This window comes from Pholcus phalangioides, unplaced genomic scaffold (genome assembly GCF_987345545.1).
Source record: "Pholcus phalangioides strain wild (caught in Gottingen) unplaced genomic scaffold, Ppha-v1.0 ptg000015l_1, whole genome shotgun sequence".
Classification (NCBI taxonomy): domain Eukaryota; kingdom Metazoa; phylum Arthropoda; class Arachnida; order Araneae; family Pholcidae; genus Pholcus; species Pholcus phalangioides.
Window position 1 is genome coordinate 69,939,084 of NW_028301608.1, and position 144,179 is coordinate 70,083,262.

General features: G+C 39.5%; 4 protein-coding genes across 6 annotated transcripts; all 4 read right to left on the reverse strand.

Annotated features, from left to right (window-relative positions):
* Window positions 1-1,011: 1,011 nt before the first annotated feature.
* LOC149076622 (fatty-acid amide hydrolase 2-A-like) lies at window positions 1,012-40,914 on the reverse strand. 2 transcript variants are annotated; one of them, XM_089244239.1, is made up of 7 exons: window positions 40,471-40,914; window positions 40,003-40,222; window positions 29,110-29,319; window positions 22,441-22,560; window positions 4,885-5,039; window positions 4,526-4,624; window positions 1,012-2,863 (listed from the first exon to the last, which is right to left on the reverse strand). In XM_089244239.1, the coding sequence occupies exons 1-7, from the start codon at window positions 40,666-40,668 to the stop codon at window positions 2,264-2,266; spliced, it is 1,602 nt and encodes a 533-aa protein (XP_089100365.1). In that variant the 5' UTR covers window positions 40,669-40,914; the 3' UTR covers window positions 1,012-2,263. The 2 variants fall into 2 exon arrangements, with proteins under 2 accessions (XP_089100365.1, XP_089100366.1); XM_089244240.1 differs by lacking the exon at window positions 4,526-4,624 and having other exon boundaries at window positions 1,927-2,863; window positions 40,471-40,904.
* Window positions 40,915-45,285: 4,371 nt separating this feature from the next.
* LOC149076623 (fatty-acid amide hydrolase 2-A-like) lies at window positions 45,286-78,729 on the reverse strand. Its single transcript, XM_089244241.1, has 8 exons — window positions 78,525-78,729; window positions 71,397-71,645; window positions 60,914-61,133; window positions 60,531-60,740; window positions 51,794-51,913; window positions 48,694-48,848; window positions 46,941-47,039; window positions 45,286-45,987 (listed from the first exon to the last, which is right to left on the reverse strand). The coding sequence occupies exons 2-8, from the start codon at window positions 71,586-71,588 to the stop codon at window positions 45,391-45,393; spliced, it is 1,593 nt and encodes a 530-aa protein (XP_089100367.1). The 5' UTR covers window positions 71,589-71,645; window positions 78,525-78,729; the 3' UTR covers window positions 45,286-45,390.
* Window positions 78,730-85,302: 6,573 nt separating this feature from the next.
* On the reverse strand, window positions 85,303-115,899 carry LOC149076624 (fatty-acid amide hydrolase 2-like). Of its 2 annotated transcripts, XM_089244242.1 has the most exons (8): window positions 115,533-115,899; window positions 106,397-106,596; window positions 99,597-99,816; window positions 99,229-99,438; window positions 96,534-96,653; window positions 96,204-96,358; window positions 95,949-96,047; window positions 85,303-87,001 (listed from the first exon to the last, which is right to left on the reverse strand). In XM_089244242.1, exons 2-8 carry the CDS (start codon window positions 106,580-106,582, stop codon window positions 86,414-86,416), a joined length of 1,578 nt encoding a protein of 525 aa, XP_089100368.1. In that variant the 5' UTR covers window positions 106,583-106,596; window positions 115,533-115,899; the 3' UTR covers window positions 85,303-86,413. The 2 variants fall into 2 exon arrangements, with proteins under 2 accessions (XP_089100368.1, XP_089100369.1); XM_089244243.1 differs by lacking the exons at window positions 106,397-106,596; window positions 115,533-115,899 and adding an exon at window positions 100,480-100,620.
* Window positions 115,900-137,294: 21,395 nt separating this feature from the next.
* LOC149076625 (uncharacterized) lies at window positions 137,295-141,313 on the reverse strand. The gene is made up of 4 exons (XM_089242263.1): window positions 140,749-141,313; window positions 139,663-139,726; window positions 138,054-138,376; window positions 137,295-137,518 (listed from the first exon to the last, which is right to left on the reverse strand). The coding sequence occupies exons 1-4, from the start codon at window positions 141,113-141,115 to the stop codon at window positions 137,295-137,297; spliced, it is 978 nt and encodes a 325-aa protein (XP_089098389.1). The 5' UTR covers window positions 141,116-141,313.
* Window positions 141,314-144,179: the final 2,866 nt, after the last annotated feature.

The window sequence follows — 144,179 nt, forward strand, 5'->3', positions numbered from 1 at the left end:
AGAATCAGATTCATCCAGGGCTCCCAAAATTAAACCTGTAAACATGCGCTGCGATCGCCATGAAAAATTTTCCTTCGTATTCGTTTTACCAACGAATAAAATCCATGGCCCCCAACGAATTACTCGGGAAACCAATTCGTATACTTTTGGTGGGGCCCCAGACTGGCTTTATCTCGGGTTTCCACTGTTGCTAATTCTACAACAGAAAATAATGAGATTCATCCAGGGCCCCCAAAATTAAACCTGTAAACATGGGGCCCCCGATTTGGAAGCTTGTCGGTCATCCCCCGGTGCGAGTGCCATGAAAAATTTTCATTTGTATTCGTTTCACCAACGAATACAAATGCAAATCCAGGCCCACCGACGCAACTACCCGTGACCGAATCCGCAAATTTTATGGGGGCCCCCAGACTGGATATATCTTTTGCTTTCGCTATCGCAAATTTTTCAACGTTAAAGCAGCAAGAAAACAATGAGGTCCATCAAGGGCCCCTGGAAATGGAAACGTTTAACTTATACGTGCAATCCCCCCCGGGTACCCCGACCCTGTGTGTTGGGAGCACTGATGTTGTATGTATATTATACATATACACACCTCTCGGCATGACCTCCCCCCCCCCCCACAAGGGCAGGGCTGACAGCGGCCACAACGATTCTTATCACTTTTTGATTTTTTACACTATAAATTAACTACAGAGAGGCCCCCTGAAAAGCTGGTTTGGGGGCTCGCCATCTAAATTACAGCCTAAGGGCTCTGCTGTAGGATGTAGGAGCCTCTCGGTACATGCACATAACATGGTCCCGATGGGTCAAATGGGTCCCGATATATGCTAGAGTTAAATGAAAACTTGACCCAAAATCGTAACCGACTTCCGTAACACAAAAACGTAACAGATTTCCGTCCCCCATTTCCGTAACATAAAATCGTCACTAATTTCGGTTGCATAGAAACAGGTCCTTTTCGAGTTTGTGATTTTATATTATCGAGTAGATATATTCAAATCTTAGAATGAATTTCGAGCGTTTATTGTCACCAAGAATACAAGAAAAAGAGCTCGGCTCGTTTTATTTGGTTTCAAATGATATTGTTAGCAATATTGAAATGTTCTCATTAGCTATCGTTTGCATTCTAAATGTTGCCTGAAACAAATCCACTTATCCAATGTGTCAGGAAATCCGAAAGGTTAGGTTACCACTTTACGATATGATTAAGTTTCATCGTGTTCCGTGTACGGGAAACGTAGTATAATATAAGTATATCCAATCTATCCGTATTTGTTAATTACACTTTAAATTAGTTCTTCGTTTGAAGTAAGAGAAATTATTTTTTAAAAAACTGTGTGTGTGTGTGTGTGTGTGTGTGTGTGTGTGTGTGTGTGTGTGTGTGTGTGTGTGTGTGTGTGTGTGTGTGTAAAAAATTTCTTCAGCAGCAAAAACGGCAATATGAACAGTAGAATCCAACGTTCCATGTATAGTCATTCCATATATATTTCTATGCCCCCTCCTAATTTTTTTTTCAAGAAAAAATTTTTTCAAAAAAATTTCTTTTCACGAACGCATATAAAAATCCCACACAAATTCAAATAGTAAAATAGTTTCCCCCCCCCCGTATTTTTCTTTCTACGTTTTTCATTAGAATGTGTGGTATTTTTATTGCTGTTTTTTTAAACATCCACTTGATTCGAGAGTGCAAATGCTTGCGGCGCACACACACACACACACCCATCCATCCATCCGTCCGATCCTCGAATTAAGATCACCTCAACGTACTTGACATACAAGAATAAGTCCTTTCTCTCTCTCTCTTGCTTTCCCTAAAATTTCCACAAGAAGTATTTCGCACTAAAGTACACTCGACAGCTTTTCGCGATTATGTGATCTTTTCTTTCCTGCATTTATATTTTCCTGAGTTATTTTTTTTATTTTCCCCCCTTTCCTCTCGTTACCTTCATATGACTTATAATTCAATACGGTGAGGGTGGGTGACATAATTTTTGGTATACTTGTAGGATATAATGTATCTGGGTTTGAAACACTCAGTTATTAATATTACATTATTCCAACGAGAAAATGTTTTCGTGATGATCAAGCTTCAAAATGGTCACTGTTGAAGAACTAGAAAAACTCAAAAATAATTCACTACGTCATGTCGCTCAATCACGAACGACCTTCGCGGCGACTTCGCGTAAGGCGAACAGAACATGAACCGATGCAACTTGTGATTCCATCGTGGATGAAATCGAAAATGTTCATCCCGTTGCTGTTAAACGATTCGACCCGGGCACGTCCATCCTCCAAATACTTTTTCAAGTTCTCTGGCAACGGCTAGGTTTATGTGATCTTTCCTGAGTCCGGCGATAACCTGTACGCCAACTGGCAGTCCATTCTTGTCGAGGCCGACGGGGCAATTCGTCGAGGGCAGTCCCAAGATATTGAACGGTGCCACGTAACCACAGTTCTGTGCTCTGACAGCATTAGCGTAATGAAAAGCTGCCTGTTCCGGCAGCGTCGGCATGATGAAAACGCAGTCGTCTTGTAACAAATCTTGGAAGTCCGCTTCCATTTGGCGCCTAATTTTCAGGAAAGGCACGGCTTCGGATTTGCGTTTCGGTCCGGCGAATTTTTCCATCAGTACAGTGACTATGACTGGTAGCGTGTGCGGCGATAGTCCGAAGAACCAGGCGAGAAGCTCTTTGAAAATGTTCGTGTTGTTGTTTTCTCCAAAAACTCGCAATTCTATTTTGGCTACGTTGGCAACGGTGGCAGACATTGCGTACGCCCACACCTTGAATCCGTGTTTCAGTCCTCGGACGTCAACCTTTTGCGGTGGGACGTCACATTTCCGGCGAAAATGTTCCACAACCTGAAATTCATAGAAGCATTTAAATATGAATACTTAAAATAAGTATCATATATTTTATCTTATCATAATTATCTTAATCATGAGAAAATTTAAAAAATACTGCGCTGAAATGTTTTCTTCCCCGTCGACGATGCGATGTCTTATGACAGCATCTCGTTATTTCGATGTGTAAAGACATTTGGCATCTCAACCTTTTCCATTCATTTTCCGATTTAATCTGCTATTTTTATACATGTATATTTTCTAATACTACTTTTATCCGCTCATTTACCTCTTACACATTCCTTTTGCGCAATTTCTAACGAATCGATACATTCCAGAATATGTGTTCTGAATGTATGTGTAAGCCCTAACGTACTTGTGTTTTCAGAATTGTGCTTGTTTCGTATTCTGCTGGTGCTGCTATCTATCTGTCATATTTAAAATTAAAGATTGTAAATGCTTGAATTTTTCATGATGTGCAAGAATGGTGTTGTTGGTCTGCTTGCTCTTTGGGAGAGACTTTTTCACATGGGAGATCGGCTCGCTTTCACTCCCCGAAGTTGGAAAACCACAGAAAACCAACTTCACCCAACCACCACTGTGCCGCCACCGGAGTTTGAACCTGGATCCCCACGTTGAGAATCCAGCATGGTGCGCACATGACCACACAGCGGCTATTTTTATATTCTGGATACACTGCCTAGCAGAAAAATAACGTTTGGAAAAAGTTCAAAATCTGTATTTAGATAGACCTAGGCGTAAACTGGTATCCGGCCCGAAGACCCCCCCCCCAGGGCCGTACGCAGGATAGACTTTTGGAGGAGGCACAAAAAGCATTGGAGTCACAAAAATTTTCTGTCCCAGAAATTTTATGTTGCCATTCAGTTAAATTAACAGAAATTAGTTAATAGAGCATATAAAGGGTATTTTCTTTCGATATTTTAATTTTTTTGGTGCAGTATTAATTTTTTTCTAATATTTTGGTGGCTTGTGGGGGGGATACAGGCCTCTGAGCACCTCTCCACCACGTATGCCTCTTCCCCAATATATTTCAGCCTCTTAATAGTGCCAATAACTTCACGCCTGTGTATAGACAGATAACAAAGAATGGAACGAATTATTCTATTTCAACGGATATTAACCAATAAGACATATACACAAGCCATCGATGAGATGTTGCGGTCTCTTTTCGGGCAAAACATCCCTAAACACGTCGTTACATTGAACTGATGAGGGTCCGAAACCTGTGGTATCGTACACCATACATTGTTGGTGTGACCCGCAGCTCGTCTTCTTTTTGTGGAGGAGGGAAATATTCTACCGATGCCTTATGTTCCACAAACGCTTGGCATTCGTGGGACGTTCATTTCGGCACTTCTCGCAACTCCACTTTGACGCAAACGTTTGCTTCATTATGGTATGGTATTTTCTCTGTCTTACAATGTATTTTGAATTGACATTCTCTTAACGTATTTAGAAGAATTCTTCCTCGTAAAGAATGCGTGAATGCGCACGCAATCACTCACATATTCATCGCCCTTTCAGGCAATTGTAAATTGATTGCAATTTTGCAATTTGAGGGGGGAGGGGGATAACATCGTTGAAAAATTCTTACTTGATCTGCAATGATGATTTCTGCTACATTTCGTTGAAATCGGTAGATAATTTTGAAATACGTACTCTGTTTAGTGCTTCTTTTACTGGGGGTGCCACTGGCAAAGTGAAGTTTCCGTTCCCATCGTTTTCCATGTAATAAACTTTCAGAGACTTTATTTGAACCTGTTGATGATTAAATGTAAATTAATCAACATTTTTAATGCTTTTCGATGCGTGTGTTTGATACACGCTGACATAAATGTATAAGGCTTAGCTTTCATTTTCTGCGTCAAGGGAAGAAAATGCCGGGCTAAAAGGCAGTGGACGAAATTATTTGTGTGACACAGCTCTTCAACCTGGAATCCTCTTACCCACTGTCTCGAAATATTGTTTTTCCTCCTTTATCACGAACGGATAAAAAAATCGAATCAATTATAACTTGCCTCTTTCTGTAGTTCCAAGTAAGTGACGTTGGGTCCGGCCATAACCTCTAGCATCGGTTTCAAGTCTGACGCGTACCGGCACATGGGACCAGTTCCGATATATGCCTGCAATACAGGCTCTGTAGGAGGGTAATGACCACGGTTCGGCACCACAACTGTAAAAAATTGAATCACAAAAACATGTCAAATCGCAGTCAAAATCAACGAAACCAAAGATGCACAAACGATTCAGTATGTGTGTTTATTATGAATACTCGTCTGGCCCCCCCCTCCACCACTAATACATGAATGAATAATCTCTACTACTGAATCATCGTACATTGTCCCACAATGTGGTACAGTGGTAAGTACTCCAGTTCACTATGTGCTACAGAGTACAAATTTACAAGCCATCCACACATGCACATATATTCCGAAAACAATAGAAAACAATGCGGGGGGAGGTCAAATGGTTCACACTCAAACAATCAAAAAATAAAAACACAGCAGCAAGGATTATAAGCTTTATCAAGAAGACTGCATAAAAAAATCAAAAAATCTGAAGATGAACTTAACTGAAGATCTCCTTATGCAGAAGATCAATTTGTTGAGTATTATTTACAAATGGACAAAACTTATTTGGGGTTTTTAACCAATCGAAGACGACGCGGGTTTTCAGAATCGGAAACACGCGTGGACTATGTTCACACCCTTACGGCAAATGATGTGAAAAGGGTGGAATTTCAACTTGCCATTAGAAATAATTTACGCCATCCATTTTTTCAAGAAAAAAAGGTTTAGGTATATATAGGAAATGCCTCCCTCTTTTTTTCAACAGATACCTTGCCTTGTCTCCGGAAAAGAAAAATAAGGAAAAAGCATTATCACTTGAAAGTTCGTCAACTTCTGGCAAGACAATGGCAAAAAACATCAGGCAAAGCTGTAAAGGAAAGGAACCTGCTCCGAAAAAATGGAAATCGGTAAAACGGAAGTTTTTCCTCTTCATAATATGAAGAACCTCCACATGTATCAACTAACAACAACGACAGCAGTTGTGGCCAATAAGATAATGATGCCCAATGTTAAATTTGTGGAGGACTTTACTCAAACGATTTCATGGAGAAAAACATGGTTAAAATGTTTGATGTGTAACAAATGGTCCCACGAAAAATGCGATAAGAGAAAAGTAAAGAAAACAAAACGTTGTTTGCGTAAAATGCTCCTAAGTTTTTATGTTGTATTTAGGAAAAGCGTTAAAAGGGTACGTTAATTATATTTCTAAAAGTAAAAAAAAAATTATCTTGTATTACTTTTGATGTTTTGTTGTGTCTTAATTTTCACGTTTAATAAAGAAAGTATATTCGCAACGTAAATCAAACTTTATTTGAACCCATTTTAGACGTAAGCGATTTTAGGAACACTTTTTTTAATATAGGAAAAATTTCCAAAAAAATTTTCTTTGGGTGTGTGAAAATGATCTCTGCTAGAGTTTTAGACAATAGAATAGAACAATTTTTTATACAAATTGCACATGAATTAGTTCTCTAATTAAAATAATGGCTTAAATGGATGATATTTGGGCCCCTGCCCTATGTGTTTATATGTATATGTTTATATATACAGGGTGATTAAAAACTCCACTTACAAACTTTTAGGGGAGGTAGAAAACACAAAAACAAAACAGAAGCACGCAGGAATGTATGACCGGAAACCCCAACCTAATCAGCTTGAGGATAAACCAAGATGCAGAAATGACAATCCAATAATGGGTGGAAAAACTCTTTATTCAGCGATACTTTACACGGGGATATATACAGTATATACCGTATATACTCGTGTATAAGCCGAGTTTTTTGTGTGGAAAAATTCATTCCTCAAGTGACGGGGGGGGGGGGGTCGGCTTATACTCTCGGGTCAGTTTTTGATGAGAAAATATCGATCCCACACAATCAGTAGTCATTTTTGTGGCAGTGTTCGGGAAACCGGCATTATTGGTAGGGGATATGTTCAAACCCCCGAAAATGTCAAAGACGAGGCAACGAAATCGAAAACATCATTGATACCAGGTGGGCTAACGTCGATTGTAAAGCCTTATGTAAGCATCAACAAGCCTTTCAAAGACTATTTGAGGAATTAGTGGATCGAATGGATGAGTTCCGATGATGAAGAAACTACAAAAAGTGGTGCCTTGAAGAAACCCGACATTAGCCTCGTGTGCCAATGGGTACATGAGGCGTGGAATTCTGTCTCCACCGAAATTATCATCCGATCCTTCAAAAAGTGTTGCATCAGCAATGCGACGGACGGAACTAAAGAGGATATCCTCTTTGAAAGTGACAATGGCCATGACAGCGTACCCATCATAGGGGCGATGCCGCACCCTCTATGATGATCTGATGGATTACGATGAGCTTGGAAACTCAGAAGAAACGGTTCAAAAAGTTAGAATCGTTTTCTGTTGTAAATTTCCGTAAGCTATTCATTTTGCATGGAAATGTAAGAAATTTTTTTTCTCTGAAATGCACGGATTTTTTGGGGTCGGCTTATACACAGGTTTTCAATTTATTGCGGTTTTGGTGGTCCTGAAGTACGGGGGTCGGTTTATATACGAGTCGGCTTATACACGAGTATATACGGTATTTCGCAAGTACTCAAAGTTTTTACCATCTACAGTTATGCACGCTTCACAACGCCGACGCATTGATTGTCGAATACCTTCAAAAATATCCGGATTTTCATGGACGTTTGCAGCTGCGACAGTGATTCTTGGGACGAGGTCGGTGCGCCCTCAAACGTGCATAACCGTGGATGGTAAAAACTTTGAGCACTTGCTGTGGAACTTAACGTGTACACGTACTGTCCTCGTGTAACGTATCGCTAAATAAAGATTTTTTTCCACCCATTATTGGCTTTTCATTTCTGCATCTTGGTTTATCCTCCAGCTGATCAGGTTTCCATTCATACATTCCTGCATGATTCTGTTTTGTTTTTGTGTTTCTACCTCTCCTAAAAGTTTGTACGTTGAGTTTTAAATCACCCTGTAAATGGTATATACAATGCTCAAAACAATTAGGGGAGCACATGGTTTTAACAAAATTACGCAAAGATGTATACCAATAAGTAACATAAAATGAATCGTCCATAATTTAAAGCCTAGCAGGAAACGTAAGAAGAAAACTTCATATGCAAATCAAAGTTCATGACGTCAAAAACCAGAAAAAGGAGATAAGGGCAGAAATCGGGATGTTGCAGAAACGTCTGTTTTACTGCCGTAACTGTGAAATTCGATTGCGCAGTATTTTTTTTTTTTTTTGAGACAAGGTGACTTGAGGATGTCTCAACAACGTGATTTACCGGAATCCATGGCATGGCGTGTTATAGGCAGACTGGAATCCGGGCAAACACAACGTAGTGTCGCGGACGCTGTTGGAGTCGCCAGAAGTGTTGGTGCAAGGCTGTGGAATCTATTCCAAGAAACAGGAAATGTTAGACGTCGACCAGGGCAAGGTCGGCCACGCGCCACTACAGCAACTGATGACCGGTATATACGGTTAACAGCCCGTCGAAACAGAACAAAGAATGCTACGCAGCTGCAAAGAAGGTGGGTCTTGGCAACAGGACGAAGGGTGTCCAGCCAAACAGTACGTAATCGGCTTCATGAGGGAGGGCTCTATGCACGTAGGCCAATGGTCTGCATTCCGTTGACCCCACGCCACCATGCGGCCCGAAGAAGATGGGCTGCTGAACATCGAGATTGGGAGCAACATGATTGGAGCCAAGTGCTGTTTACAGACGAGTCCCGATTCAGTCTGGAATGTGACACCCGACGTGTTCTGGTATGGAGGGACAGGGGCACTCCAAATAACCCCGCATTCGTTCGTGAAAGGTCACAATACAGACGAGCTGGTTGGATGGTATGGGATGGAATCAGCATAGCCGGACGTACGGACCTGCATATCATTCGGAATGGCACTTTGACGGCCCGAAGGTATGCAGACGAGATACTGCGACCTCATGTCATCCCTTACGCTGGAGCCATTGGAGATTCCTTTGTTTTCCAGGATGATAATGCCCGACCGCATAGAGCTCGTCTGGTGGAGAACATGCTTGAAGCTGAAACAATACAGCGTATGGAATGGCCAGCGTGCTCTCCTGACCTGAATCCAATCGAGCATGTTTTTGGGACATGCTCGGACGACGCATTGCTGCGGGACCAAGGCCGCCTGTTACTGTCCGAGACTTGCAGATTGCACTTCTTCAGGAGTGGAACAGTAATCCCCAAAGTCTGATCGATAACCTCATCGCATCCATGGCAAACGCATCCCTGGTGTTCAGCAGTCTTAGCTGTTCGAGGAGACCACACGCCCTATTAAAACTCATGCACCATGTCTAAACAGTGCTTTTTTTTATCGTTTACATGTAACCAAATTGTTGCCCTAAATCATCTTTTCATGTTTTTTTCCATATTTTCAAAGAATTAAAGCTTAATTCCAAATTTTTGTACGTCTTTTTTCTGTATCGCGCATTGATACGCGTGTACTATCCATTGTATGCCAATACGTGGCTGTCTCGCACGGTTTTCTTCACTTTTTTGAGCAGTGTATAATGTTTATATATGTCTACAGTAATTCGTGGGTCCCCCTTCGAAGCCTGCTGGCGACGTTCGTGTGCACCTGCTAATGTAACCTCAACTTTGTGTCTTCTTGCCCACTGGTGGTGTTTCGGTGTTCAGTGCTCCGGACGTCACATCGCTCTTCCACCATGGCCCAGACTCTCTGGGTGACGAGTTTAATCCCCTATGGAGGACAAAGCGGGGGTCATGGTCGGTTTCGAGTCCCCGGGATGCAAGTTCGTTACTATGACAACTCCACAACGGCAAATCTGGTGATAGATAGAGTATGATTCTTTTGGTCGATTGTTTGATTGTTTTTGTGGCACCATGGTCACCTTCTGCACACGAGGGCTAATTAGACCGGGACATAATTTATTGCCGATTCCGAACGGCAGCAATCTTTTTCTGTGGTCATGTTGTCTCACCGTGCGTCAGGAAAGTTTCTGACAAGGACGAATCGGATATGGAACTCGCGACACCTCTAAACATCGTTTGGTACTTTAAGAGAATACCAGAGTGATGAGAGATCTCATCGCTCTCGGCTATCATGCTTTTCTCGTGTCCTTCTGCTATATATATCTCGCGATAGATAGCACGTGGTTCACGTGGTCCTTCTGCTATGTACATCTCGCAACAGATTACTGTCTTCATGTCCCCTTCCGCTACATTTACCTTTTGCGATAGTGTGTAGTTCCCGTGGTCGTGACATGACATGACATGACACTTTATTTTACGTCCTTTATACCTACAAATGCTTTCCCGTGGTCCTTTAGAGACCCATTCCATCTCGAGATAGAATGTGGTGCTCGTGGTCCTTCTGCTATGCATATTTCTTGATAGAGTATGGTTCCCGACATCGTTCTGCTACATAAATCTCGTGATAGATAGTGTTCTCGTGGTCCTTCTGCTCTCTTTGTACATCTCACGATAGATACCCCTCTGCTATATACATCTTGAGATAGATAGAGTGGGGTTCTCGTGGTCTCATTCTGCTTTGTACATCTCGCTATAGAGTACTGTTCTCACGCCCCTTCTGCTGTAATTACATCTCGCAGTAGAGTGTGGTTCTCGGGGTCGTTCTGCCATGTACATCTCGCGATAGATAGAGTATGGTTCCCGTGGTCCTATTCTTCGTTTCGTATTCGCCCTGTGCTCCATTCAGTCGTATGAAGGTATTACAAAAACCGTTCTTCCATTAAATCACCGATATCTTCGCGAGCACCAAGCAATCCTCGGCAGAACACAGTTTGAGAATCCCGGTTATACAATAAGATTTTTGTTTTGTTTGTTGTATCCTTGTATATAAATATCATGAGTGTAAGATAACAGATGAGATGGCATGTCCCCCCCCCCCCCACTTGCTCTTAAAATATGCCTAAACTAGCTATAATACCCAGCGCTGCCCAGGATTTCTTCAATTACTAGGAGGACTGGAAAAGGGACAAAACATTGTGTGTAAAGGAATAAACTATTACATATGTTTGTACTGGCAGAAATGACAAACCATGGTAAAGGCATATTCACGTCATAAATGCGTTGTTAGGGAGCCTGGTAACCAAAGTAAATATTCCGAAATGTTCCAAAACCATTTGCTGCCCGACGGTTTATCGCCCATTTCGGACATTTGTCCTGCTCTGACGAACTGTTAAAGTAACTTGTTCGATCCGGGTTCTGTTTCGCATGTATGCAAAATTTGGCAGGTTTGTACAAAGAACACAATTACAATTATATATATATAGATCAATGTACATATATTCTTAACGAAACTCCGAAACTTTTCTCCAACTCCCAACCCCATCTCGTCTGTTATCACCACAAAATCTGGAAATCGCGACAAGTACCCTGTGGGGTTTGCCGTCAAGTAAAAACCTGACAGATGGCAGCACGGATGCTGGCAGAAGGAGAAAGTCTTTCTGTGAGGACACGATATATCTGTCGACACCACTAATCTACGAACGTTGAGAGTTGTTCGTCTTCAACCGTTGAGTTCGCCACGTGCCATCGACGGCGTCGCATTTCTCTTTCTGTGTAAATATGTTTTAATAAATAATTGTATTCATTCCCGTACCGCTCTCGCCTTAGTGGTGACCCTAGGACTCGAAACACGTACCATCGACATCAATGGAAATGGCATTGAGGCCAGGACTTGTGGACAATTTGTGAAGCCAATTCACGCGGGAACTCACATCGTGCGTCACCTTCGTCCAAGGATTTACGCCGACAGCTTGGATATTTACGACAATCGCATGCCGTGAATACTTTCGCTTCTGAAGATCACAGCGATAATCACTTAAGTCCCAATTTCGTCCTTTTCGGGAGAGCCGTCAGAACCATGTATATAGGAACTGTAAATTTCCGTTCTATATAAAGTCGAGGTCCTCGCACATATCATTTTATTACGAAATTGTGTATATTGTATCGTACAATATGTCTGTCACTAACGCCGAGGGTGCCACTGCTCAAATCGATCGTATAGGCTTAAAAATGCCACCTTTTTGGCACCAGAACATCGCATTATGGTTTTCCCATGTCGAGGCGTCGTTTCTTTTATCGGGTATCACGAGAGACGAAACTAAATATGCCGCGCTCATCGCCTCAATCGACGCAGATACTTTATCTCACGTTTCTGATTTCGTTTTCCAACCTCCGGAAACAAATATGAGGCATTGAAACGAAGATTAATCGCAGAATTTGCTGATTCGGAAGCCACACGAATACGTAAACCTTTGGGGGACCTACAATTGGGCGACAACAAACCGTCATTTCTGCTCCGTCAAATGCGAGAGTTATCAAGGGACAAAACTGACGATGACTTTTTGAACAACCTATGGCTCCAGCGGTTGCCTACGACAATTCAATCTATTCTTTCCGCCTCCACCGAGGAGTTGACGCAGCTTGCCACACTGGCAGATAAAATCCACGAAGTTGCTGTTGATCCAAGAGTGACGTATTCTCTCGCGACCGATGACGAATCTTCAAATGCTGTTACCGTGATTTCGCCTCTCATAGCGGACTTACAAAAACAAGTTTCCAAATTGACAGAGCAGGTTAATCATCTAAGATTTCGACGTTCACGATCGACCTCTCGTGACCGACGTTCATTTTCTAGGGGCTCCAATACGTCGCAACAGCCACGTCAAAATTTTGCATCGGAACTGAACGACTGACACTGTTATTATCATGCCCATTTCGGAAATTTAGCTCGCAAATGCAGAGATCCTTGCACTTTCTCAAAGTCGGGAAACGAGTAGCAGCTGCCACTCAGCAGCCAGTGGGTGGTAGCTTACCTCTTTCCATAAGTCACAGGCTACATGTTTACGACAAGACCACAAATCGTCGATATGTGATCGATACCGGCAGTGACGTATCATGCGTTCCGGTAGGTCGCAACTCGCAAAATCACAATCCCGATCCACTCGAACTGTATGCCGCAAATCAATCCAGGATCAAAACTTATGGTACCGAACTCATTAACTTAGACCTTGGGCTCAGGAGGTGCTTCAAGTGGAACTTTATCGTCGCGCAAGTAGCCGTTCCCATAATCGGTGCTGATTTTCTTGGACATTCGGCCTCTTGGTCGATCTCAAAAATAAACGTCTAGTCGACTCTATCACCAACCTCAGCATCTCCGGCATATCTCAAGCTTGTTCCCAGTGTACCGTTCGTGTGATTGACGACTTCTCTCGCTACCAGTCCATTTTGAAGGAGTTTCCAGAGTTAACTAATCCATATGAAACTTTTCGCTCTGTGAAACACAACACCGTTCATTATATTCAGACCACTGGCCCGCCCATACACAGCCGGCCTCGAAGGTTGAATCCACAGGTGCTTGATACAGTTAAAAAGAATTCGAGTACATGGTAGAACAGGGCATTTGCAGGCCTTCCAAAAGCTCTTGGGCCTCCCCATTACACATTGTGCCGAAAGCTAATGGCGCAATTCGTCCTGTCGGAGATTATCGACGGCTGAATGCGCAAACCGTCCCTGACCGTTATCCAGGACTTTTCACATGCTCTTCATGCTATGAACATCTTTTCAAAATTAGACATCTTACGAGCATATCACGCTATTCCAGTCAATGAACCGGACATTCACAAAACCGCTATCATCACACCTTTCGGACTGTTTGAGTTTCCGTTCCTGAATTTCGGTCTGTGCAACGCTGCCCAGTGCTTTCAACGTTTCATCAATGAAATTCTCCGTGACGTTCCGAACTGTTTCGCTTACCTAGATGACATACTCGTTTTTTCAGCCGATGAAGATTCTCATGTATCCCATCTCCGACAAATATTTCGACAGCTAGCCCAATATGGTATAAAGCTCAACGTATCCAAGTGTGAATTCGGAGTGTCGGAACTTTCGTTTCTCGGCCGACAAATATTTCGACAGCTAGCCCAATATGGTATAAAGCTCAACGTATCCAAGTGTGAATTCGGAGTGTCGGAACTTTCGTTTCTCGGCCGACAAATATTTCGACAGCTAGCCCAATATGGTATAAAGCTCAACGTATCCAAGTGTGAATTCGGAGTGTCGGAACTTTCGTTTCTCGGCCGACAAATATTTCGACAGCTAGCCCAATATGGTATAAAGCTCAACGTATCCAAGTGTGAATTCGGAGTGTCGGAACTTTCGTTTCTCGGCCATAAGGTTTCTGCAGCCGGCATTGGACCTCTACCCGAAAAAGTACAAGTTATCCTAGACTACCCGTTGCCGAAGACCATCAGAGATCTGAGACAATTTCTAGGACTTTTAAATTTTTATCGAAGGTTCTTTCCACACGCTGCACACAAGCAAGCCAGATTAACTGCTTTTCTCAAAGGCTCTAATAAAAACGAAAAAAAAAGATATACCTTGGACAGAAGAAGATCGACAGGCGTTCACAGAAACCAAGCAGCAGTTAGCTCAGGCGACACTAATCCTATGTGCACCCTAATCCTAACGCTCAGATAGCCTTGTGTGTTGATGCATCGGATTACGCTATTGGGGGTGCACTTCACCAAATCAACAACAATAAACTCGAGCCACTCGGTTTTTTCTCGAGAAAACTGAGTGAGACAGAACAAAAGTACAGCGCCTATGACCGAGAATTGCTTGCTGCAAACATTTCCAGTTCATGCTCGAAGGAAGGCAGTTTTGCATTCTCACAGACCATAGGCCATTAACGTTTGCCTTCAATCAAAAACCGGAAAAAACTTCTCCTCGACAGACCCGACAGCTTTCGTTCATTTCACAATTTACGACTGACATTCGTTACGGGAAAGGTTGTGGCAATCAGGTTGCTGATGCTCTCTCCCGAATAAATGCGATCGAACTCTCCAGCCAAATCGATTACGAAGCAATTGCTCAAGCACAGACGACCGATCCAGAGTTGCCCGAGTTGCAGACGGATTCCTCATTGCAGCTTCAGAAGCTTCTCCTACCTGGAACTTCAGCCGAAGTCTTATGCGACATTTCCGACGGAAGAGTCAGACCGTATATACCAAAGGACTTTCGACTACAAGTCTTCAAGGTAACTCATGGACTCTCGCATCCAGGAGTGAAAGCAACGCAACGACTCATCACTGAGCGCTTCGTCTGGCCGTCGGTCAAGAAAGACTGTAAAACATGGGTGACATCGTGCATACCATGTCAACGGACGAAAGTGCAACGTCACACGGTCAGCGACTCAGGAACATTCTTGCTACCGAACGCAAGATTCGACCACGTACACATCGATATCATCGGACCACTTCCACCAAGCCAGGGCAACCGATACGCAATAACGATGATTGACAGATTCACACGCTGGCCGGAAGTAGTGCCTGTTGCAGATATCTCGGCGGAAACAGTTGCAAGATCTTTTGTGTCAACTTGGGTTTCCTGATTCGGCGTACCTAGCAGAATCACCACTGACAGAGGTCGACAGTTCGAGGCACAGTTATTCCAAGAACTGACGCAGCTGCTAGGAATACAAAAACTTCGAACGACATCATTTCATTCTCAAGGCAACGGCCTAGTCGAAAACTTCCATCGGCCACTAAAGGCAGCTCTAAAGTGCCAACTCACCGACCGATGGGTAGATGTCTTACCAATTGTTCTCCTTGCCCTCCGCTCAACCTATCAACCCGAACTCAAGGCCACATGTGCAGAACTGCTCTATGGTGCCACACTGCGGTTACCCGCCGAGTTCTTGGTTCCAAGTAGCCCACGGATCCACTCACATTCGCAGCACAACTAGCGAACACCATGCGTAATATTGCGCCCGTTCCTATTGCTAACCACAATAAACTGAAGGTCTTCATTCATCCAGCACTTCAGACTCACGTGTTTGTGCGCAGAGATGCCGTGAAGCCTCCGCTCCAGTCCACTTATGATGGCCCGTTTGGAGTCATGCAGCGGACGCCCAAATGCTTCGTGTTACGGATTAAAGATAAGCATGAAACGGTGTCCATAGACCGACTAAAGCCAGCATTTTTGCTGCAGGAAGATGTGCTACCACAAAACTTTCAGCCAGTGAAAAGACCACCGAACCTACCACTCGTAGTGGGAGAAAAGTCCGATTACCTGATCGCTATAAATCGTGACTGAAGTCACTGGTGGGAGAGTACTGTGGGGTTTGCCGCCGCTGTGGTGGTCGAGTGGTTATAGTGACGGACTCGCGATGCGAGGATCCGGGTTCGAACCCCACAGTGGTGGTCGGCTGAAGTTGGTTTTCTGTGGTTCCCACCTTCAAGGCGCAAATGCGAGCCGATCTCCCCGTTAAAATGTCTCGCCACAGAGAGCAACAGTCCTACAACGATAAATCATTCAATCATAACACTTCACTCATAGTTTGAAAAACTGGTGGCAGATGGCAGCACTACACGTAACAAGCATTACAGAGAAACAAAAAAAACTTCACGTCAGGTTTCACTACACGTACACGCTCATTCCCACATGTACCGATTCGTTGGGGGTTCCGCGGGGGGGGGGGTGTGTGGTGTAGCAGTAGTAGGTAGGGCTTCCAAAAAATGGCTCGGGGATCCATGATGTTCTTAAGTCAGCCACCTCGTTGGGCAATTTGCCTGTTGTGGCTTGTATTTGTATTTATAAGTAAAAACCTGACAGATGGCAGCACGGATACTGGCAGAAGGAGAAAGTCTTTCTGTGAGGACACGATATATCTGTCGACACCACTAATCTACGAACGTTGAGAGTTGTTCGTCTTCAACCGTTGAGTTCGCCATGTGCCATCGACGCCGTCGCATTTCTCTTTCTGTGTAATTAATATATAAATATGTTTTAATAAATAATAATATTCGTTCCCGTGCTGCTCTCGCCTTAACCCCATTGTACGGGGAAAATATATTGTACGAATTTTGTGCGTTTGTTGAATTTTTCGGCTATATTTCCGTAATCGGGTTTCCTGCCAACTTGGCGAAATCTCTGTAACAAGTTTGGCGAGTTTCATATTACCCATAATTCCTCAAGAATTATAGCTATGGTAACCCTAATAAGACGTGGAGCCATGATATTCCCTAAATTATTAGTTTTTTGATCATGCCACACACTGAAACTAACTTTAATTGTTATATATAATTACCTTTCATAAATTTTATGATAAATACTCTTTTATTGAAGTGATGAATTTAAATTAAAGGTAATATGAGCGTTTTAATCTGGCTACATATTTTTCCACCGGGGTGCCATGTTTGTTTTTTTTGTTGACATCTGGAATTCGGACGCCCTTGACCACCTGTGCGGCTTTGACGAATCAAATACTTGAATTTCGCTGTATTTGATGATATTTATAACCACGACAGCGATTGGGCAGACTGTGACGTCACTTGATTAATATGAATAACATTAATTTATTACATAATATTAATTAATATTTAATGAAATAAATATTCTACAGAAACAGTATAAAGGTCATTAATAAATGCATCTATACCTATATCTTTAAGTACAAATAATATTGCATGCTCTGACACCTGTAGGCTGTACTTCGTATGGCACACGAAAAGGGTCGCACCGATCCGTAAAGAATTTTTAAAGATTATTTTTTCCTTTCGTCTGATTTTATCCTTATTGGATTACAGATCTCTTGGTGCTGTAGGAACAAAGTCAATATTTACCCAGGTCGACCGAGCGTAGCGAGCGGGAAGCGGATATATCCGCGGCGCAACCGAAGCGCGCCGCGTTACTTGTTGGTCGATTTTGATGGTCATTCATGGTCATTCTTGATAAAATGACCATGATACCTGTAGAAAACCCCTGTAGCAAGAAAATCGACCAACAAGTAACGCGGCGCGCTTCGCTTGCGCCGCGGATATATCCGCTTCCCGCTCGCTACGCTCGGTCGACCTGGGTAAATATTGACTTTGTTCCAACAGCACCAAGAGATCTGTAATTCAGTAAGGATAAAACCCGACGAAAGGAATGTACCGACAGTCCAATGAAGTAATTAATAACTATAATAACTCATAATTACTGACTATAAATATAACATAGGTTATATACACTGCTGGCCACCCAAATTGCAACACCAAGAAAGACAAGAGATATCGCAACAATATTTATTTTGTAGATAACATGTTGACCAAGCATCAAATGATTAAATTTATAGACTTCTGTGAAGTGTGGTTCCTGCCAAAATCAGTAGCCAGAGTAGCCGCCATTGTTGGAGATCACCGCTGCCACACGCCTCGGCATTGATTCAAAGAGACTTTGGATGTGTTCTTGGGGTACAGCAGACCACGCAGCTTCCATGCGTTGCCAAAGTTGATCTGGTGTGGCAGCTGGGGATGTAATCTGGGTCAATCGTTGAGAAACCATGGGCCACATGTTTTCTATCGGCAAAAGATCCGGAGAGCGAGCTGGCCAGGGAAGCAATTCAATCTGGCGATTGACGAAGAACCTTTGGACAATGCGTGCCACGTGTGGTCGCGCATTATCCTGTTGAAATATGGCTGTGGGCAAGCCCTGAAGGTAAGGAAGGACAACTGGCTCCAACACCTCGGAGATGTAGCGCTGGCTTTTTAAAGTACCGGCAATGCGTACTAGAGGAGTGCGAGAGTGATATCCAATACCGCCCCATACCATAATACCCGGTGCAGGACCAGTGTGGCGGTGCATAACGCAGCTGTTCAGCGTCCTCTCTCCACGGTGTCTCCAGACTCGAATCCGACCATCGTGGTGTTGCAGACAGAAGCGTGACTCGTCAGTAAAGACAATTTCATTCCATTGTGCCGTCCACATCCTTCTTTCATCGCACCATTCGCGGCGGAGACGTCTGTGGTTCTGCGTCAAGGGTAGACGAAGCAATGGACGTCTTGCGGACAGACCACTCTGCTGTAAATGGCGTCGAATGGTACGCGCAGACTGAATGTGCTGTGCTATGGTTCGTGATGTGGCTGAGCGATCCATCACTGCCATACGCACAATACGCCTGTCATCACGTGAAGTGGTGCACTGAGGTGGATGCGATCGAACACGTCGGTCCGTCGTACCCTCCTGCATCCAACGATCACATATCCGCATTACAGTTGTTTGGTTTCGTCCAACACGACTACCGATTTCCCTGAAAGATAATCCACAATCTCGGTAGGCCACTATCCTTCCTCTGTCGAACTCGGATACTTGATCAAAAGATGATCGCTGTTTTCTACGAGGCATAATTGATCGTTTTTTTGAAAAAACCACAAGAAAAACACAATTGCCGTACTTCAAATCGTCGAAATCTCCAAGCCTTAAACAGCGCTTTGAAGTGGCGCCACAGGCGCGCGTGATGTGCGTCTGCGCTGAAATTCTAATCATTTGCATATCTCACCTCCGCTAATGCATGTTGCAAATTTTATATTATTTGCATGCTTCCTTCAGGGTGTTGCATTTACGGTGGCCAGCAGTGTACATCAAAATAAAAATTATTATAATAATATTACTTAGTATTATTATATTAATTTGTATTTCTTATTATTATAGTATAAATTATTAATTACAATTGTTAATAACATTTATAATAAATATAAATTTTTACTAACTATCTGACACTTATAATAAATCAATTTCGATTCATTAGTTCTCATTTAATTGTAAAATCGAGCTTTTCTGCATATTCGTGACGTCACAAGATGCTATGACGTCACATAGAATGTTCTAACACAGCTACCACATATAAGCAAGTATCACACGTTGGCGAGAAAAAACATTCGCCAAGTTGGTACGAAACCCGATTACGGAAATATATCCGAGATCTCTTTAACGGGTTAAGTTCAGTGGCAAAGTTCTGACGTTCATTCATTCATTCAGCGTCTCACAATCGACTGACGGTTTTCAAAATGGGATTTAGCAAGATAACCAAGACAGATTTTGAAGTCAATCTTGCGGAATACAAATGTGTGAAATCAACAATTCCAGCTACGTCATTCATTTTGCGAGGGGTTGTGTAGTTATTAAAAAAAATTACTCTTTATATGGACACCCTGTGAAAAAAAAAAAAATTAGAAACTTGTTCCCCCGTCTCTCCTAAAGCCAACAAAAAAATTCCACGTTTCTAAGTGCGATATTCGCAGAGATATTTGAATTCAAAAAGAAAAGTAGTAGGAAACTTGGGGAAGAACAACAAAAACTAACGGAAAACGCTTCTTCTTTCCCAACTTTTCTCCGATTTTTGAATTCAGATATCTTGGCGAATATTGCACTTGGAAACGAGAAATTTTTTTTTGTTGGCATCAGGAAAGAAAACTTTCTAATTGAGTTTCTGGACACAGGGTGCCCACATATAAAAAGTTAATTCTTTCTATTTCAATAACTGTGTAACCCCTTGCAACATGAATGACGTATCTGAAATCCCTTCGGCTATATTCCACAATTATAAAATGACTGCGCCCGAGTATCGTGGTGGTAAGATGCTCGTCTACCACCGTGGTGAAGGTTGTTGTCACGGTTCTCGGTTAAGCGCCTTCATTTCCAACCCAACTCGTTAATGGCAGCAAATTGTAATTTTGCGATATGGCCAGAGTTTGTGGAATAAATAGAAGAGGGGAAAAAATTCCAAAATATATATATATAAAGTGATTCTGGAAACCTGAAAAGGAGGACAAAAAGTCGAATTTTCTAAAACGTCGGGGGATGCTTGAAATGACGCTAAAATGGAGGACGGATAGAAATCCTACCCCTAAGCAAGTTGACTGGAATTTCAAGTTATATGGTGCTGCCATCTTTAGGATGTATATTTAGTCAGCTGCGAAGCTTGTGGTTTTTTTTTTAAATTGTATAACGCAGAGTTTCTAAAAATGTGCATCACGGTAAGCTGGAGGTACTCATTTATGTGCCCATTTCGAAGTGGTTCGAATATGGGCCCGCCCCTCCACGGATAAGACTGGCAGAACGGCCAAAAAAATATGTGCCGCGGAATTGGCAAGTCGGTTCAGTAGTATAATGTAGTATCTCTCTCTCTATATATATATATATAGAGAGAGAGAGAAGTGGTCTCTCTCTCTCTTTTATAAGTTTCAAAATATTTACTAACTATTCTGGGAAGGTCCCCACATGTGCCATGGATTGGGCAAGGGAGCCGTTGGTGACAAGAGTTTCGGGGTCTAACTGGCAGAAAGCCAGCTAAGAAAGCCTTATCTAGCTCTTACGTTGGGGGGGGGGGGGGGGAAGAGAACACGATTTCGCCACCCTCATCACTGTAAAATTCGATGATTTACAACAGTGTTTTGTTCCCACTTAAAATATGCCACTCCTTACATTTTGCCGCCCAGGCAATTGCCTCCTTTGCCCTCCTTCCCTAATTCCATCCTGTTTTAACCAGAAATTTCCGGGGGGGGGGGGCGAGATCAAAGTGTTGAAGCATTTAGATTAAACTATGTTAAACCATAAAAATCAGTCATTTTTTACATTTCGTGGGGTGGCACCGGACCACGCCCCTTTTTGCCAAGGCCTTGTCTAACTGGATTTTTCCAGTCGAATTATTTTGTACTATTCTTATATCATATGCAGTCTGCACTGAATAAAATTAAAACGGAAAAAACATAGAATTACATGTAATTAAGGCTGGGAATCGATTGAAATTTTTAACTGGTTAATCGAAAACTTTTAATTCATTAATCGAATTTTATTACACGAAATTGTTAAGGCTAACTATTCATAACAAACGTAATATTGGTCATTATATAATATTAATTGATGATTAAGGAAATATATTTCATTCATTTCAAAGCCCTATTTTCTGGACGTGAACAAATGTAGGAATAGATTAAGAAATTCTGGCCGCCCACATGAAGCTGAACATGCAATATTTTTTATGCTTACATTTTATAATATATACTGAACATATTTTGTCATATCCTTCAGTTTCTTAACTCGGATCTTGTCGGTTTTTCTTTTTTAGAATATCGATTATTTTAGGTTCATCACTGATTCCAAAACAATTTTCATCTTCATACTGTTGCTTGTTTCCTGTAGGAAATATCTAAGAGAGGAGTTTTTCGCTCTTAATTGGTCCTGGGGACGGACAGACGTGTTTCTCGAGCGCCAAAACTGATGTTAACAGTGAAAACAATATACGTCGAGCTTATCTTTTAAAACTGCAATCAAACTCAATTTGAAACTGAAATCTTCCCCAGTTTTCGTTGAATCGACTTGCATTTCCCAATCCCAAAAAGTCTGATGAAATTATTGAGATTCAAGAATATTTAAAAATGGCACTTATCTAAAATGTTATATCCAGGAACCTCTCATTTATAAGACATCTAATCGGTTTCATCAAGTAAATAAAGTTAATTTGCATTCTTTTAATGAAAGTTTTAATTCAATTTTAATCGGATTGATCGAGTCGATTAACTGCAACTAAAATTTTTAACTGCGATTAACAACTGATCGATAAATCGAACCGATTAATCGGACCAGCCCTGCATATAATGTACGTATTTAAATATCAATTCTTATTATTTCATTTAAAATGTAATGTGAGAAATAACTGTTTCTTTCATACTTACATTTTGAGGGTTTGTGACCAAAGACTCCATTAAAAAAAGACGGTATTCGGATGCTACCACCGATGTCGTTGCCGATTCCGATAACGGAACCTGCCGATGCTAACAGAGCACCCTCACCACCTAATCCAAATATAAAAAAATAACACTCTATTTATTCTATTTTCATGCGCAAAAATAATTGGGTATTAAAATGTTTAATACCCGTCAAGTGACGCGCGAAGGGCAAGTGATGCCTGTGAAGTGATGCGCAGGGCCGTCTTAAGATCACCATGGGCCCCCAGGCCAAGTGATGTTTTGAGGCCTTTTACCTGGAAAACTCTCGAAAATTTCAACCACTTCTCATTTTTGTGAGGCCCCCTCTCCTCTTGAGGCCCCCGGGCCCTGCCCGGGTGGGCCCATGCGTTAAGACGGCAATGGTGATGCGCGTACATCAGTTCCGTTCTACCAACTCGTTAATGGCAGCAAATTGTAATTTTGCGATATGGCCAGAGTTGGTGGAATAAATAGAAGTGGGGAAAAAATTCCAAAATATATATATATATATTTTTTGGAATTTTTATATATATATTTATTTATAAAGTGATTCTGGAAACCTCAAAAGGAGGACAAAAAGTCGAATTTTCTAAAACGTCGGAGGATGCTTGAAATGACGCTAAAATGGAGGACCCCTAAGCAAGTTGACTGGAATTTCAAGTTATATGGTGCTGCCATCTTTAGGATGTATATTTAGTCAGCTGCGAAGCTTGTGGTTTTTTTTTTTAAATCGTATAACGCAGAGTTTCTAAAAATGTGCATCACGGTAAGCTGGAGGTACTCATTTATGTGCCCATTTCGAAGTGGTTCGAATATGGACCCGCCCCTCCACGGATAAGACTGGCAGAACGGAGAAAAAAATATGTGCCGCGGAATTGGCAAGTCGGTCACAATTCAGTTCAGTAGTATATATGTATAATACCCGGGGATAAAGCGATTAATGAAAGGAACAAATCTAGATTTAAAGAAACATAGAAATGAAATTTTTTACCCTTTTTAAAGGGTCGCGAAGTATTTCGACTTCCCCCTCCAAACTTCAAGTTATCCATCTGCGTGTTTCAGCTTTCAAAAATGCTTAGTTAAAGCAGTGGAATTTTTTCGATGTACTTTTTACGGCCCCACAATAAATTTTAAACTATCCTAAACTACATATATGAATTTATACAGTTGAATATTAAAAGACAATGCGGAGACATTAATTTTCATACTTGAGAAGGTGTAAATAAAAAGTTGAAATCAATGTTATTTCATGGATATCCAACTCAAAAGTAGGTCTGGCTAATTACTTCCTATTTAATCTTCTGGGCTTCTTGTACTTCTAAGTGAACTCAATATTTCAAAAATGAGAATTCAATACAATTTTTTAAATTATTGATTTAGTGGAAAACCCCACTAAATTTTCGCATTTCCACAGTAAAATCGGCAATTTTAACACGGATTTCAATAGGGATCATCCTTTGCCTGACAATCAAAGTGATGCTGATAATGATTATGGCATCTATTAAAAATGTCTCATTACTGGGAGGATTGAAAAAGTCGCAAACCATTACAAAGGCATGAAACACATCTGAAACTCATCGCTAGGGAACCACGGTAACCAAAGTAAACGTTCGGAAAGTGATTGTTGAGGCCCAAAAACCATTGTTGCCGGACAGTTTTTTGCCCATTTGGGGCATTTGCCCTGCTCTGATGAAATTTTAAAGTAGCCTATCGTTCAAGTCGGGTCCCATTTGGTACATATGCAAAATTTGGCGACGATCGATCTAAAATTGTAGATTTGTATAGAGAACATACATACAGACAGACACACAGATAGAAAATCAATTTTATATATATACTAGCTATAATACCCGGCGCTGCCCGGGTTTTCTTCAATGAGGCTGTTAGAAACACGTGATATCTCCCTCTTTCTTTGAGGGACATGCAAACCGTGTCTAAGTTAACCAATATGGCGACGTCCTGCGCGACTCATGAAAGAAATAAATCTAAATTTAAAGAAACGTAGAAATGAATAGTCCCCCCCCCCTTTTTTATGGGTGTTAGGTATTTCGATTCCCTCCCCCTGAACTTCAAGTTATCAATTTCTGCCTGTTTCAGCTTCCAAAAATGCTTAATTAAAGCTGTGGAATTTTTTCGATGCACTTTACGGGGCCCATAACTAATTTTAAAAACACAAGATTTACAGAAGACTGGATGTTGTGAAGATATTTATTATTTGAGATGTTAATTTTTTAAGGAAGGAAAAAACTCATCTTTGCCTCTACCGGGAGTTGAACCCGGGTCCCTCGATTGCCGGACGAGTGCTCTGGCCACTAAGCTACAGAGGAGATAGAGATTTTCCTTCGCCATGTCATAATTTTAAAAACATCCTAAACTATATGAATTTATGCAAATAAATATCAAAAGACAATACGGAGACATTAATGTTCATGATTGAGAAGATGTAAATAAAAAGTTGAAATCAATGTTATTACATGGATATCCAACTCAAAAGTAGATCCGGCAAATTATTCATATTTTTAATTTTCTGGGCTTCGTATCTCCAAGTGAATTCAATATTTCAAAAATCGAGAATTCAATTTAATTTTTAAAATTATTGATGTGGCAGGGAACCCCCCCCCCCCCACTAAATTTCCGTATTTATGCAGTTAAATCGGCAATTTTAATAGTGATTTCTATGAGGATCACCCTTTTCCTGACCCTCAAAGCGATGATGGTGATGATTATGACGTCTATTCAAAAAGCCTAATTACTGAGAATATTGAAAATGTGGCAAACCATTATAAAGGCATAAACTATTATACATAACTGGCAGCATTAAAGAAGTGGCAAACCATTGTAAAGACATAAACACGTCTGAAACTCATCGCTAGGGAACCAACGGGTTTTCTTCAAGGAGGCTTTTTTTCGATCACGTGATATCTCCCTCTCTTTTTCTTGAGGGACATACAAACCGTGTCCAAGTTAACCAATATAGCGACTTCGCGATTCATGAAATAATTAAATCTAGATTTACAGAAACGTAGAAATGAATATATATTTTTCCTTTTTTAAGGGGCGCTAGGTATTTCGATAAACCTCCACCCCCTGAACTTCAAGTTACCCATCTGCCTATTTCAGCTTCCAAAAAATGCGTAATTAAAGCTGTGGAGTTTTTTCGATACACTTTTTACGGACTCATAATTAATTTTAAAATATCCTAACCTACATGAATTCATGAAAATAAATATCAAAAGACATTAATTTTCATGCTTGAGGATATAAATAAAAAGTTTAAATCAATATTATTGCATGGATATCCAAATCAAAAGTAGGTCCGGCTAATCACTTCATATTTAATCTCCTGGGCTTCGTATATCTCTAAGCGAACTCAATATTCCAAAAATCGAGGATTAAATACAATTTTTAAAATTATTGATGGGGCGGAAAACACCACCAAATTTCCGCATTTCTACAGTAAAATCGGTAATTTTTACACTGATTTCTATGGGAATCATCCTTTGCCTGACCCTCAAACTGATGCTGATGATTATTATGACGTCTATTCCAAAAGCCTCATTACTGGGAGGATTGAAAAAGTGGCAAACCATTATAAAGGCATAAACTATTATACATATTGTAACAGGATTAGAGAAGGGACAAACCATTGTAAAGGCATATACACGTCTGAAACGCATTGCTAGGGAACCACGGTAACCAAAGTAAACGTTCAAAAAGTGATTGTTGAGGCCCAAAAACCATTGTTGCCCGACAGTGTTTTGCCCATTTGCGGCATTTGCCCTGCTCTGATGAAATTTTAAAGTAGCCTATCGTTCAAGCCGGGTCCCATTTGGAACATATGCAAAATTTGGCGACGATCGATCTAAAATTGTAGATTTGTATAGAGAACATACACACACACACACACACACACACACACAGAAAATCAATTTTATATATATAGATAGATATATATATAGAGAGAGAGAGAGAAGCTTATAAGTTTCAAAATATTTACTAACTATTCTGGGAAGGTCCCCACATGTGCCATGGAATTTTTCCTCTCTGACTTTTATGTAATTTTTTGAAGACAAATTTTCTACCTATTTATATAGCAGAATAGCACATGCTGGTTGAGCGAATATCCGAGAACGCGGAGATATTTTTTTCCAAAAGAAAAGTTGGTGTGTGTTGTATATTCTTCGATATAGAAATGTTTCCTGATGCGCGTCCTCCGACCCCGTGTTTCCCACTCTTGCAGAATGTGCTTCTAAATCAGTGTTTCCTAACCGGCGTGCCCTGGCACCCGCATGCCGCGAGATATTATAGAGATAAGTCAAAAAATATTACGGTCCACAAAGGCATGGGCGGAGATATGGGGGAGCGTGGGGGGGGGGCATTGCTCCCCCAGCGTCAGAGGGGGAGTAGACTGATCTAATGTATATATGTATATATAATTGACATCATCATCATCGTGCCGCCCCCCCCCCCCAGCAATAATGACCGTACCCCCTTCGACTTCCAAGTCCATCCCCACCTATGCACTAAATTTTGAAGAAGTTTTTCTCCAAAACTCCTTCAAAATATTCTCGATGTATTCACATTGTTAACAAACCCTTTTCTCACGTTTCTTCTTTGTGTAATTTTGAGACGCTTCGCGTACATGTATTCCGTCCTGTAACTGTGCATCATGCGACCATTGTATTCAAGGGCGTCGGAAATGTTTCGAAACTGTGGGTGCTCGTCTTTAGTTTTATATCGGAAATTTTAATTTCTGGATCAATTCTGGGGTTGCTCGGATCCATGTCACAAATTACTGTGGGTGATTTGTGGTGTGGTGATTGGGTGTGGGTGATTTGTGGGTGATTGGGTTTAACACCCACGGCTGTTTGTGTGCTCATATAGTTTGTAAGTATAGATTGTTTTTTCATATATTTTCATGAAGAGGTGTAGTGTTGGATATTTGAGGTGCGGTGGACCTGCGTGTGAGTTCTTCCCATGTGTGGCCGCTGATTTTCTGTTTCTTCCGCAGGTTGCATCTCGGTGTAGGTTTTTTTTTGTTTTTGTACAATATGTCACGCACTCTTTCCCCCTTTCCGGTGGTGCCAGGTGTAATTTCATACATACCCAATTTTGTAAGCAATGTACATTTCTTCCCCAGCAGCCCTTGCTTTTAACTGTACGCGTGTATTTTTCGATACGATACTTTGATTTTTCACACCTTCTTGACTTTTCCTGCCCCTATCATACTGTTTTTACCCCGGCGGTGACCTATTGGTTAGAAATTCTTCGGAATATGGACTGGACCGCCGTTTCGATTAGTAAGTAAGTAAAGTAAGTAAGTTGCTGATTTTTGTCTTGCACTGAGAGAAGAGTACCCTAACCTAATGAAAAAAGCAATTAATGCACTTTTGCCCTTTTGAACATCATGTCAATGCGAGCAAGCCTTCTCTGCTATGGCGATAATAAAATACAAAGCAAGAAATAGACTACTACTATTCAACCACACATACAACTCGTACACATTCCTCTTTGGGATTTCTAACGAATTGGTACATGCCGGAATGTGCGTGTATGTATTCGAACCTAACGTGACGTTTGTTTCTGTGTAATGCTTGTTATGTGTAGTGCTGCCATCTGCCAAGAAATACACTGCAAGACCTTGAGAAGAATTTGCGTGTTTCCTTGCCAACTGTAAAGCCTGATTTCAAGTATCTGTTCTCTAAGCATCAATCACAAGTTTCACCTTCATGATTAATCAAACAAAACTATACTGATGTATTTTTACTTAATGATTTTTGTTGTAGTAAACTGCATTCTGTTTTCAAGGAAGGGTGCCCCAAGTTTTTAATGTTATTCCCAAGGGTGCCGCGAACTTCAAAAGGTTGGAAGACGCTGTTCTAAATATAGGCATACTACTACTACACCAACTCTGGTCATATCGCTATATTGCAATTTACTGCCATTAGTGAGATGGGTTGGAAGTGAAGGCGCTGTCTATTGGTGGTCGCCTCGAGTTCGTTAGGGAAAATATCTTATCTATATCCTCCCTTGGGTTCGAACCCGGGACCCCGACAACAACCTTCATGATGGTAGACGAGCATCTTACCACCATGCCACTCGGGCACAGATAGGCCTACTAGGGCATGCTGTTTGGGGTCACGCTGCCTGCGTGGGAGTGTATTATATGGTGTACTAACTGATACCCGGTGACGTTGCCCGCCCCGTAAAAAATTTATATATGGGTCATTCCCAAAAAAAAAGGATACGAACCGTTTCCGAGACTTTGTAATTTTTTTTTTTTTTTTGAGTTTCAGAAATCCTCTTGTAATAATTTTAATTTTTTTTCTAGTTCTTCGTTTAATTCTCTGTCATATTCAATTTCTTAATTTGTTTCAGATGGTATCTAATTTTGTTTAAAAATCATTGTTTGTAGCAAAAACCTCAAAATCTATCTGTTCCAGCTTGAAAAAGTGTTAAACGAAGAGACTTGATGCAAATCTGGAATTTTTCCCCAAAAAACTTCGAATCTCATTTTATGTTTGTGCCATCGATAAATAAAACTGACAGTAAAATTTTGAAAAACAGAAAAGTCATTATCATACGGAGTTATATTAGGACTAAAGAAAATTGCTGCTCCTCACAGCTAATACAAACCACTGCTTCCACCGGCTGTTTTTTTAGGATCATAAGGGTTGTTCGTCCGACCATACAAGTTATTGTAGGCCTCGATCCAGAAGCACTGTTCGCTCGTATTGGTAACCACTATGGGGATCGCTCCGGCTTTCCTCAGTCTGGTCACGACCTCCGCATCTTCCTTCCCTCGAATGCCGCGGCGACTCACGACTCCGCAGGTAAAAAGCATACCTTTTGAAAAATTTGCGATAAAAATTACTTCAACACTTACTTCTCATAGAAATATAAAATTCACTGCAAGATTAAAATAAAATTTCAAGAAAAAGTGGCCCGAGCTACAAATTACTGTAATTTTCAGCATTTGCAGTGACTGACAAATGCTTCTAAACATAGAAAATTTCCAAGAAGCACTGTGCAAGCCAGTTGCATATAAAGAAGTGCGGAAGGAGTATCCTTGATGTATATGCTTTAAGACATGGGTATCAAACTGGCAGGCACCGAAGGAACTATTGGTGTCCAGTAACGTCGCAACAAGATCCAAAAGGTATTGGGGTTTTTTTTCGATTAAAACATAAATTCTTTTTTTTTCTTAAATAAAAAGTACGAATAATTTATATCAAAAAAAGTTATGAAACAGAATGAATCGGCAGTGAAAACTGCTAAACATATTCGCAAAAATTTCCAAGCTTTTTTAGCGACTGTTCCTTGGTTAAGAAATGGATGATAAATGTGATAAATGCTGCAGAAAATGTCTAGCTAAAATATGTGCAAGCAAATTTCATGATGTTTTTTTTATACCGAGACGTGTTATGGTCGAAAGAATAAAATTACTGGATGATAATTTGCGTGACAAGTTGGAAGTAATATACTCAAACACATAGTTTTTCAATTGCGCTCAATGAAATTTCGGGTATGCGAGATTATTTGACTCAAATGACTGTTTCTTCCAGCTTGTAATGGCAACATGAACATCACTGAAGAATTTTTAGAAATCTTTTCTAAACCACAAAAAGGAAAAATATATCCGACGGCGTGGCAAAATGCATCAAATTATGAACTTGGGAAAAATATCAACTTCCTATGAACAAACTTGTAGCAACGAGAAAAGGTGGTACGTCAGCAATGGCCGGCAAAAATATAAATTTTGCTTTAACAGTTATAGTAAAATTGAAAAAAATATACGTATTCAGACATTCGTAAAGTTCTACTACTACTACTTGTGTACAGTAAAGCTTGGTTAATTCGAAAGCGGTTTATTCGAATTGTGGATAATTCGAACTTTTACGAACTCCCCTTGGAGGAGTTTTCTATCTAATTTAATGTTACAATTTCTTGTTTACTTCGAAATTTTTTCGAATGTTTTAGATAATTCGAAGTTGGAGGGGGAAAAATCGCGATTGTTGTATGAGCAAATTTATAGTTTGGAAAATTTCTAGAAGTCAGGCTGTTTTATTTGACCAACTTGTGTTTAACAAGTTGGTCATTCAAAAACAAATAAAAGTTTGAAAGTTCCGTTTTTCTCTACTCTTTCGTTGATAATTCAATGTCCATTTTGACATTGTTCAGCTGGAGTACATGGAGAATGCGTGCCACTTGATACCGATTATATTGTTCAACCAATGGATCAAAGCGTACCATTCAAAATCTGAATCTTTTTATTGCCATTAAGAGCATGGAAAGTACCGGAAGGTTCAGATGGAAATACGTTAATGCAGCGTTTCTCAATCTTTTAGTATTTGCGACCCAATTTTCAATCATAATTTTCATCGCCCCCCCCCCACAAGTGCAGTACAGGGGGGCACCCCCCCCCCCCATGAAATTTTTGGAACTTTCATATGGAATATTACATTCAAATAATTTCCTGAAAATTACTTTTATCAACTTATTTTAAACGAAAATAAAACAATCTTTCCTCTGAGAAAGTCACGAAAATACTGAACAATATGGGATGTATGTCAACCCATTCATAACAATTAGAAAAATCATCCCTCCCAACAGGGAGCTCTGTATCCCCCCCCCGTTCCCTATCGCTATCGAATCTATCGTGAATGTGTATGTTATAATCTGCGTGTTAGCTGATCGAGACAAAAAAAACTGCAGTAAAGGACCCCTTTATTCGTGGGAGTTAACGACATTCGGTTGGGGGGGGGGGACTGCGGAAAGAAAAAAAAAGGAGTAAAGAAGAGAAGGGAGATGCTTGTGGAGGCGAGATCACGGGAAAAGAAGAAAGAGTTTAAAAGCGTTTAAAGAGTTTTAAGAGTTTAAAGAGTTTAAGAGAGAAAGTGTGTATGTTTGATAGGAAATAGTTTTTTTTTGCGCTGTCGTATTCAAGTTAATATTAAATTATTTAAAATTAAAAGAAAAAAAAAACAATGGATTTCAAGTGATTTTATTCTAGAGGAGTTGTATACAAACCGGTTACAACGGTATTAAATACATATTACCGCAGTAGATTTGTACAGAAACATGGATACATTTTTAAGTGGGCGCAAGCGAGCAGTAGACGAAGCATCCACAAGTGCACAGAGTAGCGGGGTTCCAAAAATGAAATCAAGAAAATATTCTCACGAATACTTAAATTTCGGTTTTACCAGCACTGAAGTAAATGAAGAAGAAAGACCTTTATGTGTCATTTGCTCAAAAATTTTGGCAGCAGACAGCATGAAACCTAATAAACTTAAACGGCATTTGGAAACGCTTCGTGGTGAGTACGTTAACAAACCCCGAGAATTCTTTGAATTGAAATTAAAATCGCATGAAAAGCAAAAATCATTTTTTATAAGAACTTTGTCTGTGAATGAAAAAGCTTTACTTGCCTCTTACAAAGTTTCATATAAAATAGCCAGATGTAAAAAGCCTCACACCATAGGTGAAGAGCTTATTTTGCCAGCTGCAATCGAGATTGTAGAAACTATGTTTGGGGATAATTTTGCCAAACAATTACAGTCCATACTTCTATCAAATGATACTGTTGCCCGTCGAATTGGTGATATAGCTGAAGATGTACAGCATCAGCTTTTCGAGAAGTTACGTGACAAATTGTTTTCAATTCAGCTTGATGAGGCAATAGATAGCAATAAAGATGCTCATCTCATTGCTTATGTTCGATTTTGTGATGGTACGTCAGCAGTAGAAGAACTACTTTTCTGCAAACAAATAGAACTCAAAGCAACAGCACTCTCATTATTTGCTATCTTAAATGATTTTATAAACGACGCAAACATAGAGTGGAAAAATTGCGTTGGAATATGCACCGATGGTGCTCGTTCAATGTCTGGAAAATTGTGAAACAAAAATCCCCGCTGTGTGTCTGGACACATTGCATGATCCATAGAGAAGCTTTGGCTTCCAAAGAAATGAGCCCTGGTCTTAATAACGTGCTAACAACGGTTGTGACTGTAGTAAATTATATAAAAATGAGACCCCTAAAATCAAGAATTTTTTCTGCACTTTGTAAAGATATGGGTGCAGTACATTCAGCGTTACTATTTTATTGCGAGTCGCGATGGTTATCACGTGCGAAATTTTTGCAACGTGTTTATGAATTAAGAGATGAAATCGCAATTTTTCTAGAAGAGGAAAACCGACCGGAAGCCTAGATGTTTCGAGATCGTTTATTTGTGATGAAATTGAGCTACTTGGTAGACATATTTGATAAATTAAATAAATCGAATCTTCAACTCCAAGGAGCAAATACACATGTTGGATACAGTGATAAAGTTAATGCTTTTTGTAGAAAATGAGAATTGTGGAGCAGAAATTTAAAGCAAAAAAACTTAGAAATGTTTGCAAATGTGGATGAATGTGTTAAAACTTACAAAGCTGAAGAACAACATGTGAAAGTGGTTTTTCTAACCATTGAAAATCATTTATCCATGCTGGCAAAGAATTTCAAAAAGTATTTTCTTGCTGACGACAACTTGGTAGCAAGTTACGAGTGGGTTAGGGATCCATTTCGAAATACTCCCCGTGGTCTCTCAACTGCTGAAGAAGAAATCTTCATAGACTTCACGGCAAGTGGCGAAATAAAAAGACAATTTAGTAATAAATCACTCTTTGAATTTTGGGCAGGGGTGGATGATGAGTTTTCTGCACTGAAAGAAAGAGCATTTCGTATACTATTACCATTTCCAACATCCTACCTTTGCGAAACCGGATTTTCTGCAGCGGCTGCTTTGAAGACAAAATATAGATCTCAACTAAATATGGAAAAAGAATTCAGAGTGTCCATTTCTAATATTAAACCTTCCTTCGAAAAACTTTGCTCTTCAAGACAAGCACAAGGGAGTCACTAAAAATAACTGAACTTGTTTTTAATTTATATTGGTATTCTAATTATTAAATACATTGTGCAGTACTGATAAAGTCCTATTTGAAGTGTATTATATCAGTGTAAATGTGAATTTTATTTTTTATTATCTTATAATGCATTTTGTTCTGCTTTCCTTTCAGAGTAAAATAATCATTTTTTTAAACAATACATATTTTTTTCGATATGCTAGCGCCCCCCTTTTAGTACGGAAGGAAGTAGTCCCCTTTCAGTTTCGGAACAGGTGATAAAATTTTAATATATAATTGGTAGTTACATTATCCAATGTGAACGTTGATGATTAAGTTGCAATTTATAGTCAGTTTACGGATCCAGAAGAGATTAGGCTGTAGGATAATTCGATTTTTCTTTTTCCAGTGACTTTGGGCTTCGAATTAACCTAGTCCGACTGCATATGCATGGCCCTGACTCTATGTTGTTAGAGTTGTGCTTGTTTCGTATTCTTACTGGTGCTGTTTAAGTAGTGCTTATTCTCGAAATTTCTTAAAGACGGAGAGCGAACTCGAGGTGTTACCTCATAACACAGAAATTCATTGATTTTCTTGCCATAAAGTTCTAAAAGGCATTTTTGTTTTTACTTTTAAACGGGATAAAACTGTTCCAAGGAACGAAAGATCAAGATGCTTTATTTCTCTTAATGGTATGCGATATCTAACATTTTTTATTGATATTACAGGACATTTGAATGACTTTAATATCCGACTTGAACGGAAAGATTAGCTCTAAAACACATATTTTTCATGCACTGTTAAGTTTTATGTGAAAATTGGATTTGCTCAAAAGACATTTAGAAGGAAATATCCCCAATTATTTTTCTGTGTGTCAACAGTTGATCGATGAAAATCTAATCTTGGTTGGTAGGTAGAATGAATTCTATTGGTTTATTTTTTTTTTTTTTTTTTTTTTTTTTGAACTTTATTTAACACGATGAAATAGCACAAAATAATAAAACAAATTCACCAAGAGATCCCGTGGATCTGTACTGATGAACACGAAGTATCGATGAGTAATTACAATACAATTTCAAGGACAGAACGAACACAAAAAAAAAAAAGAGGGGGAGGGAAAAATGTTGATAATTATATCGAAGTAATTCTGCATCTGTGAGCAATTATAGATACAATAGAATACAATTAGATAGTACAATTAGAATACAATACAACATTTCAGATATACAGTATGTTTTCATATACATTATAAATGAAGATTATGGAATGCTAGATTGATGCGAGAATTGTTTTGCGACTTCGACATGTGGAGGCAAACAGCAGGAAGTGTACTTAGACATTTAGAAAATTCGATTTAGCACTGATCGATAGAGCTCTGTTTTTGTTTTTTAAAAATGATCGTTGATGTTAGCTATTGAAAAAAGGTAATTTTTTAAACGTTTTTTCAGTAACGGTATTGAAGGGGGAAAAAGAATATCATGCGGCAGTTTGTTATAAAATTTCGGAATAAGATATGTAAAATGGTTTTTCTTCACTGTTTTATGTATCAAGGGAATATTAAGAATGTTATTGTATCTATTTGATGTCCTTGATAAATTAAGAGGGAGACAAAGTTGTTTTTTATTAAGTAGGAGAATCGATTTATAAAAATATAAATACCGCAAAGGGAGTATGTTAAGTTGCCGGTAGAGATCAAATGACGGAGTTGAGTAATTGCCAGTTAGTGATCGGATTATTTTCTTTTGGGTCTGGATGATGGGTCGCAACGTATTGATGTAGTCACTGCCCCAAACAGATAGTCCATATAATAGATGAGAATGAAAAAGGGAATAATAATATGACAGCAAAAAATGAGTATTTAGATAATGTTTTAGATAATAAAATTTATAAACTATAAAACAAAGTTTTGATTGGATATGTTTTACATGGGACTTCCATTTAAAATTTCGATCTATAACAATACCTAGGTATTTAATGGAGCTTACTTGTTCTAATGGAGTACAGGTACATAAAAGATCAGTAGGGCAGTTTTTATTATGAAAAATGAGGTTACAGTTATCGAAATTAGTGAGGTTTGAGAAACTAATGTATTTTGTTTTTAGAATGTTTATTTCGAGATCATTTGATCGAAACCAATTTCGGACTTTGATTAAATCGTTGTTAATAATATGATCCAATGATTGATGATCATTCTCAGAATAAAGAAGTACAGTGTCATCCGCAAATGTGATTATTTTGGCATTTAGTTCAAGGTTACAGAAATCATTAATATAGATAGTAAAAAGCAACGGTCCCAAAGTAGTTCCTTGTGGAATTCCTCTGTGCATGTTTACTGGACTACTAATATGCTTACCACACTTAACAGATTGAGATCTATTATTAAGATAGGATTCAAATAATTTATAAGCAGTACCTCTAATACCATATGTGTACAATTTAGCAAGCAATATATTGTGATTGATGCTGTCAAAACATTTTCGTATATCAAGAAAAATTGCTATTGTTTGTTTTGAGTTATCTAAGCTATCAACCACAAATTTGCTAAATTCAATTAGTGCAGTTTCAGTGCTTTTGTTTGGCAGGAAACCATGTTGATTTTCTGAGAAAAAATTATTAGCATTTAAAAACGAGTATAATCTACATTTTAAGATAGATTCCAATATTTTGGTTGTCGTACTGAGAACTGAGACTGGTCTATAATTGCTGAGGTCATTCTTGTCACCGGTTTTATAGATAGGGGTAATGATTGCTTTTTTGAGTGATTCTGGGAAAACACCACTTTGAAAACAATTATTAACTAGATCAGAGAATACCTGAATGACGCTGTCAGGAAATCGCTTCCAAACTTTTGAGTTCATTGCATCGATGGAAGATACAGAGTTTTTTAGTTTGTTAATAATTTTCTTTATTTCAAAAATATTAGTTGAAGAAAGAAAAATTGAATTTTGAAAACCACGTACGTAGTTTTTATAGTCATCCATGGAAACTACAGTATTTCTTCCAATACTATTGAAATACAAGTTAAATTGATTGGCAAGAATCAGAGGTTCAACATTTTCTGGAAGTACATTCTCTTTATTCTCAGTGCCTAATATTCTGTTAACAAACTTCCAACGCTCAGTATTGTTACGACATTCCGAGAACTTGAAAGAGTAGTACTGTTTTTTAGATTGCTTTATTTTAGATTTGATTCTTGATTTTATATTTCTATATGCAGTTTCCATAGAGAGGTCATACGGATATTTTCTTGTTTTTATGTAAAGTTGTTGTTTTGTCTTAATCAAATTGCAAATTTCGCCTGTAACCCATGGTTTACCGATCTTCTTCCTTGAAACAATTATTCGGTCACTGGAATGATTTTGGACAATGACATTCATGGTGGATAAAAAATTATCAAAATCTTTTTCGGGATGAGTGTGATCGAATCGAAATTCATAATTTTGGAGAAAATTTGACATATCAGCATACCGAATAATTTTCATTTTCCTATGTATAGTTTGACTTATTTTATCTAATATTGGGGTGGCAAAGTGAAGTTTACAAACGATCGGAAAATGGTCAGTTATGTCTGTGTCAACTATTGATGAATAGTATTTGGTAATATTAGTTGAGTGACGTAGATAAATATGATCAATACAACTATCAGAAAGAGGCCTAGTTTGATCAGTAATTAAGGGGAGGAAACCATGTCCTGACAACATATTCATGTAATCTAGATCGTCATTATTGGGTTTTAATATGTTTATATTGATGTCACCTACCAATAGGACATTTTTGGATTTTGTATTCATTAATATAGAGTCAAGTTCTTCAACAAATTCTGATTTTGAAAATGAGTGTGATCGATATAAACAAAGAATAGTTAATTTGAGTGATGGCTGGTTAATGCCAATCACCTCAGCTGTTTCCATTGCGATTGACGTAATGTTATTATAATTTAAAGATTTATTTGTGTACACCAATATGCCTCCTGAATTATTGTAATTTCTACAGCATGGGAATAAATCAAAACCTGATATTTTATAAAGGTCAGACTCTACATCAAAAATCCACACCTCCGAGAGAATTATAATATCTATATGATCAACACAACTACTTATAAATGACATAAAATGGTCAAAATTGGCCCTAACGCTTCTTATATTCAAGTGAAAAACCTTAAAATTTGCTTTATTACTAATATTGTTACGTTGAATATCGTGAATAACAGAAAGAAACCTTTCTAGATCCTCCAAGGTGCTCATTTTGAGATTTAAATTTTCGTTACTATTAATTGACATGAGATAAGTCATCTACATGACTGATTTTGAACACCCCGGAGTCATCTGTTTTACGCATAAAAACTTTACCGTCACGAATCCAACAATACGCGAAGTTGTGTTGTTGCTTATGTTGTTTAGAATGATAAAACACATTTTTCATGTATGGGCTCAAATGTTCATTAAAATAAACTGGTGTGGGTCGTGGTCTGCTGTCGATCGAAGACGCTTTCAGTTTCTTAGATTTTGCCAACTTGAGAAAATTGTCACGATTAGATTTTTTATCGAACTGAATTATGATCGGCTTTATTTTATCTTTCATCTTCGTAGGCACTCGATGTATAACTGTAATATTGCCCACCAGATCACTTTGCACCTGATCAGCTATTCTTGCCTTCAATTCAATCACATCCTCATTTTCAGTCTCTGGAAGGCCTTGGATCTCAATGTTACAGCGACGGGAATATTGTTGTAGTTCACCAATTTCAATCTGAAGTTTCTTGACTTCAGTTTTTAGCTCAGAATTTTCCGATGACAGTTCTTGTTGCTTTGTTTGTAGCTCAAGTAATTGGGATTGATAGTGCTTGTTTTGGTCACTCAGTTCTTTGAATTGGCAGCACATGTATGATTTCAGTGATTGTATGTTAGCATAGAATGCTTCACTTATTCCGTTCACGATCTCTCTTATATCACTCGGCATTTTTTCAGTATCAAGAGAGAGTAACTGCATATCCATTAATGGTTCGGGATCCGGATCCCTCGTAGAAGTATCCCCTGGATCATCTTGTCTACGTGGATCTTTCTTCGATGACTTGCTTGTTGTTTCTTTACATTTAAAGCATATCCAACTCAGAACCCGATCACGCCTCAGCCTGCGGAATACCAGTTCGCTGAAACCTCCACAACCATAATGGAAGATGTCTTTGCATTTAGTGCAACTAATTGAATCGTCTGGAGTTATGATTGTCTCCACACACCTGGAACACACTTTCTCTGCCATACCGAATAAGATCAGAGCTCTTATTATTTGTATTATATGAATAAAAAAATATTTAACATATAGTACACATCCGTAAAATTATGTGATTACGAAAAATTGTATATGTTATATTAAATTTGAAATGAGTTACGATGAGAAAAAAAAAATTAGCAAGCAAACAATAATTTTCAGAGAGAGCCTCAACCGTACACACCCACTCGCCTAGCTGTTGCCATATTATTCAATAATTGTTCTTTATATAACTTCCTGGGATTTCAATTGAACAGTTTTTTTCAAATGTTTATACATGATTTATAATTACTATTTAACACATTTATGAGTACTATTGAACAGAATTTTTTATTCATAATTGGCAGTCCACTCTTGTGAGGTAATTTTGAAGCAAATGGCCCGGAGTCCGATTGAGTTTGATACCCCCGCTCTAAGCCTTTTTCAAACGAACCCGAGACCAAATATAGCCCTAAATACGATAGATTAGGCAAATCTTTGCTCACTTTCAAAGTTGGCGAAACGAGTTTGTCATTATACAGGGTGCATAGGAATGTCCCGATATCCTGGGACAACTGGCGATCCTTTGATCCTAGAAGACTAGGATTCTAATTCAAATATCTCGGCGAATATTGCACTTAGAGACGTGGATTTATTTTTTTCTCTTTTTTGGCCTCAAGAGAGACAGGGCAACAACTTTCATCCCAATTCGGTTTTTTAAGATAGCGTGAACAAATAAAAAGTTAGTTTTTTTGTTTTAACATGTATACAATCTCTTGCAAAAGTCTACACGATATTTCAGATGCTTTTGCAATTTGAAATATGCCTCTAGGATCAAAGGTTCGCCAGTTGTTTCGGGATAAAGGTACATTCCTATGCACCCTCTATAATTGTCCCATAAGAAACTCTAATTGGGTCTCACGGTAATGTTAACGTGCCTTTGATAGAAATTGTTCGGTGTGGTTCGGTGGCAGATGCCATAATTCAAATGATGAAGACGTTCCATATATGACAGCTATCAGAATGACTCGACAGATTAAAAAAGGGGAGGGGTCAGAGGTATCGACCAGTGGAAAATATTTGGGGTGCGGGTGTAGAGAGTCCAAACATCCCGTATGCGTATACGGAGAGGTGGGAGAAAATGTATTGCATTGTATATGCATAAATTAGTGGGAGGGGAGATAACAACATCAACAAAAGTTATTGTCACAAAAAAAAAAAAAAGTTATTGGGTTGTCTCAAGCCCCCCCCCCCCATTCCGGTGTCTACGGAGAGATATGTATTTATTATTAATTTATTTAGGTGTTATACGTTTATTTTTTCTAGTGAAAAAAGTATTATTATTATATTTGTGTTGATTCTAAAAACGTGAGGGTTTTATACACATACCACGCACACTTATAGCTTCCTTGACGCTGAAAGGTACACCGAGTAGCGGGGTTTCGAGCTCCATCTCTTCGTCGGTCTTCTCTCCTGAAAGCACCAATGAATCGACGCGAGCCGCTTCTTCCAACGCGCTCGAGAAACGTTCGTCGACGACAGCATTAATGACAGGTTGAACGTCTTCGATGCGTTTGATGTAAGCCTGAACGACACTCGTGCATGTCAACTGCAAACAAAAACAAACTCCACATAACCCTTAGTTACACAAAGTTTGAAAACATTTTTCTTCGATTCGACGTGAATTCTCAAAAGTAACAACATACTCTGTTCTTATTTTTATGCACCCTCTACAGAGATATAACGTCGTGATAAAAATATGAGCTTCCGTTATTTTATGTTATACAAATGCGATAATAATTTGTCGAATTTCGCTTAAAAAACGTTGTGGTTGAGAAAGGAAAAGGCTGTGCTCACCTGCCTGGTTCGTATTTTTCGGGCCAGACTCGTGGCAGAATCCAAGAGAATGGGATTCCTGATCGGAGGTAACGGCAGAGGTTTTCGTACGAAGCAATTCAAGAACGAAAATATCCAACTCGTAACGTCGCCCGTAAGAAACCTGAAAAAATACATCAGACAAGATACGATCCATTTTCTGGGCGATATCAGCCACATATTCCTGCCGCAATTTTCAGAAAAACGATCCTCGTTACCAATATTTAGCAACGTAGCGATGCGAACCAAACACGACGGAACAAAATATCGATTGAAGTTAATATTTCTACCATTAAATTGTTGGAATCCTTTCGAGATCCGTGGCTTTTTGACATGTAAACATTAACGTGGCACAATAAGAGGGAGTGGAGCAGTCGAGCTGCTACACAAGCCCTGACGAGTTCCTAGCTGCTAGTTTTTGTCTGTCCCTCTCAAGTTTTGCTCGGGTCATCGACATCGAGGGGATCGACTAGATATATTCTCGCAATATTTCGAGTTCCACTTTAATTGGAGAAGCAATGCGAATTTCTGTTGTGATAGCTGAAAAATGTACCTTGAAATACAGTAAAATACGTGGAAACTGACGTGGCAAAATAATCTTTGAAAACGCCATTGACTCGTTTTCAAATAAACGGTTAACAACTGCAGAAAACATGCAATACAAAATAAAATAAATAAACTGATACTTTACGGTTACGTTAGGGTATTAAAAATAAATTCATCAAAAATGGCAAAGTTTTTTTGTTTTTTTTTTCAACTTGCTCTTGTTCGCGGCTTTTCTTCGTGTGTCAAACGTTACTTTAATTTTAACTTTAAAAAAATGCTTCTCGGCATCTATATATCTGCGTGCCGGAGGTAAAAGGCACTATGTCCATTTTCGTCAACATTGGGAAAACGCTATTAATTTACGGTACTTTTGTTGCACCACACAGCGTATGTGACATAGGTGTAGGGCATTAAGTCATATTTCAATAAATAACAGAGCTATTCTCTTTATCTCCTAAAAAATTCTTTATAAAAATCTTGAAACGGCTCTCCTGTAAAATTTTTCTTTTGTGATATGATGATGCCCCCTTTTCTTCTGTACCGCACTTACTGGGTGTCCTGTAATTGCTAGCGCGGCCTTTGTCTCATCAACCGTGCATCGTAAAGGTATGATTTCATTTAAAAAAATGCTCAACAGGCGTTCAAAAATTACCCTGTACCTGTTTTGAGAGTGAAAATAGTGTGTAACAAAATAAAAATAAAAATCTAAAAACAGTAATTTTTACGGAGTCCTGAGTCCTGGTGGCCTTTCCTTCCATCTCTTTCCATTTCTTTGTGGCCATGACTATGAGTATGTCGTCCGCAAAGGCCTGTACTCGTACTCCCTCTTCCCAGAGCACGGTGCCCCCGTGCTCTGACTTCCAATTAGAAAGTTGTGGCCCTGTCTCTCTTGATGCTAAAAAAATTCCATGTTTCTAAGTGCAATATTCACAGAGATATTCCAATTCGAAAACGAAGAAAATTTAGACAAGAATAGAGTTAAATGTGAGTGAACGGTTTTTCCGCATTTAACGCTATCCTTATTTCTGTTCTTTCTATTCTTAAATCTCTTCATTGAGACAGATCGGCGGGCCATGATCTAGTTAGAAGGAAGGAATAATCGAAAAAATGAAAGTGGTATTCCATATTACCTGGGAATGTATCTACATGTATATTCTATAGTTCCTTCATTTTTTTTTAATGGTTGAAAATATTTGAGATGATTTTTTTTTTATCATCAAACAAAAATCACATTCCTTTTTTAAAAGAGGCTTTCTGTACAGAAGAGTTCTGTTTTATAAATCCAAGTGTCAATATGACACATAGAAGAACCTTTCGACTTCCCCCCTACTCTAGACAGTTTATTAAGCAAGGTAGAGTGTATATTGAAGTAACGGGCGACAACATTTTTGAAAAATCACATTATGCGCACGGTCCCCGCCCGCTATAGGAAAAAATGTCGGCCATCATCGCTGGAGCGAAACTCGATTTCATGTCGCGTGAGGCGAAAGGTACAAATGGTATGAAGGTCAAGGAGAGGAAAGAAAACGACGCAAATGCGAACTTTCGACGCCCGAATCCGATTACTTATGCAATAATATACGTTACGTCATTCACGTCACTTTCGATAGTTTTCTATAGGTCTGTCAATCTATAACATAGTTTGCCAACCTTTTTTTTCCATCGGCCCCCAACTCAATCTAACCCCACGTTGGGAATCTATAATATAGATTCTATATCATATTACTATATATATATATATATATATATATATATAGGAAAATCGGGTTTTTTTTCTATTTATTTATTTACATGTTTTCTTGTTTGTTTTTTCGTTTTTTTTCTTGGTTTTTTTTGTGGTTTTTGCTTTTTTGTGTTTTTTAGAATATTTCGACGGACAGAAATCATATTCACATCAAGCATCGAATCGAAATTTTTCCAAAATTCTACGTTTCTAATATGTCTGCAACATTCTAGAAGTACGTGTGGGTGATTTAAAAATGCATCCTATTTGTTTTCGATAACTTATTCGATAATACTTTTCCTGTCATCACATTCTTTCACATTCAGTTTTTTATCAGCATTATTATCTATCAATGGATTCGTTCCCGGAGATTTGTGCTCGTTTTCTGGAACCACTAACACCCTCACAGAGACCTTGAAAATATATATGAAGTGTTTTTGAAAATAACAAGAGACACACGTTGTAAGTACTGTGCAGTAATGGTTACCCCCCCCCCCCCCAGTTAACGTATAAAAGAATCTTATTTTCCCCTTCTCTTCTTTTTATTTTTGAAAGTTGATGAATTTTGGAGAAGTTACATGACAATGACATAACTACAGTATTAGAATGGGGTCCCGTAGCCCGCTGCAATAGCGGTTCATACCCCCTTCATCAAGCCTCGCCATCTGCGTAGCGAATGTAGCTAGTAGCCATGGCGTTTTGTGCAGATTGTTTCATATATAATTACTTCCCTTTAAGGAAGTTAACGCCCCCTTGAGGGCTTTGCAAGAATTACGTACAAATCATTTTTCTCATCGATCCGCGAAGTAAGTGTAGAACCGACCGCCGCTTGATATCTTATTCTTGTTTCGTGGGGTTACCGTGATCGCTTCTAATCTCATCATTGTATTGTGGGGGGGGGGGGGCGAACGAGGTCAAGTCGTGAGTTCCCTTCAAAACGGGTCTTCTAAGGGCCGTGGCATTTGCGTGCCGGGTTGTCAGATTACATCTTACAACGTAGAAGCTAATATAGTACTTTTTTGCCCAAAATAGTGATTTCGTTACTTGTTTCGATTTCTTATCATTCACAGAAATGTGAAATATAAAATTCATTATGAAACAACATAAGAGCCTGATCAATTGAAATAAGGCAAACAATTTTTTATGTATGTTAAGGGAGTATTGGCCACTTGAAAATCCCTCGCTGGTTCGATGGAACCTGTGCTCTATCAACTACCTTCCCCACCCGCTCTCTGGACTACATTGACCATCATTGGACTACAACTAGTATTGACCGTATTATTATCGTTATTATTATTATTAGTATTATAACGTTTTTCTTTATTTATTTATGCAATATTATTGGCCCAAGGCCTTTATTTTTCTTATTATTATATTCACATAATAAAATCTAGTAGATGCAGAAATTGACAAAGCATCTCTTGTGTGATGTGAACGCACTTAGAGAGAGAGTTTATTTTGCAAATTTCTTTATCACAGGAAAGAATGAAAGATCGATCGCATTCTCAGGAATTCTCCCTCTCCCCCCCACCGAAGAAAATCCGTCTAAAACATTAATAGACTTCTAGAAATAATATCATGTAATAACATTAAAGGAAATATGGTATTATATAAATTCTGATTGTATTGCAAATCGAAGAATAAAGCCGGGATTACACTGTAAAAGTTTTGTAAAAGTGATTTTATAAAACTTGAATAATACAACCAATAAACTGATCGGTTGCATTAGCTCGAATGTAGCCGATTAGCTTATTCGTTGTATTTTTCAAGTTTTAAACAAGCACTTTTACAAAACTTTTATAGTGTAATTCCGGCCTAAAATAGAGTGAATTTTATACAATAGCATATTGCCTAGAAATCGAATATGCATTTCTGTTTCTCCACTTGGCTTTCCTCCACTGGCAAAAGATATTTATTCTTTGGAACAATTTATTCGTTTTTCGTCTCTCTATGGCTTTCCCCTAGTATCAGACCCGCCCATTATATAGGCTGTATTTAGGCTAAAAACAGCATCCACACACTCACGGTAATAGAAATATCAAATATGTAATGATATAATGTGAAGATATAAACAAGACTTGTATTATGAATATGTTCAGAAAAATCTAAAATATACTTCAAAAATGACAGGAAATATCAATCACTATTTTAAGCTGAATGAATGAACGCCAGGGTCTCTGCCACCGGACTTATCCCGTTGCCGAGATCTCTTCCTGCCCAGCTTCGTGGCAGAGTCTTGAACAAAGTGAGTGCACCTAACAGTCTGAGCGTGTAGCTAGTGTTGTGTATTTCAGTGCTGCCATCTATACTTCAAATTGTGAGTGAAGTGTAATGAATACTATTTTAAGCTAGGGGAAGCGATCCCTCGATTATTTTCGCCTTTGTTTCTCCCGTTTTGCACGTTCGTTAATGATGTTTGATTACCTGAACCACTGATACTATAATTTTTACACAGTGTGTGTGCGGTGGAATGAAAAACCAAATGAGAGTAGTTTTTTGTTCGTATGCATGCACGAATGAAAATAGAATCAGGGATATTAATTTTTTTTATTGTTCCATACGAATGCTTACATAAGTGCCAAATAAAAAAATAGAGATTTTTACATTGCACATTTTGCAACAAATATCCCGAATCATTTTTTTTGTCGAGGTTGTTTCCATCCTCCGAAGCATTTTTCGAGTTCCATAGCGCAAGCTATCGCTAAGCGGTCGTTCCCTCTGGATGCGACTATTTGGATGCCGAATGGAAGGCCGCTCTCGCATACGGACATAGGACAGAAAGTCGCGGGCATCCCGAGCAAGTTGAATACTGCGCAATATCCGCTGCAGTGCATTAGAAAAGCATCCTCTCCGTGGTAGCTCGCCTTATAGGGGAACACCGGCGCAAACAGCACAGATCTTTCGTTGAGGACGAGCCCAAATTTCTCTTCCAAAACTTTGAAACGTTTCTCGATGAGCGGCGTTCGTCTCAAAGACTTCCTCAATAGTGTTCGGTCCAGCGCTGCATACAGCAAGTTATAGACTTCTAACTTTGACGATCCAACGAGACTCTTTAGTAACTCTACTGAGGGTCTAATCGCATTTTTGTCGCCAAAAATCGATTCTTGTGCTGACTTTTCACAACGAGAGAGTACGTACTTGCCCAGACAATAGAAAAATATGTTATTCATTTCCGGAATCTCTAGATTCTGTAATTGCGCATCCAATTTCTCTTCAAAATGAGTGGCTGCCTGAGCAAAAACAAAAGGCATTAACAGTTTTCATCATTTTTCTGAATTATTCGTTTAATACAGGTTCAAAAATCTGCGTAAATCTTTTTTTATTTTTCGCAGTCGGCTGTTAATTAAAAATTACTACTGAATAGAAAAACGCTTTTAACCACATTATGGAAGGCTGTCTGAAGTGTCCCCGAACTTTTAGGGACCACAGTATTATAGAGTTTGCGCAATGAAGAGAGAGGCTAGAATAGAAGATTCTAGGGTAAACGCGTAGTCCATGAGATCTTCTTCTCGGCTGCTCGTCGAGAACATCACCACTGAAGATGTCGTTTCTACAAAACCGCGCATGGATCTCGGGAACATTAATCCGAGAAATTTCCTATGAATTAAAGCATATCGGAATGTGCCATGTACCTAGCTTATATTATTAATATTATTAAGATTATTGCCTGTAGATATTATGAGCGAAATTTAAATATTGTTGGGCTATTGTTTGGAATTAAAAATGTGGTATTTGCGAGAGCCGCTGTGCGCGGTCATGTGATGGACTCGCATCGTGAGGACCCGTGTTCGATCCCCGCAGGCGGCACGTTGGTGGTCGGCTGAGGTTGGCTTTCTATGGTTTTCCGACGGAGGTAAATGGATTTTATGACGAGCGATAGGCAGGGCTTGATATAAAGTTTTGTTGCATCTCTCGAATTTTTATCCAGAATTCATTTGGGTAAATGAAATCAATATTTTTTATGGACATTCTTTCTGAAATTTTTCATTTACCTTTTAATTTCAACCACTTAGTTTCCTTGTTGTAGTATTTGTATTTCAAAGAAGTTATGCGATGAACGGATATAATTTTGTTATGTAACGGAGCAGCAATTGGGCAAAAGAAAACTGTACTGTCATATATGCACAGTCATAAAAAGCTAGCTGTAATGTCAAAAAAGCAAAAGTTATAAGAAACCGATCACCTTCAGCTGATATAGAAGGATATCACTATCAACTTCAGGAACTAAGTCACTTTCGCCATCGCTTTGCATATAATACACTTTGAGCTTCGTTATATCCACCTATAAAACACACATATAATAAGGTTAATACAATATATATGTTGTTAAAAAGCTCAATTCATCCGTAAAGATTATTACTGTATTAGATGAAACCAGATTAAATTCTACCCGTTTTTCAGTTTCTATAAAAGACGAACATGTTTGATACAAATTGAAATACAAATACAACGCCACAACAGGCAAAATGCCCAACGAGGTGGCTGAGAAAAAGATGCCCATAAAAATATGGATGTCATATATTTAAAAAATATAGCAACCCAATTAAAAATGCAATTAACAAAAAATTGTAAACAATATATACGCATGATAAAATATTATACAATGCCCGTAAAAAATACTTATGGTTGTCTTATTCCAAATATGGATAGCTTCTCGATTTACCCCAACATGTTTATCGTATTTCTTTTTAAACGTGTCAATTGTGTTACAATTTACTACCTCCGGGGAAAAGCTATTCCATTTATTAACAACCCTATTAGAGAAAAATTCCCTGCGACACCATAGCCTTGCATTGTCCCTCACCAATCGATACGATTGATGAAACGTGGTTATCAGGCAGTAACGCATTAATACTACGGCACGTGAATCCAACTGCCTTATTGCAATCTCACGTCAGCCGACAGCTTTTATTCGTTTATTATTAGGTCATCATGCGCTTTACCAGCTCATTGGTACATGCCTTCAAGCATTATCACGTTGCTGCAGAATAAACTAATTGACCGAAACTTTGCCCATCGGATTCGGCTTCAAAAACCTGGAACATTTTATACAATTATGTTGATGCTCGCACTCTGTTTTGAGGAATCGCATATCATAAAAGGCGTATACGGGTTTACTGTAATGAGAAAAACTCCCCGAACAATTCGAAAATCATTGTGTTGGTCGTTATTATTATTATTATATCATTTCACTCCAAGTTCCAGATTGAAGTTGTGACCGAAAATCATATATATACAGGGTGCATAGGAAACAGGGCGTATGGCAGTTTACTGGTGAACTGTTGGTCAAAAGCGGAGATTGACTTAGAAGTCTGGGGGGGGGGGGCACGATGATGATGATGTCAATTCATCTATACATATATACATTAGATCAATCGACTCCACGTTTGACTCTGGGGGGGGGGGGGACATATCTCCGCCCATGCTGTTGATCCCAGAGGCATACTTCCAATTAGGGGAAGTATCCAAATAACGTGCAGAACCAGGATATGTTGAAGGGTTATTAAATTATAAATATTAACTTTTTATACCGTCCCAGTGTTTCATAAAACCCAACTAGATAGTTGTTACCCTGTTTCTTCTGATGCCAACTAAAAAAATTCACGTTCCTTAGGGCAATATTCACTAAGATATTCGAATTCGATAAACGAGGGAAAGTTTGAAAAAAACAGCATTAAATGCGGGTAAAACGGTTTATCAGTTCGACGTTTAATCACTTGCTTGAAAAACTCGGAAGATAAAATAAAAGCTCTCTTTATTATTATTACAATTTTTTTTAACTGTCCGTTATAGCGAGTTTCTACTGTTATTGAAAAGAATTTGTTTACGTCTGCTGCTAGTTTTGCTCGATAAAAATATTCAGTTAATTCAAAAATGAATGTAACAAATTGATCAAATGTATATAATACTCTATTAGTACTCATTAACACTATTACCGGTTCATCCAGCTTCATTTCAGTTCGTTTCGTTCCGGATAATATCTTCATAGCTGTAAGAAGATCTTCAGCATATCTACACAATGGTCCACTGCAAATCATTTCCCGTAACAGGGGAGATATTTCCGGGAAAAAGCCATCCACTGAAACTACGCCTGAATCAAAGCAATAAAAGGAAATATCGATTCGATACTCTCTTACAATGACATCACATAAATCTATAGTGTATAACATAAAATGAGAGCCGATCTCCCCGTTAAAAAGTCTCGTCACAGAGAGCAACAGTCCTACAAACAGTACAAATATTCAGTCACTACACATCACTCACTTCACTTCTGAGATATAGATGGCAGCACTGAAAAATCATGCACAACACTCGATACGCACTAAGACTGTTAGGTACACACACTTACACTTCCGGCACAACTCACTAGGTAGTAAATTGCCCATGGCGGTAGACCTGAGTTGTGCTCGGCTTAAAAAAAAAGTGTATAACATATCCTGAAAGACAGGGAAGTGGCCATGGAGCTGGGAGGTGAGCTCGTGGAACATGACCAAACGAAAGGTAGTCCGCAGGGCTCGTGCTCGGGCCCCCCCCCCCCCTATGTGGAACGTCACGGTGGACGACCTACTTAAATAGTCCTGGGAAGAGGGAGTACGAGTACAGGCCTTTGCGGACGACATACTCATAGTCATGGCCACAGAGAAATGGAAAGAGATGGAAGGAAAGGCCACCAGGACTCTGGATCAGATGGCCAATTGGCTACACAACAACGATCTGGAGCAGGCAGTCGAAAAGAGTTCTTGCCTGTGGTACAGTTCAAGAATCAAGAGACCCAAGATAAGGATGAAGGGAACCAGGATCCCATGGAAGAAGACGATGAAATATCTTGGGGTCACTCTGGACAAAGACCTGGACTGGATATCACACGTAAAAACCCAGGGAGCCAAGGCGAACGCTAACCTTCAAACATTGGCGAGCATGGCAGGCCCAAGATGGGGACTAACGCAGAAGCTCAGAAGGATATTGTACGACCAGGTGGCTATCAAGATAATAACATACGGAGCTGCTGCGTGGTACCAGGACCCATCAGAGAAGCTCAAGAGGAAGCTGGACAGCCTGCAGGGAGGTTTCCTGCACCTTCTCACAAGAGCCTACCACAAGACGTCAAAAGCAGCCATGCAGGCCATCGCAGGAGTTCCCCCACTGAGTCTTCAGACGGAGTATGTGGCCAAAGCAGCCATGGTGACAAGACTCAACAGGAACATCAGTCTGGGGGAGGCCCAATACCAGTGGAGTGAGCTAGAGCAGAGAAGGATAGGCTAGGATGTACACCCCGCCACCGACATCCAGGAGAGCCAGATCACCACCCTGGAAGGAACGGGCCCTATCTCATACGAAGGAACCACCATATTCACAGACGGTTCTAAAACCCAGGATGGAACGGGTGCTGCCTTCGTGAGATACGAGGATGACGTAGTAACCCAGGAGTGGAAGCAGAGGATATTGACAGGATGCACGATTTTCCAGGCGGAGCTCTTCGCTCTAAGAGAAGCGGTGAGCAGCTTGGAAAACACAACGACCCAGTCCAAAGTATACACAGACAGCCGATCCAGCCTGGAAGCCATAAGAGACCCCCTCACGAGACACGAGGACGCCAGGACCGTCCGCAGGGCTCTATTAAAAAATCCAAACATCCAATTGAACTGGGTTCGTGGCCATGTCGGAGAAAAAGGGAACGAGGAGGCGGACCGATTGGCCAAGGCCTTGAGCCGTACGATCCTCCTGGAAAAGAAGATTCCAGCAGCGACTGCAAAAAGGATAATAAAGATTCACATCCTTGGAGAGTGGCAGAAATTCTGGGACCACCCCGCTACACATGGGAAGTTAATCCATAGGGTCCTGCCCAAAATACAGTGGAGAGAGAGATCTTGGAGCAGAGAGAAGACGATATTCTTCTCGGGCCACGGGCCGTTCCCCACCCACTTCCTCTGCTTCGGGATCTCAAACAATGACAAGTGCCTGTGTGGAGGAGTCGGAAGCCCATTGCATTACGCAACAGAGTGCGAAAAGACCTCAGAGTTCCACCTGGTTAAGCCGCTCCCTCAGTTGGAGCATGAATGGTTCAAAAGGATGGAGAGAGATGGAAAAGCCCTGGAAACCATCAAGGACCTGGTTAAATTCCTATAGGCCAACCAGGAACATCTCCACACCAAGAGGGATGAGACCATCCAGACTCCACATGAAACGCAACAACTGAAGAGGAGCGAAAGACTGAGAGCCAGGGCAGAAGCCGAAGACAGCGTCGATAGGGTACTCTCCCAGGAAATAGAAGAATTAGAAGACGAAGAATACGACACAGAGGGAGAGCAATCGGAGAGAGAAGAAGAAGCGGTCGAAATATGGGAAGACTCTGGCTTCAAATAGGATGATCCAGTGAAAGAGTAACCAAGAAACAAAGTCCCAATGATCAGTGTTTAAAGTGTGAAGCACCCAACCAAAAGCTGAGGAGCTTTTGAATAATCGAACAACCCCCTCCCCTCATGCTGAAAGGACCTGGCACCTGGTCGGACCAATGTGACACGAAGGGCTCACACTGGCCAACAAGCCAACGAGGGAAGACGTGGTCCAGGACCTGGCCTGGCCACAGCGGAGGGCTCACCCGAGCCAACAAGCGAAGACGCGTGGTCCAGGACCTGGCCTGGACACGGCGGAGGGCTCACCCGAGCCAACAAGCCAATGAGGGAAAACATGGTTCAGGACCTGGCGCTTGGCCACAGAGAGGAACAGGGGACTCGGGCTCAATAAAGCTGGAAAGGACATCAGAAGAGCTCATCGGAATAAACTGTATATTGTATAATAGAAATATTTTAATCTGTATATACTTTTTTTTTTTTTTTTTAATAATGTGTTTTTATATTCAATGTTCATGTATTTTATATTTTATATGCATAATAAAGCACCCGACATCTCCCAGTCCCCTCATCCGGGCAATGGCTAAAATTGACAATGGTCGATAGAGCCTGGGCGCTGCACGGAATGAAATGAGTGTATAACAATTATTTTTATTTTGTGCCCATTTTACAGAATCAAATTTACCATTGGTAGGTTTGTGGCAGAATACTCCACAGAAACTTGCCGGAATCCTCAGACTTCCACCTATTTCGTTGCCTAAACCCAAGACAGATCCAGCAGATGCTATGAGAGCTGCTTCGCCACCTACAAAACGGGAAAGTTATGATTAGTCGGAATTGCTCGTGTACCTAAATCGAACGATGTTAAAAATACAGTAGAGCCTCTTTATAACGGACTTCACTACAACGGATTTCGCTCATAATTTACAGCTAAAAATATTTGAAAAACTGTGAAATCTGACGAGTTTGAAATTCGTTTTTACTTCAGTAAATTATCTTTGTTGCGGGCACCGGTGGGACAAAAAAATTCGTACATAAGAGAGGGGTAACCGTTAATCAGGGGTTTGAAATTTGTGCTTTTATTGTACTGCGGGAAATTATTATTTGGCCGTAAAAGGGGGGTGTCCGTTAAGAGGGGTTTTACTGTATTTAAAAAATATTGAAAAGTATCAACTCGTTTAAAAAACATTTCGAAGCAAGCGATTAAACATGGATCGTTGTTTTATTTTGCGTAAGCCTTGATGCACTGCATCACTCGTACCGCTCGCCAGCTAAAAAAATTAAGATTAATACAATGTATACGTGTACACATCTTTTTCAATTCAACCTGTTTTGAAAAGTGTTTTTATTTGGTACTATAATAAACACTTTTTGTATATATATATATGTCTAACTACTGTACGCTCATTGATGTACATTACACCCCTATAAGAATTATTTTTATAAATCTAACTTTCATTACAGCGGACAACCCCTATTAGTCCGTTATAACGAGGTTCTACTGTACTTCAAACGCATCCCTTGGTTTCTTTTTTTTCGCATGTGCAATAATTTAGAGGCATTTTGAGACGGGGCACCGTCTTAATTTTGGTCTTAGTGGAGGTCTGAGCGCACATTTTTCGTGATTGAAAGTGGGTAGTTCAGTAACCAAAAAAACCACTCGTCCTCTATCATTACTAATAAAATCATGATTTCAAGCACTGCGTGTACATCGAATGCGCAAATGATGACCAGGCGCGTGTATACACTGAGTAGATGGGCCGGTGGGAAAAAAAAGTCGAACTGATGAATTAATTCAAAGTACCGGTATTTCATGGGGTGTCAAAGTCCTTATATATATAACGAAATTCAAGTGGGAGATGTAGAAGTCCTATATATATAAAACTTCTAAAAAATGTATGTGCAAGCAAAGCACCAGGACCAGATGATATTTTTCCTAGGGTCCTTAGGAAATGTACTAATGAGCCATTGGGATCAGTTGCACAGATTTCCAGAAGTGTTGTTGCTGAGAGTATTGTCCCAGGAAATTGGAAGCTTCCTAATGTGGTTCCAATGTCTAAAAAAGGGTAGCAGAAGAAATCGTGTCGTCCCCAGCGAGTTTGAACGAGAATTTTGGAAATTATTATCAAAAAGCAATGGGTGAAGTGGGTAGACGAAAATAATGTGATATCGGAAAACCAAGAGGTGTACCGCCTTCTGGTTCTTAGTAAGAATCTGCTTCTTAACTACGGACTTGATCTTTAGTTAAGAAGCGAAAGGAAATTTTGTAACTATATTTCTTAACTAAGAATCTTTCTCCTTCCGTAGTTAAGAATTTGATGATCCCATTTCTTAGCTCGATTCTTAGTAGACAATTTTTTCTTCCATATGCGACACGACGCGCGTAAATTATTCCTTTAATAGAAGTTTTTTTATGATTCATATTTACCATATTTTAAAAAATGAAAAAAAGGATTTTGCAGATACATTTTTATTTCCGAATAAGGAATTCGTCCAACTTTTTAAGTTATCGAAAGGGTGAGTGGGAGAGTCGAAAACAGTGTTGAATACAGCACATATATACGTTGGTAATAGTGATAAAATATCGGATCATCTCGATAAAATTTGATAAATTTTGCCACATTTATCACACATTTACGAATGATTATGCATAACTCTCAAATTTTCAATCCATAAATATCATGATCGATGGGTCGTAAATGTTTCAATGTTTTGGGAACTTGTACATTTGACAATTTTTCTTTGTTTAAAAATTGAATTTTTCACAATAAATATGAGAGAAGAAGCTCTAATCGACCAAAATATAATTGTACATAAATAAAGGGTGTTCTGTTAATGGACCGACAAACTCAGAGGGTTGTTAGTAGACATCAAGAAGAAAAAAAATTGCAATGGGACGTGGTGTCGCAAACCACGTTGAGAGGGTGAAAATCGCAAAAACGCTTACAGGCTCTGAGTCCAGAGGAGACGAAAGGTGGATGTCAGTTGATCGCTGAATGCGTTCGTGGGTTCGCTCATCATATCTGACGTAAGCGGCATGTGGTTCATGCACGATGGTGCACAAGCACATTTTTCCCGCGAAGTGCGTAATCACCTCGATGATGCAAACACAAATACAACGCCACAACAGGCAAAATGCCCAACGAGGTGGCTGAGAAAAAGATGCCCATAACAGATATGGATGTCATATATTTCAAAAATACAGCAACCCAATTAAAAATGCAATTAACAAAAAATTGTAAACAATATATACGCATGATAAAATATTATACAATGCCCGTAAAAAATACTTATGGTTGTCTTATTCTAAGTATGGATAGCTTCTCGATTTACCCCAACATGTTTATCGTATTTCTTTTTAAACGTGTCAATTGTGTTACAATTTACTACCTCCGGGGGTAAGCTATTCCATTTATTAACAACCCTATTAGAGAAAATTCCCTGCGACACCATAGCCTTGGTTACATAACCAAGGAGCTGGGACCCGTTGCTTGGCCTCCACGTTCCCCGGATCTCAATCCGTGTGACTTTTTCTTATGGGGTCACCTTAAATCACTCGTTTATGCGACGCCTGTGGACACACCGGAGGATCTCATAGCGCGGATTGTCGTCGCTGCGGCAGACATCGCCATCTTCGAGCGCGTCCGAGAAGCGTAATTACAATCCCTATTTTTTTAATAACAAAGGAAGCATTAGCAGCCGGTGATTGGTTACTGCGAGCAAAAAAGCTAGCAAGACGTCACGAGAGGCGGAGTTTTGGGAGAAACTGAATTTCTAAGTTTATTGACGAAAAATGAGAGCATTTTTTATTGAATCAGGAAAAGAGATGGATGGGCCCAGCTTCGCGAGTTGTTATTATTGTCTTCTCGATGCACGTGAACCGCATTTGATTAAATCAGAAACAAAAATGGGGAAACATTTTTTAGTAAATCAGTAAATGACAGCAAAGATGGAAAAAAATTTAAATTTATTTCAGACAGAATTGAACACACAACCTTCGGTACGTGAGTCTCGTACGTACTATAGCCATTACTTCTAACGGCGGATGTTGGCTCCCAGCACAATTAAATGTATCTATTGTTGAACGTCGCCAGCAAAAATTTCACTGTGACGTAATGGCTCATCACTCATTTCGGCCAATCACGATAAGCTAAATTTCTACAATGTAGCTAGAAATGTAGGGATTTATAATTATTTATTAGTTTATAAGCGTCCGGGAATCGTTTTTACGTCATTGTAGACTGTGCAATGACGTCAGTGGATACCACTTCTAACAACTCTTGTAATAATTAATTAAATAAATCTTTCTGTAGCGGTTATTGTACTTTTTGTCGTTCCAGCGTCACATCGAAACCTGCATGCGCTTTTCGCGATTTTCGTCCTCAATGTGATTTGCGACACTACGTTCCATTGCAATTTTCGTTCCTCTCGATGCCTACTAACAACCGTCTGAGTTTGTTGGTCCATTAACAGAACACCCTGTATAAAAATCATTATATTTTTTCCACATACTTTTCAATGTATGCAAGAGCCAACATTACAGAAGCGATGTCAATTTTTAATATTACTGTATTATCTGATCACTATTATTTTTATTTGACCACGATACATGTACAGTACCATACGCATTTTGCCATGAAAAATAATTGAAGTAAATGTGAGGCATATTGTAAAAATTATTAGTTAGTCTTGTAATGTTAGCTTTACTTACATACATAATCTAAACACAACGATGGCATTTATCGCATTACCCATGTTTGACGATTATGCAGAATGGCCTACAAATGTGACAGATTCGCGGTATATAGTAATAAATAAACTCCGTCATGTTTTACGGGCTTACGTCCATCTAAAATTCCTTTTTCTTCCCCCCCCCCCCCCATCTTGTCAACAACACGTTGTTGTTAATTTTTGACCGAGCGCCGATTGGTCAGTGGTGAAATTCCCCTAAAAGGAAATTTTTCGGCTCATCAATCCTGACGTGACCTCAAGAATTATCTTTCAAAACAAAAAAAAGGTCCCAGCCATTGAACGGGACGGTCATGCGAAAAATCGCTCCGATGCCAAGCCTATCGGACTTAGAAATTTTTAATAACCACCCTTAAATTAATTTTCAGTTAAAGCTTGAAACACAATCCGTACTCAGTCGGATACCATAGAAATGACTTGTAATAGAACGCAGTTTAATTGTTACTTCCACGACATTTTTCTGGACCCCCCAAAACTGGAGATGGACTGACTTGGAAAAGCTATGCTGGGACAAGGAAGCCAAAGCTGACGACATAGCCGCAGCAGCCGAACAGCTGATACATGTAGCTGAACACGACTTCCAAGCCTTCTATAGATTATTGCAGGCCAGCAAGAACAAATTCAAGCCATGCTCCAGCGACAATATCCTGGACAAGCTAATCTGGTTGACTAAAGAAATCCCCGTCATGAAAAAGAGGGATCAGCACAACCAAAAGATATGGGGCACAGTCAAGGATCTTTCGGTCCACGATAAATGCAAACTCACTGAGACGCCATCACTCTTCAACCGACTTGACATCTTGCTGTGCCAAAGATTCGTGAACTCACTTGCGAAAAACCCGGACAAGATTCCCGGAAAAAAACGGAAAAAGGGACCCAAGCAAAGCCCAAGAGACAGCCATGAAAAGTCTCCCAAAGGCTCCGCCCATGCTGAAGCAAAGGCTCAAACCGACCAATCACGCGTCGAGAGCACCAAAGAGGACCCACCTTCCTCGACGGAGAAAGAGGTACCCACGACTGCCGTTCCCGAACGGGAAGAAGATTCCAGAGGAGCGGTGTCGAAACGGGCCAGCCCGCGAAAGCCCCGCCCCGACGGAGACTGACGTCCTGATCACCCAATCGCAATGGATCTGCGAGGACGAGATACCTTCATCACCCGATCCGGAGAGAAAAAGCATACGGGACATCGCAAAAAGCATACGGGACATCTTTTCTTGAGATCCGATGCCACGGCCAGTGATCAAAAGTCGGGAAAAAAATCAGTGATTTTTGTGAAAGTGACTTCAGCGTCAAGTTCAGTGGCGGTCAACACAAAATATGGTTTCAAAATGATAGTGACCGTCAACTTGCACTAAAATTTTTTCGGGAAAACAACATTGAGGTAAGCAGGCAATCTGCAATTGGTGCCGATTCCTTCTTCATTCTGCTTCGAGGAATGGATCCGGAGACACCAACAGAGGACTTACGCGATGACTTAGCGGAAGCGGGTTTCTGCGCAAAATCCATCGAACAACTCCGTTCTAGAAGGAGACGTGCCCGGATGCGAAACCTCCCGCTTTGGAAAATCGAACTGCCAGATAACGAAGAGTCAAAGGCCATCTTCGATCTTAAACAGCTAGCCTTCGTAGCTGTCACCATCTCTAGGTTCAAAAGGCACCCAAATAGACTTACGCCGAGACAGTGCTATCGGTGCCAGTCATGGGAATGTGAGGGTAAGCCATGTGACAGACCCCAGCGCTGCCTCAAATGTAAGGACTTTCATGCAGTTCGGACGTGTAAGAAGGTACGCGGGGTCGATCAGCCAGAATGCTGTAATTGCGGGATGGTTGGTAACCCCAGTAACTACCGCGGATGTGCCGCTTACAAGAAAGCTCTTGGAAAAATTCACGCGGAACTCTACGGGAAACCTCTGGATGTCAACGACAAAAATAATTTTCAGCCAAGACACAAGAAACCGAGCGTTGAAGTGCGGACTGCCACCTACGAAAAGTCTGGTAGAGTCTACACCAACACGACATTTCTTCCTCGTAGCGTGTGGGAAAATTTCCGAAGTCACAGGAAATTGCAAAACGATAAAGAAATCTCCGAGACGTCATTTAAGTCCGCGAAATCCGATACAAATCCTACGCCGAAAAAGCAGGACAAACCCGGAAAAAAGGGCCGTCAAAGTTCGCCCGACTAAAAAACAGAGTCTCACTCTACGGACTTGGTGAAAAATCAGTCTACGGACTCCAGAAAAAACTTTGAAAAAATCCCCTCCGATGCAGAACTGTCCCCCGTCAAACCGGCAACCCAGATGCCGGCCAAGGAAGCTGACCAAGACGGCTCCACAATGCTATCCTTCTCGGATGACTCGACGGCCAGTTCAAATTCGACTTACGATATGTTTGAATTCGCTAAGTCATGCATGGAGGACATTATGAAGTGCGCTTCAAAAAAGGATAAAAGATCAATCCTGGATAAGTTCCTGACTGAAGCAGGGAACATTCTTATAAAATAAGCGACTTCATCTCAATTAAAAAATCAATTGATAACTTATTTATCGGAAAATCTTCTAATTCTTCATTTCCTTTCACCATCTTTCGCTGTCAAAAAATCAAAAATCCTCTTCAAAAAAACCAAATAATTTACTCAATTTTGAGTTGGAAAAAAAAAAAATAATAATAATAATATTTTTTAATTCTTCTCTTACTATCGTTTCTCAACTTTGAAATAATCGATTAACTCTATCTCTAATTTTTCCCTTCTTCTACTAATAGTATCGATTTCAGGTCCAGCCAATGAGAGAAGACCAGGACTCCGCAGCCAATCAGATGCGAAGCAGTGGCGTAGCTGAAGAAACATCGCCTTTCTAGCTTTCTTCACAGCAGAAAGCACTAAAATAATAATCGTACTAAAAAATTGGGGTTGCTGCCGGCATTTTACCTGCAAAATTCGTTTAAATTTAACTTAATTTAAACATGACCATGACCTTATCATTTTTCCCGATTTTGACAACTTTCTTAAAAACACATGCACTTTTAATTTACACATACTCTCTTGTCTTTCCCTTCATACGTAGTCCCCGTGGCTACAATTTGTAAACCCGCAGTTGGCCCGAAAGGGCCAGGCCCGGGAAGATAAATTTCATTCTGGTCTGGTCTGGAATTATCTTTAACAATCGCATCGTGGTTGCTCGATTCTTAATGCTCTTCTTACGAGTCGATTCTTACGTATGGATGATTGGTTATTAAGAATCAGAAGGTAGTATACCCCAACATGGGTTCAGAAAGGGGAAGTCACGTGTAACCAACCTCCTTTACTTCTATGAGCACGTAATTAAGGCTTTGGGAAAAGGCAAAAATGTCGACATTGTTTAGCTTGATTTCCAGAAGGCATTCGATCGGTTCCAACATGAGTAAACCCTTGAAGGGTTTACATGAGGTTGAGATTGAAGGCGACTTGTTGAATTGGATAGAATCTTGGTTGCGAGATAGGTCACAGCCGGTTATGGTGATTGGGGGAATTTTCTGATAGGACAAGTGTCAAAAGTGGAGTCCCGCAAGGAAATGTGCTTAGGTCCATACTTTTTACACTTTTTATCGATAAGCTCGACCGGGGTATGGATGGGATGGTTAGCAAATTCACAGATAACGTGAAGCTTATGGGGGTAGTCGAGAATCGAAGCGATAGGGAGTTGCTCCAACTTAAACAGGATTGCATCGTGAGCAAGTAAATGAAACATATCTTTTAATGTTGACAAGTGCATGGCCGCTCATTTTGGTTCGAAAAACCCACTTTTCACTTACGAGTTGAATGGTGTTATTATTCCGGATGCAACTAAAATCACTGATTTGGGAATCCTCGTTGATGAGCGGCTTAGGTTTTCTGAACATTGTACAGTGGTGGTTAGAAAAGTGCATAGAATGATCCGTTTCATTTTCAAAAAGGTCTCTTCGCGTTCTCCCAAAGTGATCCTTCCACTTTTCCGGGATTAGTTTGTCTTGGATTGGAATATGCCGTCAGGTTTTGGAGACCATACCTACGGAGGGACATCGACTTGGTTGAAGGGGTGCAGGGAAGAGCCACGCGTTCTTTTAATGGCACATGGAGCTCAAGCTATGAAGAGAGACTTGACTTTTTGAAAATTTTTACATTGGAAGAGCGAAGGTGTCGGGGGATGTGATTGAAGTGTTTAAAATTTTCAATAGAATGAATAAAATGAATCATGAGTTATTACACGGATAAAATGGATTATTATTATACATCGTGAATCAACCGATTCAACAAGGGGACACCAGTATCAATTAGTAAGGAACAATTCTAGGTTGTGGTATCTCGGAAAGTTTTTCCTCTAATAGGGTTGCTAATAAATGGAATAACTTATTTCCTGGGGTCGAGAATGTTAACACAATCGATGCGTTTAAAAAGAAGTACGATAGGCACAGCGGGATAAATAGAGAAGCTATCCCTACTTAGAATAATTCGATTTTTTATGGCCGTTATTTTTATTTATATTTTATCATAATTATTGTTTTTTTATTGCTCTTATTGGGTTGCTATATTTCTGATGTAGTTTAGATGAATATCCGACATCCATACATTTTATGGGCATCTTTTCTCAGTCACCTCGTTGGACATTTTGTGTGTTATGGCCTTTGTATTTGTATTTGATATTATAGCTCTATACTCACCCGAGCTTCCACTAACAGATTTTGTTGTGTCGTACGGGTTGTTCGTTCTCCCGTAAAGACTGTTCGCCGTATGCAAAGCATTAGAAAATTCGGGTATGTTCGTAATCGCTATAACGATAGCCCCAGCATTCTTGAGAAGTGACACTGCTTCGGCATCTGCCATAGCTTTGCGGTGCTCGAAATACTTCGATGCTGCATTTGCAATCATACCTTAGGTAGAGTAAAAAAGTAAATTGCACGCAAATAGAATTAGTACGTTTGATGTAAAAAATAATAATAAATCCGTATGCAAATATTCTGGTTTATTTCCAGATTTGTTATCTATAGGAGCAAATGCAATTTTTATCTTCTCCTCCCCCCCCCCACAACTTTTTGACAGATACCTTTGACTTGGAAGGTGAGCTTGACAGAAAACGGCACACCCAGAAGTGGCTTCTCTTTGGCGATATCTTCTTTAGCTTTATATTTCAAAGCGATTAGCGAATCGACAACTTTGGCTTCTTCGATAGCTTCACCAAATCTGTCTTGAACCACGGCGTTGATGTAGGGCTGAACTTCCCGAATTCTTTTTATGTGACTCAGCACCACAGTTTCGGATAGCACCTGCAGCATATAAAGAGGGGGGAAACAGTCGAACGTCACACAGTACCTAATTGAGCATTGATAGCGGAAAAGTCGAGAAACTACTTGAAAAGCACCGGAATGGTGCTTTTGAGAGATATCGTTATGATCGACAAGAAGAATCGTCAAAAGCGTATAAGAATCATTGACTTCATCGTAACATCGAAAAAATCATTCAAAAGTGAATAGTATGTCATAAAATATCGAGAAAATATTTTTTTTCTTCAATGTGTACAATTTTAATTCTATGTGTGTGGGAAACTTTTCCCCAACGAAAAAATCATTTTTGAAATCTCAACCGAAACCATCGTATTAATCCAACTTTCATGCGTTTCGTCAATATGGAATGAAGATTGCGGCATACTAATGAGCTAGATAAGGGATGGCCAACAGCTGGTCCGTGAAGTGATTTTGCGCGGCCCCAGACAAGGTAAAAAGTATCGGGTCTAGGTCAATTTGTCGCGGGACAATTCGTCGCATTCAATTTGTCGCAGGTTCATTTCGTCGCGGTACAAATTTGTTGCAGGTTCATTTCGTCGCGGTACAAATTTTTCGCAGACTCATTTCGTCGCTGTATCGTCAATTTGCCGCGAAAAATTTGAATTGCTTTAAAATTCATTTGTTTGTTGTGATCTAATAAATAGGGTAGTTGCTTTAGGCGTAAAAAATGGAACTAATTTTTTTTCTCATTTATTGGAAATGCTCTCCCTTCCCATCTGTTTTAATTTTTAACAAATGAAGGAAAGTCTTCATTGAAGTCTTCGAGGAACATTGGAACATCAAGATAATAAATTGGGATCCAATGAATTTTTAAAATTTAATTTTCACCATATAAGCCGCATTTCTGTCGGGATTTCCATTTCTCGCAGTGAGGGGCGTTGGGGAGCTCACCCAAATAATAAATTGGGATCAAATAAATTTTGAAAATTTAGTTTCCATCGTATAGGCCGCGCTTCCCGCTTTCTGTAGGGATTTCCATTTCTTGCAGCGAGGGGCGTTGGGGGTGCACATCGAAATAATAAATTGCGATCAATGTGGCCGTCCCAGCACGATTTCCGTAATTCACTATTAAATGTATCCATGCAGAGAATATATCTTTGAGGAATTTTTTATGGCAATGTATCTAAGTTTTATGTGTAACAGGTGCGAAAAGTCTTATTTTCAAATTATTTTTTTACAATGCAATGCACATTTCAAATCACTTTCTATTATCACATTGAAATAATATTCAAACACTCCGACCATAGGTGCCAGAAACTGGGGGCTGATGCCATTTGAGCCCACCCCCAACTCCAATAACTCATGAATATACAATGTAATGCACCATTTCGCTTCCTGAGTACAGGTTTGAGTCCCTTATAAACGGAATGAATGGCGATTTTCGACCCCCCCCCCCCTCCTCCTCAATGTTTCCTTTATGTTAGCACCTTTGACTGGCCAAGGATGCCGGAAGTTTTGGAACTTGTGGGTTCTTGTCTTGATCTTGAAGTAGGAAATTTTGATTGATTTCTAAATCATTTCTCTGGGTGCTCGTACCCATTTCATAAAGTATCCTGGGCACCAACAACATCTCTGTCTCTGACACCACTGCAAATGTCAATCGATTTTTGATTTTTTTACAACTCTAAAGTAACAACTCAAAAAGAATGAAATCAGACTTTTAATTAGCTCATTGTATGTAACTTCATGTACATAACACTCATACGGCTCAAGTCAACAATTAGTAAAAATTTCTTCTTACAATACCAGTGAATTAACATTAGCATACTATGTAAGATTATATTCAGAGGTATATTTCCTGGGTGGGGAAGGAGTATGCGGGCTTTATCCCAAGATGCAAGTTCAAGTGAAAGGGCGTAACCAAAATTAAGTAACAAAAGATCAAGAACATGAATTAGAAAGGGAGAAAAAAAAGGGAGGCAAGGTTTGAATACCCCACAGGTGGGAAAACTATAAATCCCTCTGATTATAGCCTACATTTATTAGGATAATTTTAATTTTAAAAACGATTCGTATCGTACATATAAACACTCCACAATATCTAAACCTTTATTTATTTTCAGTGCCTTTTTTGAGTAACATTTATGTGGGAAAGATGGCTCCACATGCCGGGGCCGAGTTGGTGACTGTGTGTGGTGCGCGTGCGTAGAGAGTGCACGAGGGGAAGGATTGACGACGCGGTGGACGAAAGACGTATGGGAATGATGTCTGAAACTGAATGTAAATAATAATTATAGTTTATGATTAAAATCTCACAAATATGGGGGTTCGGCCGGTATGGATGATGGATGGATTGATTTTCAAGATGACGACGATTCCTAAGACGACGACCATTCCCGAGATTTTCAAGACGACAGTTTCTTTCCAGTGACCACGCCATTCCAAGACGACGACGGTTTCTTTTTAGTGATGACGCTATTTCAAGACGACGACAACGGTTTCTTTTTAGTGATGACCCTATTTCAAGACGACGACGACGATTTCAACTCCTTTCAACGAAGACGGTTTCCATTCGACGAATCTCGCTGATCGACGACGGCAACAGCATTTCGACGACGAAACACGCTAATAAACGACGACGATTTTGAGTTCACGGTGAGTGCGTTTTGATCAGACGAACAGAATGTCGATTTGTTTGGGTGAAATCCCTCAAATTAACGCTAACATAAAGAGCGCATCCGCGAAGATTGTTAAGAAGTTACATGAACTCTCATATTCGCGTCTGAGGGTGATTGGGGAAATCGAAAGAGACTCAGGAATTTCAAATGATTTTCGATGTGGGCGTGGCTCCGAGGACTACGAAAATCGCCTGGCTCTAATTGTTGAGCAATGGAGTGATACAGATCAGTTGCTGCTTGCAAATTTCCTGTGCCTAGACTGTGATGTAAGACGGGATCAACTGCCAAAAAACATTTTATCAACTCTGATGGACTTGAATCAGAAACTTCAGGCGTCCGAAACTTCAGACGATAAAGAAGACGACCATCATAGGTGTTTCCATTTCCAATGCCGAAGAAAAGCCAGACGGTCAACAATGTATAACGACTCGGACTAACGAACCAACCTCAGGGTTGCAACAGATGTCACAGATGGTGCTTCTGGTAAATGACGATAACGAATCGGTAGTTCCAAGACCTGGTTCTGCTGATTCCCAGTGCTTCACGATGAACTTTGCTATGAATCTGAAAGACGTCGAGGATTCGATACAGCCGTTTGATGGCACAAGCACTTATCCAGTCGAAAAATTCGTCGAGGAGCTGGAAAACCTGGCTCAGATTTTCAGGTGGCCGGAGTTGCATTTGTTTGTGTTCCCGAAGAAACGACTCAAAGGTCTCGCAAAGTTATTCATTCAAGGTGAGCGAGGTATCAGCTCGTGGGTAATCTTGAAAGATGCGCTCCTGAGTGAGTTTGGTTCAAATCTGAGCAATGCTCAAATACACAAGATGTTGCCCGAGAGGAAACTGAAAAACGAAACAGATCGTGAATATTTCTTGCGTATGAAAGAAATTGCTAACAGAGGCAATATCGAGGACGCTGCAATTACCGAGTCCTGGACGGCATTCCGGAGGACAACCACAAAATCTTGGTATACAGTGCGACGTCGGTGAGAGAGTTCAAGGTGAAGTTGGTGGTGTATGATGACTTGAAAACTAGCAATAATCGAGGGTACAGCACGACTTGGGACATATCATAAACAAGGACGTTAAGGAAAAATTAGAGGAGAAAAAGAAGCAGATTGATTTGGAGGACAAGAGTGCCATTAAATACTTAAAACAAGAACTATTTGAGATGACGAAAAGACACCAAATGGAGCTGATTTTGAGACTGAATGAAAAAGAGATGGAACTGAAAGCTGAATTCGAACGAGAGAAAGAGGAAGAGATGAAGGCATTGAAAGATTCGTTATATCAAGCCACTAACAGAACAGTATCGAGGTGCATGGGGAAAATGCAACTGAGAGTTGAAACACTCTTGACTGAGGCTTTGATAAGATGGATGGCTAAGAAACAGATGGATTAAGTGACAGACGAAAAGAGGAAGACGTTCAACTCAAGACGGAAGATCGCAGATAAATGTCGTGCTGCTGTTTTGATCGCGATCAAGGGATATCAGTTTGAGGACTTGAAGACGCAGTCAGAGTGTCGAAATCTCGACAGACTGATGATGAAAGTCAAGGTGAAAGACGCATACGACGAGATCGGTGATTATGACGTACCATCGATAATCGTCAGCTGTGCTGAGTGCATGATGAAGTGGATGTTTCGGAAAAACAGATCTTCAGGGACGGAAGATTTACAGGATGGCCGATTGTGGGAAAGATGGTGCCACATGCCGGGTCGAGTTGGTGACTGTGTGTGGTGCGCGTGCGTAGAGAGTGGACGAGGGTAAGGATTGACGATGCGGTGGACGAAAGACGTATAGGAATGATGTCTGTAACTGAATGTAAATAATAATTATACTATGATTAAAATCTCACATTTATTTAAACACTTATCTAACGTGAATATGATTAATAGAATAACAAGTGATGCTATTTTAAACTATCATAATTTTTTTCTTTTTTTTAAAGATACGTAGGAGAAGATTTCAATTTATTGCAATTTAAATTCAAACAATTTAATTTAAAAAGTACTACATTATTTTTTGTCATCCTTATAATCTGTATCTCTATTTTATGATACAACAAAAAGCTCAAATAAAGAAAAATTAATAATAGGCTAATTCATTTTCAATTGCATTAAAAGTTTTTTCTAATTTCGGAACATGAATTATGGAGGAAAAACTTTTAAACACGCACGCAAACCAACATATCATTTCCACGTTTTTGCCAACAGAAATATCTAGACCAAGTACACCAACCTTGTACCAAAAGCTTAGGTGCTAATGAAAACTAACTTTTATACGCAGTTAAATTTTTAGATGTAATTAAAATTGTAATCTTAATTTCGATGGCCTTTCCGCATTAACAAAAAATAATTATTTTCAGTTAACTGCGTGTACGCTTTTATTCATGTTTTTATTTCACGTGTAAGACAAAAACCTACATACAAGCTCTCGTGGAACAGGTACCTTGAAGAATCGACGGTTCGACGAATTGATTCTGCGCTGTATTATTTAAATGACGTCACGACGAATTGACACGGCGGCAAACTTGTACAGCTACGGATTGGAGCTGCGACGAATTTGTACCGCGACGAATTGACACTGCGATAAATTTGTATCGCGACGAATTGACACTCCGACGAATTTGTATCGCGATAAGTTGAGTGCGACGAATTGACCGGCTACGAAAAGTATCGTGTATAAAACTAAATTTGGATCATTATTGCAGCTATCTGTTCCAACAGCAAATTTTCTGATTAACAAATTACTTTATTAATCAGCATAATTGATGAAAGTAATCTAATAATTAATTAATTTAAATAATGGCGTGGCTTATTTACCGAAGTGGCACCATTGGTGCGACCGCGACATCTCAGCAACGCCGGAGATATGGAGGCGTTATAGCTGAAGCCCAGTTTCACTTTGAAGCAAGGTATGCAATTCGTCATCATCTGCCTGCACCGTGCCAATTCTGCATAATCGATTGCACAAGGAGTGTGGATTTCACAAACTCTTGAGAAAGCATCAGCTATGACGTTACTATCCCCAGGCAAATATCGTAAATTTGTCGAAAACTGACTAATATATTCAAGATGTCTAAGTTGCCGGGGAGAACATTTATCGTTACGTTGTTTGAAAGCAGCATACGTGAGAGGACGATGATCACTGAAAATTATGAAGTTGCGTCCCTCCAAAATGTGCTTGAAATGCTTAACAGCTGAATATATTGCTAAGAGCTCTCTGTCATATGTACTGTACTTTTTTTCAGTCGAACTGAGCTTGCGTGAAAAAAATGACAATGGTTGGGTTTTGTTTCCTATTTGCTGTTGAAGGACTGCACCCAATGAAGTGTCGGAAGCATCGGCAGTCAAAAACAATTTTGCATTTGGAACAGGATGGGCCAGAAGTGCGGCGTTGGCAATTGATTGCTTGCATGACAAAAAAGCGAATTTGGCCTCCTCGGACCACACTATTTCAGTTTTATCTTTTTTTATCTTGCTTTTTGCTAATTCATGCAAAGGAGCTTGCACCCTGGCGGCATCTTTAAGGAATCTGTGATAGAAATTTACAATTGCCAAAAAACGCTTCAATTCAGTCACTGTTGATGGCAATGGATAATCGAGCAATGTTTGTACTCGATATGGTAAAGGTGCAATCCCATCGGGGAGAAACAAGAAAACCCAGAAAATTAATTTGACGTTGACTGAATACACATTTAGATGGATTGATCACGATACCATAGTCATTTAGTCTTTGAAAAACACGTTTTAAGTCAGCTTCATGACATTTTTCGTCAATGGAAGCGATTAACAAATCATCGAAATATGCGTAACAACAATCTAAGTCACGAAATGCTTCGTCAATAAAACACTGAAACGTTTGAGCTGCATTTTTCAAGCCGAAGCACATATAAACATATTTGTATAGCCCAATGGGCGTAATTATGGCGGTTTTGGGAATGTCTTTAGGATTGATCGGTATTTGGTGATATGCTTTTATTAAATCGATTTTTTGAAAAAATCTTTTTACCACTCAAGTTGATGGAAAAATCCTGTATACTTGGAAGCGGGTATCTATCTGGCATAGTTATTGCACTGAAACCACGGAAGTCCCCACAAATTCTCTATTCGTTGCTTTTTTTGGGTACAAGATGGATGGGACTCGACCAGGGGCTTTTTGAGGGCCGAATTATACTTTGTTGCAACAGTTCATTGAATTGTTTTTTAACAGCTGCAAGTTTTTCAGAAGACAATCTTCTAGCTTTTGCGAAAACCGGTGGTCCCGTAGTTTCGATGAAGTGCATGACAGAGTGTGGAACTGCATTTAAAACTGAACTGGTAAGCTGAGGGAATTTGGCTAATATGCGGTGGTATGGAGAATCACCAGAGATCGGCGTTAAACCAAAAGAGCCGTTTTGGGATTCTAAACCGTTCACTGATAGCGATGTTTCGTTATCGATCAAACGAGAATTTTTAACAGTCGGCTCCAATAATGGGATGTGAAACATCTGCCACAGTGAAAACGAAAGGAAAGTCCCTCCTTAGTCCAAGATTCAGAACTAGATTTTTGTTGCCAAACGTTTGGATTTCGGATCCATTTGCAGCATATAGTGAGAGTTTGTGAGGTTTTGTCAAGTTAGTCAGGCGTTTCAGAAAACAACTGATTGATGCGCCAGTGTCAATTAGAAATCGGAAACCTGTATCAACGTCGATGACAAATAGGCGACTATGGAGAAGGCTTTCGTCAGCTGTCGCCGAAACAGATGAGCCCACTAGTTTCCCTGAAACTGAGATGGAGGAATACATTTATAAGCTTTTTCTCCAAACTGCTCATGGTACTAGCAAAGCCTTCCATTTTTCAAAGCATCGCCGAATTTATTTCGGTTACGAGATTGAGATCGTTTGCGATAACCGTGAGATGGTCTAGGAGATCGCGAAAGCCTTTCAAATGATTGCCGTAGCGAAGCAATTTCGTTTTTCAAATCATCAAACTCTGAAGTGTGAGACACAGCTGAAGTATTAGATGACACATGAGAAACGTCACAGATTTTGTCAGCTATTTTCGCTAACCCAATTAACGGTTTACTAGAAGCTTGTAATATTTGTTGGGAGTGCAAAGGTAATCTCTGCATCCAGAGATTTTTCAAAATGTCACTTTCCATTTTACCCTCAGCTAACGTTTGCATTTCGTGCAAAAGCTGGGACGGGCGTTTGTCGCCTAGTTGAAGCTCCTGGAGTAACATTCGCAATTTGAAAGATTCTGATTGTTGAAACTGCTCCAGCACGCGAGTTTTGAGAATCTCGTACATGTGCTGTTGTGGAGGATTGCGAACGATATTAGAAACATAGTTCAAAACTTTGCAATCAAGAGCTCCTACAACGGCGTGAAATTTAGTTTCATCGGTGGTTATGCCTGCCGTTTTGAATTGTGACTCAATTTGAAGAAACCAAATCTCTGGATTTGCTTCCCAGAACGAAGGGGCTCGAAAGGCAACACGTGAAACTTCAGCTGATGCAATAGGTTGAGCCATGACAAATTCAAGTATGGAGACCGGCAAATCGAGAGTAGAAAGTTTATTCCTCACCTTGAATTTCCAGGAACGTCTGTATATTGGGTAGAAACGAGTAGGCTTGGCTTGAAAAAAAAAAAAAATATATATATATATATATATATATCCAAAAGACTAGGAGATTAGAAAAGTTTCATCTTTGAAGAGCGTGCGAACGGAAAGCACAAGGCACGAAAACGAAATTTAAACGATGGAGAAATTAACTTCAATGTCCAAAATCAGATGCGTCCTATTGGTCACCAGTGATCCGATGCTTGTAGTGACAAGATAAAACGTAATGAAAACTTAGGCCCCTCTCACACGGAGCGGATGCGGATCCGCATACCCTTTCAAACGAGCGCTGAAGATGCGGACGAATCGCCCGCATCTTTATTTCGAAATTCGTGCATAAAAACTGTTTTTTCGCAATTTTTGTAATTATTTTTCTCCTTCACCTCTGATTCAGTGGCCATAGGCAGCCTAGAGGCATTCTTTGGTGGTTTAATCTAGAGCCACATAGAATATGGGAATAAAGATGTCTTCATTCCGATCCTCACAAGTAGTCGATGGGAGAAAATGCCTTCAAATATTTTCAAGATATTTTGAAAAAAAAAAATCCGTCTTTTCGGAAAAATATGGAAGAAAAATTCCAAAAACATCCAATGTTCGAAAAATCAAATCCAAAAACATCCAAAATATTCGATGTCCCAAAAAAAGAAAAAAAAATTCAGGAGATATCAAAGAATTTGCAAGTAGTAAAAAAGGGAAGGGGTAGAGACTTTCAAAATGCCAATATTCACATCACAATTCTGTCTTAGGCCGGGATTACACTATAAAAGTTCGTTTATAAAACTTGAAAAATGCAACCAATAGGCGGATCAGTTAAGTTCTCTCGAATGTAACAGATGTGTTTATTGGTTACATTTTTCAAGTTTTATAAAATAACTTTCATAAACCTTTTAGAGTGAAATCCCATCTGAAATATAAAATTTCATTTTTTCAGTTTATAGACTGAATATCGAGTAAAATAAACTTGTAGGTATCGGGGGAACCACCAAAAATATTCAAGTGCTTAGGGCCTTCAAATGACTTAATCCGGCCCTGAGTGAACACCGTACGTGGATAACGTTGTTTAATAGAAGTATTTTTTTTAAAGTTTAAAAAAATTAACAGATTAAAAAATTTAAAAAAATAACAAATATTTAAAATAATATTTCAGATTTTTATATTTTTAAATAATTTTAAAAATTTAAAAAGAAAAAAATTAATTTTTTTAAATTAAATTTAAAAGTGATTAAAGTATGTAGTCAATTAAATATTCGTAATGGCTTATAATTTTGGTCCCGTCAGTGGCCGTTGTTGGCAGGTTTTATTGTATAAAATTGTGAAATATGGACAAAAGGCAGTTAAAGTTGCTATATCTCAATCTCAGAAGGAAACGAAGGGATACACGTATGTAGGTACATTATATTAATGAGCAGGGACCATCATATGGTGTTTTTAAGGGTATTTATGGCAAATAATTAAAAAAATTCCGTGAAAAATCACCTTCAAAAAGTAGCCAAAGATGCGGACGAATTCGCTCCACATCCGCATCGTGTGAATAGCTCCGAATAAACCTATTGTCAAAACTTCTATGTGCGGATGCGGAGCCCGCACCTAGGTTTTGACACATGCGGACGACGTTAGGACCCGCATGAACATTTCCTAGGTGCGGAGATTTTTCGGCTCGTCTGAAAGGCGCAGTATATTCCAATTGTTAAAACTTCTTCCGGACCCGCATCCGCTCCGTGTGAAAGGGCCCTTAACGATTTAATATACGAAAGAAACATAACGAGAAGGATGACACGTGTATACAAATCGGTAGTACAATTCCAACTGACATTTTCTCTTTTTTTCACAATCACCAGGAGCGTGAGGAGGGTGCGCCATCTATACAGATAAGAACGCACTACAGGTGCGACCGCGACACCGCAGCTGACCATTATGTTGGCCCACAAACAGAAAGAAGGTGGCCATCCCTGAGCTGGGTGAGGCAAAAAAAAAAACAAATCGTAGTTATTGTTCTGATTGATAAATTGCAAAATTTGTACCTTTCCTTCTCTAATTTGTTCCGCTAATTTCGTTGCGGACATCAGCAGCAGCGGGTCATCCGTGGCGGGAATAACTTTCTTCTGGCCGATGTATCTCAGCTTCAGAAATAAACGGAAGACGAATCTTTGAATCACTAGAAGGTACTTCAACAAAGTCATGAGCATTTTATCGTAAATCGAATCCGTATCCATGGCTGATGATGCAGACGATGCCGACTGAAGAACAACTGCCTCTGTGTGGTTCGAGCTCTGAAAATTGACGAAGATAAAAATATACGATTATATTATCCGTAAAATCTTTTTCCGGCGATGAGAAATATTGCTTTACACGCCACCCAAAAATTGTTAGAATTTCAATAATCACTCTACTATCAAAGAAAATGACTTCAAGTGATCTCACAATTTTCGGTAGCATCGGGTATGGCGAAGGTATTTAGAGATATGAGTGTGTCTCTGAAGGGCAAAGAATGTGCATTCCTTAAGAAGGTGAAAAAGATCATTGTAGCTATTTAGTTGATTGCAATACTGACAAGGTTCATCAGGGTTAAATTTGTGCAATATACCTTTGTTAGTGTCGAATAATTTGAATGCCACACACAGCGAGGGGTTTCTGGAGCTACGCAGTAAGTCAAGTAGTTGGTTCATGGCCGCGAAAGCCTTTTTAATCATGAAATTAGCTGCTAATGAAAATTTTCCTGAAGATGAAAAAGGGAGGCCAAGGTAGACAGACATAGCTACTGGCTATTTCTCGTTTAACGCTACCCCAAAAAAAGTTAGTATTTTTTGCGAGACGGCCAGACTTTCTAAATACTACAATTTTTGTTTTGTTTAAATTAACAGTAAGGTGGTTAGATTTAAAGTATGAGTCAAGAAGATTGATTTTTTTTTGCAACTGTATTTTTGAATCATCCAGTATTACAATATCATCTGCATACAGGAGGATGTTGAGTTCAGTGGAGTTATTAATTGAAATGCCATGGACATGAGGCTGACAAAAAGATTTTTCAATGTCAGCTAAAAAAGGGAAAAAAGAAGGGAGGAGGCAGGTTCGCCCTGCCAAATTCTCCTGGCTATTGGGAAAGAATTTGTTAACCCATTAGTGCTTCTTACTCTTGCACGGGCATCACTGAAAAGCAGATCGTAAACTTTAATAATTTTATGGCTTACTCCTAGGTCAGAGAGCTTCCACCACAAAATGCTTCGATTAACAGAATCGAAGGCTTGACTAAGGTCAACAAGTCTCTCTGCGGAGAGACTTTTTCCGGAATAGGGGAACGGAATAGCGATAGTTGCCTGAAATTGGTTTTCTGTGGTTTGCCAATTTCAAGGCTTGAATGCGCGGGTCGGTCTCCCATTTAAAAAAGTAACTCCATAGATAGCAGACACATCCGCAACACAATAATGCATATGAAACACCAGATTCGGGAATCCGCTACTTTGACTTCCGATTCAGAAAATAGATGGCAGCACTTTGAACAGATAACACGCATATACCTCGGACATTATAAATACGTTAGAGACACACATAACACTTTCTTCGGCGTTTACTACTTCCTTAGAAATTTCTCAGAGGAATGGTTACGAGGTGCGTACACTGATAATACTCACAATAATTCCGCTCCACAAAACAAAAGTTTTTTCTTGCCAGAAAATTGCCTTGATGCGGTCATGAGAATTAGTCACAATCCATACGATCAATCAAAATAATATTACCACATGATCATAATATTACCACATATATATCAATACGTCATCTGCATTCATGAGGAAGTATTTAGAAGTGCCATTACATGAAATCCGGTTCCACATTTTTCGTTTTTACCAACTTTTTCTTTGAGTGGGGGGAAGGACACATCGAAAATTTCCACAAAACCGATATGAAATTTCATCTTCCATCCGTTTAATATTCATCAAACATGTTTGTGAAATCACGGTGACTAATAATAATTATTTTATACAAAAATTGCCACGTTTTTAAGACAAATAAATTCAACTGGTCGATTATTTGTCTTAAAAACGTGGCAATTTTTGTATAAATTAAAACCAGGCAAAGTTACTCATTTTTTGTGATAATAATAATAATTAATTGATGATATCAATATTATTGCATCATAAATTATTTTAACGCATTGCGTGGTAATCACTTGATATCTCACCACCTTAGAGGCCGTTCAAGTATTACGTAAGCAAATTTTTAGCCATTTTTTATCTCCCTTCCCCCCTTCTCAGCAAAATTTCGTCATCACTGCCCCCTACCTCCTAACGCATAATGGTGGGATCAGAAACGTACGCGGAGGGGGGGGGGAGTCATAGGGGGCTCGTGCGCCTCCCCCCCCCCCCAAACGAAAAAAAAAATTTTTAATGCAAAAAAAAAATTTTTTTTAATTAAAATTTCGAAAGAAAATATCTTTATAGGTTATTATAATTGATTTCTGTTCATTTCAATGCTATTTGAAGGGTGAGTGTAAGAACTCAAAATTTCTCTTTAAAAAATTCATTGCGACCCACCCTTTAAGCCATATATGGTAAACCCTTGACCCTCAGACCAAATGTGGTCCTGAAGGGTATCTGATGTGGCTTGCCCCCCCCCAAACCTAATTTTGTAAAAATGAACTAAGCGGCACATTTTTACAAATCGCTTAAATGACCCGTGGCACAATTCCAAAGCATTTAAGTGACCCGTGGCACATTTTCAGATCACTGAAATAGGCCTCAAAGATCACTTTCGCATTCAAAGATCACCTAAGTAACCCGCGACACAGTGCATTTAGAGATCCCTTGAGTGACATGTCGCACAGCTTTAGAGCACTTGAGTGATTTAGAACCGCACTCGGGACCACTTAAGTTACCAGCGGAACATTCCCAGATTACTTAAGTGATCCGTGGCATAATTACGGGTCACTTGAGTGATGCGTGGCACAGTTCCAGAGCACTTAAGCGGCCCGAAAACATTTCCAGAGCACTTGAAAGATCCGTGAAACATTTAGAGATCATTAAAGTGGCTCTGCAGGAGACTTATCAATAGGTGGAATGTTAGTTCAGGTGCCCAATAACTATCGATTTTTTTTTTCGTTTTTGGTGCACCGAATAAGATGCCATTAAGAATATTGCATATCTTCATAAAGGGTGGTTTATGACGTAGGCATCATCGAAACCCCCTCCCCTCATCGATGCTGACGTAATACTTGAATGACCCCTTATAACACTCTTATTTTGGCAATCACGAGCCCAGATAGTTCCGTTTTTGGCTTCATCTTTGAGAATGTTATCCATTCCCCCACCACATCCACTCCCAACTTGTCGATCAACACTCAGTTAACGGAGTCAGCTGCTGTTCACATTATAACAGAAGGAAAGAGACATGAAATGCATATTTTCTCTATTTCCTTTTCTGTGGTATAATAATATGCGTAGAATAAAAAATAATAGAAAAAAAAAGATAGTTTTTTCTATCTTTTCTTTTCATCTTCTCTTCTTTGATCATTATTATTATTATTATTATTACTCTCGCAATTGGGAACTACCGCCTGCCCAAAATCAAAAAAATTTTCACTGTGACAGTTATAATCGGATCAAGAAAATTTATTTAAAAAAACATTTGAAGCAGCGGTGCACTGTCTTTTCAGTCATATGCGGCATTTCTGTCGTTCGCGGACCAGAAACTTCAGTAAATAGGACGACTATATGACCTGTATTTAACGGGACATTCCCGTGATTTTGGCCGCCCCAACTTTTTTTTATTAAAAATGTCCCGTTTTCTCTCCTTCTTTTCAACAATGCTTGCTTGGATATTTTTAATCAAGAATTAAGATTATTTCCTTGAGTTATAAATTATGAAAATTATTACTGTGGTCATATAAATACTGTACTTTCGTCTCACATACTTCTGTCAAACATACATTTTTCTTTTCTTTCTTTCTTCTTTTTTTTGGTGAATTACATTTTTATCGATTGTGATATGCAGTCCGTTTCCCGCCAATGACGATTTTTCAGCCTATTTAGTCTTTCGGCAACTTTACTTGCCTTTGGCATTTTTTTTTTTTTTTTGCTGTAATTGGCATTTTTACTTGAATTTCACAACTTTTTTCCCCTGTAATTAGCAACTTGCGTGCCTTTTTATTTATTTCATTCATTTATTTATTTATTCATTCATTTACATCTCAACAGGCAAGTATTGCCCAATTACAGAGATGAACAAGAGAAGAGAAATACAAACCCAAAAACAAAAGAAGAATACAACAAAGTACAAAAAAACAAAAGAAGAATACAACAAAGTACAAAAAAACAAAAATGAGTGGAACAAAGATCAAAAATACTGAGAAATACATGCGAAAAAGCATAACAAAACATGAACATTCAATACCCACATATAACTTTTAAGAAATTCTCTTATAGTTGAATTATTTGACAATTATATATATATATTTATATTTTAGCTGCAATTGGCATTTTTACTTGTTTGTCTTTGACAAATTTTTTCACTTTCGATATAATTGGCGATATCATGTATGGATCACGATTACCAATATTTTTATGAAGGAAATATAGTCAGGCTAATTATTTATCATGTTCTGTGTATTGATACTTTTCTATCGCAACACCTTTCACGGGCCGGATGAAACCCATTGGTGGGCCGCATTTGACCCGCTGGCTGGAGTTTCTGTACCCTGGATTTAAAGGGTTAGTAGCAATAATAATCAAGAATTTGTATATATTGGTGTTTAAAATAGAAAAATTTCTCCATTTCGCCATCACTTCAATTCTGATGTTATTACAATTCATAAGCTAACTAGTGCCGAGTCCAGATCAACCGTGCACTCACATATTTTACCAATAACAACAGATTTAAATTATCTTATATATAAATGTGAAAGTATGTATGTATGTTCTTTATACAAATCTACAGTTTTAGACCGATCGTCGCCAGATTTTGCATATATACCAAACAGGTCCGGGATTGAACCGTAGGCTACTTTAAAACTTCGTCAGAGCTGGGCAAATGCCCGAAATGGGCGAAAAACTGTCGGGCAACAATGGTTTTGGGGCCCTCAACAATTACTTTCGGAACGTTTACTTTGGTTACCGTGGTTCCCAACAATGCATTTCAGACATGTATATGCCTTTACAATAGTTTGTCACATCTTTAACGCTGCCATCATAACAGTTTATTCCTTTATAATGGTTTTTCACTTTTCTAATCCTTCCAGTAATTAAAAAAAACCCGGGAAGCACCAGATATTTTTGCTTGCATGTATACAGGGTGTCCTGTAAGTGCTAATGTGGCCTTTATCTCATCAACCACCCATCGTTGAGGTATAGTTTCAATTTAAAAAGTGCTTAAAAGGAGTTTGAATATTCGTTGCAGAAGCTGGACATATGACGTCACTAACAGAGAACAACAACTACGACGATAAAACAGGGAATAAAAATGTTCAACGCCAGCTGATGAACTCAATGCTTGCCTCAAATCATCAGCACTCTACTTCACCAAACACCAACTCTGGCCATATCGCTACATTGCAATTTACTGCCATTAGTGAGATGAGTTGGAAGTGAAGGTGCTGTCTATCGGTGGTCGCCTCGAGTTTGTTAGGACATCAACACTCTGGCACGAAGCTAAAAAATTATGATTATCCACCAACATGCGAGTTCAACTGCAAAATGACTCAGCACTGCTATCATTTTCACATCAGTTGATCAAACTTGGCAATGGAAGAATTCCCGTAGACCCAAGCACTGGACTGATAACGTTCCCAAATGGATTTTGCCAGTTATTATATATATATAAACTCAGTTCAAGAACTTGCAGACAAAGTCTTCCCAAACATTCAACAAAATCACCAAAACCATGAGTGGCTTTGTGAGAAAGCGATTATGGCATCGAAAAATGACAGTGTGAACAAGATCAACGAAAAAAATCCTAAAACTTATTCCGGGAGACTCCACATCTTATAAATCGGTTGACACTGTCACAGACACATATCGCAGACAGTTCTGTATCCTGTAGAATTTCTGAACTCTTTGGATATTCCGGGTGTGCCACCACACAACTTGACCCTCAAAGTCGGAGCACCTATAATGATTTTAAGAAATTTGGAGATACCGATACTCTGCAATGGCAACAGACTCTGCGTGAAGAAATTGCACAATTACATCATTGAAGCAACGATTCTAACTGGATGTGCTGGAGGAGAAGACGTCTTCATTCCACGTACCCCAATTATCACTCCCATTCACATTCAAGCGATTACAGTTCCCGATTCGTTTAGCTTTTGCCATGACAATCAACAAAGCGCAAGGCCAGTCGTTAGCAGTGGCAGGTATCAACCTATTTGAGCCCTGTTTTTCACACGGACACCTTTTCGTCACCTGTTCGCGTGTTGGTAATCCTAAAAATTTTTACGTCTACACACCAGATGGACAAACAAAAATATTGTGTATCCACAAGCGATTGCCTGAAGTTTTTAATTAAAATATTTAAAAATGAAAGTAATTTTTTCTTACTTAATGCAGAAATATTTTGATTAAGAAATAATTAATAAGCTATATATAGGTAAATTTTCTACAGGGCGGGCTACGTCGCCGGGTATCAGCTAGTACTAGCTATAATTTCCGGTGCTCCCGGGTTTTCTTGAATTACTGGGAGGATTGAAAAAGTGATGAAACCATTATGAAGGCATATATAAACTTTTATACATATACTGACAGGATTAAAGTAGTGACAAACCATTGTAAATGCATATACATGTGTGAAACGCATTGCTAGGGAACCACGGTAACCAAAGTAAACATTCCGAAAGTGATTGTTGAGGCTCAGAAACCAATTGTTGCCAAACAGTTTTTTACCTCTTTGGGGCATTCTCCAAACTCTGCAGAACTTTTAAAGTAGCCTATCGTTCAAATCTTGTCCCGTTTGGTATGTATGTAAAATTTGAAGACGATCGATCGGAAATTGTAGATTTGTATAGAGAACACATATACACACACACAGAAATGTGTGTATATATAAAATCAATTTTATATATACAGATTTCATTAGAAGTATACAAAGCCCAATCGCTTGTTCGATGGAGCTTTGAATGAAGAATAAATAAATGGTGAATAATAATTTTAGAAGATGGATCTCACCTTCTTCACGCAAACGATTCCAAATCAAGCTATTTCCTCTTTAATCTCTACGTAATAGTGTCTTGGATTCATTGCGATACGAAAAGTTATCGAATATGGCGATATTTTCTCTTTACGAGGAAATAATTGTAAATATCATTTGTGAGGAAAGAAATCTTTCCACATCAAGTGATCGACTTCAATTAATTATGGGTCGTTCCAAAATGAGTGAGGAGGTTTCTGCTTATGGCAATAAAAATAAATGTGGTAAATAAGCGTTGTCGTTGCGAAATTTCATGACGTTACAGAATATGTATCGACATATTCGGATATATGTACAGGGTGGTCGATAGTTACCACCCTGTACATATAATTACACACGTGATTCCTTGTGAAAGCTAATATAGAAAAGTTTTTTCAGTGTTTTGATCTGACCCCTAATTAATGAGTTATAACGCTGTAAAAACTGATGACGTCACTTCAAAATCCTGCCAAGTTCACCGAACGTACACCAATATAACTTCGTATAACTTGGCGGTTTTGACAATGCTAAAAATGTATTAACACTGCTATACAGAAAACGAAAGAGATAAAAACCAGTTTTTTTCCCTCGTAATTTTCAGGAAAGAGAAAAAACTTTTTTTATACAAGTCAATCTCTCTCAGGATAGGCTTTTTGCATCTCACAAAGCAAAAATATTGTGGCATGCACCTTATATTAGGTGAGTGCCACGGATCAGCCTTGCAAGCAGCAAGGTTATACAGTCAACGCGAAAGCACCCAGACCATAGTTATTTTGCGACTGGACCGCCGATTGCGCGAGTCAGGGTGTGTATTACAACCAAACGTAGACGCTGGGCCAGTATCGTACGTAAGAACACCGGCTTTCGAAGATAACGTGTTGTCGTTGGTTGAATTTGGATCCAGCGACCAGCAGTCGAGCGATGGCACGAGAATTAAATTCAAGTCACGTAACGGTCTTAAACGTTTTGCACAATGAGTTCTTGCATCCGTAACATTACACACGGGTGCAAGCACTTTCATCAGAAGATTATCCGCGAACAAAATATTTCTGTCAATGGCTGCTTCAACAACATTCCAATGACAGCACTTGCCTAAATAGGATTCTATAGGCTGACGAAGCAACATTTACTCGTGAACGTGTCTTCAACAGCCATAACAGCCATATCTGGGATTTTTCAAATCCCTGTGCAACACGTCCAGATGCTCATCAGGTCCGTGGGGGAATTTGGTAGTCATATAAACAACAATCTTCTAAGACCATATCTAATTCCACAACGTCTGATTGCTGAAAGCTACCTCGTTTTCTTGAGAGATTGCCTCCCGGACTTCCTTGACGACGTTTCCTTGGCTATCTTGCGAAATCTTTGGCTGTAGCACGATGGGGCACCGGCCCATTACGCATCGGATGTCCATAACATAATAAGTTTGATTAAAACTTTTTGATTTTTACTGTCTCCACTAGTCACATAATCGTCAAGTTACCATTTTTTCATTCTTCATTGAAGTTTTTTACGCCTAACGAGTTTCGATGAAAGTTCAAAAAAGCAAAAAAAAAAATATTGCCGTTTTATTGACCAACATGTAATCTGATTAAAACGACAACGTAAAATAACGATCGCGCAGTAGCCACGTACGCACTGCATGCAACTTACCTCAAAAAAGTTGACTTGATAGTGAAGGTAAACAAATTGTCACATTGTTTCAAAAAAAGTGTGGATTTAGCTGAAAAAAAATTCAGACAGATCTCATTTGGCTAACTGGCTAACAAGGTACAAATCTGGTGATAAATTTGCCGACATAGAGAGATGACGAAGCTAACACGTAAGCTGTACGTATTAGCAAGGTTATCACCATTGGCGTACGCAAAGGGAAGAGTTTTGGGGTTACAACTCCCTCTTGACCCAAGATTATAGTGTTACTTGCAGGAAAAAACGTAAACTCCCCTCAGAAGGAACAAAAATCTGGAACCCCCCGTCGAGAAAATTCTGCGTACGCCTATGGTTATCACACTACATGGAGAGAAAAAGTGTCAATCGTGAAGGAAGAAGGCTGTGGACTTGGATTCTAACTTTATTGAATATTTCAGTTCTCATTTTTAAGAAGTGACAACCGGCTGCTGGCGGAGAAATGTACTTTCGTTCGAAGTTTGACACATAACTGGCCGTTAGCAAAATGACACGGCACAAAATTTCAAAAGCTTATAACTCACTTAAGGCCCCTTTCACACGGAGCGGATGTGGAGCAATCCGCATACCCTTTCACACGATCACTAAAGATGCGGGCGTTTCGCCCTCAACTTTAGTTCTTGGTTCATTTCCGAGAGCGCACGCAGAACCTGAAACCTGTTCAGACGAGTCATCATGGTCAACACGATAACTTCGTCCAGCTGCCCACGTCTTCGTCCGAGTAGATGGAGTTCGACGACTCCTTCAGGCACCATACAACGGGCCCTTCAAGATTCTTGCACGAACTGACAAGTTCTACACCTTGGACGTCAATGGCAAGTCTCAAACTGTGTCGATCGACCAGGGGTGGTCTTAGGGCAGTGCGACCGATGCAGTTGCACCGGGCGCCAAATACGTTAGATATACATTACTGATGAAATATTTTAAGATACGTATTTAAAAAAATAACTAAAATATACATGAAAATGATCGAGATGAGAAAAACAAATATCCAAAACAAAGAGGGTGGCAGTGGCAAATTCATTTCGAATAAGCGAAATTTCGGATATGTATCTATGTATATTTGAAATGAGATTTTTTGAAGCTGATGAAATATAGAAATGTTACGGTAAATGCGTTGAATCGGTAAAGCATATCGGTAATGCATAATCACCAATGGTCTCGGTAAGTTTAACAAATTTCGCAAGATTTATCACTTTCACCGGTGATTATGTATAATCCTTTTAGACCCTATATGCACAAACGTGCGGGTTGCTACTTTTCACTTTAGATGTTATTTTTTTAACCTCAGGGATATTCAGCCCAAATTTCAAGAATTGTGCGTTATCGTTGAGATTAAAGCCGAAGTATCTGAGGTTGCAAAAAATCTACAGAGAAAAAAACAACCCCTTCCCAGTGCCGCCTTAACGCATGGGTCTAATCGGGCGCGGCCCGGAAGCCTCAAGAGTAGAGGGGCCTCACGAAAATGAGATCTAGTTAAAATTTTCTAGAGTTTACTCGGTAGGGCCTTAGAAAAACCACTTGGCCCGGGTGGGGTATGATGCTCTTAAGACGACCCTGCCCCTTCCCCAAGGCCGTAGCGTGCTTTCTCGGAGGCAGACTTTTCTTTGAGTCTCCTTGAAAATAGTTATGTTCAGAAAAAGGGGGAAGTTACAAGTGCCCCCCCCCCCATTCCCTCGGGGCACCGTCCAAGTTGACTCAAAATAGTTACGGGCCTGCCCAAGTTGCAGAGCCCGGTGCTTTTTGCTGGTTGGTGTTTTGCCTGCCCCTTGCGTTTCTTAGTACTGGGTCTGAAAGAGATAATTTCAAACGATAATTAGATAGAGATATTCAAACGATATTAATTAGAGATAATTTCAGTTCACATGAGTTTTTATATTACAAATACAACGCCACAACAGGCAAATTGCCCAACGAGGTGGCTGACTTAAGAACATCATGGATTCCCCGAGCCATTTTTTTTTGGAGGCCCTACTACTGCTACACCACACATGCACCCCGCGCCACCCCTCATTTTTGTTAAAAAAAAATTCAATTCAAAATAAAGACACGAATTTTTTCCATACTAACATATCTATTTATTTCAAATCCTTAAGCTCAAAAACCTTATCAATCGACATACCCGTATCGGTCTCCGTCTTCATCACCACCATCTGATCGGAGTTCACATAATCTTTTTTATACAATCTCACTACGTCATCCGACGCGGTACTTACATTTGCATATCCACTCAATATGGAATTTGATCGAGCAAAAACATGAAAACCAACAATTTTATTTTATATGACGCCATAGTCACTGCAAGTGAAATAGAGAGGTGATTCCAAGTCGCCTCCAGAGCCTCCATAATTAAAATTGGCACCCATATCTCCCATAATTTATTCCCCCCCCCCCCACCGCCTACTTCCATCATAACTTGTGTGTTTTAAGGTTTCGTTAAAACATTTCGAAACTTTGTTTATAGTGCTTATGGGTCATTCAAGTATTACGTCAGCATCGAGTGGGGGGGGGGGGGGTTTCGGATTTGATGACAAGGGGGGGTTTGAAGGTTGCTTACGTCATCAACCACCCTTTTTGAAGATATGAAATATTCTAAGCTGCTGACGAAATTTTGCTGACAAGGGGAGGGGAGTCAGTGTTTCGCTGACTTTTGCTGGCAGGGGGGGGTGTCAAAAATGGCTAAAAATCTGCTTACGTAATACTTGAATGTCCCCTTAGTGTTGCTTCTTACAGTCTTGATAGAGGTTTGCTTTGGTAGGTATACTCACTGTTTCAACTGTGAATGATAATTAATCTAATTAAATCAGTTTGTTAAATACTGACTGTTTCATTAGTGAAGTTTTTAATATTTGCGAGATGACTTGAGGAAAATATTTTACATTCGTTGCAAGCACAAACATTTAAACCATAGCTTCCTAAACTTTTTGTTCCATCGCCCCCTTCTTCAGAAATGTTTTTCTCTCATCGCCCCCCAACTCAAGCGAACCCATAGGATCCTATGTTATAAACGTAGCTTCTATCGCCCCCCCCCTGGACCTTTCCATCGCCCACCAGGGCGCGATATTGCCCACTTTGGGAAACACTGATTTAAACGGATGCCACGAACATATAAGAAAATATTAAGCTTCAGGCCCTATAGAAATTACACAGAAAATCAGCTTAACTTTTTAATTAATTTAAAAGATTATCATCAAATTTAAAGATTGACACCAAAACAGACATCTTCGACTAGGCAGGTGTAGGCCTACATTATAAATATTAAAGAATAATTCCCCGTATTTATATTACTAATAAAAAATAAAATTTATGTAGGCTAATACTTTTTTTCATTTGTCCCTAACTATTGACAGTTGGATGAATAGGAAACATACTCTTCGAGAAACGAAATATCAAAGCAATAGAGTAGTCACTCCCTTCAGATTACTCTATTATTCTGTACTCAAGTCCCACCACCCCCCCCCCCCACCAGAAGGGAGTGACTTGGGTGCACTTTATCCACCCAGAGTCTACAGAGGGCTCACCTGGGGGTTCTCAAGGATGGAACCAAAGACCCTTTGGTCGGCACTTAACAAGCGCCAGCTGGCAAGAGCAGAGGCTGAAAACGATGACGGAACAAGCCAAGCAGAGTCCACAAAGATCCCTTCTTGGGGCCCCTCAATGACGGAACCAAAGTCCCATTGGTTGGCACCTAACAAGAGCTGGCTGATAAAAGCTGTGGATCGGCTGAACTTTGAAGTCTGGGCAATATTTCACTAGTGAAATGTCACGAGGCAGCTGCGAGTATTTGTTTATTTTTGTATATTTATTTGTATATTTTCTATATGTTCATTTGTATGCAGGGTTTTGGGTTCCAGAAGATCTGGGGGACCCAGGGAATTCTGAAACACACACTTCCACTTCCGGTACAACTCAGTCGGTAGTATTGCCTATGGCGATAGACCGTAGTTGTGCTCGGTTCGAGTGAATGAATGAATGAATGAATGAGTACACTTTATGCGTTTATTTTTATACGTGATGATACTTTTTAAAACAATTATCCTTGCATAAAACAAACAACTAAAATGTTCTTCTTTCTCTAGTGGTGCAACTTTTAGTAAGAAATTTTAGGCGCTCCATAAGAGAAGTAATACAAAAAAATGTCGAAAATATGTGATCAAATCACCCCAATTTACGGTACGTTAGGGTCACACATGCACTCAGAACAAACACGTTTCGGCATGTACAAATTCTTAGAAATTCTCCGGAGAAGTAGTTCATTGCCAAGGATGTTTGAAAAATTCCAGGACGTCCGTGAGCCAAGGAGTCCCATTAGAAAATAACTAGCTTATTGTTTTTACGTCATTATGTACTGAATGTTAATTTTTAAATGGTCCGCGAGCTTAATCTTATCGTCAGGAGGAGGGGGGTCCCTGATCTCCGTCCTATTGGCACGAAGGGTCCATGGAACACAAATGGTTAAGAACCCCTGCCCCACAAGGATGTTTACGAGTGGCATGTACGGTTAGTAGCCTTTCCCAGCCGGAAAATTATAAGGATGTGATGGCACTAGCTCGAAAATACGTCAGACAGAGTGGAATGTGATTTCTCACGAAGAACGATGCGGCGGCTGGACAAAATGTCTTCCAGGATGAGTTAGTTCATCCAGTAAAATCCTTATATATCTTCATTGAAACAAAGCAGTGGGCCATGATCTGGTTAGAAGAAGGTGGCCAGTAAAATCAGTAATTTCAATATAGAAAAAATTTACTTCTAGTTTGTAGGTTAAGAATAAAATTGCTAAAACTCATGGTAGCATGAGCTTTTCTATAATGCGAAATAACTGATTCAAAAAAAATTATGTATCATTGGAGGAAAAAAGAGTAGGATGCTCCAAAAAAATGAAAAACCCAATCTTTATTCCACAAGAGATATTTTGAATTCTAACAGAAACAAATACTCAGGCGTTACCATAAGCAAATCAGTGGAACAACTTGGAAATTTTAATTTTAAAACTTTTTCCTAGTATTCAAAAATTTTATAAAACTGGAGCTACCTCTTTTTTGCAGCAAATCATTCAATTTGACAAAAAAAAAAAGAGAGAAAGTTGGAGACTTATGTTTAAAAAAACAGTTTATTTCATACTCCAATAAACTATTTGATAACAACGTGTAAATTTCTTTAACGAAGTAATACACTCTGCATTGCATAATAATGATACAATACCATTATTTCAGTTCCACACGAAAATGGTAAAATAAAGTCAAATTAGAAAATTAAAAAATTCAAACGTGATGGATGCCACCTACAGCCAAAGACACGTCGGTAATCGGTGAAGAAGGGTAGTTGTGAAAATTAATGATTATGTATGTGTTATAATTTTGCACGAACAAAAATGTTTCCGCAGCGAAAACAAGGCATATTATTACTCTTCTTATTGCACTAAAACGTAAACACGAACCCGTCCACTCGTACTAGAATTCTTTGGCTTGTTCACGAACAGCCTTGTTCCTACCTTTAAAGGGGGGACTGTAGTAGATTGTAGTAAAGTGATATACATGGTTCTGCAGACGGCTTTTACCATGGATATGTAACATGCGTATCTGAACAAGGTAACAGAATTTGAGGGGAGAGAAATTTTCAAGTAATCAAAATTCAAGTCTGCTGTAACTTGTAATTTGGTTATGCATGGGAGGAGGGGGGGGGGTCGAAAAATATTTTATATATCTGCACTCTGAGGGACCCTAAATACTTTCCTCGGGGTGAGTGAGGTTCATTTTTTTTACTCATTTATTTATTTATTTACATTATCTCGACGACGATTTCCTGTTAGGTCAATCTCAATATTGTGTTCAAAACTGCACATGTGTGACTTTGAGGACTTAGCTATGGCTAAATCAATTTTCTCAATGGTCGATTTGAACGCAAACGTTGTAAGTACAGTATTTGAAAAAGTAAACAAGGGAATTTTGTAGAATGAACTGCATGGTGCATTTCAATTTCATTCTCACGTAATTGCTCAATCTTGTCGTATGATAAATTGCAACACTACTTCATGACGTTCCGGGAAAGAAGATGCGTAAAATCCACTGTTACGAAATGTATACCTACTTCTTTTTTTCACGCAAATTTAATTTTAAGGAAAGTCAAGAATCATCATCCTGTTCATTTCTTCGTATCAAACATTTATTTACATGACTATTTTGATGGTGGCGTGATGACTCGTTCATTCTCTTGAGATGGGAATCACCCAACCGCCAAATGCTTTCTCTATTTCTTTCGCAAAAGCGATTGTCAGGTAATCACATTCCTTGGCTCCAACCACTTGAACTCCGAGAGGCAGTCCGTCCGCACCTATGCCGAGTGGACACTGCGTAGCCGGTAAGCCTAACAGATTGCAAACAGACGTGCATCCCGAACCAAGGGCCAACAGAAGAGTTTCGTAGTGGTAAACTGCCTTCTTGGGGAACGTCGGAGTTATCAGCACGCTATTCGAGTCCAAGATGGCGTCCACCTCTGCTCGAAGCTTATGGGTATATTTTTCGGATTTCTCTTTATCAAACATGATCAAAGAAAGTTTTTCGTGGTTCATGAAAAGAGCCGTATTGAACGAGCACCTAGAGCATTGCACCAAGCTCTTCAGTAGTTCTCCCGATGGAGATATATTCGATTCCTCACCGTATAAAGAATCCCTCAACGTTCCCTTGAGCTTGGTGAACTCGAGGCTGAGAGACGTTTGCAGAGCCACCTTCAAGCTTTTTATTTGAACCTTCTCGACTATGGAGCCGAATCTGCTATTGAAATGGTTCACAACCTGCAGCAAAAATACAATGTTGAGTATTAGTAATATGCAGTAAGTATTAAGTGATAATTTAAGTGAAAGAAAACAACGTCTATTACGAACTATCGAATTAATATGTTATCATTCAAACTCGGATTTGACTGAAATTTTAGCGACACAAATTAAAACATTTTAACGGCCGATGTGGAACATCGATTTTATTACATGTAATTAGAAAAAATGTTTTTTTACATGGAAAAGCACTTGATTTTTTTTCCTGAATTCATGAGATTCCAAATTTAACTTACAAAACAAACATTTCATTAATTTCAGCACTTATGCCATAAACTTAATTTTTTTAATCACCTCTTTTTAAGGAAGAATAAAATTTATTTTTTATTTTAGTTATTTATTTTTTTTGTGTGTGTGACTAATGTTTTTATGGACAGAACACATGCAAGACATTTTTTTTCATGAATTTTATAGTTGGTATCTCTAAACTACACGATCAGAAGAGGAAATAACAGAAAAAAATTTATAAAATCAATTCAAATCTTAATTCCGCCGGTAAAATGTTTAAAGCACCACCACCATCATCATCATCATCTTAACATTTTTAAACTGGAAAAGAGCTGGGGACATATTGCAAGAAGACAAGACAGTAGATGGACCACAAGTATTCTAGATTGGTGCCCCCGTGGTGTTAAACGTCCGAGAAGGCGTTTTCATGTAAGATGGATTGACGAGATCGGGAAAGTGGCAGGAGTCAACTGGATGGCTAAATCATCAGATAGAGTAAAATGGAAAAATTTAGAGGAGACCTTCATCCAGCGCCCAGTGAATTGAAAATGGGTTTTTCTCTCCTTGTGATGCCTAACGTACATCTTTCCATTCTTCTTTGTGTTGTCTGTAGCCTGTGTATCGTCTTGCTTGTGAATGTCCGTGTTTCAGCTTCATAAGTCAGTGCTGGTAGCACACACTGGTTCTTCACATACTTTTCTTTTCAGGCATAATGACATGTGGCTCTGCAGAATTACACAGTTTTGCCAACAGTGCTCCATCCGATCCTTATTCCTCTGTTTATTTCATTAATGATTCCGTTGTCCATGGTAATTTCTTGTCATAGGTATACATAGTTTTCTACTTCTATTTCTGTGTTGTTGAGCAAGATCTTATTCTCAGAGCAAAGGAATTGAACATAACTTCAGTCTTTCGCAGATTCATTTTCAAACCCACCTGAATACTTGCCTTCAACAGTTCTTGTATCATTTCTTCTAGTTCGTCTGGATTACAGCTGATAAGAACAATGTTGTCGGCAAAACGTGAATGGTTGATGAATTTTCCATTTTTTTTTATTCCCTTTCTCAACCCAATCCTGAATACTTCTTTTCTGATGACTTTGCCTTTGTGATAGGGTCAGTAAATGTATCACAGCTAGCGACAAAGGCAACTAAAATTCTTAACGATTTTTCGAATTGGTTTAATGAACATAACCTCAAAATCTCAACAGAAAAAACACAATTTCTCTGTTTCACAAAAAATAAATATCCGCCTAGGATCAAAATTAATGGTAAAAATATTAAATGTGTAAACAATCTCAAATATTTAGGCGTAACCATCCACAAAACCATCCTCGGCTGGCAATCACACATCAATGAACGCAAACTAAAAGCGACTCGCTTTCATTTTAAACTAACTAAAATAGCAGGAAAATCCTGGGGCATCTCACAAAGCATTAAGAACACTATCTACAAGACGGTGGTCGAGAGATTCTTGGCCCATGGCGCCTCAGCTTGGTATAGGCATCCAACCAAAAAAACACAACAGGCTTTAGATAGTGCACAGAGGAAATTTCTTTTAACAATAACCGGAGCCTATGACACAACAGCTACGCTCGGACTCCAAGTGATCACAGGCAACTGCCCACTACACCTAAATGGAAGCAGTCTACACAAACGCAGTTAGGTTTAGGAAAAACATTCAACCAGAACTTCTAGACTTTGACCCCAATAACTTTGAAGCACGGGAGCATGGCTGGCACCACCACCCCTCCTGCTCAACTATCCCCAATCAAATTTCGATTGACGGCCACGATATAAAACTAGCAAACACCCACATATACACAGATGGCTCCAAAACCGATGAAGGCATCGGGGCAGCCTATTGTGTATACACAAACAATACAGAAAAGCAAACGTGGCAAGCAGCGCTAGATAAAAACAATAGTAACTTCCAAGCAGAATTGTTAGTGATAGAAGCAGCTGCACAATACGCAACGGGAGCAGAAGAGCGAGTTTTAATAATAACTGATAGCCGCTCCTCCCTTCAAGCACTTCTAGATCCAACAAATAGAAACACAATAGTACGTGTATTAAGGCGGCGTCTATTAAATAACCCAAACATTTTCCTAGGTTGGACCAAGGCCCATGTAGGTAATCTTAGAAACGAGAGAGCAGACTCTCTAACCAAAGCTGCAATCAACTGTGAAAATAAACTTGATAACCCTTTCCCACTAACGCTCCTGAAGCGACAACTTAAACAAGCAACCCTCCAGAAATGGCAGCAAATTTGGGACCAAGGAACAACAGCTAGGAAAGTGCACGAAATTGTCCCTCGAGTCACATACAACACACTAAACTGGAATAGGGAGGTGACTATCTTCATAACAGGACACGGCCCATTCCCTATATATCTACACGAACGGAAACGCCGCCGAACAGACAAATGTGCCTGCGGTATGGTGGGTACTCCTGTTCACTATGCAACAGAGTGCAAATTTACAAAACATCTACACATGTACAAACATTCCGAAAACAATAGAAAACAATGGTTCACTCAAATAATCAAAAACAAAAACACAGCAGCAAGGATTACAAGCCTTGTCAGATATATACACGCCAACGAAAAACAAGAAATCTGTCCACCAGATTTATAAAATAATGTTTTAAATATTACAAAAACAAGTGGGAGAAAAAACAGAAATGGATAAAAACAACAACAAAAATCATATCCACATGACCGCCACTACTAATACATAACCATTACATGTACAAGATATAGCATGTACTAACGGGACCCGAACAAGAATTTTTATGACATTCCCGTTACAATGATGTAAATGTGATAACCCCAAGTGTCCTTCATGCCGCTATTCTAGCTAGGGTGCTAGGCGGGACGACACGAATGGTTTCATAATAACCATTACACATGTAGTTTATATTATATATGTTATGGAGAATGGGAAAAATGGAAGGTGTAGTGTTATTATTTTTTGTGATTATCATTCGTCATATACACACACACACACGTAAATACTCCCTGTTCATATGTGGCCCACACGTAAAAACAAACACTTCACAGTCACTAATTACTCTTATTAATTATTATATGTTTCATCGAGGCTGAAAATTGTATTATTTTTTATATATTTTAAAATTGTTAAATCCCTCTTTTGTCCCTCTTAACCCTGTTCGTCGACGCAGCGATTAGTCTCGTTCGACGGGGAATAAAATCAAGAAATCGAATTCAAGATCTCAGAACTCTCAACTCTTAATTTCAGCAGAAATTCAAATTTCATCAAATTCCAGATTTCTATCATGATCGTGTTTCGACATGAAACTTTGCTTGCTCTCCCTTCCCTGGTCCCTCCTCCTCTTCCCCCCCCCCAGGGGTGAGTCACCATTTTCGCGCGTTTTCATCGAGAGGACATGACGTGGCTATCTGGTGACCCCTCCGCCTCCAATCGGAAGGCCGGAAAGTGGAAGGTCCAGAGAAGAGTTGACGAAGACGAGGCTTCCTTTTTTTTTGGGGACTGAGAGATGTTGAGGTAGGACGTGCGCTCCTGAAGCTGCGTGGCCCCCTCGCCACCTACTCCCCCGTAAGTCCGGACAATCCTCCTGTCCACGACTGAAGAAAAGCTCCCCTCCCTCAACCATCCGGGAGGAAGTTGCGAAAGCCGGTATCGCCATGGGTCAGCGACAGGGCCGTGGTCTTACTACCTGCCAAGATGCCGAGCTCCAGTTCCAGACATTTCCAGTAAACGACTGAAAAGAGCGACACATCCCGACGAACGGTATCAGCCAGCAACCGGGACATCAGCATGGATCACCAACCAGTGCCGAGCTCTAGTTTCTAGATGTCACCAGTGAAGACGGAAAATTCGGCACTTCATCTATGAGCGTCCTGTCAGCCACCACCTTGGATCCGTCCGTACCGCTCCAGTGAGTGACACCTGCCTTCCGTCTTCCTGAGACAATTCGCATTCCACCCGAGAACGAGCTGAGGTCTTCATCCTCCGAGGGACAGTTCGGTTAAGTACTCTAAATTTACCTATCTTTCGGATACTCCCCCTTTTCTTTTTGTTGGCTCCGTCATCTGACGATAATGTCCAAAATCCTGGATCTTCGCCCAGGGATGCCGCCGTTCGCGGTGTGTCCATGTACAGCAATTAATATCTCTTTGTAATATTCATATTATTCGTTCCATAAGGGGCCCCTAGAACCAATGTTTTATTTTTTTTTAATTAAATTCTTAATTATTGAAATGTTGTCTTGCTTGATTCACTGTATCCTGTCATTTGCTGAGATGGCTTTCCTTTTTGTTATTTTTGGTAATAATATAATCTCAGAAACTATAAAAGAACCTGGGTGGTTATTCATCCCTTTCCCCCTCTTATCACGGCATTCCTCTATTTAAATTTGGTAGTGGTAAAATTAATGCACTAAGAGTTAATCTAAATAAACATAACATATATATATTCTTTCTTTTTTTTAAATATAAATATAACCAGCCAGATCGAGTCAACCAAAACACCAAGACCGAAGCTGATCCTTAGCTAAGGCTCTCTCTAGACAATCCTCCATTTAAATCAAGCCCACATTGCTCACCAAAATAGGTTTAGGACGAGACGACTCAACCTGGCAGTTATATATATGTATATAAATGTGTGTATTTCTCTTTCCTCCATTTAAGTTGTCCATGCATTTCATGTCCACAACACACGTGCGTACTCATATTGTCGGATTCATGTTGCTCACCGAATAAGGTTCTAAGCGAGATGCCACGGGTGCTCCCTAATTGTATATATTCCCCCACACAATACTTCTATTTTGTATATTTTCATTAAATCCACCGGAGCGAGTGAACTCAACCCAATAAAACCGATGCTGGCTTCTAGTCGCAAGTTATCAAACCCATTTGCTCACCAATAAGGTGTTAAGCGAGATGACTCGCTCCGATGGATATATATATATTATTTCACAATAAGATTCTCATTTCTCTTTCTTTTTGTATCCTGTGTATATAATATGGCAAGTGTAAGATAACAGATGAGATGGCTGGGGGAGGGGGCGCTCAATTGCTTTTAAAACATACCTCCATCCTAATATGTGTACATTCATCTTAACTAAACCCCGAAACTTCTCCAACTCCTAATCCCATCTCGTCTGTAATCACCACAAAATTTGTTAATCGCGACAGTACCCAATTGTCCGGGGAAAATATGTTGTAAAAAAAATTTGTATGTTTGTTTTTTTGTTTTTTTTTGACACTAAATAAAGTGTTCCAGACTCTGCCACGAAGCTGGGCTGGAAGAGATCTCGGCAACGGGATAAGTCCAGTGGCAAAGTTCTGGCGTTCATTCATTCATTGAATACTTCTTCTGAAACAGTGGTAGAGAGTTTTGGTAAGATAGTATCACCCTGTCTGACTCCTCTTCCAAGTTTAATCTTTGCTTTTCCTTTACCTAAACGAATCGTTGCATATATTTTCTTGATGATATTGATGTAAGTGTTCTCTACCCCAATTGCATCTAGAGCTTTAACAACAGCAGATATGAAGACAGAGTCAAACGCTTTCTCAAAATCAAGGAAGGCCATAAACAATTTCGTAATAAAATACTTTTATATGTTATTACAATTAGTTTCTGTTAATTCCAATGCTATTTGAAGGCTATGAACTCAAAATTTATCTTTAATAAATTCATTGCGACCCACCCTCTAAGCCATATGATGATAAATCACATAAAGGCCCTTGACTCGTGGACCAAATATGGCCCTGGGGGTTATGTGATGTGGCCTGCCCTCCTCAAACCTAACTTTACAAAAATTAACTAAGCGGCACATTTACAGATCGCGTAAGTGTCCCGTTCCAGAGCATTTAAGCGGCCCGTGGCACATTTTCAGATCACTTAAATGACCCGGGACGCAGTTTCCGAACACTTAAGCGATCCGTGACATTTAGAGATTCCTTGAGTGACATGTGACGTAGTTTTAGAGCACTTAAGTGGCCCCCACTGCGGTTCTACATCACTCAAGTTACCCGTGGCCCATTCTCAGATTATTTAAGTGATCCGCGGCGTATAATTACGGATCACTTGAGTGATCCGCGAAACAATTAGAGATCACTAAAGTGGCTCTGTAGAGAACTTATCAATAGGGGGAATATTACTTCAAGTGCCCACAAACTATCGAAAGGTTCTTCTCGTTTTTGACTCACTGAGTAAGATTCCATTAAGAATATTTCATATTTTCATAAAGGGTGGTTGAAGATGTAAGAATTATCCAAACCCCCCCCCCCTGTCATCAAAAGTCAGAAAATCGCAACACCCCCCCCCCCCCATCGATGCTGACGTAATACTTAAATGGCCCCTAATTCGTATTCCTTGTGTCCTTGACTGTTTGGATGTGATCCATTGTAATCCACTTCGAAAACCCGCTTGGTCTTTTGGTTGGGCTGCGTCCAATTTGGATTCAAGCTTATACGTCAGCACTTTGGTGAAGATTTTAAAAATTACTGATAGGAGTCGATAGTTCTTGAAATCCTCTTTTTTGTCCTTTTTGTAAAGAAGAATCATCGTTGCGTTATTCCAATCTTCTGGCACATCTGAGTTTCAGCTAACATACTGGCAAATTCTTCCTCTGCTTCTTTAATTGGAACGTCGCCTTCACCTGGGCACACATTTCCCTTTTTTCATACATTTTATAACCTTGTAGACTTCTTCTTTCAGCACAGATGATATTTCTATAAATCATGCTCCATTTTCTTTTCTTCCAGCTCTTTTTTCCCTCTGTTCCGATCCTTTTCTTCACGTTTGTACAGAGTGTTATAAAATTTCTCAACAATACTAATAATTTCATTTCCATCTTTCCTTTTCAGCGCAAAAATTTCCTTTCGCTCAACACACAGTTTTCGTTTTGCTGATTTTAAGCTCGTATTATCTTCCAGTACTTTCTTTACATTATGGCAATTAAACATCCTGACATCTTCTGTAATCCGCTTCCGTACCGTCTTACAATGTTCTGCATATTCCACTTTTGATTTAGGATCAATCTTCCTAATCTAAAATTTTCTCCGGTTTTTCATCAGTTTCTTTGTTTCTTCTGTTACTGTCTTTATCGATTTGATTTCTTTTTCTCCAGCGAGACTTCTTTTGCTACTTCTTTTAGGGTAGTGATTAAAGTTCTGTTCATCGTGGTGACATCTTGTCCACCTTCAGTGGTGTTGTATAGCAAAATGAAATCGGTTTCTCAGCTCTAACTGGAATTTATGAATTTAATTTAAGCTTTGCCATATCGATGACAGTTTTTGTATTTTTAATAAGTTTTCCTCTTTCCATTCTAGTGTTAAGCATTATTCTACATCTCACCAGTCGATGATCGCTTCCTGTATAGACTTTGTTGAGAACACTGCCGTCCTGGATCATATGCTTCTTATTAGATAGGACGTAGTTGATATCGCTCGTTGTTTCACTTGAGCTTCTCCACGTCCACTTTCTTTGAGGTTTCTTCTTAAAAAACAAATTCATGATCCATAACTATTCGTGCCCTGCAAATTTGAGTGTTTCCTCTCTCGTTTCATACACCATAACCATTACTTCTAACTGAGCTTTCACAATTTCTCCTCTCCCCGATTCTAGCATGGAAGTCACCCATTACTATTTTGATATGATGGTTTCCTTTTACTATTCATCTCGTCTAATTCTTCATAAAAGTCTTCTACTTCTTCCTCGGAATAGCTTGTTGGTGGTGCATAAACTTGAATAATCTGTATCCGGTATCTGCTTGATATTTGCATGACCAACTCTTTGCAACTCTATCAGATGTACTATCTAACTCAACAATGTCATTTTTTCCACTTTTTATGAATGAGAAATCCTTCTCCACTAGTTATTCCATTATCTGTTCTTTTGCAGTAAAATCCATGTCCACTGGCAAGTTCGATTTTCTCCTCTCATTTTCTTCTTATTTCACACATGCCTAAGATGTCCCAAAAAATTTATTCTTTTTTTTCCAGTTCTTCCAACTCCTGTAAACGATTTTCGGATGAAAGAGATCGCCCATTATACGTAGCCAAGATCATCATGTTATGGCAGCCTGGTCCAACCCAGGGATTCTTAGCATCCTCTGTCTTCATGTCTTGCTGGTCGCTGCCATAACCAGGGTCACTTGGACTGGTGGGGACTGAGGGCCTCAGTTTATAGACAGAGGTCATGTCTTTTTTAGAGGGTTTTTGGCCGTAATCCTCCACGCTGACCAGTGCAGGTTGGAGGGAGCCCATCTGCGTCTTTTCACCATGTGTTAAACATGATTACTTACGGGCCCACCATATGCGTAGTTAATTTTCTTATTTTTCAAACCCTACGAACGGCTGTAGAAGTAAAACCGCATTTACAGATTAAAATCTTGTGCCCCAATTTTCTTTAGGAAAAAGAGTTCACATTTCAATTACGGTACTGATACGCCAGATGAAGTGTGAAAGTTCTCAACTTTTTATAGTTTAAACGCTAATCATTTTCCGAGAAACTATGTTGGCTCTTTTTGAATCGGTCACATTTTTCACAAAAAAGGTCTCACATTTTAAAACAAAAACTGTTTATTTGAGGGCTCCCCCCCCCCACCACAACCTTCTAAACTTTTGCCATCTTTCTTTCGAATCACCCTGCGTACCATGTACTCGGAAAGAGCATTAACGAGTGCGATACCTTCTGTTGTGCCTGAAGAATTTCTCTGTCTACATTAGGTACGGCCGGATTTCCGCCTTCGTCCTCGATGTAGTATATCTTGATGGTGGAGAAGTTTACCTACGAATGGCAAATAATATAAGCTTGTGTAACAGTTAACAAAAAAAAGTAAACGCATGCAATCTGCTTATATATATTCGTGTTTCTTTTCTGCATAAATCGTGGTCGGCACTAATAAATAAAATTATAGAAAATTGGTATAGGAGAAGATCATACTGGAAAATCTATTTTTATGTGAGAGCACCTCGGGTCTAAGAGAATTTTCATAGCCAGTGGGAGATCTTCGGCGTATCTGCACATGGGTCCGGCGCAGACATACCACATAAACTCCTCGGTCGTGTAGGGAAATGTACCTGCATTTGATACGATCCCTAGAAATGTAAAAATTTTGAAAGTAGCCGCAGCTGTGCTAAAAAAACGAAACTACGGCAACATTAAAAAATCCGTCGTAAAAGTCACTTATATACAAAAGGCCGAGTACCAAGAAGAATATCAAATTCACTGATTTCAGGAATGAATAGTTTTTTAGCGTTTTTTTCTAATTACCGTTAGTGGGCTTGTGACTGAAAATTCCTGTGCAAAAAGCCGGGAACCTGAGGCTTCCAATTAAGTCGTTCCCTACTCCGAGAACCGAACCAGCAGCGCTGATGAGTGCCGCTTCTCCTCCTATTTGAAGCAAAAAAAAAAACCAGATCCAAGCAGTAATTAAAAAAACGCGAAATTAACGTAATATGTAACATAATATGATATATATTATCATAAAAAACATCATTAAAAATAAACCCGAGTTCGGGTCCCAGTAGGGACAGAGATGAAAATTTTTCCAAAAAAAAAATCAGTATCTCTACAAAATTAACCAGTTTTCTTTCTCAAAATAAACATCATATTTCAATTTTAACTGGTCAGTCTCTAAACTCCATTGCAAAAGAAAAGGGTTTTTCAATGTAAAAAATAGCACGTTTTGGTTTTCTCGATACCAATAGCAATTTTTCTTCCCGTAAAAATGTATTGTTTCGCAAGTGAAATCTTATGAAATTTCATCTCGTTATTCTAAATAAGCCAGGGCCAAATTAAAATGTTTGAAGGCCCAAAGCACTTGAATGATTTTGGTGCCCCCCCCCCCCCGTCACTAAAAAATATATATTACTCGATATCGAATCTATAAAGGAAAAAAATAACATTAAATGAAATTTTATACCTTAGAAGTAACTAATCTAAGGCAGAAATATGATTTGAATATTTTGGACGTAGAAAAAAAAGGGGGAAGGGAGGCTTTCTAATTGCAAATCATTAATGGTATCTCTTGGATCTTTTTTTTTTTTAAGACATCTTTGAAAGTTTTTGGAATTATTCTTTCTCATTTCCCAAAAAGACAGACTTTAAATTTTTAGACTTTCAAAATATTTTAAAAACATTTAAAGATATTTCCTCCTATCGACTGCTTGCTAGGATTTCACAAAGTGGCTTCAAACGCCACCACTGACGCAAACACTTGGTTTGCCGATATTACATTATTTTTGGTAAACCATAATCATTGAGTACCTATTCTTTCAGATGCATTTTCGAGTTGGAATCTGTTGGCATTTCTCTTACTTCTACGGTAGATCGAACTAAAACATCTCTTCTTACCTATATTCTAGGAATTCTAAATTAAACCACAAAAGGGTTTCTCTAGGTTGAGTAGCCTATGCAGAAGCAAAACAGAAAAAAAAATTTACCGCAAAATTCCAAACTACGAGCGTACAGGAGACTGAACGATTCGCAGAGAAACCCATGGTTTGTTTTATAAACATCATCCTCACGCCTTTCTAAGATATTCGCAAGATCTGTCCAGGCAATTTGTTTGTAGACATCGAAGAACCTAGTCGTGCACAATCAGAGGCTAGCTTTCTAACCACTGGACTACCAAGCGACAATGTTTGATGCATTTCATCTGTCTGGGAACACAGCAGCGAGTTTTCGGAGTTATTTTACTGGTGCGACTTATACGCCTGAGAGGCGCCGAAACTGTCGCGCACGGGAAATAATAATTAACCATAAGATAAAACCCCTGAAACCATGTAGTCGATCCGCGAATAATTCAAAGATTTGAGCATTTTTAAGTTCACATCCTTATTTTGTAGAACTTGGCCCTTATACTCTTAAATTTGTCATTTTTGTATTGATTTAGGATTATATATTGGTTGGGAATGATAATTTGTTTTTTTAATGCGTGGGTCTCACTCGGACACAACCCAAGGATCTCGTGACAAGTAGATCTGTTTACAATTTGCGAGAGTTAGTATGCAAATTGGTAGACAGGAATTTTTAGCTGGTAAAGAGGGCCCCCCCCCCCCAGAAAAGTAAGTTTGTCAAAGGGTCCCCTCTCCATGATGCTAATAAAATAGCTCAAGCTAACTTTATAGCAATTGCACGAAATTTCATTCCAAAAACTCAGCATTAATGTGATCTCTAGTTTCCAATAATATCCGTCTTTCTGCATTTGTGCCATTATTTTGATATCTTCAACTATATAACCAATCGATAATTTTAGGATTTTTTGCCGGGTGCTTGATGCTGAAAAAAAAATTTACATAAAAAAACATTTTGGCAACTTTATGTGGTGTCAATTTTTTTTGATGTGCGTGCTTATTTTGCAGTGCTTATGTGCTTATTTATTAATCCGGCCCTGAATTAAGCCACAGAATATCATCAATGTTTTAAAAGTTTTTCTTACGTAAGCCTTTTTTTCTTTTATTATCATCTATCTATCTTTCTTAAAAGAAAAGCAACGGTTTTCACTTTTTCCTTATCCAGTCGAGATGGACAGAACTTTGTAATAGTTCGTTCACATGCGAATACAACTGTAATTTGTATTAAGACTAACATATTGTCATCCAGAGACACCCAATCGATGTTGTGATGTAAAGGGTGTTGCTTGGAACTAAGTAAATTTTTTGGAGATCAAATAAATTCCGTCTCGTGAATAGAGGGCCTCGGCTGGTGGACTTCGGGCCGGTTGCGTGTCCGGGTGTCCGCGGTGCTTCCTCTCATGCCAGAGGGACCGTACGTGACGACGAACCTACCGAAAGCTTCGTATGGCGGCTATGGTCACCCGGTCGGGGAGCAATTTTCTATTCGATTATCCAGTAGACATGAGATCACTTTATAACATGATTTTTGTTTTTTTAGCAATTGATTGTAAATTGAAATGCATTAAAAGAGGAGAGGTTTTATCTGCATTTTCTTTAAACAATTTTACCGCTGCTGCCTCCGGGAGTCCTTCTGGTGTCGTGCGGATTCCTAGTGAGCCCGTAGATGCTGTTGAAACTCTCGATGTTCATGCCGAATTCCGGAGAATTTGTCGTTAGGAGACAGATCGCGCCTGCGTTTTTCATTTGAGCAACGACTTGAGCGTCTTCGTGAGCTTTTACATCTTTAAACACCGTCGAACCTGCATTGCACACTAGACCTGCGACAAAAAAAAAGAAAACATCATGAGAGTTCTGTGATGAATTTTATGACCGATAATAAAGTTAATTCCTTTGGTCACATACACGTTTACTTAAAATAGCCTTCCCCCCCCCCTCCCTCCAAAAAAAAAAAAATTCCAAAAACATGTAGGCTTACCTTTCACGCCGAATAAGAGTTTGAAGCTGACTGGAACCCCAAGCAGCGGCTTCTCGGTGGCCATCACCAAAGAAGTTTTCACCTTTGACTGCACGAAGAGGTCTACGGCACGAGCCTCCGATAAAGCTTCCTCGAACCGTTCCTCGGCAACAGCATTAATGTAAGGATTAACTTCTCGAATCCTTTGTATGAAGCATTTGACCACATCCTCACTGAGCAGCTGCGAACATGGAAAAGAAACTTTTAATTTCCTTCCATACTTTTGAGATTTACTGTTTGAGAAATGAGTTCAATTAACGCATCTGAAAATTTGGAACAGATTGCACTCTGTATTATGACTGCCAATTTTTTGTTCACATTTCGAGAAATTCAATCCGTTTACATAAGTTTACATTGTTCAATAAGAAAGGCTGAATTATCTAGATTTTCATATGGGTTGATATGAAGTTTGTTTTCTTCCCCCCCCCCCTCCCCAATAACCATTTAGTACAAATAAGAAACCTTCGGTCAATAAATAAGTTGTTAACGTGTAGCATTATTTTTATTGTAAACGGGTGTGACCCTACTGCAACATTGATTCTAATCATCCCACTAATGTAAACATCCCAAAATGCCGTGATCGGATTTTATTCATAATCTTACGAATTTTGTGCTCCATAGATATTCATTGCGCTGTGAATCTAAGTCAATAACCACAGGCCCGTGTAAATGACAAGTCCAAGGAAACAAAGATAAAACAGTTAATTAATCTTTAATTATTAGGCTACGATAAATAAGGGCATTAAATATACGATTTACAAATAGAAGCTAGGATAGTGCATTACATAATTTAAATTTACATGGAGAGTGATAAATGGTTCGTAAAGTCGGAAGTGTGACTTACCCCAAATCCGGTGAAGATCAACTTCACTTCTTCGTTGTTGCCCATCTCACGCTTATCTTGTGGACTTCCACAACCTCTCTCTATCTCACTCACTCAGTCTCTGTCAATCTCTCTGTATATATCTCTCTCTGTGTCCCTCAAACTTCATATATATATTTTCCTTTGGCTATCCGCCTACTCCTACCTATATTCCATAAACTTCATCTCATTCGCTAATTCCGATTTTCTTTCCTAAATTTTCTTTACCGAACTTCTCTTCACTTTACATTATTGGATAACATTTTCCTATGGACATGCGTTTCATTGGCTACTGCTATCCCTTTGGTTCGGTTGACGTTCCTGTGGGAACTATTCCCGGAATCCGCAAAACTCCTTTCACCTAATACCATCTGCTCTAACCCTGGACTTTCTCACGCTTTTACGTGTATACAAAATTCTGACCAGCTGCAAATATCATTGAAATATGAGCGCGGCCGCTGAATTTTATTACCATATTCTTCTTATACAACTTATACCGATTTCTTTCATAGTGTCCTGCACCCTTTATGCGATTCATTTCAGTCCCCATATTTATAGATCTGTTTATCGCTACTTTTTATACTACTTCTTCGATTCTGTATTTCCTTACGTGCTACGCGCCAAATTTATAGGTTTCTTTCATGATCCATATTCTTTGGGACTCTAACTTCTAACACCTGGATAACACCTGGCTGGTATGGCTTTGAATATTATTTCCGAATAAAATGTCCGTGCTAAAGTCTCGGACTTGGTGTCAGGTAACGCTACTGCTTCAATAAATTTACTAAAATTATCCATCATCACCAATATGTATCTATTACCGTGCGAAGTTATGTGAAAAGGACCCATTATATCAACCGACACTAATTGAAATGGCTCCGTAGGGATAAAATTACGTTGTAATGAAGCCTTTTTACGTGGGTCATGACTACGCCTTTCTAAACAAATACGACAAGTATTGACATGAATCTGACAGTCTCTGTAATAGCCGGGCCAAAAATACTGACTCCTGAGGCGCTGAAAAGTTTTGTCAAATCCCATGTGACTGCTTAAATTGTCGTGTATTTCCGTTAATATTTCATTACGCAAAACTAGGGGTATTACAACCTGTTCGATATAATCATCCCTGATGGGACGAATATCTTTAGATGCATAATGACATAACAGACCATTTTTCATGAAATAAGCGTCACCCATCTTTTTTACTGGTTCCGCGTTTTGCCCAGTTAACATGTCAATAATAGGTTTTAATTGAGCATCGCGTCTTTGCTGTTCACGGATTCGTTGTTCTAATGATGAATGGTCGGTCGTTACAGTATTTATAGCACGGCTCAGACAATCTGGTGCTTGATTCGACTGTCCAGCAACGTGCTCGACTTGAAAATCATATTCAGCTAAATTCAAACACCATCTGGTTAACCGAGGGTTTTTTGTCTTAAGCGAAATTAGGTATTGGAGTGGTCGATGATCGCTCTTTACCCGAAATCGTCTCCCAATTAAATAGGGCCTAAAATAGTTTATCCCCTCCATGATAGCAAGTAATTCTTGCTCCACTGCTGGATAATTTTGTTCCGCGGGTTTAAATTTACGGGACATGTACGCTATGGGGTGATTACCTCCATCATACTCTTGATACAAACAACACCCAATTCCTATTTTGCTGGCATCCGCGGACATAATAAATTCCTTGGTAAAGTCGGGAAATGCCAGTACGGGTGGGTTTCGTAGCGCTTGCTGAAGATATTTAAAAGCTTCTTGCTGCCTTTGGCCCCATGTAAAGTTTACATTTTTCTTAGTTGATTCAGTAAGGGGTTTGGCAGTGTCAGAGTAAAATGGTATGAACTTCTTAAAAAAATTACACATGCCCAGGAAACGTCGAACTTCCTTTACCGTCCGTGGTTGCGGAAATTCGTCGATAGCTTTAACATTATCCGTGTGGGGACGAATTCCATTTTGCGAAATTATATGACCTAAATATTTAATCTCGGTTTGAAAGAATTTACATTTCTTCGGTGCAAGCTTTAAATTGTGCTTCTCGAGTAATTTAAATACTCTGACCAATTTCTGTAAATGTGACTCAAGATCCGGACTAGCTATTAATATATCGTCAATGAAACAATGTATATAATCATCATTTAATTCTGATAGAAGACTATTAGCCAATTTTTGGAAAGCCACAGCACTATTCTTCATCCCCATCGGCAAACAATTGAATTGGAAACAGCCCTCCTCATTACGGAAGGAAACTAGGGGGTCTATCCTCTTCGGCGAGTTCAAGCTGATAATATGCACTACAAAGATCCAGGCTGCTAAAATATTTGGCTCCCTTTAATTGTGCCAAAATGTCCTGGATTAAAGGTAATGCATACTCATCCGATTTGATTGCCTCATTTGTCCGTCTAAGATCGACAACCATGCGATACGTATTTTGTTCCCGTTTTCTCACCATGATTGTCGGTGCGGGGTGAGAACTGACACAAGGCTCAATTATTTTACTCTGCAACATGTCGTTAATTTGTTTCCTCATCTCTCCTCGTAAGTGATAAGGTGTCCGATATATCGGCGACTTTTTTATTTCCTGATCCGACCACGAGATTTTATATTTTCCAAGAGACGTGCGCCCAATTTCACTGATATCGCGGGCGAAAACATGCGCATAACTCAAAAGCAAAGGGGTTAGTTTCCTTTTGATCCCTGGTGGCAAGTCACCTAAGTCAAAGTCCTGTTCTGTTAATTTATTTAATTTCTTATTCTCCAATGGTATTGGAGGTTCACCTATTTCGTCACAATCGATTACTGAAACTCTTCCCAGCTTCGTACCTTTACTTAGATGTTTATGATGTTGTGACACATTGGCAATTAACACATTAATTTTCCCATGCTCATCGACCTTTCCCACTGAATGGGCCACCCATACTGAATTTGTCATATTCCTATTTCTTGGTGAAACTTCTACCTCATTTCCACATTGAAGTTGTGGAACCTTCACTGATATAATTTTAGACGATCGCGCCGGTAACCACAGTTTTTCGCTCAATGTGATATTTACACTACTACTGCCATTAGGAGTCGCACCTGGTGTACCTACTAATAAGGGGATATTCGTAGACTGATTACGCAAACATCCACTTCCTACATCCAAAATAAACTTTCCCGATTTTATAAAGTCAAAACCTAAAATGACCTTATACTCTTTACTGAGCTCATAGTCGGAAACATATACTTTCTGATTAATTGTAAAAGATCCAACTTCTATAGGTACACTAAAACATGAATTATGGGGCAGTGTTTGTCCCGTGACACCACGAATTTCAATCTTATCATTTAGTATCTCTTGACATTGCGCATTATTTACAATTCTTTGCATGAGAATGGGGTCAATGACACTTATACAAGCCCCGGAATCCACGAGAGCGGGGAATTCGAGTGAACCCACTCGTACTATTATAATAGGTAGGTTATGGCCTAAAATTCCCGGTTGGTTAAGGAAGGATACGCAATTTTTGTGTAGTTGGCCTCCCCTACCCAAAAATTGTCACTGCCTCTCCGTTTGCTGACCGTTCCTGCTCCGACTTCTATAATTCCCTCTTCGGGAGGAAAAGTTTGCTCTATTCATTGGAGTAGGCCTCCTCGGAAAAACGCTGACATTCGGACAATGTCGAATGAAGTGTGCGCTTGATCCACATTGAAAACAGGCGCGGTTGCCTTGTTGGGGCGCTCTAGCTAAAAGCCGTGGTGGGTCATTGTATCGTTGGGGAAAGTTACGAGTGTGGGATTGTTGATTATGAATGGGAGCGAAGCTGCTCCTATTGTGAGACCCTTTTACCTCTCTCATCTCCTTGGAGAGTTCCTCAAGTTTAGTACGCTGTTGTACCGACTCATTCATAATTTCGGCCATCATTGATTGCAAAGATGCGAAATCGAAATTTGACTGCGGCTGTTGACTCGAGGCTACATTAACTGTCCCGAATGAACGGCAAAGACCTTCATTATTTTCTATTAACGTAGCGATTTTAATCGCCGTTGCTAGATCTTGGGGATCCTGGTTTAACACACTTTTTTGAATTCGGGGATTAAGTCCCGCTAGAAATTGGGATAATTTTGTGCGATCGGCGAGACGCTCCACTTCCGGGCTAGAAAAATTTGCCCCTTCAAGGAAACCGAAAGCCGCATTCTTGATTCGTGAAGCGAATTCTTTGACGTTCTCATTTGCCTTCTGTTTACAACCCGTGAAATTTTGCAAATGATATGTTAAGGGAAATTCGTTGTGGAAAAACTTCAAAAATTCAGTTTTGAAACGTTCATAATTTGTTTCCGATCTCAGTTCCGGACTGGTGGCAACAAATTCGGCAGCGCGTCCTTTCAATTTTGATTTCAGGACAATTAATTTTTCATTATCCTGCCAGTCTGCTAATTTTGCGGTATCCTCTAGGGATTCAATGAAATATTCGGCCGAAAACGACGGTTCTGAACCGGAAAAATTTGCGATTAGCCCTAAATAGCCAGTGATTGTGTTAACCTTCACTTGGGGTGCTTCACCCGATGAATGCACCACACTACTACCACCGTGATTAGGCATTGTAATATACCGCTTATGAAAAGTTATTGAATATTAATATGAAATTACGTTATATATTAATGCAACCTTGGACTCACATTGACACGGTACTGGTCTGAGGCACCATTGTTAGCGGGCGCATGTTTGTTATTAATTTTATTGTAAACGGGTGTGACCCTACTGCAACATTGATTCTAATCATCCCACTAATGTAAACATCCCAAAATGCCGTGATCGAATTTTATTCATAATCTTACGAATTTTGTGCTCCATAGATATTCATTGCGCTGTGAATCTAAGTCAATAACCACAGGCCCGTGTAAATGACAAGTCCAAGGAAACAAAGATAAAACAGTTAATTAATCTTTAATTATTAGGCTACGATAAATAAGGGCATTAAATATACGATTTACAAATAGAAGCTAGGATAGTGCATTACATAATTTAAATTTACATGGAGAGTGATAAATGGTTCGTAAAGTCGGAAGTGTGACTTACCCCAAATCCGGTGAAGATCAACTTCACTTCTTCGTTGTTGCCCATCTCACGCTTATCTTGTGGACTTCCACAACCTCTCTTTATCTCACTCACTCAGTCTCTGTCAATCTCTCTGTGTATATCCCTCTGTGTCCCTCAAACTTCATATATATATTTTTCTTTGGCTATCCGCCTACTCCTACCTATATTCCATAAACTTCATCTCATTCGCTAATTCCGATTTTCTTTCCTAAATTTTCTTTACCGAACTTCTCTTCACTTTACATTATTGGATAACATTTTCCTATGGACATGCGTTTCATTGGCTACTGCTATCCCTTTGGTTCGGTTGACGTTCCTGTGGGAACTATTCCCGGAATCCGCAAAACTCCTTTCACCTAATACCATCTGCTCTAACCCTGGACTTTCTCACGCTTTTACATGTATACAAAATTCTGACCAGCTGCAAATATCATTGAAATATGAGCGCGGCCGCTGAATTTTATTACCATATTCTTCTTATACAACTTATACCGATTTCTTTCATAATGTCCTGCACCCTTTATACGATTCATTTCAGTCCCCATATTTATAGATCTGTTTATCGCTACTTTTTATACTACTTCTTCGATTCTGTATTTCCTTACGTGCTACGCGCCAAATTTATAGGTTTCTTTCATGATCCATATTCTTTGGGACTCTAACTTCTAACACCTGGATAACACCTGGCTGGTATGGCTTTGAAATACATAATTTCAAAGTCCATCCTTTCATACCTTTATTCCTCGAACGATACTATTATTTAACTTTGCTAATTCCTTTACAGTGTAACAAAGTTATAATATAATTCGAATCTCAACTCACTTTTCCTTCTCTTATCTGAGAAGCGATTTTCGAAGCTGACATGCTCAGCAACGGGTTCGTCGCCGGTGGAATGCGATGCTTTCTTCCAATTTGGATTAGATATAAGATCAAGTGCGTAAGTCCTTGCACAAATTTCGCGCCACCGGCCAGCAAATACCATTTCACTGTTCCAAACATTGATCCCATTTCACAAAGTTGAGCTGAAATGGGAAAAATAGTGGTAAGAGTACTATATGTTACTGCATCACTCCTCTTTTAAATTTTCACTTTCAAAAACAGCCTAATCCGAGTATTGAATTCCTACGGAAAAAGTCAAATGTCGATTGATTATCTTTTTCTTCAATTGTTCTTTGGTGTGTGATCTCACTTCAGTGATATAATAGCGCGTTATAACTTCTCCACGTTCTTTTTTTTTTCTTTTTGTTAATTTCACCAAATAGAATTTTCACGCCACACTGTGCAGCATTAATTCAAGTTTATATTACTATTATAAATAAGAATTGACGTCAGCTGCTTCAGATACTCAGACAAGATGAACAGGAAAAATCAACGATGTCAAAAGAGGTCGTGCTAGAAAATTCTTAAAAATTAGGACACCCGGGGCACCAACCCTCATTATAACCGTAAGAATTGCAGTTGATCCTTAATGGAACATTAAATACCAATTTGAATTCGATTAAAATATATATTTACTCCATAAATCATTTCCTTTTCAAAGCCTTCTAAGTAAAACACATAATACATTTAAAAAAAAATCTGCTTTTCTTTTTCCTTTCGGTGTCTGAAATTACTTCTCGGGGGGGGGGGGGGAGTGGATTTGCATACTGAAATACAATTTACGTTAAATGCCGTTAATTATGAATAGCGTGACAAATTTTCTTTCACTTTTGTACAATTTCTTACATCGTGTGTGTATGTATCTTACATTAAGACGATAATACGATCTAACCCAGGGGCTCTCAAACTGTGAGCCGTGGCGTCCTGGTGCCCCACACACCTTTGTCAGGAGTGTTGCGGAGCGATGACTCGACAAAGGTTTTTCGAAGAAATACTTTGTTAAGCTGCTCTGGGGAGCCACAAATAAGTGTTGATTAGGGGTGCCGCGAGTAGAAAAAGTTTAAGAACCCTGATCTCTCTAACCCAGTGTTTCCCATAGGGGTCAATATCACCCCCTGGTGGGCGATGGAAAGGGCCAAGGGGGCGATAGAAGCCACGGGTATAACATAGGATCCTACAGGTTCGCTTGAGTAGGGGGGCGATAAGATAAAAAAATTTCTGAAAAAGGGGGCGATGGAGCAAAAAGTTAGGGAAACTATGCTCTAGTCCATAGTTTCCCAAACTTTTTGTTCCATCGCCCCCTTCTTCAGATAAATTTTTCCCTCATCACCCCCCAAATCAAGCGAACCCATAGGATCCTATGTTATACCCGTGGCTTCTATCGCCCCCTTGGCCCTTTCCATCGCCCACCAGGGGGCGATATTGTCCACTTTGGGAAACATTGCTCTAGTCGATCATTTCGCAAATCACTGCGATTGAAAAACGCAAATTAAATGAAGTACGTATTTGTAGAAAAAATTCTATACATCTGGCGTCGAAGGGAGAATAAAGATTTGTTCGAACTTTGCCGGATTTTCGATCTGTTAGCAATGAGTATAATTCTGTTACCGAGTGCGGTATGTTGGTTATACGCAGTGGCGTCGGAGCCGGGGGTGCTGTGGGTGCTCGAGCACCCACGGAAGTTTGTAGAACGGGTTCGAGCACCCACAGAATTGATTCAAAAATCGAAATTTCCTTCATGAATCTCAAGACGGACACCCACAGGTTCGAAACACTTCCGACGTCCCTAATTATACGTGGAGATAAAAGAGAAATTTTTCTAACAAATTTCAGTTTTCTGCATAATGTCTGGTTAATGAATGTAAATAAACCGTCTGAAATGTGTGTGTGTGTGTGTGTGTGTGTGTGTGGATGGAATAATTGATTTATAGTAGTATTTATGATAATTTTTGTGTGTGTGCGGGTGTGCGCGCAATAGTACACTTAATCAATGTGTACTATTGATTACTACTAAGTGTCAAGAGGGCGCGGTAGCCCAGGTCGATAAGATACTCGCCTAAAGTACCGAAGCATGTTTAGAGGTGTCGCGAGTTCGATACCCAATTCGTCCTGGTCAGAAACTTTCCTGACAAGGGATACAACAGAAATGGCAACATGACCACAGAAAAGATCGTTACCACAGGGGGATCCCACATCGAGGGATTAGCGCACCTACCTCTCGATGAGTATAAAAACAGTCTGCCGTTCGAAATCGGTAATAAATTGTAGGTTCCAGTCTAATTAGCCCTCGTGTGCAGAAAATTACCGTGGTGCGACAAAAATGATCAAATGATCAATAAGTGTCAAGTGATGTAAATTTTTCCGATTCTCTGTGTGTAATATATCTTGTTTACTCATTATCTCCCGTGGAATACATTGGAAGTGTGTTCATCAATAGACGTGATATTTATTTAACCTTTGCACTATAAGGATGACGGCGTTTCTCTTCTCACTTATCTATTGATCTATTTATCTCCTATTAGAAGCATGCATACGTACAGTATGTTTCGGCGAGGATTATTTATAAACAGTTCACTCACTCACGCGTTATTATCAACGTTCAAAATCACTGTCTCCACGGGTAGTTACATTTCCTCCCAATAGTCGATTGAACGCAAACCGATTTCATTTTCCGGTAATGATTGTTTTATCCACGTCATTTGCTCAAATTTTTCTCTCATTTAATGAACGCAGATTATGATCGAAATATGCAACCGCAGCTTACGAAAGAGAAATGAACATGAAATAGGTATGCATTTGAATGCGGAAAATAATGTGTCTAGGATCTCGTTTCATGACTTCGACCTTGGAAACACACTCATGTTTCTTCTTGTCCTTTCCTTGTTTTGAACAATGTTATTTTTATGCAAAAAATAATAACGATTTTATTTTTCCTTGTTGAGTATTTAAAATACGACGAGCTGCAATCTGCTATCAGTTTCTGCACCTAACTACGTGGTGGCATCTATCTTGATACAAATAAGATAAAAAAGAATCTTTCCTTATTTAGCTTCGAACATCGGAATTGCACTCATGTTCAAAACCAAGATCACTTTTAATCAAGTTGGCTTATGCTTTTCTTGCACACATAGAACTTTCTTTACGTGTCTGTCTTAATTCCAGAATAGGTACCAACTGGCGTACTTTAGAGCAACAATTATAAAACAGAGTTCTGGATAGTAAAAAATAGTGCACTTGAAACTACCCAAACTACACCCGACTACCCCCATTAGCTTCACATCATCTGCGAATTTGCTAACAATCCCATCGATACCCTGATCGAGTTTATCGATAAAAAGCGAAAAAACATAGGACCAAGGACACTTCCTTGGGGAACTCCACTTGTGATGCCTGTCCAATCAGAGAATTCCCCGTTCCCCATAACCCTTTGTGACCTATCTCTTAACCACGATTCTGTCCGATTTAGCAAGGTGCCCCCAATCCCGTGTAAACACGCTTCAATAGTTTACCATGTTGGACCCGATCGAATGCCTTCCGGAAATCAAGATTAACTACATCTATATTTTTGCACTTACCTAAAGCCTTAGTCACGTGATCATAGAAGCAAAGAACCCATTGACTTACTACCCTGACTGATTCTAACCGGTCCTTGAAAATTCTCGCTATCCTTTCTCTCAAAGGATCAAAAGTTGGTTGAATCCACGAAAACAAGTAACTTTTGTTATCAAAATTGCCCGAAGAAAAGTTACAGAGATAACTACCGACACGATGATAACTGGAAGAAAACTCGTCCCCCGCCGAAACATGTTCAACAAGATCCTCGGAACTAGTGAGAACTAAATTCGAAATAGCAGTACCCCTAGTGGTTTCTGATACATGCTGGTACAAAAAATGAACGAGCACTAACTTAAGAAAGCCTCTTTCATACTGATCTCTAGCTGAAAGATTCTCCCAATTGATACTCGGGTAATTGAAATACCCTAATATGACAACCATTTTACGATGCTCACGCATGTAGGAAATTTCATCATGAAGTTTGGCGATGCAGTTTGGATCCCTATAAGTAACTGAGAATACTTGGGAAAAAAGTGTATAGACTGTTTGTGCCAACACTAACACCCAGGAAACCCGCGAAATTACATAAATAAAAGCGAGAAAAATACCGAAGTGGCGATAAACAAAGAACCAGTAGAGATACGAAAATTTAGCAAAAAACAAATTTAATCAGAAATTTTGCAAATTATGCGCAATAACGAATAATATCATTATTTCAGAATAATTTTCAGAACAATTCATTTCCAAATGAAAAATTTAACATTCGTTCACAAAAAAAAAAAGCTCTCGAATAATAGTTCAATTCAAAATAGTGAATAATACACTGAAGAGCCAAAAAAACTGGTACACCTGCCTAGCATCGTGTAGGGCCCCCGCGAGCACGCAGAAGTGCCGCAACACGACGTGGCATGGACTCGACTAATGTCTGAAGTAGTGCTGGAGGTAATTGACACCATGAATCCTGCAGGGCTGTCCATAAATCCGTAGGAGTAAGAGGGGGTGGAGATTTCTTCTGAACAGCACGTTGCAAGGCATCCCAGATATGTTCCATAATGTTCATGTCTGGGGATTTAGGTGACCAGCGGAAGTGTCTAAAGTCAGAAGAGTGTTCCTGGAGCCACTTTGTAGCAATTCTGGACGTGTGGGGTATCGCATTGTCCTGCTGAAATTGTCCAAGTCCGTCGGAATGCACAATGGACATGAATGGGTGCAGTTGATCAGACAGGATGCTTACGTACTTGTCACCTGTCAGAGTCGTATCTAGACGTATCAGGGGTCCCATATCACGCCAACTGCACATGCCCCATACCATCACAGAGCCTCCACCAGCTCGAACAGTCCCCTGTTGACATGTAGGGTCCATGGATTCATGAGGTTGTCTCCATACCCGTACACGTCCATCAGCTCGAAGCAATTGGAACCGAGACTCGTCAGACCAGGCAACGTGTTTCTAGTCCTCAACAGTCCAATGTCGGTGTTGTTGGGCCCAGGCGAGGCGTAAAGCTTTGTGTCGTGCAGTCATCAAGGGTGCACGAGTGGGCCTTCGGCTCCGAAAGCCGATATCGGTGATGTTTCGTTGAATGGTTCGCACGCTGACCCTCGTTGATGGCCCAGCATTGAAATCTGCAGCAATTTGCGGAAGGGTTGCACGTCTGTCACGTTTAATGATTCTCGTCAGTCCCGTTCTTGCATGATCCTTTTCCGGCCGCAGCGATGTCGTAGATTTAATTTTTTACCGGATTCCCGATAATCACGGTACACTCGTGAAATGGTCGTACGTGAAAATCCAAATTTCATCGCTACCTCGGAGATGCTATGTCCCATCTCTCGTGCGCCGACTATAACACCACGTTCAAACTCATTTAAATCTCGATAACCTGCCATTGAAGCAGCAGTAACCGATCTAACAACTATGCCAGACACTTGTTGTGTTATATAGGCGTTGCCGACCGCAGCGCCGTACTCTGATTGGTTCCATATCTCTTTATTTGCATACACATGCAAGTTTGTTGCAATCCAGTTGTTTTTGGCTCTTCAGTTTAGTTCAGATCAAAAATTTCGCATTAAAAAAAACCGGCCGTATTACTGGAAAGTGTTAAAATACTTGGTTGAAATCTAAAACAATTTAAATCTAACCGTTTTCTCACAAAAAAGACCTTAATTTTTTCAACAAACGAGAAATTACATGAGGAATAGTTGCATTTATCATTAACAGATGGTACTGAATATAATAATTAATACACTTCAGCGTCACCTGTCGATGAAATATGTAACTATTTTGGCAATAAAATTTTGACATTTATTAAAATCCTATCTTTTTGTGTAAAAATGTATCGTCTATACTTTTGGAATTATTGAATTTTTTATTGTTTTTATTACTTTGAGAGATCTTTTTATTGGTGGCGGTGGATGAAAGAACAATTGTTGCAAATCAACTCGGTGACTGTTGATTACCGAGTTAATTACCTGACTGCTATGCTAATTCAAGCGTGTTATTGCTTGGTGTGTGTGACGTGCATATAAAATTCATAAACATCAGCGGGGTTATTTTTTCTGAATTTTTAAATTGCACAACACTATCAACTTCAAAGGGATAAGTAATACTGAAAAAGCAGACATTCATTTCATTTACGAATTCATTACGCAGACATGCATGAATATGTCTGCTTTTTCAGTATTACTAAAGTGCGTACGTTACAACTGTTAGAACGGCATCCGCGCCTTTTATTCACTGTGACGCAGATTTGCATACGGTTTCTTCTTCTTCCCCAGATTACATTTGCATGCATGGTGTTTCTTTTCTCCCGATAAATTTCAACAGGAACGCCAATGCAACGTTTGCGGAGTGGCTGTTTCGAAATGTGCTAGCGTGTTTGCTTTTCATGTTAAACCATGTTTTCTTTGATGACAATTGTTTGTATTGGTGTTTACTATCATGTCTTAAAGTTTTTCCCATCTTTTCTGTATCACCCTGTATGCAATTTACAATAATAGAGCTGCCATATTCCGAATTCAGAATCCACGTTTTCAGTTATCAGTGGCTCGGGAACTGCGTGCATGCATATAATATGTAATATGCAGGCTAGAAAACCGCGGGTGTTAAATCTTGTCTAATCCAACCTAAATTATCGAATTTGTGAATCAATATTGTTCAATGCAATACAATATTATTCAGACGTGAAAGATGAAAAAGCATTCATACAATACAGAATGACGTTTTCTTTATATGAAAAAAAGGGATCGTCTTTTATTTTTCTTCCACCTAACTTTTTACAAATGCTTGCACAATTTTTTTTCAGCTTATTTTTTGCGAAACGTATAGAATTAAATTAATTTTTTTGTTAAGCCATATATTAATGAGAAGCACAGATAAAATCAATACAAATATGTATTACCGAATAGCTTTAATTGAGGCATAGCTCGTGGTTTACCTACGGTAATTCTATTTCTCATATACTGTTAGTACGTTCAAGTTTACGTCCTATGTTGTACGTATTTTAGAACGACGAAATATTTTATAAATTTGTGTCTTATAAAATCCTCGACTGGCTCTCCGGGCTGGTTTTTTGTACCTTTGAGTATATACAGTATCATAGGCGTACGCAGAATTTTCTTGGGGGTGGGGGGGGGTTAAATTCCTTTTTTTTTCTTCTCAGGGGGGGGGGTTACGTTTTTTCTTGAAAAATAACACTATAATCTCGGCTTGGGGGGTTAGAACCCCACCTCTACCCTATGCGTGCGCCAAAAAATGTAGAGTATGATATATTCTTTTGCGCTGGTTGTATATACGTGGTGTATAGTATGTACAGTAGTACATAAGGGGCAGAGGTGCAAAAAATTTAATACGATGCATTTGTGCATCAGTAATATATATGCTCAAATGCATCACATTAATTTTTTTTTTCAGTGATGAAGTGTGAAATAAGGTAAAAGTTTTTGGTATGCCTAGGATGGACTCCCGGCAGTGACATAAAGGTGAACACCAGTGCAGTGTTACTTAACTTGTTTTTTGACCCCTTTTGGACTATATTTTCTTCCCATGCTCCCAATATCTTAGTCCATGTCCCCGCGCGACCCTTTCTACTAATTGAATTTTTGGTTCAGTATATTTATAGTGGGCAAAAATTTTATAAATAAAGTTAGTCTCGGCCCTTGAACTAGAGTTCAGTAATCTTCTCTCGTGCACTAGTTGTACGCAGGGCTGTATGGCCTTTCGGACAAAGCGATGTTCTGAGGACCTGTACTTGATAGAAGAGACAGCTTGCGTATTTACACATTCCTACTCTCAAAAAATCATAGTACCAGTTCTCATTGCGTAAGTTACCCTCAGGACATGAGCCCCCTTCCCACCAGGCTATGCTTGAATGGGACATGCGTTCAAGGATGGTTCTATGGGCAATTCTGCAGGATTCTTAAAATGGTCACACTTTTTCCACCATGTTTCACTTGAATACTTTTTAGAGGCATGTGCGACCCCTTCTATCCGGAAAGGAGCTCATCTTTTGACTTGCTTTTCACCTCTTAAAGTATAGGGCCGCAAGAGGGCCATATTTCCTCCCCCATTAAAAATCACTTATTGAGATCATGGGTATTTTATTTGTTACCACGGATTTATTTCATCATGAAACATTTTTCCCCAGCTCTCTGCCCCCCCCCCAAACACCTATGTCATGACTCCCCTTCCATTTTATTTTAACTCGTGACCCCTTAGAATATCCCAGGCCCACAGGGGGGCCATAAGGCCCCAGATTGAGAACCACTGCTCTAGTGAACGGTTGTGAACAGCTCAATAGTTCTCATGAGCATAAAACTACCATGGGAATACAAAAAAATTATCAAAACCACATCTTTTTTTGTTTTGCTTACATATAAAAAAATCATAGAGTTTTTTATGATCAAGTGCTTTATAAATCTGTAAGTATACGTATATTTTCTTTTAAAACGAGCAGAACTCCGATCTATCGCCATTGGGCACTTTAAGCAAGTTATGCCGGATATTGAAGCATCTGCTGTACCTAAGACAGGATTCTAAACAATCACTTTTCAATACTCGATGACAACTCATTTCGAATAAATAAGACCAGAATATGAGCGTACTGTAAATAAATAACGAGCTTGCAAAACGTATATCTCCACAAAATCTCGCTCATTCAGGTTCAGATATTGAAACGAATCGCAAACCTTGATATTAACTCTATACGCTGGAAAAAAAACAGCAAACTAAATTCTAAAGAATAAATATAAAAGTTATATTCTTTTAGAATTTAGTTTGCTGTGTCATATTATATCAGTTATATCGTAAATATTTTAAAGTCAAAAATCTATTGTTGATTTTAAGTTATGTCAGTTCCCCAACGAATGGAGAAGAAAAATTTTCTTCCTAACTAATTAATGGAGTTTCTTCGCTCGTGAGAGAAAGTTACCTTCCAATACATGGAAATTTTGAAAAAATCGAGGGAATAGTTTTCTACTGTAACCAACAGCAATTCCATTTACACAATTACACAACAGTAAACAAACTCACCCGATCGTTGTTTCTCTAGAAGCTCCAGAAATCAAGGATAATAATAAGATGGCTCTCGTGTATTTGCACTGAGTATACGAATATATAGTAACCGACAAATATAATAAACAGATCTGAATCGATGCGATCTGGATTCGATCGAAGTGAATGACGGTTGTGACTCTTCTGATGAAAATTGTTCGCGAGAAGAAGAAAAAAAGCGAGACGAGAGGAAAATGGTGAATTCTCACTTACACGTCATTCTTCTTCTCGCCTTAAGATAGTTTCCTCTCTAGAATTACGGAATCGAGTAGCGTTTTTCGCGGTGGAACTATTTACGAGCTCTTCGGCCTCGCCTCGAAACTGAAGTGAAGGACGACACAATGGCACGAGACACCGAAGGTCGCTTAATCTCGATTATATCAGACCGAACAGACGATAAAAAAGTTAAATACACCTGACAGATATTTCATGTACGTTTCATGTCGTACGTTAACGACGAGTTTTTTTATTCGTGACATCATTTCTTATGTGTATCGGAGTCCTTGGTATAACGAATCTAATGAGAATTTTGTTGCATTTAAAATTTTCGAGAAAAAAATCACAGCATCCGTAGAGTTCTATAAAACCAAACCAATTTGAACTTATCACAAAAATGTGATAAGTTCTAAGAACTTCATTTCCTCATTTCTCTTTCTATACCGTATCCCGCCAATCCATTTTTAATAGTGGATAATGATAGTAGGCCTGCTGGAGTAATTAATAAAGGAAAATTCAATCGCTGTCTTATTAAAAAATTTCATCTGAGAAAATAAATTTGAACTTGATCATAGACATAGATCTTCGGCTTAGTTAGTATGCTCTTGTGATTGTTTCGGGCAAAACCACAGCAAGATTTGCTTCAGGAAATCTGCAGCTTTTGCTCGGAATTGCGAGCTTCGAACAATTTTCGTTCTGATTTGCGAGCTTACCCCGATTTGTTCGGTCACCACTGGCTAACTGGAGACAAAGGTCCCAGCCTGGGCGCCTATGGTCTGTACTTACGTGTATTCCGAATCCGAATGTTCATCAACTGTTTTGGCAAGCGCGAGAATTCATTTTCTCCAAAAAAACTAAAATATAGACTATAGTATATGCTGAGAAGAGAAGTGAGCAAGTAAGACGATTTGAATATACTATATTGGCCATCTTGATCCAAGTCGATTCTAACCTGAAATACACGTATTCAAGGGTTATACGTGTCTTCTAACCTTTCCACAGGAATACGTGATGCACCGGGTTTACGGAAAATTCCCCGCCAACAATTCATCGCCGGAAAATTCACCGACAACAATTCACCGCCATGCAATTCATCGCTATGAAAATTCACCGCCATGCAATTCATCGCTATGAAAATTCACCGCCATGCAATTCATCGCTATGAAAATTCACCGCCGGAAAATTCACCGCCATGCAATTCACCGCGAGGAAAATTCACCGCTAGGAAATTTCACCTCTAGGAAAATTCACCACCGGAAAATTCACAGCTAGGAAAATTCAGCGACAACAGTTCGATGAGAGTTAGAAAGCGAGGGAGTGAGCGATTGAGTTACTGAGTCAGTGAGCGATTGAGTTACTGAGTCAGTGAGCGATTGAGTTACTGAGTCAGTGAGCGATTGAGTTACTGAGTCAGTGAGTGATTGATTTAATGAGTCAGTGAGCGAGGGATTCAGCGAGTGAGTGATTGAGTGAGTGAATGATTGAGTGAGCGAGTGAGCTACTGAATTCGTGAGTGAGTGAGCTACTGAATCCGTGAGTGAGTGAGCTACTGAGTGATTTAGTGGGAAAGTGAGTGAGTAAGTGAGTGAGTCACCCAGTGAATAAGTGAGTGGGTGACCTAGTCAGTGATCCCAAAGATATGGCGGAAAGTTTTAATAATGACTTTATTAGAAGAAATTGAGATGATACGGAAGAGAAATTACAAATTGCTGTTGCACAAGAGAATATATTCAATAATTCCATTAACTCTATATTTTACACAGAATCTTCTAACGAAACGTTAAAAGGAATAATGATAGAGAATTAAAAGATAATAAAGTAAGTGGATACGCGATGAATCAACTTCCTAATATTTAAAATCATCTCCTGTTATCACTTTGATACTATAAAAAACATTGTTGATCATCAGTAAGCAATGGATTATTTTTTTTATGATGTTACCAGCGACTTCATTGGTGTGGATTCTGCAATCTCAGATTTACTCAGCAATGATTCCTCCTAAACCACTTTAACGCCTCATAATCCCATGGGTGATGAACTTTCATATACTGTATAATACTTTCATGTACCGAATTTTCTATATCTACTCTATAATATAAAATCGCAAACTCGAAAAGGGCCTGTCGCTAAGCAACCGAGTGACGGAAGTAGGTGAAGTTTTTGAGTGACGGAAATCTGTTACGTTGTTGTGTTACGGAAGTCGGTTACGATTTTGGGTCAAGTATTCATTTAACTCTAGCACATATTGGGACCCATTTGACCCATCGGGACCATGTTATGTGCATGTAAGGAGAGGCTCCCATATCCTACAGCAGGGCCCTTATGCTAGAATTTAGAGGGCGAGCCCCCAAACCAGCTTTTCAGGGGCCCCTCTGTGGTTAATTTATAGTGTGAAAAATCAAAAAGTGATAAGTATCGTTCTGGTCCTGTCAGCCCTGCCCTTGTGGGGGGGGGGGGGTCATTCCGAGAGGTATGTATATGTGTAATATACATATAACAACAGTGCTCCCAACACACAGGGTCGGGGTACCCGGGGGGGATTGTACGTATACCTTCATGGGAAAGTTAAAAGTTTTCATTTCCAGGAGCCCTTGATGGATCTCATTGTTTTCTTGCTGCTTTGACGTTGAAAAATTTGCGATAGCGGAAGCACAAGATATATCCAGTCTGGGGGCTCCAAGAAATTTGCGAATTCGGTCACGGGTAATTGGTTGGGGGCCCTGGATTTTATTAGTTGGTAAAACGAATACAAATGAAAATGTTTCATGGTAATCGCAGCGGGGGATGACCGACAAGCCTCCAAGTCGGGGGCCCCATGTTTACAGGTTGCATTTTGGGGGCCCTGGATGAATCTCATTCTTTTCTGTTGTCGAATTTGCAACAGCGGATGCCCGAGATCCAGCCAGTCTGGGGCCCCACTAAAAGTATGCGAATTGGTGTCCCGGGTAATTGGTTGGGGGCCCTGGATTTTATTCGTTGGTAAAACGAATACAAATGAAAATGTTTCGTGGCAATCCTACCGGGGGATGACCGACAAGCTTCCAAGTCGGAGGCCCCATGTTTACAGGTTGCATTTTGGGGGTCCTGGATGAATCTCATTCTTTTCTGTTGTCGAATTTGCAATAGCGGATGCCCGAGATCAAGCCAGTCTGGGGCCCCACTAACAGTATGCGAATTGGTGTCCCGGGTAATTGGTTGAGGCCCTCGATTTAATTCGTTGGTAAAACGAATACAAATGAAAATGTTTCATGGCACTCGCAGTGGGATATGACTGATAAGCTTCCAAGTCGCCAAGTCGGGGGCCCCATGTTTACAGGTTGCATTTTGGGGGCCCTGGATGAATCTCATTATTTTTTGTTGCAGAATTTGCAACAGCGGATGCCCGAGATCCAGCCAGTCTGGGGCCCCACTAACAGTATGCGAATTGGTGTCCCGGGTAATTGGTTGAGGCCCTCGATTTAATTCGTTGGTAAAACAAATACAAATGAAAATGTTTCATGGCACTCGCAGTGGGATATGACTGATAAGCTTCCAAGTCGCCAAGTCGGGGGCCCCATGTTTACAGGTTGCATTTTGGGGGCCCTGAATGAATCTCATTATTTTTTGTTGCAGAATTTGCAACAGCGGATGCCCGAGATCAAGCCAGTCTGGGGCCCCACTAACAGTATGCGAATTGGTGTCCCGGGTAATTGGTTGAGGCCCTCGATTTAATTCGTTGGTAAAACAAATACAAATGAAAATGTTTCATGGCACTCGCAGTGGGATATGACTGATAAGCTTCCAAGTCCCCAAGTCGGGGGCCCCATGTTTACAGGTTGCATTTTGGGGGCCCTGGATGAATCTCATTATTTTTTGTTGCAGAATTTGCAACAGCGGATGCCCGAGAGAAAGACAGTCTGGGGCCTCATGCGAATATAACGGGCAGCTGATTGGGGGCCCTAGCTTTTATTCATTGGTAAAACGAATACAAATGAAAATGTTTCATGGCACTCGCAGTGGGATATGACTGATAAGCTTCCAAGTCACCAAGTCGGGGGCCCCATGTTTACAGGTTGCATTTTGGGGGCCCTGGATGAATCTCATTATTTTTTGTTGCAGAATTTGCAACAGCGGATGCCCGAGAGAAAGACAGTCTGGGGCCTCATGCGAATATAACGGGCAGCTGATTGGGGGCCCTAGCTTTTATTCATTGGTAAAACGAATACAAATGAAAATGTTTCATGGCACTCGCAGTGGGATATGACTGATAAGCTTCCAAGTCACCAAGTCGGGGGCCCCATGTTTACAGGTTGCATTTTGGGGGCCCTGGATGAATCTCATTATTTTTTGTTGCAGAATTTGCAACAGCGGATGCCCGAGATCCAGCCAGTCTGGGGCCCCACTAAAAGTATGCGAATTGGTGTCCCGGGTAATTGGTTGGGGGCCCTGGATTTTATTCGTTGGTAAAACGAATACAAATGAAAATGTTTCGTGGCAATCGTACCGGGGGATGACCGACAAGCTTCCAAGTCGGGGGCCCCATGTTTACAGGTTGCATTTTGGGGGTCCTGGATGAATCTCATTCTTTTCTGTTGTCGAATTTGCAATAGCGGATGCCCGAGATCAAGCCAGTCTGGGGCCCCACTAACAGTATGCGAATTGGTGTCCCGGGTAATTGGTTGAGGCCCTCGATTTAATTCGTTGGTAAAACGAATACAAATGAAAATGTTTCATGGCACTCGCAGTGGGATATGACTGATAAGCTTCCAAGACGCCAAGTCGGGGGCCCCATGTTTACAGGTTGCATTTTGGGGGCCCTGGATGAATCTCATTATTTTTTGTTGCAGAATTTGCAACAGCGGATGCCCGAGATCCAGCCAGTCTGGGGCCCCACTAACAGTATGCGAATTGGTGTCCCGGGTAATTGGTTGAGGCCCTCGATTTAATTCGTTGGTAAAACAAATACAAATGAAAATGTTTCATGGCACTCGCAGTGGGATATGACTGATAAGCTTCCAAGTCGCCAAGTCGGGGGCCCCATGTTTACAGGTTGCATTTTGGGGGCCCTGGATGAATCTCATTATTTTTTGTTGCAGAATTTGCAACAGCGGATGCCCGAGATCAAGCCAGTCTGGGGCCCCACTAACAGTATGCGAATTGGTTTCCCGGGTAATTGGTTGAGGCCCTCGATTTAATTCGTTGGTAAAACAAATACAAATGAAAATGTTTCATAGCACTCGCAGTGGGATATGACTGATAAGCTTCCAAGTCGCCAAGTCGGGGGCCCCATGTTTACAGGTTGCATTTTGGGGGCCCTGGATGAATCTCATTATTTTTTGTTGCAGAATTTGCAACAGCGGATGCCCGAGAGAAAGACAGTCTGGGGCCTCATGCGAATACAACGGGCAGCTGATTGGGGGCCCTAGCTTTTATTCATTGGTAAAACGAATACAAAGAAAATTTTTCATGGCACTCGCAGTGGGGGATGACTGACAAGCTTCCAAGTCGGGCGCCCCATGTTTGCAGGTTTTATTTTGGGGCTTTGGATGAATCTGATTCTTTTTGTATTTTAACATTTTGTAATTTGCAACAGCGGAAAACCGAGATAAATCCAGTCTGGGTTCCCCACTAAAAATCTGCGTATTGTGTTCCCGCCGGGGCCCTGGATTTTATTCGTTGCAAAATTGAAAAAAATGAAAACTTTTCGTGGCCCCTTACAGGGGTTTGTCCGACAAGCTTCCAGGTCAGTGCTCCGTGGGAATGTTTAGGTTCTAATTCGGGACCCCTGGTGTATCTCATTGATGTTTGTTGTTAACATTGCAAAATTTGCAACACATTGGTAGCCCGAGATATATCCAGTGTGGGCCCCCACTAAAATTCAGCGAATTGAATCCGGGGCTCCAGTTTCTGGGGGTGCTTGATGAATCTCATTTGTTTTTTGTTGCTTTATCATTATTTTTATTAACATTCGCTTCTTCAGTAAGCTGGTGCTTTCACATGTCCCTTTCCATAGCACGCTGATGAAGTGGGACGAAATAAGCAAGATATGTTGTGAAGAGAAGTGGGGGGGGGGGAAGGGGTTGACCGTCAAAGGCGACAGGGGGGCAGAACCCCCCTAGTACTGTATATAAAATAACATGTCCTGACTGATTCATCATCGCCGAGCCAAAACCGCTGATATCAAATTTTGTGAATAGTTTTGTTTCACGACGTGAACAGACTAAGAAAGGTTTTTCCATATTCGACTCCTAAGGGGGGGGGGAGTTCAATAATGGAGGGGGGGTCATACGTTGGAATCACGCCGAGCCGAAACCGCTGAAGCTATAAATATGCCATTAGGTTGATATTGTAATATATACACTGGTGTAAGAAATTAAGAGAATTTGCAGACTTGGTCGATTATCTCTAGAACTACTGTACCGATTTTAATGAAATTTGATATGTACATACATTGATACAATACAAAACAAATAACCATTCAATAATTGTGTAATACACACGCATGATCGTGCGTAACACTCGTTGGAGTCGGAAGGTATGAAACAGCGGTTGCAGAACAAACAAAAAAATGGGTTAATGGATGGGTTGATGGGGGGTATGGTCTCCTCTTACAGATATACAGGTCTCGCAGCGTGATTTCATACTTGAAATAAGGTAGTTTATCATTTCCTGTGGCAATTGGTCCCACTCGTTCAGCAACGCTGTTTTAATTCCCTGGATGGTTCCCGGAGGGGGGTGGCGGGTTGCAATAGCCCTCCCCAGACCCCAGAGCGTCCCAGACATGCTCTATAGGGTTAAGGTCTGGAGATCTGGCTGGCCAATCCATCCGGCGAATATCTAGAATAACTATCACCACTCTCTAGAAAATCGTCGAGCAGAAGAGCTCTATGTGGCCTCGCGTTATCGTCCATTAAAATGAACTCAGGGCCAACTGCACCCCTGAAAAGGCGAACATAGGGCTTTAAGACCTCATCCCTATACCTCACACCAGTCACAGTGCCTCTTTCAAAGACATGGAGAGGTGTGCGGCCATCCAACATGATTCCTACTCAGACCATTAAACCTCCCCCGCCATAATGGTCGATTTCGCGGACATTGGAGGGTAAGTAGCGGGTCCCTGGTTCTCTCAATATGAACGTACGGCGAGAATCGGTGCTTAGGCTGAACCGGGACTCATCACTGAAGAGAACGGTCGCCCATTGATCCATACTCCAATCTCTATGCTCTCTGCACCATGATAAACGAATTCTCCTGTCCGTTTGTGAGCGGGACGCAAACAGCAGGTTTTCTTGCAAAAAACCCTCTCTCATGAAGTCTTTTGGAAACAGTCACCCTTGATACACGGGTTCCTGTGGCTGCATACAAGTCACGAGAGAGCTGAGAAGCTGTAGCACTCGTGTTACGCCTCGCTATAATCGACAAATGGTGATCTTCTCTGGCCGTCGTGGCTCTTGAACGACCTTGCCCAGGCTTTCTCTCGATGGATCCGGTATCCTGAAACTGTTTCCATAAGTTACACACGACGCTGGGCATTAAATTGAACTCTCTACAAATCTGGACTTGAGATTGGCCCGCTTCTAGCTTCCCCACAATTCGCCACATCATTCCATCATCTAAATGTTGGTGGTTACTCATTTTTACTGTTACAATTTGAAATTAACCGATTGCTGCAAAATAACACCAAGAAATTCGCCGAGGTGTGCTAGCCATGGAGGAAAGAATAACAGGAGGTGACATCAGGAACGAAAATTGAAGCCGTTGTGGCAACCCTATGGGCTGACGAGTAAGCCCAAACAAACCGCTCTTTTCCCTATACTTAACATGTGTTTTGCCGGATCGAATTCTTTTAAAATATTAATAACTAAATAAATTTAAGCACCATGACCATTTAATGCGTCTTCAGGTAATTTGCATGATCTAATAAAGGGGGAAAAATAAAATCTTATCCTTATATAAGGGGTTGTTATATTTTTAATTTATTTTTGAAAAAGGGGAAGATCACTTTTCACTCTCGACTCGTCATAAGTTTTTAGTTCAGTGCTTCAATTTATTTAAAAATTTGATGCATCACATTAATGTCTATGGGAATATGATTAATTAAAATAATATGAAGCTGCAATAAAATGCAATTTCATAATTTTTTCTTTTAACTGTTTATCTTGCCCTTTTGTTTCGTTCGTCATCATGATAGATCCGGGACATTTCGAAAGTGTTTCAGGGCCGTGGGCGCTCGTCTTAAGCTTTACAAGAGGAATTTTGATTTCTGAATCAGTTCTGAGGTGCTCGAGTACCTTCTGACAGGGCCGTAGCTAGGATTTTTGCCACGCGAGCAAACATGATTCAGCCGTCCGGGGCAAACAGGATTTTGCCGCCCCCGTGCCTCAAAGTACTGGAAGTGCTCGAACGTCGTCCGCCACTGTGTATTTATGGTTTTGCTGCCTGTAGGCTGTACAAATTTCGCCACCCTTCTTCCGTTATCTCTCATATTTTTAAATACGTATCCACTCTCATATTTTTGAGTACGTATTACTGGAAATACAGTCAGACCTTGTTAATGAGTCACTCTTGGGAGAGCAAAAATATGACATTAGTATGCGGAGTGACTCGTTAAGAGGAGTGAGCCCTAGCTGTGCCAATTCCTGCCTGAGGACAATTGGGACTTCCAAAAAGTGACCCGGTAAGCGGAGTGACGTGCTAACCGGGTGACGCACTAACGAGATTTGACTGTATATGCCGCCCATCCGAACTTTCCGCTATGTAGATGTATTGAGAAAAAATATTAAAAAATAAAAAACTTTTTTTACGAGCCGCGATAAGTCATCTCTCTGGCCTATAGTATTTAGAAAAATAATCTGGGCTGTTTTTTTTTCTCTTCATTTTGTACCAATTACTTTGCTCTTAAAGTGGTGTGTGTACGAAAATTTGACAAAAAACAGTTTCGAATTGAATTTGAAATCTAAAATTGTCTGTGTTCGAGTTTTTGTTCTACCTGGACTGTAAATATTTCAACAATATTTTAATATAAACAGCTGAAAGGCATTATATATGCTAATGTTTTGCATATATAATGTTTTTCGCAAAAAAATGTCAGATTTTTTCAAACACCGCTTGTTCAAGTGTCTTTGAACATTGTCTTTCTCTCAGCACTGAGGTGTTACATACTTTGGCATAACTTTTTAAAAATTAAAATGCCGAGAAGAAATTTTGTGGCACAAGATATGGGTAAATTTTGGTTATTTTTGTAAAAAGTTCCATGTTGTTGAAGTTAATATTCGAAACAAATAACAACTAAAATTGTAAAAGCTCTCGTTCAATTGTATAAATATATCCACAGAATTTGAGGGAAAAAATCGAGTTCCTAAAATGAATAGTAAATTTTTAAATGATTTTTAAAAATGGGGATGTTTCTCATAGGAAAGCATGGGAAGCCACGGTTTGTTTGGGCTTACTTGGTCCCTTTAATAGAGCGATCACTGGCTTCATCTGGCAACCTAGATTCCCCATGCTTTTTCAACGGAGGCGCTGGTCGCGTTACCTCCTGTTATTCTTTCCTCCATGTGTGCTAGCGAACGAAATGCGTCTTAACTTATGCGCGCTTATACAGCCTGTTTCTCTACTGGCTCCGCCTACACACCAGTGTAGGCTTACGTATTTGACGTACAAGATTTGCATTTTTGTCTAGAAGCAGTGGTTTTACATCCAGTTCAGTTCTTTTCATGAAATTCGATAAAATATGCAAATTCTCTTAATTTATTTCACCAGTGTACAATATAACATAGAGCAATCAGATTTTTTAATCATTTGTGACACTTCTAGGTTAAAACTAACTAATTCACTCACTTCCTCACTCACTTACTCGCTCAATCACTTAATCACTCACTCACATACTCACTAGGTCACTCGCTCAATCACTTAATCACTCACATACTCACTAGGTCACTCGCTCAATCACTTAATCACTCACATACTCACTAGGTCACTCGCTCAATCACTTAATCACTCACATACTCACTAGGTCACTCGCTCAATCACTTAATCACTCACATACTCACTAGGTCACTCGCTCAATCACTTAATCACTCACATACTCACTAGGTCACTCGCTCATTTACTCACTAGGTCACTCACTCACACACTCACTAGGTCACTCACTCACACACTCACTAGGTCACTCACTCACATACTCACTAGATCACTCACTCACTCACATATTCACTGGGTCACTCACTCACTCACATATTCACTAGGTCACTCACTCACTCACATACTCACTAGGTCACTCACGCACAGACTCACTATATCACTCACTCACTCATTCAATTACTAGGTCACTCACTCACAGACTCACTATATCACTCACTCACTCATTCAATTACTAGGTCACTCACTCACTCATTCAATTACTAGGTCACTCACTCACTCATTCAATTACTAGGTCACTTACTCACATACTCAGTAGATCACTCACTCACATACTCAGTAGATCACTCACTCACATACTCATTAGGTCACTCACTCACTCCTCTCTTACTGACTCAGTAACTCAATCGCTCAATCCCACGCTAACTGACTCACATCGAACTGTTGTCGGTGAATTTTCCTAGTGATGAATTGCATGGCGGTGAATTTTTCGGTGGTGAATTTTCCTAGCGGTGAATTTTCCGGCGGTGAATTGTTGTCGGTGAATTGCTGGCGGTGAATTTTCCGGACACTATATCATTAATTGCGGAAATAATGAAAAAGACGAACGTTATAGTTATAGTACAACGTATAACGAGGTAATTGTGGGAGGTGATTTTTGAAACATAAAATATTGCAAAAAACTGTCTTCTCGATCGAATCCTGCTAAAATTCTAATTTAAGAAGACCATCAAAATGGAATGGATATCAGTGTTTGAAGAACAAAAGAAATAAAATGCTCATAGATAAAACATGAGAGAGTGATCATCACATGAAAAAATTACCTTAAATGATCATTAGACGAGCATCATAGAAATAAATCAAAAACACGCACAATCACGCGTTCTGGAAAGAACGCCTTTTTCTTCTCCTTCGACCTGATTTTGGAAATTTAAAAGATAACATTCATACTAATAATGTGGTTTATTATCGCGTGTTTGTTTTTATTGCTGAAAGCAATATTGACTATTCAGAGTTCGATTTCTCGATCACTTGGTCATTCCTTCATATGTTGTACTTGGTTGCGTTTGAATGAAACCACAAAATTCTTTTTGCCATTCGTTTTTAATTCTCTATCCTTTTTGGTTCATTTTGTTTCAAGCTCCGAGTGGAAGTAATAAATAGTCTTCGTAAATCATCCTTAAAGTTTTGCTTATTTTTGAGTAGTTTTGAGCACAAAAAGTGAGTAATAAAAAAGTTCATCTTTGTTCATCCGTCAAATGTTTTTTCGGATATTCCGCACATTGCTGGTGAACGTATTATATGGTGCGTAGTTCTAATGGTGGGTTGAGTTTGCCTATTAAAAAGTCTGCAGACCTGTTAATGCAATACATTGATGAAAAGTCAATATTTGAACACACCCTCGAAGTTAAGAGTAATAAGTTTCGTCTGAAAATCAATTGTTTCATCAGTTTTTTCTAAAAAAAATTGTAAATCTTGTAATTATATCCTGACATGTTTCCTCGAAACTAATTCAGCATGGTTACAAGGGTAAATGACTATTCCATCCAAAATAGTCCAGAAAGATCGGGGCAGACCTCAAAAAAATATTTCCAAGAGGTGCCTGAAGACCAAGACGGCAAAAAAAGAAAATCTTTTGGAAGAGCACAGCACCACACACACACACAGCGAATTATGCTATGCAGCACAAGCCAGTCTTACATCATCCGGCCAACGTACGGCGTCAAATGTAGCTAATAGGTCAGTCTGACCACTCCAAAACGTGCAAGCCAATACCGGAAAGCTTACCATCCTATATCTTCCATAAGAAAACCCACCCAAGAAAAACAAGAGAGCATTATCGAAAGAAGTTTTGTGTTTACTAAAATTAGATGAGACAGAATAGGAGGAAGAGAGAAGAACATCCTCAGTACTTTACAGTGATTGACACTATGCATAAGATGGGTGCGTTTTTTGGTAAATTTTTAATTTGTATAAAAAATTACTGTACGTAAATGTAAATTAATTTCAAGAAACAAATAATATTTTTACGTGTTCGTAGTTCTGTGAGTATAAATCTGTAGTTTTTTTAATGATGGGCGTAATTGTTTTTTTAGACAAAGCTTAATTCTAATTCGAAATGTTCAATTTTAATAAAACCCACAAATACCAAATTTTGGCTATTTGTATCATTTATTTTTAAAGTGACATAAGGAATTTATTTATTAATTTTTCAAGTGAAAAATTTCATTTCTGCATGTAAAAATTCAATTAAGTGTTTCCCTTTCTAAAAAATAAGTTTTAACGATGATATTTTGTTTGGAATGAGCTTTTGTATAATCGTTGTATAATCATTATTTTTTATATTATTTGTTCTAAATATTACTGATACATTGATATTTTGAGTACAGCCAATCGGAGAAGTAGGAAACATCAATAAATGCTAAAGATAGTAATTAGAAATAAGTTACTATGGCATTAAAATGCAAAGAATATCAAAAAATAGAAAACATGGTAATCGCGTTAAAATAATTCTAAAATTATTGAAAGCTATTATCATTCAATTATACTTCTAGGGCTGTGTGAATGTTTATTTTTGATGTGAAGCAAAAACGATTTTCCAAAAATGTGCATTAATTTTCGAGAAAATATTTTTTTTTCCTTCTAAATTCGCCATATGGATCACTGTGCTCCGTTAGGTAACAAAAATATCACTATAGACAACAAATTTCAACGAAGTTTCTGTATTCGAAACAAAACAAACATTATACTGTATTATTCATTATACTTAACGCGGATTGTTTGAAAGACCCCAAATATTCCTCGTTTTTTTGTTGTTTTTTCAGCTTTTTTTTCGTCAGAAGCAAGTCTTTTTTGAGCTGCCGTAGTGCAAATCTGGATCTCGGATATCCATTGACAAAGAAAGCAGAAATTCTTCGTATAACCCTTCTGGAAATATCAATAAAAGCGCCATCTCGGCAAAGTTGCCAGGGTCAAATGTACATTATAATGAACTCGAGCTTTCTGCTGGAGGTTTTGTGATTGTCTTCGAATTCTAGAACCGATAGCAACAAGGACATCCTCCTCTAATGTTATTGAACAAGGAATTAACCTTGATCGGTGACTGCTGCCAGGAAAGATCTCTGCTATCGTCAGTATTTTATCATTACGAAAAATCCACCCTAGATTTGTCACTTACCGTTTTATATATAGTTACCTTTTGAAATTTTCTTTGATGCTCAAGTTCTCGAAAGAACACCTGTGTTTAAAAAAGAAAAAACGACTATGTTTCGTCTGCTGCCGCCCCGAAAGAGAAAAACTCCCTTTTCCTTCCCTTAAGACATTAATCGGTTTGTTTTGTCATACTTTAATGTTACGCCGACCGGATAAGACCTACTGTTAAAATAATACAATTAAATACCGAAATAGATTTGGATCACAAGATATTACAGCCACACCCAGGGCCACAACTAGAAACGAAAATTTACTCCGTCACTCGGGATAAACTCCCATTTTCTGGCGCCCCTATTCAAATAATTTTCAATGGAAAACGAGTAAACTCAGCACCCTTCCTAGCCCACCGCTTGAGGCACAATACCCCTCCCCAACCCCCTAGGTAGCGATCTTGGCCGCGTAATTACAATCCCTAGTTTCTTAGTAACACAAGAAGCATTATCACGCCGGTGATTGGTTATTACGAGCAAGAAAGATAGCAAAACGTCACGAGGGGCGGAGCTTTCGGGGAAACAGAATTTTGAAGAATAGAATTATCGAAAAATGAAAGCATTTTTCAGTGAATCAATAAATGATTGCAGGGCCCAGCTTCGCGAGCCGTTTTTATTGTCACCTTGATCCACCTGAACCGCATTTGATTAAATCAAAAAAATAAATAAATTGAATTTTTTAGTGAATCAATAAATGATCACTAAGATGGAAAAAATAAATTTCTTGGATAGGATAAAGACGAAATCGAACACATAACCTTCAGTGCGTGTGCCCAGTACTCTAACCATTGGTCCAACTTCGAGTGTCAGACTCGCGTACAATTAAGTATATCTCGAACCGCTTTGGTCAGCTGGGGTCAAAGCTGCATTAACTTTCAAGCGGCTTTGGCTGGGGTGCCATTCGGCCGTGATGGCCTTACATACCCCCTTCATCTAGTGTCGCCACCTAACGGCGAAATTTGCACTTAATGCCATGGATTTTATGTAGGATATTCATGTTACTTTTCCTTTCTAAAGTTGGCGCCCTCTACGGGCTTTCAAGACAGTTATTCTTTGACCTTTCTGCTGAAACGGGAAAAGAGGGGGGGCTTGACATTTTCAGCCCACTTCTGTTTTCTTGTATGAAGTTTGTCCGGTCTTTATTTGCCGTAATATTTTTCCTATATATCTTTCGATTTGTTTTTTGCATTTAGCTTCTACCTTGGCCTACCGAAGTTCTAGTTTCGTTTTTTATCCTATGCAGTTTTGCATTTGTTTTGGGCGAAAAGAGGGGAACTAAGTCCTCGTGAGAGGAGTTTATGGTACAAAAGGAGTCTTATCAGGGTCACTGTACATATTTACAATATATTCATATGTAAAATCGAATTTTATTATCTTGATTCGTACATTTTAATTTTCAAAGATATTTACATTAATTACAGGACCGGAGTGTGACCTAATGGCTGTCACTGGCTTCGGCCAATCGCTGACCTTCCATTTCGGAAGGGGTTATCTTACTTGTAGTTTCGCTTTCTTGCTATGCAGGGAAAGCGCTTTTTTAGTGGTTTCGTTTTCCGTTTCTTTCATTTCCCTTGGGGGAGTTTCGTTGTGGGGGGCGGGAGGTATTCCCCTTCTCTTTTGCCCACATATAGTTTTAGTCCTGGCACGTCTGGGCGCACCATTTTTAAGATATTCTTAGGACGTCTCAGCCTTTGAAATCCGTTACTGTTGTACTTGTATCTTGAGATTTGTGTCAGATGATGCCATTCGGATTCCTCGAGTTTCAGAAACATGTTTTTGGCAAGTTTCTGGACAAAATCGAATACCGTTTCTACTTTGGTATCCTGTCTAATGTGAACGTTTCTGAGGAACCAATTTGCCGTTAATGCTCTCTTTAGGTGGTGTCTTTCGATTTTAATTATTACTGCGTCCCTGGCAAAAAACCAGGTTGTGGCAGCGTAGATCATTGATGGTCTGACCACCATTTTGTATTGTATGATCTTGTTGTGCTTGGAAAGTGAGATGTTGTTATGGATGATTCTTTTCATTCTTTCCGCTGCGATTGTGGCCCTACGTATAGCTTCGCTGCAGTGCGGGTCAAATGAAAGTGTCTTATCCAGGATTATTCCCAGATATTTAGCGCTCTCTCTCTCAGGGCAATTCGCGTCCCGTTTATCTCGAGGCTGGCCAGTGGCGGTAGTGCTCGTTTTGTGGTGATCCACATAAATACTGTCTTCCCTACGTTTAGTTGTACACGGCTGTTCACACACCATCTTTCCATTTCTCTTGCGCTGTTCTGAAGGCCCTCCAATGCTTGCAAAGGATTTTTATGGCTCACTGCGACCGCACTGTCATCAGCATAAAGGGCCGTGAGGCCTGTCGGGATGACAGGGAAGTCGTTAATGTAGTAATTATGAAGAGCCGGCCCGAGTACGCTTCCCTGTGCTATTGATGCCCGTATCAGTCGTACGCTCGACAGCGTGTCATTAATTTGGACCCGGAATGTTCGGCCTTCAAGATAGTTCTTGAAGGAAATAAATATAAATTTAATCAGGCTGTGTGGTATTTTCATACGAATTAGCTTGAGCAATAGACCATTGTGCCAGACTTTATCGAAGCTTTTGGAAAGATCATATATGGCCATTGCGACTGTATTTGTGTTGATTTTGGGCCGTTGCAAGAATTCGATGACCCTCAGAAATTGAGTTGACGTTGAGTGTTCACTCCTGAAGCCGTGTTGTTCTGGAATTATTACTGCGTGCTCGTCATTATAATGATGTATTCTTTGAATGATGACCCTTTTGAATAGTTTGCCCATTGAGCTGAGAAGCGAGATGGGCCTCCAACTAGAGGCGAAGGTCAGGTCTTGGCCTGATTTTGTGATTAGCCTAACTATTGCATACTTCCACAAGTTTGGGAAGTGTAGCTCTTTCATAAGTTTGTTGAACAGAATAACCAGATATTTTATTATGCTAGGCGGAAACACCTTAATTGCGTTGTTGGTGATCAAATCAAAGCCTGGGGTTTTTTTTCGGAAGATTTTTTATTATCATTTCCACTTCGGTCTCGTCTGTGGGATAGAGTGCTGTGAAATACTCAAACTTGGGAGTTGAAAAATATTTTTCCACAGCTCTATCTGTTCTCAGCACTTGTGCCCTTGGCGTGTTGTCATTGGGGGAGAATTACCCTTCGAGAGAGTCAGCGAACACTTCCGCACGGTCAGAATCTGAAGCTACCAGCCCTTGGGGCCCGTGAATTGCATCCATGGTTTCGTTTCGTTGTTTGCACATTTTACAGACTTTATATAATGACCCATCTTCGCAACTTGCTTCGTTTATGAAATGTTCATACCTGTCTCTGACAAATGCTTTGATTTCGGTGCCTACTTCTTTTTTCAACTGCTTGTATTCTGCCAGAATTCTGAGAATTCTTTCTGGTTTGTTGCCACCGCCTTCTGGTTTTATTTTTCTCTTTGATTTTATTTTTCAGCCAGTTTGGCAAAGCGAGGGTGTTATTTCGAGGGGTGACTCGAGTGGAGCTCTGTGGTAGCTCAAATCTGGTCGGTTAGGGCCCTTTCACACGGAGCGGATGCGGACGCGGATGCGGGTCCGGAAGAAGTTTTAACAATTGGAATATACTGCGCCTTTCAGACGAGCCGAAAAATCTCCGTACCTAGGAAATGTTCATGCGGGTCCGGACGTCGTCCGCATGTGTCAAAACCTAAGTGCGGGCTCCGCATCCGCACATAGAAGTTTTGACAATAGGTTTATTCGGAGCTATTCACACGATGCGGATGCGGAGCGAATTCGTTCGCATCTTTGGCTACTTTTTGAAGGTGATTTTTCACGGAATTTTTTTAATTATTTGCCATAAATACCCTTAAAAACACCATATGATGGTCCCTGCTCATTAATATAATGTACCTACATACGTGTATCCCTTCGTTTCCTTCTGAGATTGAGATATAGCAACTTTAACTGCCTTTTGTCCATATTTCACAATTTTATACAATAAAACCTGCCAACAACGGCCACTGACGGGACCAAAATTATAAGCCATTAAATTTAATCACTTTTAAATTTAATTTAAAAAAATTAATTTTTTTCTTTTTAAATTTTTAAAATTATTTAAAAATATGAATATCTGAAATATTATTTTAAATATTTGTAATTTTTTTAAATTTTTAATCTGTTAATTTTTTTAAACTTTAAAAAAAATACTTTTATTAAACAACGTTATCCACGTACGGTGTTCACTCAGGGCCGGATTAAGACGTTTGAAGACCCTAGCGCTTGAATATTTTTGGTGGTTCCCTCGATACCTTACAAGTGTAGTTTACTCAATATTTAGTCTGTAAACTTAAAAAAAATGAAATTTTATATTTCAGAAGTGACTAATCTAAGGATGGGATTTCACTCTAAAAGGTTTATGAAAGTTATTTTATAAAACTTGAAAAAAGCAACTAATAAATTGCAAGTGCAACCGATAAATTTATTAGTTGCTTTTTTAAAAGAATTATTATAAAATTTTTATAGTGTAATCCGTACTTGAGGCCGGGATTATACCATAAAGTTTTGTAAAAGATCTTTTATAAAAGTTAAAAAATTCAACCAATAGGCGCATCGGTTGCATTCAAGCAAATGCAACCGGTGATCTTAATGGTTGAATTTTTCACGTTTTATCAAAGAGCTTTTACAAAACTTTTATAGTGTAATCCCGGCCTAAGACAGAATTGTAATGTGAATATTTCTAAGCACAGACATTTTGAAAGTCCCAACCCCTCCCTTTTTTTATACTTGCAAATTCTTTGATATTTGCTGAATTTTTTTTTTTTTTTTTTTTGGAACATCGAATGTTTTGGATTGGATTTTTCGAACATTGGATGTGTTTTTGGAATTTTCTTTCATATTTTTCCGAAAAGACAGATTTTTCTTCAAAATTTTTTGAAAATATTTTAAGATATTTTCTCCCATCAACTACTTGTGAGGATCGGAATGGAGGCATCTTTAGGCTCAATGATTAAAAACCACCAAAGAATGCCTCTAGGCTGCCTATGGGCACTGAATCAGGGGTGAAGGAGAAAAATAATTACAAAAATTGCGAAAAAACAGTTTTTATGCACGAATTTCGAACTAAAGATGCGGGCGATTCGTCCGCATCTTCAGCGCTCGTTTGAAAGGGTATGCGGACCCGCGTCCGCATCCGCTCCGTGTGAAAGGGCCCTTAGATACTCTACCGTAGCGTCGAGTTTGTCAAGTGAGTTTGGTGCACAATCCGGAGTGGGAAGTGACGAAAGTTTTCGTTTAAAACCTTCCCAGTTTACCGTTTTTCTGGGCTTGTAGCCATTCGGTAATATAAAGTCTACATCTATAAAAATAGGGTCGTGATCAGACGAGAGTATGTGCTTGACTTGAATGGACATTGGGACTCGCAATTTCTTAGTCAGAGCAATGTCAAGTGTATCCGCCGTAGCTCTGGGGTTATCCGGATTGTACGTGGGTGTTTTTGTGCCGTGAGGCAGAATGCAGTTTAATGGCAGAATTTACAGTAGGCTTCCAGAAATTTGCCATGCTTATTGTACCTCTTATTATTCCAAAGTTTCGATTTGCAGTTTAGATCGCCTGCTAGTATGGCAGCGTGTCTACAACTGAAAAACGTGTCAAGCAGGGAATAGTCGAGTTCGTTCCCAGGGGGCTTATATATGGCTCCAAGCCGTATGACTTGTCGACTGTTGTGAATATCAATAGCCAGCGCTTCGAGCTCCGTCGAGTCGGGGAGGTCGACCAGCCTATAGGCCAAATGATGCTTGATCATTATGGCGACCCCGCCCCTCCGATTAAAATTTCTGTCTTTTCTTATAATGTCGAAATTTGCAGGCTTCAGCCAAGTTCCATTGATCAAGAGACAGTCAATGTTAAATTGCTCAATATATTCTCTGAGCTCTACCATGTCTGGTAATAAACTTCTGGCATTCCATGCCATAATCCTTAGGTTTTTTTTTATCGGCATGGTTGTACTATTGGCCATTAATTAATAGTTTTTGATCATCCTTCATGAAGATGTTGAAGAATATATGATTTTTTTCGGTTCTGGTCTTGGCGGTGACTAGTTTTAGCATACAGTCAGAGACAAGAGATTGGGAATTCCACGATTGGGAATTCACTATCCCATTCGGAGTGCCCTTCCCCTGAGCTGTTATCATTATTGATTTCATTTTGCTTGTAAACAAACCCAGTGGGTGTTGTCCCCTCACTACACGGCTTGTTGTTGATATGTGGGGGCGCTGTGAATGGTCAGCTGGAGGCGTGACGTCACTGCTCTCTCTCTCGGGGCTAAGACGCCTTCTTCAGCCCCGTTCACATGGGAAATAGAAAGAGCGCGGTTAAAACGGGCTTCAAGGATTTTTGCTAAAACCCGTTCACATGGACAAGCATTTTCACCCCGCTTTCCGGAAGTCGTCAAAGTCACGTGGGTCGACCGGAAGTCTGTTAGCTATCCCATCGATCCTTGTTTGTTTACACATGGAATCCCACGTGGAGTATCTCAATTTTTTTCTGATCTTCCTGAGAAATCATCTTGAATGTGCTCTGGATGAAAGGAATGCTCGAAGCAGGCGAATGATGAGAGTAATGAATGCCATAATTAGATCTGTTGCATCTTCATTGGCATTAGCCTTTCCACAACGAAGAATGTGGGCCAAAATTCGAAGCTCCGTTTGGTGGGAAGAAATCGTATTGAATTCTTGGAGCAATCAAGACTGGAAGGAAAATTTCAGGATTGAAAGGTGAGGTATTTAATTCTTTGTTTTATTTTTTATTATATTACCGAGACGTTTATTTCGGTGTTTTGGATGAAATTGAAATGATATATAACACATCAGCGTAAATAGCTATAGCAAGCGTAAGCCTTTTTCCTCATGGCATAATTTTTGCTGTGAAATAATTTCTATGTTGAAAAACAATTTTTTTTTCTTAAATCTCTGGCATAATTTCTAAAGTAATTTTTTTCCCCCGAAGTATGAGAATCACATTTATATATGATTTTTTTCTTAAATCGATGGCATAATTTCTTAAGTAGTAATTTTTTTTTATGTAGAACTTTAAAAAAAAAAGTGAACAAAATTTTTTACCCCTCAAATCTCTGAAGTTACTTTTTTCCGAAAATAACTATACATACTTATTTTGTTAATTAATTGTCATTTACTTTTTTTTCTGCATTAGGTGCACATTCCAGTCAATATGCAACAAGCTGCGGCCAACTTTGGAAAAAAAAACTGTCGTCAGAAAACCACTTTCTGTGGAAAGGCGAGTGGCCCTGACCCTCACAAGACTTGGGACTTCTGGCGAATTACGTAATTTAGCAAATCTATTTGGTATTGGCCGGTCAACTGCATGCACAATCACAAACGAAACTTGTGTTACTATAATTCGTCACTTTTCCGATGAAATTCAATTTCCTACGGGAAATGATCTATATGCAGTAACTGAAAGTTTTTTGAGTAATAACGGTTTGCCTGGAGTGTGTGGTGCTTTAGATGGTTGTCATATACCAATAAAAGCACCACCAAAAAATGCAAAAGATTATTTTAATCGCAAGCAGTTCCACAGTATCGTGCTCCAGGCAGTTGTGGACCACAGGAAAAAATTTACTAATGTAAATTTTGGGTGGCCTGGGTCTGTCCACGATGCGAGAGTGCTGGTAAATTCTGAGATTTATCAGGTTTGTGAAAATGGGTTTTTAAAGACATATCAGTGCCAGCTGCCTGGGACAGACACATGCGTGTCCCCCTATTTGGTTGCAGATCCTGCATATCCGTTAAAAGACTGGATTATGAAGCCCTTCACGGGAGTGTTAACGGCAGAACAGCGGGTATTTAATGCGAAGTTAAGCAGTTGCCGCATTTATGTTGAGCATGCATTTGGTATGCTAAAAGGAAGGTGGCCTTGTCTTCTCAAAGCGAACGATACAAGTTTGCGACATATACAGCATCAAGTATTGGCTTGTTGCATATTACACAATATTTGCCAAGACACGCATGATGACTACCTTCATCAGTGGGATGGTGGAGAAAATAACTTACAATGTAATGATTGCACCGTTCAATCAAATGTGAATAATAATAGCAAAGAAAAAAGGCTGAATTTACTTCAGTGGTGCTGTAACAGCCAATAAATGTATGTAAAATATAGTGAAAACACAAAATTTTAATGCAAAATATAAAAATTTATTTCTTTTCAGTCATGCTTTTTAAAAAATTAAAGATCAGTTCATTTTGTTTCAGAATTTGTTCATTTTGTTTCAAAATTTTTTCTCTGAAAGCTTCCCTCTTTTCTTCGGCTGCTTTCTCTGCGGCTTCTTCAAACTCCAAAATCTTATTCGTTGTCTCCTTCAACACATTTTTTAATGCTTCTTCCATGAGGTTGATTTTTTTTCTTTTCCTACCCCGACCTGTAATGTGAATGGTTTTTATTATATATATACTCACAATAAATATATTTGACCATTACCAGGGGTCTGTCCAGCTGAAATTTTTTTTCCAGACCCTTCACAAAATCAGACCTGAAAAACAGACGCTTCGCAAAATAAAAATTAACGAAACCATGAATTTGGCATGTCATTTCTTTTGTTATTAACTAGATTATTTTGCTTCACACAAAACTGAATGCATATTGTTGTAACACATACACCTTATTTTTGTGACCCTTTTCACAAAAATAACGACAATTTTCACAAAAACAGTACCCTACAGAAAATGTCTGGACAGATCCCTGCCATTACTTTTCAAATAATCACTATCACTGGTGCATAGTTATAGAAATATTGAGGTTCGAGTCCGCTAAATAATCTGAAGCACTCTGAATATTTTATATAAGTACAGTGGATCTCACTTATTACGTTTGTCAAAAAACAACATAATAGGAAAATGTTCTAAACAGGAAATTTAGATGCTATGAAATAAAAATGAAAGCCATAAAAATTATACCTCCGTCTGTTGATGTGGAGGTGCCTGGAGTTTGCGAGGTGGATGGTGTTGATGTAGAGGCGCATGGAGTTTGGGAGGTGGATGGTGTTGATGTAGAGGCACATGGAGTTTGGGAGGTGGATGGTGTTGATGTAGAGGCGCATGGAGTTTGGGAGGTGGATGGTGTTGATGTAGAATCGCGGGGAGCTTGAGAGGTGGATGGCGTGGAGCATGGAGTTTGCAACATGCTAAGCAGCAGCTGTTGCTGTGGTCTTTCTTCACCCTCTTGAAATGTTTGTGAAGAATAGCATTGCTGCTCCAATCTTTCTTCACTGTCAGGTAAACTAGAATGCAAAAAATAATGAAAAATTATACAATGTCTTTGTTATTATGCTCTCTTAGGGCGATATTACACTACACAATTTTTAAGTCCTTTTATAAATCTTGAAAAATCCAACCAATAAGCTTATCGGTTGCATTTTCTGGAATGTAGCGTATGAGCTTCATTGGTTGGATTTTTTAAGTTTTATAAAAGGGATTTTATCAAACTTTTCTAGTGTAATACAAGCCTTTGAATTTAATATATGCTGAGTTCTGTGTTGCATAAATGAGCTGTTTAAACCTTAAAATACATGGACAGGGCAGTAGATGCCTTCTCGGAAGGGGGGGGGGGGCTAAAAGTGAAAAATTTACATTATTTGTGAGTCCCCCCCCCCCCCCATTTGGCTCGGGGGTCCTAGTTCTGAAAAGTAAATGGTGGCATTAAATCAAGCATCAACAGTTTCAAATAGTTTGTAATGCTTGTTATGTCAGACTTAGAAACAGTATTCTTTGCTTCGTGGGAATTGTAATAAAATGAAGTAGGTGAAAAGTCTGTGGCCTACAGCACTTAAGAAATATATTGACAAGTTCATAAAAATCGAGAGTTTGATACTCGATTTGTCCTTGTCAGTTTCCCAACAGATTCAGGAAAAAAACTGTTGCTGAAAGAAAGTGCAAGGAAGCTGAGATTGGACAATGAACTTCACAGGCCCCTGTCTGCTTAGTTTTAGTGTGCAGAGAATGGTCACGGAATGAATGAATGGTGGGCCTCTTCCACCAGACTTATCCCATTGTGATCTCTTTCAGCCCAGTTTGTGTGGCAGAGCGTGGAAAAAAGAGTGCACCTAATAGTCTGAGTGTGCATCTAATGTTGAGTTTGCAGTGCTGACATCTACATTTTGAGTGAAGTGTGATGATGGGATATTTGTGCCCCCCCCCCCCCAAAGCAGAATATTTAGCACTGTTCTGCTATTACCGCTATTGCAGAACAATTTGGAAGAATTTTTAAAAAAAGTGCAAAAAAACACTATTACCTGAATAGGGATTTTTAAACATTTCCAGTTAGCTGAGGGCTCGTCGCTAACATATATATGTCGTCGCTCTCTAATATATATATATATATATATATATATATATATATATATATATATACACACACACACACACACACACACACAGTCATAATGCGACAAAAACGATCAAGTTCGTTTTTGTTTGTATTGTTTAGTACGAAAATATATGAGGCAAATAGGCTCGGTGTTAAATGAGATGAATCAACTGATAAAAATACATATATATTTCAACTTACTCATCCTCATCTGGCATCTCGCACTCCACCAATACATTTACCTCTTCAAGGGACTCGTCCAAGTCTATAAAAAACAAGTATATCTATCAATAATCTCTGAAAAAATCACATGCTAATTCGTTCTGATAAATGATTGTGCAAACATGAAATAAAACATCTTGTTTACCCCTAAATTCTGTATAAAGGGACTGTAGTCCGGTCTGTAATGTAACTTTTTATTGGTCTGATGTAACTAGTGAATCATGATTGTTCGTTAATGGGTTACACTACTTATGAGGTAACCATTATTCGTTACTCAAGGGAGATATTATACTGAGGTCTGTCTGTTTTATCAATTTCAAAACTTCATAAGTGAATGAGTTTTCACAATCTCAGTATTATGAATAACCTGTGTCGCAGATGGATTTAAAATCTTATGTTACATCAAGTACCTACATGTAGATACCACAATTTTCATTGAAAAGCCGCAGCTATATAGACGCAGTTATAATTATTGTTAATAAGTTATTAAAGTTCAAGTCAAAAGTTTAGTCCAAGTTCATGTCCATTTCATTTATCAATGAAAACAATGTGACATTTCTCTTACAACATATAAAGTGGATCCTGTTCACGTTTTCTCAACAATAGCGTGAAAAAGCAAAAAATGATGAGAAACGTCTCGGGCCCTGTCAGCCCCTCCCATGTGGGCAGTGCTACCTTAACGCATGGGCGCACCCGGGCCCTCAGGGAAAGAGGGGCCTCACAAAAATCAGATCCGGTTGAAATCTTCTAGAATTTACAAGGTAGGGCCTCAGAAAAACCACTTGGCCCGGGGGCCCATGATGCTCTTAAGACGGCCCTGCATGTGGGGGCCATGGCACATGTCCATCTTAAGAGCATCATGCCCCCCCCCCCCATCTGACTGCATATGCCTGTTTACTAATTTATATGCGCACTGCGCTCTCGAAAATTTTAATCTGATCTCATTTTCATAACCCCCCGCTCCTCAGGCCCAGATGAGCCCATGCATCAAGACCGCTGTGCATATTATATCAAATGATGAATTAGAAATTTTTAGAAAAGACATATGCGTAATTTTACACTTACCTGGATTCACATTTTTCATGCCCACATCCAGTCTTATCGTTGGTGTAGTGCTGTCACGACACCCAAGAACAGAATCCATCTCTTCATAAAACTGGAAATTGTGCTTGCTGCTTGCACCGCTCCGTCTTAAAGCATCTCTCGTTGCTCGATATCTTCGTTTTAAAGATTTCAATTTGGTACGGAGTTGTGCTACCGATTTCTTCACGCCTTTCTCCGCCAACTCCTCAGTTATTTTACGGTACAATTCGCTATCGCGAACTGTACCGTCGAATTTACCTTCTGCCGCATATTTTTTATATACTGCTAAAAATTCCATTACTTCCGCCTCTTTCCACCGATCAGATGTCACAACGATGATCTTGGCCATGACGATGAACGAATTGAAAATCTTTCGAATGAACTTTGACCCTATCTTCCAATATGGCCGTCAGGTTTTTCCGATTACCCGCGCAGAGAATTATGGGAAAGAAGGTAACGACCTCTCAAATATCCTCTCAAGAGAAGGGGCCATGCCTACTCCCCATTTCTTTCCCTCGCAGGGAAAAACGGCCGTCAAGAGGGTGCTAGCCCCACCAACGATACCGCAATATTGCACATGTGAACGGGACTTTCGTGTATTAAGGAGTTCTACTCGGGGCTAACGAGAAAGAGAGGGCTACGGCACTCGAAAGTCACGTGACCAACTGGGTCCTACTTTTTTTCGTTGCTCGTTCGTGTTGCTGCTTGCTTTAGCTGAGAGGAAGGCATTTTTTCAGTGCTTCGAATATGCGATCCAATAATCAAGCTTTATAATATTTTATCTTTGCCAATTTTAGCTTCTGGGAAACATGCAAATGCAGGTAAGTGTTAAATACTACCATCTTTATTATTATTAATTTAACATATTTGTCTGTATAAAGTAAATGAAATTGTGTATGTTACCACGTGCAAAGCTGTTCGTATTTCTGGCATGGAAATTGCATGATTTAACTAATCAGTAGGGGTATAATAATTAAGTTAAATTTGCGATTTAAGGTATAATAATTAAATAAATTTGCGAAATGATGAACAGCTTGACTAAAGTAACTAATAATTGCTATTCAAATCATCTAGAAAAGCGTTGATACACATGTATGGTGCAAATTTTTTGCCTATGATGAGAGTATAATGTAAATAAAATGCACATATACACTCATATCACTTAAATAAAATTATGGCTATGGTTAGTATAATGCAAATAGAATTTTAAAAGATGAGTGGGTTTATCAATTTAAAATGTAATGGTATATTAAGGAAAGTAAAATCGTTTCTTTTTATTAGCATTGTGTATAATTTTATTGCATATTTCAAGAAACTAAAAAAGCAATTTTTCTTTAAATTCAATATTGGCTTGGTTTTATTTTATTGGTTTTTATTTTTTCTGTTTATGGATAGATTGCACTGCCCAAGCGATGTATGTGGCAAGTTGGTGATCAACGATTTGTTCACCAAGCGAGGAGCCTCTGAGGTTACAATAAAAAAAGTAAGCAATTTTCCTTCAAATTCAATATTGGATGAATTTTTTTTTCTTCTGTTTATCCGTATAAAGTCGATCCCGCTTATAATGTTTTCTTGCTTATAATGCTGAATAAGAATTACTTAGTAAGAAGTACTAAGATTTCCCACATTCAAAGTGTTTTCCCACTTACAATATTTTTCAATGCCAGATTTTTTAAAAACCTTGTAAGCGGGATCCACTGTATATATTACAATGCCCCAGCAATGTTGTGTTGCAGGTTTGCAAATGTTATGCATTAGCAGTCTTCTCCCAGAAGCACCAAGGTGCTCAATGCTCATGTCTGATTTCATGCTCGCGAGCACTTCATCAACGCTTCAATTGAACGCCCTGTAAAAGTTACACTCAAGTATTATATTCATGCAGATTTCATTGATACACATTTGTGTAATCATTTATTAATGAACAGTAAAATAAGTTTGAATAGTTTTTGTAAGAACTTAGCCTACATTTTATATATTTATGCTTTGTTCATTTTGAAAGTGTATGTATTTGTACTGTAGAGAGTGTTTCCCAACCTTTTTGATGTAGTGGACCCCTTAGTGAATGTCAAGACACACACAGACTCCTGTAGCGAAGGGCAAATTCCATGTTACCTTCCCGTGAAATCCAAAATGTGTTTTTTTTAATAATTTATATATCAAAAAAATGTTTTTTAGGGATTTTTCTGAAGGTTTGAATGCATCTGAGAACAGTTCTGTCTCGTCGGAAAGATATGCTGGTTTCTTCTATGTAGTTTTCGCTGACGTGTTGCTGTATGTTTCTGATGAGCCTGTGATCGAGTACGGGTTAAACAGCTGGAGTTACTATGACTCTCCTGTGGCTCTTGATGCCTTGTCATCTGATTAGTGATGCGCATGGATTGATTGACGAGATTCCCACTGGCCCTATCTTCGACTGGGGCATGGCAAGATGTTTTAGATTCGTTCCAGTGGCTCAAGTATTATGTTTCTAATTGGTCCTAGTGTTTCGAGTTGTGATTTCATTCCTGTGTGTGTCAAATTTGTTGATATCATTACGGTGATCTGCAATTTTTGTGATACTGTTTCTTAAAATGACATTTTATTGTTAGTGAGTTGAAGGCCCTTTATTTCAAGTAAGTAATGTTTATTCCAGAAAGAAAGTGGGGTAGTTGACGTTTTCCTCTTCTGGAAAAGATGCTGTATTTTTCATCCATGTTTATAAACGTTAAAATATTATACTATATTTTGGTGTGCATTTTTCATTCAATAATTAAAACAACTTGAAAGATTATTATTACTCTTATTTGGTTTTTGAGCTTATGAAGCAGAATCTGCAGTTTCAGTAGAGAATAATTTGGAATTCCCAAACACACAGAACTGCTTTAAGATAGGTTTTCCTTTGAGCATTATTTAAGACAGTGGTTCTCAACCTTTTTTGTGACTCGCTTTTCTGTATATAATTTCTATGGCGGAGCCCTTTTTGCATATAATGTTTATGGCGGACCCCTGTAGACCTTTTTTTATTTCTCTATCAAATTTACTGATTTATTTTATTTTCCTCGAGTCGCTGCGGAGCCCTTAGAAATTGCACACGGAGCTCCAAGGTTTCCGCGGAGCACTGGTTGAGAATCACTGATTTAAGATATCGAGGTGGTAGTATGCTCCCACAAAATTATTTTATTTCTAGAAAAATTTAGTTAGAAAAAAAAAAACTTTCTTTCAAAAATTATATTTGATCAAACTCGTGTTTAGAAAAATTTTCAAAGTAGGTTGCAAAAACAGCACACAATAAACAAAAATAAATATTCTCCATGTTCAAGACAAAAATGATAGGATTCTATCATTTTAAAAATCTAGAAACCCATCCACCTGAGTGGCTTTTTTTGGAGGGGGGGGGGGGGTATGAGGGAAAATTGGAGCAACTGTGGTTGTTG

Coding starts and splice junctions, on each gene's coding strand:
- LOC149076622 (XM_089244239.1), bottom strand. CDS start 40,668: ATGTGGCTGATATCGCCCAGAAAATGGATCGTATCTTGTCTGATGTAT. Junction 5,040..22,440: donor TGGTCACAAACCCTCAAAAT/GTAAGTATGAAA, acceptor AATTTTTTACAG/TTGTGGTGCCGAACCGTGGT. Junction 2,864..4,525: donor TAAAAGAAGCACTAAACAGA/GTACGTATTTCA, acceptor TATGAATTTCAG/GTTGTGGAACATTTTCGCCG.
- LOC149076623 (XM_089244241.1), bottom strand. CDS start 71,588: ATGGATACGGATTCGATTTACGATAAAATGCTCATGACTTTGTTGAAG. Junction 48,849..51,793: donor CTGCCACAAACCTACCAATG/GTAAATTTGATT, acceptor GCTTTGATTCAG/GCGTAGTTTCAGTGGATGGC. Junction 45,988..46,940: donor TCCTTCTATATCAGCTGAAG/GTGATCGGTTTC, acceptor GTTTTTGCTCAG/GCAGCCACTCATTTTGAAGA.
- LOC149076624 (XM_089244242.1), bottom strand. CDS start 106,582: ATGGGATCAATGTTTGGAACAGTGAAATGGTATTTGCTGGCCGGTGGC. Junction 99,439..99,596: donor ACTCTTATTCGGCGTGAAAG/GTAAGCCTACAT, acceptor TTTTTGTCGCAG/GTCTAGTGTGCAATGCAGGT. Junction 96,359..96,533: donor CAGTCACAAGCCCACTAACG/GTAATTAGAAAA, acceptor TTACATTTCTAG/GGATCGTATCAAATGCAGGT.
- LOC149076625 (XM_089242263.1), bottom strand. CDS start 141,115: ATGGCCAAGATCATCGTTGTGACATCTGATCGGTGGAAAGAGGCGGAA. Junction 139,727..140,748: donor CATGAAAAATGTGAATCCAG/GTAAGTGTAAAA, acceptor TGTTTTTTATAG/ACTTGGACGAGTCCCTTGAA. Junction 137,519..138,053: donor CTCCACATCAACAGACGGAG/GTATAATTTTTA, acceptor TTCACATTACAG/GTCGGGGTAGGAAAAGAAAA.